At 42.9% G+C, this 117,153-nt stretch overlaps 1 protein-coding gene across 1 annotated transcript; it reads right to left on the minus strand.

The window, feature by feature from the left end:
* Nucleotides 1-7,624: 7,624 nt before the first annotated feature.
* CRTAM (cytotoxic and regulatory T cell molecule) lies at nucleotides 7,625-116,342 on the minus strand. The gene is made up of 11 exons (XM_085646767.1): nucleotides 116,225-116,342; nucleotides 90,847-90,993; nucleotides 85,563-85,715; nucleotides 82,759-82,893; nucleotides 70,627-70,788; nucleotides 67,449-67,517; nucleotides 50,583-50,693; nucleotides 46,542-46,598; nucleotides 39,286-39,423; nucleotides 14,272-14,358; nucleotides 7,625-9,321 (listed from the first exon to the last, which is right to left on the minus strand). Exons 1-11 carry the CDS (start codon nucleotides 116,280-116,282, stop codon nucleotides 9,197-9,199), a joined length of 1,242 nt encoding a protein of 413 aa, XP_085502893.1. The 5' UTR covers nucleotides 116,283-116,342; the 3' UTR covers nucleotides 7,625-9,196.
* Nucleotides 116,343-117,153: the final 811 nt, after the last annotated feature.

The raw sequence follows: 117,153 nt of genomic DNA on the forward strand, positions 1-117,153 counted from the left end.
GCATCGGCATCAAGTGGGTCAAGTGTGTCTAACTAACTAGAACTTACCTCTGTTATACCAATTCAAATGTATGATCCACCCCCAAATGTTTCAAATCCATGTACACCCCTCAATTTGATTGGGCCATGCAATGGGGTGAGGACATCACACCATACTAAGTGCAATAATCTTCATTGGTTCTATTGTCTAATTCCCCTCCTCTTAATTTTAATACCCACAAGCTTTATTCCCACAAGCATTTCATATGTGGATCGATAAATCTGAAATACAATGTTTTGGGTTCTTCCTCTTGTAGTGTCAGGAGTTGATATTCCCATGTCCTTGCTGAGCACATGGATTGGCAGCCATTCAATGATTTTTGTTAGTTTGAGAACAAGGAGGTTGCGCGCATGCGTTGTTGTCGCAAAGGATAGGGACATCGGTCACCCTCCAAGGCCCAAATGCGAGCTATTAATAAAGTCCGAAAAGAACATGTTAGAATACAAAATTAAATGGATTCACTGTATACCACTTACTTCTACTCTAACCCCATTTACTTATTATTTATTTTGCATTAATGGCTTAGTAAAACTTGCATAGGTTAGTTTCAGCGAGGCATGTGCGTTAATGCAAGGTTTTCGAGCAGCCATGTTAAAGCTATTGCGCAGCTGCAAAGATTTCCCACCAAGCTAGAGAAGGCGTCATACTACGTAGATGTTGTAGACGCATGCGCAGAAAAGTTCCCGCATTTTGGCGGACATTTTAAGGACACTCTGGTTATTTATTAGTGAAGCACATAGAAAAGCTTCCCCTAGATACAATATGTAAAATGTGATGCAAAGTTAGTACTCACAAACAGGTTGGTTATAATGTTACAGGTTATTCGAGAGGAATGCATACAAGCAAGTTTCTTTTCATACAAAACCTTGCTCCATCAGTGGTATCCTCTAATCCCACTGTCCCTTCTGGTGGGGCAGGTTATTCCCCATTCTATAATGAGTGACTTTAAGATGCGGCCCATGCTAGTCCCCACACTACAAAGTTTATTTTTGGCCTTGAGTCAACTTTAGCAGCACTACGATCTACGCTCCTAAAAGTCCCCAACCAGATGGCCTTGCACCGTCTTCCCTGACTCGATGGCAGCCAGCAAGTGTGAGAGAACCAGTGTGCATCTTTTAAGGCTCCAGTCTCCTGATGGTGAGGGTCCCCAACCTCTTGGTGTCTTTACTGGATGACACGGACGACTACACCATATTGAACAGGCCAAAATAAGCCAAAATCAGTCTGGGGTGTCTTTAGGGCGCACCTTGCTGGTAGATCATACTGGACTGTTCCCACTGGAGCAGGAACTAACTGATTGGCATATCTTGGTTGCTGTCTGAGGTAGCATGGTGGACAAATGAACGTTAGACGGGGATGCGGCCCCTAGTAATTACCAATAAATTACTTCAAGCATTTCACACTTCACTTTTTTGCTTTCTTCAGTTTGATGCACCGTCCAATAGTGGCCCGTCTCGTACATTTCCACAACAGGGACTTCCTCCTTCAGCAGGCCTGCAACCATCGCTTCTTTGCGGTGGAAAATGCTATGGTCTCTATCTTGACTATATCCTAATTTTACCCTTCAGATTCAAACCCAGCAAGCTTTGTTCATTGTAGTTGAGAGGAGGGTTTGTGAGGTGAGGTTGCTTTATTACTTGCTTTCCCTGCCTCGCCTGAGAGTGCAGACAGAGGACAAGTCTAACTTTTTCACGGATCCTACTGTGGCATGGGACTTGCTGGAAAGTTATGACTAGGGGACGGTGCATCTGGAGTGTTCAGTCCATCATCGGCAGGTAAACTAGAAGAGCAGGCCTTCTTGATGGCTGGGAGCGAGGCGGTCTACTAAGCAATAGGCGGCCGAGGACGGTAGCTTCGGCAGCCTCTCTGAGACCTGGCAGAAGCTCACCTCAACTCGGGGCGAGTTTCAGCAGGGGGTCCTTCATGAGTTTGGCAGGCTCAATGGTGACTGGAGAACATTCTCTGGGAGAGTCACCCAGAGCACGGCAGATGACATTATTTGAACCCTGTCTGGTTGGTAGCTACGTTTGGTGAGGTGTTTGCCACATTCGTGGTGCTGCAATGTAGTCACTGTATTATATCCTTTTGTGTTTCATTGTCCTAAGTATCCTTTTCTTTAGGCGGGGGGGAAGCTGGGCAAGTGTAGGGACTTGTGCTATATTTTCACTGTTTAGCACATTCTTTGACTATTGGACTTGCTGGACTCTTTCCCTACAGAGCATTCCGCACTTGGTTGGCCGTTGTTGATGGGCCTTAGTCTGTAGGCTAGTTGCCTTACTTTGCTTGGACAGGATGCACATATATATATCATAGTGTGAGGTGGAAGATTTCTTGTTTTGTCTTGTTTGCTTTTTTTTGTTTGGATTGTTACTGGTTGGGGTTCGGCAGGCATTACTGTTTTCCATGGCTGGCGGTTGACGTTCTGGTTGTGTGGCTGGCGCGGAGAGCTATGGAGCACTGAGATGAGTGAGTGCTCGTCTGCATGGCTCACTGAATCTGATTGATCACCTGGAATGTGACGGCCTGTCCAGATCCTATAAGCGCTATAATGTCCTGTTTTACTTAAAGCGGAGGGGGGTGCAAGTTGCGTTTCTGCAAGAGACACATCTGTCGGATTCTGAGGGCAGAGCGCTGTGCAAGAGATGGAGTGGCAACTGTACTGCGCTGCTTACTTGGCGTTTATGAGGAGGACCCTTATCTTGATCAGGTCTGGGGTGCCCTTTCAATTGCATAAGGCGGTCATCGACCCTGAAGGCTGATATGTGCTGATATGAAGGATGGATAGCAAAGATGTTGCCTTGCTTAATGTTCATGCCCCAAACACTGACCAACCTTCAATTCTGAACATCTTGGCGCCCCTCTTGCAGGTAATGCTGCCCTAATTGAGTATATTGGGGGGAGATTTCAATTATGTGGGGGACTTAACATCGGACAGGTCCCACCCTCAAGCGCTTGGCGCCTTCACATAAATTGGTGAGAACCTTTTGCACTTAGGCACAGCAGTGGGGCCTCGTAAATTGCTGGATGGTGCAGAATCCCATCGTCCAGGCTTACTCTTTATTTATTTGGCTTGCATGACTTAGAGATACGGTTGGACAGGTTGCTATGTTGTGATGCTTCATACAAGCAGGTGGTGGATTCCAGGCAACTGGCCAGGATGTATTCAGACCGCTGTCCCTTAAAATGTACTTTAAGTGGTCCCCTTGCAAATCTCACATCCCAGCTTGGTGGTTGGACTCGGCCCTGCTTGAGGAACATGCTTTCCGAGCCTCGCTTAGTAAGCGGATCACTGATTTTTGGCTTGACAATGCGGATCGTTGTCGTAGGAGTTGAATGGGAGGTCTTCAAGGTTGTCGTGCGCGGTTACTGTATCTCCAACAAAAACATAGGAGAGTGCACCCAACTGCACTCAGACATTAGACAGCAGGAGACGCTCCTTAACGGCCGCCTCCAGAGTTGGGGGAGACACATGAGAGCAGACAGCAGATGCTTTCTGGAAGGGAGAAACTGTTTGCGATGGTCGAGCGCTTGTGACAATAAGACCATGGGCTTATATAGCAAGGGCTCATGCGGAGAGGGCAAGTCGGGAAACATGTTAGCCTGGCTCTCCGGGAAGAGGCAAGGCAGCACATCATGCTCCAGATTAGAGACTGTCTTGGATGATCGTGCCCCGTGTGGTTATGGTGCACACTAGTGACAGTATTATTTCTGTTTGTCTCTAACGTTAAGGTGCTCAAGGTAATCATCCAATCCCCCAAAGATAAGATCCCTAGAGATCTATCCGGAAATTATCTGCATGCCCGAGCACACATAATATGGTTATCAGTTTTCATAGTTATGAATTACGAACATCGCACAGAACTGGTTACACAGAAATTCTTTTGATTTATTTTCTTTCCAAGGTTGATCCAGTCAACATGTGTTTCGTCTTCTGGGATTGAGACCCATGACTTCCTCAGGGCTGTGTTGATCTGAGAAAATACAATCTGCCTTCCTGCTGGTTATAAGTCTGTCCTGGCCATTATTAGGCGCTGATGTTACTGTGCAGAAGGTGCAGGGCGCTATACAGGGGATGGCTTGGGGCAAGGTTCCAGGGTCGGACGGGCTGCCCATAGAATTCTTCTGAACTTATTCTACTGCCCTTGCCCCTAAATTAGTGGAAGTTTTTTATGGAGTTCAACAGCAAGGACTGCTTCTGCCTTTTTTCTGCACAAGGCCATGATTGTGTGTTTACCCAATAAAGAAAAGGATTTGAGGTTAGCAGATTCCTACCACCCCCTCTCTATGCTTAACGCTGATTATAAAATTCTGAGCAAGATTCTGGCCAACAGGATTTTGTCACACGTGGGTAATTTGATTGATTCTCGATCAGACAGGGTGTATACCTGCCGGTAGTACCTTGCCTAATATTCATTAGCTGATACATGTCCTGGGCATGCAAGGAATCCTTCTATTAGACTGGCTAGCATTATCTGTTGACATTTGGAAAGAGTTTGATTCCCTGTGCTGGGAGTTCTTGTATGCTACTTTACTCGGGATATACTTTGTTAAATGGAATTGGCTATTCTATACTCAGCCTATGGCAAGGGTTCAGACTGGGTCAGTAATATCTGAGAAGTGTGCGGTTGAGAAGGTCACACAACAGGGTTGCCCCTTGTCCCCTCTGTTATTTGAGCTGCCTGTAGAGTTCTTCGCACTGTCGGTACAACAGGGCGGACAATATCAGGGGCTGCAGTTATCGTGTGATTTTTTAAATATTTCATTATATGTAGATGACATGCTGCTGTATATGTGCAGGGAGCCTTCTTACTTGGGGTGGTGGTTGCAGCTCTGTCGGCCATCTAGTGATTGTCCGGCCTGGAGGTTAACTGGCATAAGCCCTGCACTTACCCGCTGCGACCTGGGGGAGGTCCATTTCTCCACTGCTGTGCTGGCAACATGTTACCATTCATTACCTGAGAGTAGATGTTTATAGATCGACGGGGCTGCACTTTGAGGGCATCTTTTCCCAGGCTATGTCTGCCCTGCGGCGGTCTGTCTCCTTTTGGTGCACTCTGCCTATATCGGTTAGCAGTCACAAAAGCCATTTGTAAGTTGGTGACTCTGCCATGGCTTCTTTATCTGTTTGCAGCTCTGCCGGTAGAACTCCTTAGGGCATACTCTAATGAATGGGATAGCATCCTTCTCACGTTATATTGTGGGTGTTTGAGAGGCAGGGTTGCCCTACGGAAATTGTGAGAGTGGATCCATGCTTGGTGGAGAACGGGTTCTGTGAAGCCTCTGGAACATGAGTGCCTTAGCTATCTGTTCCTCATCACAGGGACAATGAAGGCAGTCATACTGCTCTGCAGGGCTCTGTTAAAAGGGGCGGAGGTGGACCTGTCTCAGCTCCACCAACACTGGGCGGTGGACCTGGGAACCTTGCTCAGTACTCCGCCTGGAACTAAACCCTGGTGTTCACCCTCTCCAAGGCGTCCCAAAAACTATATTTAATCTTATTCAGTTTTACTTCTTACACAGGGCATACCTCACCCCTCGGCGTCTACACGCCATGTTTCTTGGTGCTTTGTTGGCATGTCCCCGCAGCCACACGGCTGCTGTGAGGTTCTCTCATATGGTATGGATTTGCCCAGTGCTGGCCCCATACTGGGCTGCCGTACTGCAAGTTATCTGTCGTAACACAGATAACCATTTTGACTGCCCACGTAGCTGTGCTTGCTGGGCCTCCATGCACAAAGTGCAACCCAGAAGGCGACGGACAGGTTTACTGATTTGGCGCTTGTTCTAGCCCATCGGCAATTGACGATGAGCTAGAAATCTGCCAATGGTCCCGACTTGTGCAGATGGGGAAAGAAGTTGTCCAGATGGCGGATTGTGAGAGGAAGGTGCTTCGGAAAGAGTTGGCTAGGAGAGTGTGTAGGGTCCCAATCTTACTGCCTGGGTTGCGATATTGGTGGCTTGCCCAGAATAGATACCCGAGGGCAGATTTTGGCTGATGAGGTGGTTTCTGCGGTACCCTCACCGGAAGCTGGTGCTCCCCTTTGTCCGCTACCCGTCCTGCTGGTGCCCAAATTGGTGAGCACCTGATAACAGAGTGGTAATTGTGCGTTTTCTAGATGACTATGAGTTTGGCGTGGTGTGTATACACTGTGGGACTGCTTTGGGTCATGCTTCTGGCTCTATGCTTCCCTGCCGGGGCAACACAGTGAGCTGCTGCGTCTGCCTTAACTCGATGCTCTGACTTTGCCCTTTTTGTATCCTATTTCATTTTGTCTATGATTGGCATATAAGTCAGTAATCATTTCCCTGACCGTGCACACCTGCCTTTCTCTGTTTGGTAAGGTAGAACTGATTACTTGAAAACTGTAATAAAAATATTTTCTCAAAAAAAGTATCACTTTGAGAATTTTATGGGCCGTAGCCAACACACATTTCAGTTGTTTTTGTATGATACAGTTTCTGAAAGTTTAAGGTATAGTTCAATATTGTTTGGCGTTACACAGTCTTGACGTAGCAGAAAAAGGCGAATAAAATTCAACATTGTTCCAAACAGGGGGCCTCGTAATTTGTTTTACTCAGGGCCCCAGCAATCCTTAAGATGACACTGACAATAGACTGTAAACTCTATAGTATATATCAACAGACGCATCACATAATTCACACCTGGCGTTAAGACAAAAACAGTGTAACTCAATATGCAGGTTTTCAGCTTTTTCTTTAAAGTGGGAACACCATGGATGATTTTATATGTCGAGTTTGACAATGCTCCATGTAATGGAAGTGAGGCTTGAACTTGACTGGCACCCTGACCACAAGCATTAAATTGAGAGCCCAAACCCTTTGGCAAATCATAGTAGTAAAGGTTTAGGATTGAGCTGAAAGGTTTAGAAGAATTAAGGGCCAGATGTACGACCCTTTTTGCGGTCGCAAACGGGAGATCAGCCCGTTTGTGATCGCAAAAAGGGTCCTGGCATGTACAAACGCTATTTTGCGAGTCCTAATAGTGAGTCTCAATGCCATGTACTATTGTTTTGCGACGCATTTGCGGCCGCAAAACACTCACAGTTCACAATCTGGTCGGGATCCCTTCGCCTTTGTGAGTGTGGGCAAAAATATTTTTTAAGAGCAGGCAGTGGTCCCAGGAACCACTGCCTGCCCTTAAAAATGAAACCGAAAAGTTTCATTTTTCTTTTTTAAATGCATCCCGTTTTCCTTTAAGGAAAACGAGCTGCATTTTTTAAAAAAACAGCTTTATTTAAAAAGCAGTCACAGACATGGTGGTCTGCTGACCCCAGCAGGCCACCATCCCTGGAAGTGCTAGCCATTCCCATTGGGGTCGCAAAATGCTCTGGGTTCATGAATATTAATGAGGCAGGCAATTTGCGACCCCTTTGGGAATCGCAAACAGTGTCTGAGACACTGTTGTACATTCACTTTAGCGAGTCGCAATTCGACGCAATTTACGACTCGCTAAAGTGAATGGTCGTACATCTGGCTCCAAATGCTTTATAGACTGTAATAAACGGCACATTTGAATGGTGCGTGGACTCCTACCAGTAGGAAGTAATAGAGACACGATTCCACCTTTAGCTACATTACAAATAAATTTATTAGCATAATGTTGTTTTCTTTGTAATAAAGTATTGTACAAATACCACATTTAAGGGCATGGTAAAACAAATGACTCTGCTACAAAAGGTTCTAGAAAAGAATCTGAATATTGTCTGTTTAATCAGTGCCGGAACTTATTTTGTAGACACTGACAAACTGAAATATATGCGCAAAGATCAAACTTGAGTAACAACTGTGACGTCTATAGCCCTTCTTGATGGTTCCTTTGCTATACATGTACCAGCTAACTACATTTTTTGAGATGGTTGTGTTGCAAGGCATACAGGGACATCCACAGTTTAAACCATACCATAAACTTAATTTCAGACCACCCCATAGAGAGTCAACTGCACATTAGTGCGGTGATAGGAAACTGAATCCGCAGATGCCACCATTGTTTGTAAGGAGGACTCAACAAGAAGGGAATAGCAACGACCATCGAGTTTCTTCGATGAGACGAGTATCAATAGAGAAGTGACACTGTCGAGGTGCACTTATATATATGATCAGTCTGAGAAATTTTTTGTGCTCCCCAGAAGTGAGAAATTCCACTTAGAGCTTACAAAAAACACGGTTTTCCAAAAATAATATTATTGCTTAGAATTAATCGTTTAATGTCTAGAGAGTTCCAAATCTATAAACTCTATCATTTTTAGTTTTTCTCTAAGTATTTTTTTCGGTTAAGCTGCTTTCTGTGGGTATTCAACCAGATTTAGAATCCGTCTTCCTTTTCTGCAGTTGTTTCAAACATGTATAAATGTCACAAAAGTAAATAGCTGAATCTCTTTTTCTGACTTGTTTTGAAAATCCAATAAAACTTTGATTTTCGTGTTATTTTATAGATGGGTTGCATTTTATTTACCTAAACACTTCTTTTCTATTGCAGTTTGTTTGTAAGTGCAGTATAATTATCAGGATTTACATTTTTTTAAAACAAGCTGAATCATTGCTTCTTGATCACTCCCGAGTCGAAAGTAGTGCCTGTAAATTTGTTTTCATGGCACCTGAGCGCTGTAACTTTCACTGTCTTCAGCAAACTGCTTGCCTCCAATTGTGAAACAGTGCAAGGGCTATCATTTGCCATTTCAGGGCTTCAAGTGCTTGTCAGACCCATCTCAATCTCTTGCTTCTTTCAGGTCTAATGGATCACGTGATGCCGTAATGTTAAATCAGCTCCAACTTCTTGTCAATTTTCTACTACTTGAATGCCATTTTAAGATGACATAGTATGCAAAATTTCAGGAAAATTCTCATATGCCGTGTTTTCTGGGAAAGACGAAGAAAATCACATGCTGGGTTTCGCACATGCTTGTGTCCTTTCTTCGGTTATTCTTGTAGAACATATTTCAATTTCTGTGACGCTCAATGAATTCCATGATGTACTCTGTGGCACTTGGCTTTGCTGTGAATAATATATGCTGGACAGTATAGTATTTATTTTATACTTATAGTTCACTCGGTACAAAAGTGCCACCCAACCCAGGTCCACCTCTCATCCATCGCAGACTTTTCCATGAAACCTGCTGCTGTTTCTTGGTCGACGGTTTCATAGTCTAGTTTCTGGTACATGATCTAGTGTTCTACATTGAGAATGGCCCATTTCATTTAAATTTTCTAGTACAATCTCTGGACATTCTTTTACATAACATATTTCAGGCTGGCCATTGTTCCCTGGAAAAAACACATATAAACGAAAGGTTAAAGGTCATGTTGAATCATTGTTAAAGTATCATGCAATTGTTTTTCTATACAAATAAATGCTTTCTACGACATAAAACACACTTTACTTGGGGTTGGATCCTTCAAATATTTTTGCCAAAGTTATTAAATCATACATGTACATTAAATTGCTCATCATGTTTGTTTGAAGCAGGATTAGTGGGCATTGATAGCCGCTGCTGGCTATTTTACTCAGTGGATTGATTATCCTGTCATTTTGTGGAGTGCATGTCGGAGTAAACTGTTCCTTTGTTTTTCAAGCTACTCAAACCCCAGCCTCTATGTGGTGCTCAAGTTGAGAGCAAGTCTGCAGAAATATTGACCCCAGCCACGGAATGTTGTAGTCAACAGCATTCAAAGGTTTTACATATTGGCAAGCATTATGACGTGCTGAAATAGGGGAAAGGGGGGTTATGGCTTTGGTTAGTGGCAAGTGGACCAAATAAATGTGGATTTGTGATGGGGCTCGTGGAATAAAGCCACATAGCTGAAGTGATACTTCAAACTCCAAATTTGAAAAACACATTCCAATGTTCTAATCTTCCTCACACTTGTTCTATTTTCTCACACTTGTTCTATTTTCTCATATTGTGAATGCAAGAATAGTTCAATGACAAATTGTATTAGTTTCTCAGGTCAAGGCAGAAACGAATTGAAAAAATGCATGTTCAGTTCATGCTCAAATTTTCACAGCAATGGAATTAAACAATATTGTCAGATTATGCTGGCAGAACACACTGTATGGCACAACTTCATTGTTAATTGTTTGAGTGGTCTATGGCTGTAGTATTCCCTTTCGCCACGTCAGTATGTGCAAATTGCAAAGTGATTAATTTGAGAATGGGGATGTATTTTGCAATGTGACCTAAGTACCACTATATCACGCCGCAACTGGCCATTTACAGAGGAGTCACAAAATGACCTTCCTAATGAATATTAATTAGGTAGGCTGCAGGTTGCTGCACCCTGTGAAGTGCTGCAATGCATGGATAGTGGCTTGCCATCCTACCATCCTGATTTTGCTTTTCCAACCAAGAAACATTTTCATAAAAGCAACCCTTAAACTTTCAGGTGCTGATTTAAAAAAAAATCCTTTATGGGGTACACATCAGTAGGAGCATACAGCAGTCATGTGCACCCCTGTCGGCGCCCTCTGAGCCCATCAAGCACAATTCCCAAAGAAGAAGCTGTGCCATTGGCACAGTTTCCCCCTTTGCATATCAGTTCCCACCCTAACTTGAGAGGTAATAACATTTTAGTGGTCTGTGACCCCCAAGTCAGGTCTCATACCATTGGTACATTCCAGTACGACGCGCAGAGAGGCGGGGAACTCTTTTTTAATGCCCTCTCTTGTATGTGATTCGAAAGGGTCACAGAGCCCCTTTTTTGAGTCGGAAACACTGTTGTGTAAACTGAGTCTGAATATTGTGAAAAGGTGTATGTGGTCTTAAACCCAGATTTGCTGGCTTAGTGAAATCAAAAAATCTTTAGTGCATGTGGCTCTTAGAAGCTTACTGACCATAATATTATGACAGTGAGTTTACAATTGACAAGGTACTTTGAGTCTATTGACATAAAGAACATATTCTCACTTCAGCCAAGTGGAATCTTAATCAAGACACGCTTTTACAATAGACTAGCCACTCACAAGCTGCCTAATGCTAAATGGGGATCCCAGCGATGAAGGAGACCACACTAGATGGGTGAGGGTTCATCATCCAATGCCATGAGATCGCCCATTGTAAATATATTTGAAATATACAAAGCTCTCCACAACACTGACCCTGCCTGCCTGAGCAGCTGTACTCACTTCCACCAACCTTCCAGGCACCTCCTCTCTGCCAGTCTCTCACTAGTACTCACCCCACACAAACACAAAAGCAGAGCAGTGCATTCCCGCAGCTGGCCCTAAAGCCTGGACTGATCTCCCACAGCACATTAGAGCCTCCTCGACTCTTCTTGACTTTTACAAGAAGCGGAAGACATCACTTTGTGCAAGGTTTTTACTATGATTTCCTGAACAGTCAATTGTAGCAAATACATGTAGAACAGTAATTTAGAAATGTAAACAATATTTCCATGCAGTAAACTTTTTTCCCTAATAAAATCAAGCTCCTGCCATTATCATATTTTGTTCTTACTTATCTAAAATTAGGACAATCTATCGAGTGCTAACATTTTAATGTGGGCTTTTACTAACTGGTAAGGATATCAGTTTTGAACAATACATAAATGACAATGAGCAGTATTGCAAAATATCTTCAGGCATCAACACTGAGCAAGAAGAATTTACTGGACAACATTCGAGGAGAGTTGATGAAATCCTCGGCAAGCTCAACCCCAGCAAGGGGCTTTGTCAATGCTTGTTTTGTGCTCATCATACACAGAATCAAACACTAATTGGTATGAGAACAGCTCTCAAAGATGCATTTCACAGTTTCATGTTGCCACGTACCAAGCCCTCAAGGTCCCATGCCTTCCATATGGACAACAACATCAAATTCAAGACCCAAATTTCTCACAAATCCATGACCATTAGGCCAAAGCTGACCCTGCTGCAGAGGGTGAAGTCTTCTTTCCAGTGCAGTGACAAACTGTGCCCCCCCCCTGCAAGATATGCTGAAGGGGCCCCTCATACTCACATCAGTGTGGCCTGATAGGCCCTCCTCCAGTATGGGTAAACCTGTGTCCACTGCCCGCACCGCGGGGGCTGCGGGAGCTTTGTTACACCCCTGCTTCTTTCTAGAATCAAACTGCAGACAAGCCATCTCTCTCTTTTCTTGATGGAGGTAATGCCCTGCTGGCCAGAGTTCCTGACATGGAACTGGCCCACTGAAGGGTGTTTTACATGCAGCAGGTTGCTTTATGATTGGCCTTCATAAGTTTTACAGGAGTCGTCCAACACTAAATGAGCTGTACTGACTACCTAGCAGGCGACGCCAACACTCCTCCATACCTTGAGAACAAAATCAAGTCCTCAAGTAAAATACCCACAACTCACAGCAATACATGAAGTAAGGAAATCGCAAGAAAAAGAGGCCAAGATGCCAAACCTTCTCCTGTTACGCTTGCATAATATGGAACTCATTCCCATTTCTGATCTGGCAAACACCAGCTTGCCTCCATTTCTGGAAATGAGAAGAAGCATTGCCTCATCAAAAAACAAGCTTACTAAAGTAAAACTGACCCCTTAACCATGCTTCTCCCGACCGCACCCGTTTCTCCTTTAACACTCTCTTCCAGTGCCCTTTTTTGTCCTCCCTGCGCCTCATCCGCCATACCTATCTGTAAGCTGGAAAATGTTTATTGCTTTGCTGCTAGGTTTTCTATATCTAAGTCGCCTATGTACAAGCACAGTACTATTTGCTTCTCTTCCAAGTGCAAATAAACCACTATGTAGAGTTGTGAAGAAGAGAGGGGCAGTGAGTGTGTTTATTTGCCTCTGGGAGGTTAGACAGGCGGCCAGGTGATAACAACAATATTGCCTACAGTACACGCTGAATTGCATTAATGGCCGACATTATTGACTTCTCCTCTCATTTTGCACCGTAAGCTTTGAATTGGTGCTGTAATTGTAGGGTGGGCAAATAATAGCTTTTACAGTCTTGAGAGGTAGGCATTTATTTGTACTTAAGGTACAAGTCTCCCTTATTGAGGCATAACAAAATTGGAAAAATAACTGAATACAGAGTAGTACTCTAACTTCAGTGATGTTTACATGCTGCCTATCTGTATGAATCATATTTGTACTGATACATACATAACTCCACCCTAAGAGTTACCATGAGATCAGAATTATATTAAGAGACGACCCACTTCAACGCATACATGATCCCACTAGCCAGCGTCATCCGCTCTCATGACATCATCGTCCTCTACTATGCCTATGGCAAGGGATTCATACTCTCCATCATGTACAGGATGGCCAGTTCCCGGATCACGTTAAATTTCTGCATGACTGAAATTGCCCACTGGATGAAGACCAGACGTCTTGAGCTGAACACTGACAAGACCAAAATCATGATCTTCGGGAAGTGCGCACCACCATGGGACTCCAATTGGTGACCAACAGTTCTAGGATCGACACCCGCCCACCCCACCATGGGACTCCATGGGACTCCAATTGGTGACCAACAGTTCTAGGATCAACACCCACCCACACCACCAACTCCAACGACCTCGGGATCATCATCAACAGCAACCTCGACATGAACACACAAGTCATTGCCATCAACGCTTTATGCTTCCATACCATGAAGATGGTGAGGAAGATTGTCAAATTGCTCCCAATAAGCACCTAAAAAACCATTACGCACGCCCTGGTCACAAGTAAGCTGGACTACGGGAACACCCTCTGTGCTGGGATCAACAAAAGACTCATCAGAAGGCAGCAGACCAGTAATAACTTGGCCGCTAGAATCACTTTCAACTTCCCACCCCACACACACATCACACCATGCCTGAAGGTCCTCCACTGGCTCCCCATTCACAAACAAGCCCAAATCAAACTTCTCACCTACACTTTCAAGGCACTACATAACACTTGTGCAGCATACCTTAACAATTGCATCTGCTTTCACAAACCTTCCAGACACCTCCGGTCATCCGGATTCCTACTTGCACAACTCCCACACATACAGAAAACCAGATCAGGCGGTTGAGCCTTTTCCTACATTACTCCTAAAGTGTGGTACAACCTTCCACTACACATAAGAGCCTCCTCCTAACTTCTTGAATTTCACAAGGAACTGAAGACCTGGCTTTTTGAGAAGTCACACAAGGCCCTAGGTGTGGCTAGACTCGCACCTGCTCAGTGGCAGGAATGCCCTCCCCGGTGATAGTGTGTTCTTGAAATCTGCATAACATAAACAAATTGAATTGGTGTGTACACTGACAACCTACCTTGTAGATTGCGATCCTGCCCTGGAGGTTCTTCATTATTAGATCTTGATTTATTACTCTCCACCGTCTGATCTGAGGCTTCATTTTCTGTATTAAAATCAAAATATTTTAATGAAAATACCCACTCATAATGAACATACATAATATAATGTTAACATTTTAAGTCTAAAATAAGAAAAGCATATTCTTCCATCATCCACGAAAAGTATGTTCCTCCCCCTCCCCCACTTCTTCTGCGAAGGACTGGTGCACACCTCATGTAAAAGAACAAGTGTCTATCAACAAATCAAGGTAGCACTATCCCCTGTAAATCAAAGTTGTAGGGTCTTGCGAGTTAAAAATGATGGAACTCTTTTGGCTCCTGATAGACTCTGTAGGAACTATAACGTAAGTGTTAGAGCGGAATGCAATGACGGCTGGTTTAGAATGTTGAGCTCGCTGTTGCACGTAGACGAATAAAGACATGTAATACTAAGTTCTGTGTGTGACATAGTCATTGGTGGGTGCCCAGGCTAGGGAGGGCGCGACAACTGCTGACGAGTTAGGTGATAAGTTACCCAGACCAACAGTGCTCTCCCAGAGAATTTGCTGTGGTCCAAGCAAACAGCTTGTACATGCCATGTGTGTTGCAGTTCAAGTACGAAAACCGACACTTAACGCATGAGTAGTCAAATCGCAACTCCAACCGCTGTAAAGAAGATTAAAATAACAAAAGCATTGCATAGAAAGCTACATATCGGTGGCCAAAAACCTACTGGTCAGACTGTACATAGAGGTGCCGCTCTGCTATGCAATATACAGTCAGACATAAAATGGAGCGTTGATGCTGATGGCAGATACAAACAGATTTTCATAGTGTAACAGCAAACATATAACTCATGGAAAACAGCAACAGGTGCCTCACTTCAGGGTTCTATGTCATCTAGTTCAACCATGTACGGCACAACAGACAGGGTAATGTCATGTCCTCTACGGCATTGTTGATCCAAAACAAACTTTTTTTTTTCTGAAGTAACGACCCTGTTGCTGTTTTTTGTGAGTTCTGTTTGTTGTGGAACACGTTCTGAATGGAAACCACTGAGAATTGATCATGGTGTGGACCACAAGATCATGGTGTGTTGCATCCATTTGAATTCATGCCGCAATTGCTGTAATAGGAAGGCTTACAAATTGGCCCCTGCATTTCCAGGCCCATTCGCCGCTCTGAGGCCAAACCCGAGAGAAAATGCTTTGAGTTGGAGTCAAGCTATACTGGTTGATGAGGGTCAAACCCTGACACCGGACCTAGGATGCTTGTTTCCAGTCCAGGGAGGCCCTGGCCTCGCAGTTCGGGCTGGACTGTTCCCATTGGCTGCAGGGTCAAGACTGATTTGCATATGGCTGGGTTCAAACTGGAATGGCATGAGGAGCAAACAAACGATGGATTTAGGCCTAGATCTCTGTACTGGATCGCAGTCTCTCTTGATCTATAAATAGCGGGGTTCTCTAAATCCCCATAACTCGTCCTCCTCCGAGGCTAAATTGCAATCTTCCATGTCTAATGGCTCAAAGGTGGAATTGAAGTCCCCTGCAACTATTAAGAAGGGATGATCATGTTGGGTAAAATTCTGCTGTTGGAGATTTCAGATTGTCTCTCATCCCTCTAGCATAAACTTTGTAGATATTTATGGAAATCGAGTGGCTGAATACCAAACAAATTGCCATGATACCAGGGCAATTAAGATTTAGATGGTGGATTTTATAGCCTATGCCTTGCCAGATTTATTTGCTGTGGAACAGACATTCATTGAGACATGGCTTAAAATGGTGGAAAGAGGAAGTGCCAGTCCTTTTAAATCCCCTACCTTCCATTAAGTTCCCTAACATATTGACATAGTTGTGCTTTCGAGCCATCTGCAGAATTACTTGAATGAACAGGCTCCGTGTGCAACTCTGTGTGTTCGACAACTTGGGGAAATTCGGCAAGGAGGGAAACTTTTTAATGCAGGGCATTAAGGCAGAAAAAAGCAAAGGACTATGGTTGCCATTCGTAGCTTCTTCATCATTGAGTGGGGGAGAGTCAGGGATGGATTTCCTAGCTTTTTGACCTTAGTGGGAATTTGCAATTGTATTCGGCTTGTCTCCTTTCCTTGGTACCATCCCTATCTTATCCCACAGTTGCTTACTGCAATTCTTCTTTGGAATCGCACCCATAGAGGAAGTTGGCTTGGATTTATATTGTTGAGCAATGGCGCCCTTAGATTTACTAGGGCTGGAACAATCTGAGCCAATTAAATGTTCCACCTCTTCTATCAAGTCGATTTCATCTAAGGTGTTCCCATCTGGCTTGGCTGAGTTATTTGGATGTTTTGCGATGCCCTGAGCCTGGTCAGGTGCCTTGCGTTTCCCTATTTTGTCCTAGCCAAATCCCCAACAAATATAGTAGATTACACAATGCTTCGGGAACAATTCCCAGAACAATCAAAAAAGAGCTACTAAATAAATGACACCGGAACTTGTCCTAAAAGATGACAAAGAATAATCACAAGGTTATGTGAGACACTCTATATACATCGTATTGCAGTGTAAGCACTGGCACATAAACATAGTGCCATTATCGGCAACTTCCCCCACCCACAGTCTGCGCATGCAAGAATAAATAAATACACAAGACAACTTTTGTTCTGGGAAACTATTGCTGCAGGTTTATTCCATAAAAGAGTTTACAATATGTTGGGTTATCTTACGGGCGATCCAAGGGCGGGCAGCTGTACCAACCTATGCTGACCCCGCCCGCCTGAGGAGCCAGCACTGTTGGACACCCAGACAGTGCTATACCTTTGGTGATCCTCTTCCGGATCACGCAACACGTTAGTCTCTTATTACTTACGCCCTTTTTGGGCGGAGCGTAGCAGGCCAAACCCCTGGTTGGTCAGGCCCCCAACCGCCTGAAGGACTAACGGGGCACCGTCACGGTTTTCCAGGAACCTGCCCTGAGGCTCCTGGTCTTTGGCTGTTACTGTACCCGTCTGCCGCAGAGGTACCCTTACTGTACCCGTCTGCTTCCAGATCGCCCTGTAACTCCACCACAGCTCTGGAGCCGACCCCCGTCGCCGCCAGAGCCCCCCACCAAAACAGCTAATTTCTGACCTGCAACCTGCTTCCTAGGGTCTTGTGCATGTCCAGTGGAAAGTGTCCATGCTCACCTGTGACAGATGCTCCCCATGTTTGTCAACCTAACCTAGGCGTACGCTTGGATGGCAATGGCGACAATGGACCTCATATTTAGCAACGTAGCCTTTAAAATTAGCCTGAATCAGCTCGTGTCTGATGAAACTCAGGCCCCTCTGGTCTGCGAACTTAGGACATGAACAGTTCTTTCTTACAGGGATGTACAACGGCCTTCTCTGACTTAGCTCCGACCTCTGCGGGGGATCATCTCAGACCACCAGAGCCCACATGGACCCATGTAGTTGCTGATCTCACAAAAACAGCGCATTTCTCACCTGCAACCGCTCATTTCCAGGCCTCCTGCAAATCTAAGGGAATAGATCCCTCCCTACTGGTGATGGATGAACCCCATTTATATCACAATAGCCATTGACGTTAGCCTGGATCAGCCAGTGTCTGATGAAACCAAAGACCCTTCTGGCCTGTGAACCTGTGCCAAGAACTATTCACCCTTCTGCGGGAAAGTTGCACTACCTCACATGACCTAGCCCCGTGCCGGCTCTGGGCCGGACGATTTCAGACACCAAGGCACACATTGCCCCATCTATTTGCTGATCTCACCTAGTTGCCGTCCTTCTAGCACCGTATGTGCCTGAACACCTGTGTCCCCCATCTATGGGACAGCAGCCCACTTGTTAGGTAACCGCTCCCAACCCCGCCTGCCTACTTTGGCTATTCGGGTGAGGAGAATTATGCTTAACATTTGCACATTCCCTTTGCTTTCTAAATCATGACGCACTGGAATGTTCATAACTAGGAGTATGTGTCAATGAGCAAGGGTACCCTCCTGCCCTTGCCATGCATCCCTTATTCCTTATCGGAATTTCGCCAGCTCAACCCCCTCTGGTGAAACACCCTAGGCATACCAACTAAGAGAATCTGTCCGATTTAATACAGTGCGCACTGTTTGCGATATGGTGCCTAACGTTAAGGAATGCTAAGTCCTACTTTACCCTCATCCTCGAATATTGCCGAATAGGGGGGCAGGGGCATTCACACTGCCCACCCCTGGGCAACCCCAGCTGTGGAAAATTACCTGCTCCGTTAAATTTTACTTTTTGTTGATCACTGGAAATGCCAATTTCTTTTACATAGTAGCCTTTTGTGCTTGACATCTTGTTTCCCCATTTCTTGGGACGGCAGCACACTATGTTGGCTGACAGCGTCACCACCCAGCGAGGCAACTATTACTAACCGGGCGGGCATTTGCGCCTAACTGCAGGATCATGTCACCTACCCTTGGTTCTGGTGTGCACTATCTCGCCCCATTGACCAGACGGATGCACAAACTCCTTTGTTTGCTAAACCCTGGTGAACACCTTAATGGAGTCAAATCTGGTTTGAAACATTATATGTCTTGTGCCCACTATTGGAGACACCTTACCCTTTCGTGCAATTACAACTTACGCAGCGCACACCGCTTGCTTAACTGCCTTGGGATCACAGACGCCCAGTACCTACTGTCCATCTCTGACCCTGGATGCTTTAAACCTGCCAAAGTGTCGTGAACCAAGATTCCCAGTTCTCTGTTTAGCTGCAGTACACCTTCAGTGGATCCGCTAGGAGATACAACAAACCGCATCCGTCATGCGAACCTTAAGTATACAATTTTCACCTGGGCGTACCTCAAATGAGGCTCGCGCCACACAGCTGTAAGGCCAGAGACACAAATATATTAAACCTATTTACTGGGCTTTTTCACTTGTCACCCTTCTGGTTGGTGATGCGGAACCTCCTACCCAGCATAAGCTGACCATCTAGCGTTGACGCCACACCACCCGTGTCCCTGGAATCACCCTCCATCCCCCTGTGCAATAGTACTAATGCTAAGTGGGCAATCAATTCAACATTCCTCCTTTCCTGCCGGACTGTGGCCTGTTCAGGTTGATCTGTGGTGGCTGCACCCAGACTTCACAGGCAGCTTTATTGCTGATAATGTGACTAGTTGACCTTGGGGGAATCTTGTGCTTGTAACTACAACGACTGTTTAATTGAAATGATACTGCGTGTCTGAATGAACTATGCACAGGTAATTGGACTCCCATATGCGCAGTTGTTGTGGACAGCAAAGTGGATGGCCAGGATGAGTTGGGGGACCTCCCCCTACCAGTCTCTGCTGTAGTTTTCCTTTAAACGGAACGGCCCGCTGTGCTCAGCGGACCGGTGAAATTGTATCCCAAGCCTTCTTATGTGTAGTTCACATGATGAAAATTGGGGATACTTTTAATACCACTGGTAGGGAGGAAGAGGGGAAGTGCTGGGCCTACTGCCAGCAACTCCCCTGCTCTGTCATGGTTTCCTAAGCACCAGTCCAGTACCCTCCTTGTCCACCCTAAGATTTAACAGGGTTGACCCCACAATCCGGGATGCAATGGCCTGGTTGCCACTGGACCAGTATGTGAGTGCTATCGGGGACCTGAGCTATCATCAATTTCAAGCAAGGAATGGCCACCTGCAGCACTCAATTGCTCCCCGATAAAATGATCTTCACCGGCAGTTAACATAGCTCAATTATTACTTGCTGTCCTGTCTTGGTCCACCTAACACTCAAAGAAGTGCTCGCTTCCTAGGTGGGGTGATGCAGCCTGACCTATTATGCTTAGAGCAGAGTGCACCTGCTCCGTAACCCCCAGGCTACTTGTCTGGCCTTCCTATATGCCCAGGGATACCTAAGGAAATGCTTCAATTCCAAACTGGTGTGACTGTGCAAGAAGTGTAGTGAGCCTTCACCTGCATGAGTCGCCCAACAGACAAGTTGGCCCTGACTATCCTTCTGTTCTGGTGCCGGATTTGAGAAGCCGTATCCCATGTTCTATCAACTATTGGGCTGTTGGAATACTGTATGCAAGATGGGGATGCTAACCTGCTCCAACTCGCGGCATCACAGCTTGCGCAAGCTTGCGAGATACTAGAACATTTTTGGACGTTTAGTAAATGTGACACATAGGACTTGTCCCTCAAACTTAAGTCAGGATTTGTCCATCGAATTGAGCCAGTAACCACCCTAGGTGAAGTCTGGCCCTCCCAAATTTCTGCTATTATACCCGGGAGCAGACAAGACAGTGGGAACAGGAGGGGAACAATATGTGTCAATGCCTGCCCATTCTTGAATACTGGGAATGCCAAATGGTCTATAATACATTGTAGCCTATTTGTGCTTTCTTTGACTCACTGCTCCCACCCAGTTTGACCCCAAAACTTTGGGGCACTTTAGTAGTAACATGCCCTTAATAGTAAAGCCTGTCCGTAACTATTGTCTATATGGGGACAAAAGATGAACCATGATATCATCAAGTCTGTGATGTCATTTTCACTACCTCTGGCATATTCTCATAAACCGCCATATATGACTGGCCCTGCACTCTCAACCTATGCTTTGTGTGATCTTGGCCCACACTAGTTTGAGCAGAGCCCTGCGATGCATACTGGGCTACACAGTCGATAATGCACAAGTAAACCACCCCCCTCCCATCAAGTTGCACAGTACATGGTAAGGGTGCGATGGGCTAGTTACTCTCCTGAGGCCCCCATGCCACTGCACTTGCAGCACTAATGAAAACTTTGTCGTTTTGGCTGTGTCAACTTTGTTGCCTGCGCCACCCTACAGCCCCATGGCACGTCCAACACCAGAATGTCACGCAGCCCCTCGGTAGCTTGGATACTAACCAGGTATAGATGTGTCGGAAGACCCATGTCTTGGCGCCTGCCTGCCACAAATTTCGCTGCGTTTCCTAGTCTGTTAAAACCCGGGCACAGGGTAGACTGCCCAACTAAGCCTGCGGGGAAATCGCACGACGCCTCCAGCCCACATCTGGCCAAGCAAACACTACCAGTCCAGATAGGCATGTGTGTGATCAATAATCAATGTTTGTTGTATATGCATCTCTAAATTGGCCAGACAGTCACCCTGTGACTGTCTCATACACTGGTGTTGGCAAATAAGTACCCGTGCCATGGCCCAAAACCCACCGGCTTAATCAAACCCGGAGAGGGAGCCCTTATGCAACTAAGGGACCAAGTCATCGGGTGGCAGAGCATTCCATCTTATTCAATACTTGATGTTGCGATGCCAGTATCTTACCTGCACTGTGCCATGGCCCCAGCCAGCCCATGCTCCGGGTCGCCCTCGGGCCATACAAGCGCTGCAGCGGAATACCGGTTCAGATGGGCTCACTCATCTACCCCGCGCCCACGGTGTGTGTGTCACTGTCCCCCGCAGCTATTGCCAGCGACTCCCAGTTCTATATATGCGCTCTCCTCTCACCACTGGCACAGGGTGCATCAAAACCAGCAGAAAGTGTGTGTGGGTTACTCTGCAATGCTCTGCCCCCAATCTTACCAGGCTGCTTAAATGCCACAGACTGAGTGGCTTATGACATAGACGGTGCAATATTGTATATGGAGCGTCTGGTTGGCCAGAGTATGCACCCAAGCCAGGCAGAACCCCGCACTCCTATCCGCGGAGCCAGCGAGGATAATCTGCCACGCCTGAACGCTGCAACGAACCAAAACATTCCTCAACAGGGCCTAAGGCCAGCCTAACCCTGAGCGAAAGGAACCTGCATTTGTATGCCCAGGGTAAAAGGAACCAGTGTAGCACCAGTGTGCGCATGACGCACTTGGGCCACTGCCGACATCCTAGGATAGGCCGCTCCCAATACAGCACACCAGGCCCGGAACCACAAGTGTGCTAGCTTGCCACACTTCCAGAAAGGCATGTGTGTAATCAATAGTTAATAATCAATAGTTAACATTTGTTGTATGCATCTCTAAATTGGCCAGACAGTCACCCCGTGACAGACTGTCTCACATACTGGTGTCAACCTGAACGTGGAATTAGTCAGAGCACCCTGCCCATACTGAAGAAGGCTGGGTCAACAAGGCAGGACTCTGCATATCAGAGCAGGCTTAATCAGGTCGCACCTTGAGAGGCTGGGGACTGTGTCCTATGCCCGCATATATAGAAGCCCTCGTCATGGCTGGCAGAGCTGAAGCTCTACACGTCACCATCGCCAGAATACAGCACACCCAACAGGGCCTGAGCCCATCTTGGCTGAGGACCCTCAACCCCTGCCACCGCCATCCCCCACCTGGACGGAGCCTAGCAGGCGGCACCAAGAGGGCAAAACAATTTATTGAAACTTCCCTACTCTGCCCCAACGGGCTGGGATGATGGATTCTCCCTCCCTCTCGCTTGTCCAGGACCCCAGAATTAATAAACAGCTTCCAGTAGTTTAATGATGCTTAAAGATGCCGTGGCAATGTGTCAAAGCCACCCGCAGGTCCGAAAAAGGCTGTGCATTGCCCGACAGCAAGAAGGATTAGCCAGTACGTGCGTCTTAGGCCTAGCCGGGAGTGCCGCACCACGCGCTCAGAACGCATTACCTAATCTTGGCACCTTTGCCACACCTCAGAGGGGTTGTCCGCCAGAGGCTGACGGGGGCATCAAACCCCCGCCACGGCCCCGTGAAGCCCCTATACACTGGCCACAATAACAATTAGCCCAAGCGAGCCAATCAGGCGCTGGTCCCCCGACAGCGGAGCCCCCGGGAACCTACTACCTTTTTGGATGACATAATCTCTAAAGAGAATATGGTCTTGGTATTTCACAAGTAGAAGTTGAACCAGACTATATCCTCACTGATCCGGATGATATGTCCATATAAAAGACAAATTTAAGAGTCTAGAACTGTGTTTTCTCTTGTGTATGTGTTTGTTCTTCATGTCTGTATAATGATATAATATATGTTGAAGAGATTTTATGGAATATATGGAATGTTTTAATGTAAAAATCCTTTTTTCTATTGGATTGATTGTATGGTCTTTTTATCTGATTTTATTAAAGAAATATTTTGTACTACTAAAGTAGATGTGTTAGATGTTTTAAAAATTTTGTTTGTGATATTTCATTTTATGAATGCTATACTAGCTTTGAATGGGTTTATAGCGTGTATATATATATATTTTAGGTGCATTCTAAAGGGAATTTGCTCATAACTTGTCAAGTGGAGTATCCTACAGTCGTGAGGTGATACAAGGCCGCTCTTTGGAAAAAAGATGAGACAAAACACAAAAAATGGAGCAGAACTCAAAGGAAAACCTTTGTTTGAACTGTAGGAAAATATGTTTATCTCGATTCATGATGATCGTCTTTTAACCCTGATTCACCTGAATTCTTTTTCTTAATTTCTGAAACTTCATAGTTTTGTTTTTTAAGAACTTTGCATGGTAATATGTGTAAAGTTGTGGGCCCCAGGCCCACATGCTAATTAAATGAGTGACACGGACACATGTGTGCTGTATTCGAAGCTGGCCACGAGCTTGAGCCGTTTTATTGACAGGATCACCTGACTGGTGACACCTGTGTTGGATGGGTGTGAGGGAGGGAGTAAAGACCAGCCCTCGGGGAGTGGCTTGTAAACTAGTACAGTAGCAAACACTAGAATGTGTCCAGCAGGACACTACATTACTCCCAAACTTTGTTGAAAGCAAGAATGAGTCCAACATGTGAGAATAAAACAAAATACACTAGACACCACTTAGTGTCTCAGCCTTGAGAGGCGGCCCACAGGACAGCAGTGGACAGGTGCAGCTGGGAGCACCCAGGCATCTCTGCAGGCGTCCATGTTTTAACCAGATACCACTGGGCACGAACACTGTGTAGGTGGAATCGGGATTCTTTGACTGCATGTAATTTGGGTCAATGTCCACTCACACACTGTTGGACTATCTTGCACGCTTTTGCGGTGGGGTGATTGGTGTCAACAGCTCAAACTTGGTGCATCAGAAGCTTCGGTGGAGTCCACTGCAGAGCATAATCTTGGGGCATCCTGACTCCGTGAAGGACAACCTTGTCAGGGCTGGAATGGCATCAACGATGTTTGGGACTTCTTCCTCTGAGGCCCTGGTGCCTCCCCGTACCTTGTCAGTGGAGCACCTACCAGACCCTCTCTCGTGAAGGGATTCCCTTGAGGTATGTTCCAATGGTTCACCGCGAGACTGCATGGACTGTGCAGGGCTGCATGTGTGCGGCCCCGGGGCCACCGCAGGATCGCCAAATAAAACCACGTCATTTGTGCAACAGCCAGGTTGGATGACACATGGTCAGTGTGCTTGCCAACAGGATCCTGTGCAGGTGAGCTATCAGATAGTCTCTAGACAATTAGTCTCTCACGTTGCCAGGAGTGCCCCGGTGGTCTCTTGATGTTTCATGGATGTAAGACTCCATCCTGGTGATGAGATGCTCCCTCATTGGTTCGGGTGATGCACATGGTAATGATGGTGTGATTGCCATTTGACGACCTGGGGCGTATTGCAGTTAGTGCACAGGGGGCACAACGGGCGCTTGAGCGCCCCTGGGGCACTATGGTATTACAGAAAGGGGTGCAGATGCTTGTGCGTCCCCTTCAGTAATACCGATAGTGCTGGCACCCTTCAAGCGGCAGCACTACCTTCAGGGGGTGTTCCCTGATTTGCATAGGGGTGTGCCCTATGCAAATGAGGGAATTCCTTTGCCTGTGCACCTGTGCCATATTACAGATGCGAGCGCAGAGGCACCTTCTAGGTGGCGCCTGTGAGTGTGCCCCCTGAGAGCAGCCTTCTGGAGGGGTTCTTACGGACTGCACCCGCCTGCAAGGGAAACTTTAATCCCCTTCAAAATTGCAGGCGGGTTGCCACCTGCCTTGTGAAAACACAGAACGGCTGCGAGCAGCCGCTCCTTGTTTCCACATGAATGCACTGCCCCCAAGGCAGTGCGAGTTCATGGCTGGCCTGGGGCAATGCATTCATCGCAAAAGGGTGCATTTTCACTGTTTGCACCCGGCGCACCTTTTAAAAGGTGCACCCGGCGCAAACAATGAAAATGCATGACATGGCCCCTGGACGATAGGTGACATAGACTTGCAGTGCGTGAGAGTGACTGTTGGGACTGTTGGGACTTCACATCCACGTAGCTTGGTGTATTTGCTGGTGCTGTTCTTCTTCCAGCAGGGATGGCATCTCACCAAGCAGCTGGTGCCTTTGAACAGATGGTCGCACTGAGAAGCATGGAACAGAGGTTTGCGCTTACTGGTGGCTTACATTTGGTTCTGCAGCTGAGCTGTCACCATTGACAGCTCTCCACTTCAGTTGCTGGCTTGTGTTTGTAGGTGCTCGCTCAGGTAGTGGCACAAGTCCTCGTTTCTTCACCCTGTGATCTTTTGCACCTGCACATCTGTGGTCATCAGGACTTTCAGTGCGACAGGTCTGGTCACACACTCTTCTCGCTTTTAGAACCTTTGCTTGTAGTGTGGCGTCCTGCTACATGTCGCACGTGTTCTCCTCTTCATCTTGTGCGAGGTGGCATCAGGCCATATTTTATCGGTCTCAACACCTGGACCTCCACCTGCCTCACCCTGTCTGTATGACTCTGCATCTTCTCCTGTCTTGTGCCACTTGCAGGTCCTGTCCTGTCTGTAGGACTGGGTGTCTTCTCACAGGGGTTAGTCACTTTTTAGATCGCAGTGGAGGTAGATTTGCTTTCATGGATCCGGTCAGCAGCCTCTTCCATACCTTTCTGCTCTTGTCGGGACGGATGGCAGCTGGCTCATGTAGCTGATTGGTGCCTCTCAGGTGGGGGTTGATATGGTGTGAGCATCATATGGTGTTCTGACGGCCGCGCTGCCCTTACTTTATTATGCTTCCCAACGATTCATACAGTCTCTTCAGGCAGGTGGCAGCAAGTGTGGGAGATGAATGGTCTCTTCTCTCTCCTCTTGCATGGCTTGAAGAGGGTTCACCCTCTTCTTGGGGCGATGTTACTGCTTAACTGGGCGGGTTGCAGCGGCAGTGCCGAGCCTGATGTATCTTCCTCGCGCACGGTGATCAGCTGTGAGGCGGCACAGCATGTGAGGTCAGACCGCTCGTCGCAATTGTAAAGTTGTGGGCCCTAGGCCCACATGCTAATTAAATGAGTGGCATGGGCACATGTGTGCTGTGTTCAGAACTGGCCACGAGCTTGAGTGCTCGGAGTCTTTTATTGACAGGGTCACCTGACCGGTGTTGCCTGTGTGAATGGGTGTAGGGTGTGAGTAAAGGCCAGGCCTTGGAGAGTGGTGAGTAAACTAGTATGTTAGCAAACACTACAATGTGTACAGCAGGACACTACAGTATGCATCACCTTTTGTTCCCTGGCCTGACTAGTGTCGAATTTGAGTCGGTGGTTGCAGTTGGAGCCCACCTGCACTAATTTTTGGGGGGCATTTATTTTTCCTCAACAGACATTTGATACAGAGCCGTAGAGAGGAAAACACAAAAGGTAAAAAGAAAGAGGAGGAGAAAGATGAGCAATGTGTGACAAAGGAGGAAGCCAGAATAAAAAGTACTTGAAAGAATGAGATTAAGGAATAGGGAGTTTCTTGTGGAGGAATAAAGACACAAAGGGGTGAAATCAGGAAAGTGATGCCTTGGTATTCAGCACCCTCACCTCCGATAGCATTTCGCCTGGGTTTCTGAGCAAAACTTTGGGTCCCAGCACTTATTCTATTACAAATTAAGCACTGACTGAACTGTAGCCTAAGGCAAAAAGTTTGTAAATTTTTATGGGGAAAGTCGAGTCTATCCAGTTTGGGCAGACTCTAGCCAAATATTCTTCATAAATAGAGAACAGTCAAAGGAGAGTTTGAACATTTCACTTTTTGGGAGTTTCCGGGTTCAAGCATTCCAAACGCCCAGGCCCTTGACTACCGGTCATCTGGTTTTCAAGCAATCGTCGCCATTCTATCTATGCTGGTTTCGTCTTACAAAATGCAGCCATCTCAGTACCATTTCAGATGTCTAGCCCTCGGCGCCACATCCACAGTATGTGTCTCTCAACGCCACCTTTGCAGGCTCCCTCTCACTGTCAACTCGGCAATCTGGCTCTCAGTGCCAACAAGGGTCTCTGGCTCTCCCCTTGGGTGTTTGGCAGTGATGCTCTGGCAGTCTAGCTCAATCCGCTTCTGTGTGCCACCTGGGCAGTCAGCCCGTAGGTGCCACCTTGACAGTCTGGCTCAGAGTGCCATGTAGCAGTGTGGCAGTGTCACCTCAGCAGCCTGGCTCCCAATATCACCTTGGAAGTCTGGGTTCAATTGCCACTATGACAGTCTGTTTCTCGGTGCCACCTAGCAGTCAGGCTCAAGGAAACAATTCGGCAGTGTGATTCTCACGTCCGCTCTGGCGTTTAGTGCCACTTCGCCAATCTTGCTCTGAGTACACCTCAGAAGTTTATCTGCCGGCATTTCTCCTTTGCTGTCTGGCTATAGTTGCCATCTCGACCATTTAGCTCTCAGTGCAAGCTTACAGGCTGGCTTTAAGTGCCATCTGTGCATTCCGGGTCCGGTGCCACCGTTTCAATTGGGCTCACATTAGGATTTGGGTTAGCACATAGTACTGAAAATTTACACAAATGAGACAGTAGGCTTCTACTCAAGTGGCACAGGTTAAAAGGTGTGATCACGGCTATGGATTCACAAAATCTAGTATGCTGCCACTACCGCTCTACATGCTAAACCCATGACAGGGATGGTAGTCCACGGTCAGATAAATGAGGCCTCGCTTGGTGTGCCCCTCTGGGTCAAAGGACAGGTAGAGGACCTCTGTCATGTGAAAGGACGGGCCACAGCCTCCGCACACAAACTAAATTAGAGTGAGGCTTGGGCCAAAATCTGAACTCAGGGTACTAGATTCTCGCAGTGGCACACTCAGGACGCGGGAACACACCTATACAACATGGATATGACATTTCCATGCTTCACATAATATCAGACAAACTGACTTTCCTGTGTGTTTGACTGCATAGTCACTCGGACCTGGGCTTCGATGAGGCAAGGCTGCAGTCTTGGAGTACCACTTTTCTGCAGTATCTAAGGCAAAAAGCTGGAAAGATTCCTATTTGTGTAGTGGGAGCGCTACAGCTGGCAAATTTCAATTGTGTCTGCTGCTCAGAAAGCCTCACACCATTCCTTCTGGCAACTAAAACTGACATTATTGAAGATCCATCTCTGAATCTTGGTGGAACACAATAAAGAGATCAACATGTGAAGAGTGGGAGTTCGAGGAAAGGGTACAAGATCCAACACCTTTAAAAAAGGAGGTGTCCCTTTGGTACTGAGAGTTGACAAAGTCGATCGTTGAAAACATCAAGGCCCTGCCGCAAGTGTGGGAAGGATACCTGCCGGGGTCTGAGCAACCAGACTTACGGCACGTGTCCTTGAAACGTCTTTATTCCACCGTAACGTCTACTACCACAAAGAAGAACCACTTTTATACAATCCGTAGAACCTAAATACATGACACCTGACAAAATGAGCACGTTCGCGGCGAGGAAGTGTAGCAGGAGGTGTGGCGAGCCAAATGCTGACGATATTCACGTTTATGCAGTGCCCCATGCTTGTAAATGTTTGGGTGGAAGTAATTGGTACTCCGTTAGAGATATTGGGTCAAGATGTAAAGGTGAGCCAATATTTGGTTTTCTTTGGAATGGTTTTAAATGGATAGCGTCTGTATCTGAGACAGAGTTAAAATTCCTGTTTTTCATGATTCTTTTGACGACAAGGGAAATAGCTTGGAGGTGGATAGCCGCTCCCCCGAGCTGTAATGACTGGCTTAAAGCTGCAGACAAGATAAGCAGACTGGAACTGCTACTTAATCCCACTGCAGAAGGGCAGGATATCTTGTTGAGATTTCAACAATGGCTAGCTCATTACGACTGTGTCCAATAATTAAACCATGATTGGCGGGTGACTTAGACCCTAAGGTACTGGGGTCTGGTCATCTCAGCGAGTCTTAAGAGAGCTGTTGGACTTGTTTGCCGGTAGTACCATGTAAGACCACCATTTATTGGTAAATGAGGACAAAAGTAAGGAAAAAATCCATCTCTGTGAAAATCTGGAGTTTTCTCGTATGCTCACGTTGTCTTCAGTTGGGCAACTAGAGCCAAATTTCGGGGGGGGAGGGGGGGGGGGGCTGAAAAAGATTTTCTAAGTCTTCCAGCCATAGGCAGAGTGGCTGTATGAAGGGGTGAAAACACAACAAAAGCCTCATTAACGAGTAAATGGTCTTTTAAAGACCTGTGAAGTACTCTGGTCCGGCTGCAAATAGACGGAAGCCAGCCAGCGAAGCTCTCAGCCGGGCTGACACACGTGACGGAGGGGGGGGGGGGGGGGCTTAAGCCCGGTGAGCCCAATGGGTGTTGCGCGCCTGGTTGTCTTAGATGTTAATGAGAAAAAGTACCAGCGATTTAAGGAAGTAATGCGAGTGCCTGCATATAACCAAATGTTCAATCCATCCATGGTGTCACGTGTTATTTTCAGTGAGTTGCTCTTTCTGTCTGTAGTCAAGCTGTGCTTCACCAGTGAGGGCTAACATGGCTGAACCACGTCATCGTTGCTTCTGTGTTGTGTTCCTTACAGAGGGGCCGTGGCTCAGCATCTCGGGTTACACTGTATTGCAGCAGGACCAAGAGTGATGTGCATACAGTTATTTCTCTACGTAATGACTCAAAGAACAAAAGCATTCCGGGATGCAGTGTACCCAAAGTAAATACAAGTTTTAAAGAGTAATTTAAGCTTTCTACCTACCACGTTTATATTGTCTTTTTCAGATGTTTAATGTGTAATTCGATCACGAATTGCGAATGTTGTTCTGCTGCTGGCAGACAAACCTTGAGAAGCTTATAAAACCAGTGTAATGTCAAAGGGTTTGTGAAATGTAAAGCGATCCTGAGACTTAAATGTTTCTCTCACTGCATTTGATGAAAGGTAAACTGGGTGGACTGTGAGGATTACCTATATCAAATGTGCAGTATGTGTTGCTGAGAGAACTAGACAATTAAATCATGTTGGCTTGACTCCTGCATGTTTTTCTGCGTACACCACTATCACCACAAGTGAGAAATCACATCCAAGGCTATTCAGTTACAGTAGACCGATAAACAGTGTCTGATCCTCCGCTAAGGCGGAGGAGCGTCACCCCACTGCCCTGCAGCAGTAAAAGAAAATAAAAAATAAAATGATAATAACCTGATGTTATTAATATTTAATTTTGCCCTCCTGCTGCAGCAGGTTTGCGTGATGAGGTGGGGCGGGGCTGCATAGCAGGGAGGAGTGGTAGAACGCTCCTAAGTGTGCAATGACGGTTCGGCCGGCCCTCTCGGGCCGCCCAAAACAGCCATGCGCACTTTCCCTGTTCTACATGCAGGCTGCATTACAGCCTGCATGGAGAACATGCCCACCCCTCCAACCCCTGGCTGAGCACCGTGTCACGGCGCTCAGACCAATCACAATGCTGCATTGCAGCGTTATGATTGGCCAGGGGAGCCTGGCCTGTGTTTCCTGTTCCTGGAATCGGACACAGGAGAGCAGAAGCACGGACGCAGGACCTGGCGGCAAGGTTAGTGTTTATTTTATTCCTTTTTTTTTACATTGAGACCAACGCCCCCTGCCCTTCCCGTCTCACCCCCGCGCCTGCCTCACCACTTGCGAACTGTGCCGGCCGCCGCTACCAATGTATGAGCAATCTGTTTATTTATTACCCTACATTACGTGGTATCAGCACTCCTCATACATCGACCCCTTGAAGAGACATTATGACAGGTTGAACTCTAAGTTTCCAGGCTGAATTTGGAAGTTCTTCCTTAGAGGTTGGAGAGCCAATAAATTAACAAGGAGAGCCGAGCCAGAGCTGAGCCAAGAGTCTGTCTTGGCTCTAAGAGCTCATGTACAAGCCGATGCCCTAAAACGTTTTCTCATGTAAATCATACAACAAACGTCATATAAAAATATGATAAAGTCACTTCAAAATTCAAACTACTACACTTCATTAACACGCGGAAGCATTCACCTTAGTACATCAGATTATATCACTACGTTGACAGGCATTTATTAAAAGTGATCGTTTTTAAATATGAACATAGATGCATTCAAGTCTCCTATCCTGACGACAATGCCACTAGTGCACTAAGAGGCAAGTCTCTTGTCATTTGTACCCTATATATGACCTAGATTCTCATTATCATGCGGCAACACTATAGTGTATCAAACACAAGAGTTTTGTAGGCTGCACATCCGGGAATCAAGTATTTGGAAATATTCTCATAAGTGACAATGAAGAAAAAGAAACCTCGTTGAAATAAAATATTTTTCATGGGACACACAATTTAGTGAAGCAAGGAAGCCAAGTCTGATCCCAGGAGTTTTGGTTTCACATTGTGGAGGGCTAGTCTCTAAGCGGGTATTTGTGTCTATTGCCCGCTTTACATCAAAGGTCGGTGCCTTGTGTTTCATTCTTGGCGCATGAGGTTAGAGTGTGGTTGCAGGCAGAAGTCACACGAGGGCTCAGCACATTTTGGGCTTGAGGATCAAAGGTAACCTTGAGCCGAGGAAGGGACAGGCAATGACTCGAGCCTGGTTTGAGCTTTAGTGGCTCGCCCCCCTCTACTGTGCATGCACAAAATCCATGATGTGTTTTTCAAAGTCAGATTCTACTACCTTTGCAGTGCAAACTATTAATTCATCTAAAAGAAAATATGGAGAAACCTTTCCCCTAACGTGGGCTTGGATTTATCCAGAGGAAACCTGCAAAATAAATACCACTGTTGAGCAGCGCTTAATTTGGGCTGGTGGTTGCAAGGTGGGGCGCACCAGCACTCATTTTTGGGGACCAGCAGACTTTGAGACAGTGAAACAGAGTTAAAGACACACTAAAGGTAAATGATGATGAAGAGAAAGGTTGAAAAACAGTGACAAAAGGAGAAAGCATGGATGAAAAAGAACCTGCAAGAGGGAGATAACGGTGCAGGGAGTATCTAGAGGCGGGAGAAAGAGGCTTGAGATGGAATTTAAACTACCCAGCCTTAGAATTTTATTCGACACCCGTGATATTTGTAGCACTGGCTGCGGGCTGCTAACCAAGGCTTTGGGCCCAATACTTATAGTTTACAAGTTAACAATTGCTGTTGTGCATAAAGTTTGTCCCTAAGGTATGACGAGTGCTGATACCACGTGACACATGGTGGCAATAAATACCACTTAATACATCTATGAAGGATACTGAAATGTCGGATTTTGTTTTGTAAAAAGCTTATTGACAAGAAGGCTTTCTAATATCACTATGTTTAAGTCCTTACATCTCAGAACTATAATCAAGGGGAGTAAAACACAGGTGCTGAGCCAAGAGATAAACAGGTTCTGCAGACTTTGTGGCCTTGATGATTGAAACTGTTGAGCATATATGTCCCTAAACGCAGCTCGGCTAGGTTAGCCATTAGGCAGTTGCACTGGCTCCGAGTTCTAGAGAGAATTAGGTTCAAGGCCATGTGTATTGTCCACAAGTCACTTGGAGGTGCCGGTCCCCCTTTGATTGAGCCTATGGTACAGCTATATTGGACTGATAGAACTCTTAGATCCAGTAACAAACAACGTCTTGTGGTCCCTCTGATTAAACAGGCAAGGATGGGGGGGCGCCGGTTTCCTTTCCATGCTGCAATGTTGTGGAACCAGCTCCCACACCATATTCGTCTGGAGCAGGACTATCTTGGTTTTAGGAGGCAGCTGAAGACTTTTCTCTTCCCGTAAGTAGTAGTTAGTGAGAAGAGGTCACAGGAAGCGCTGGGATGCCCTCGGGTAGCCATGCGCTATATAAGTATGTATTCATTCATTCATTCATATATTATGTATCTACTGGCTCTCAATTCTTTAAGAACTAAGGGGCTGATGTAATAACAGAATGGCCTCAAATTGCATACCAGCTTTTTTAGACCAGTCTTTTATGTTACAATGCAACCTGTGTACTATTAGGTGACACTGCAAAATCACACGGCACTGGGGTTGCAGAATGACCTGCCTAAGGAATCTTAATTAGGGAGGTCACTGTTAACCGCCTTTGATTGGCTGCAAACTCAGAGATGGTGGCCTGCAAGAAACAGCAGACCACCATCCCAGTGTTTGCATTCCTTTGATTTTTAAAGCTTGCCATGTTACTTAAATGAACCAGTGCTGCTTTAAAAAACATATCCCGCTGGGAAACTCTGAAGTCACCGGAAAGAATTGTCAATGGGGTCCGAAGGGGACAGCTTCAATGCTTGACACCGCACACAATTACAATTAGGAGCCCCCCCCCCCGCTTCACACCCCTTCATAATTGTGATTTGGTGTGATTCCTGATGTATTTTGTGAGTTGGAAATGTTTTACCACTTCACAAATTGGGTTAATACATACTAAAAAGCTGTTTTGTAGTCGCAAACTGAGTAAACTTTGTGAATCACAAGTTTTGGGACTCAAAGTGGCTTGGTATATCTGGCACCTAAGTTTTTTTAAAATTCTGATTTGTTAACATAAGGGATAAGAAACTGTAAGAAAACAGTTGTGTTCCATAGTCTGCTGGAATAATAAAACCTGTGTTTCTATAATATGTGTTTAGAGCTATTGATGATTACATTATAACAGGATCCTGACTATCAAGTATAATCGTGTTTTAATTTAGTGATTAATACTGGGGCCTGATTGGCTAACTGTCTTTTGCCACTGTAACCAGGCCGGATCTCCCCTTATTAGGTACTACCTACAGACAGTTGTAGCTGTCTGTCCGGAACCAAATGTTGTCCCATACCACAACATAGCATACACGTACACCTACTGATAGATACAGAATGTAGCTTTTGGACAAACTGTCAGCCATTGGCTACAGTGGTTCAGCTGGCTGGAGGTATGGTTTATAGGGACTCTCCATCAGCATTAGTTTCAGGCCCTGGCATTTCAAGGATTTGAAATACTAAAAAGAAAATGAGTTCACATACATTGCCGTTAATTCACTGTCTATTTCAGCTATTTATATAGTTTTGTATGCCCTCCCCATCACCCCCCCCCTCGTGCACCTGTTATGCAACGCTGTTTCCACGTCCCCTGTTCATTCCCAGCTGCTCTTCCTTTTTATTTATTTTCTTATTTTTTCATTTTCAGGGTTTGGCAGTTGCTGAGTGCTACCAGGCATCTTGTTTTCTGTGTTTTTGCACACCCACGCATTCATTTAGTATTCTTATTTTAGCAAACTCGAAAAGAAAAATGGTCGCTGGTGTGTCAAGCTGCCTGCATCATTCACTCCCTTGGTGATGCATGCTTTTGAATTTGAGCACACAGCAGCTATCTTGGAATTAAACCATTCCATTCCATATGACTACTCTGTGCTTGCATGCATTAGCATGCATCATGATGCAGTGGTGGCTATTTTGGCTTTTTAAATGTAATTAACCAGCCCAATATGGCTGATGGCCATTTAAGAATGCTAAAATATAAACTGTTGGTGTAAGAAATTAGGTTAGTGATTGGGGAGTGCAACCCTATTCAAGGAACAACCACAATCCTTGTCAGATTAAAATAAAAACAAAGTCACTAAATTGACCTGTGATTAACCCTCTGGTAGCTTGGCACAAAAACATTAAAGTTTAACTACTGTGTAAAGTATTTATGTAAAGTATTTATGCAGCACACAAATATCACACAGATAATATTAAAGTGAAAACACATTACAGGAAAAATCCCAAACCAATTTAGAAAAACAGAGAAAATATTGAAAAATAAAAAACAAATTAAATCCAATCAGTAGAACCACAGTTTACAGTTTTAACTGACAAATATCACCTAAAAGATCAAAGCTCAAACCACGGGTATGTAGTTGCATGAAACAGGTGAGAAGTCAGAGGTTAAGGCCGACCAAGATGGAGTGTGGTTCGGATACACAAGGTGCAATAAGTCCGTCTCGGCTCATTTCGGACTTGGAAGGAATTTGGAACAAAAGTTCTTGAGAAGGTAAAGTTCAGTGTGGCAATTATGTCCAAGGAGGAGGCAGTGTTGTAGGTGATCCACTGGACAGAGTCGCATGAAGATTTCTACCTTCAGACTTTGTCACTTTTTTGGAAGTTGAAAATCTCCCGAGAGACGAAGCTGCAGGCCGTAGCTGGTGAGGGCTCCAAAAGGCTGGATATCTTTGCTGAGAGGTCCCTCTGAGCAGGAGAAGAACGTTTCAGGAGCTACCGTGGAGTCAGGCCGACTGAGGCCGCACATTAAACAGAACGGCAAGCAGGTAGATCCCAGTCTTCTGTCGGCTCTCAGGCCATATTTGGTGAAAACGTTTCAAAGTCCCAACATTTTGGGTTAGGCAGACGCAGCACCTGTAACACCACAACCAAGGGTCCAGGACTTGGGGGGGGCACCACTTGAGGGTTAAGGACTCACTCTAGCAGAGACCAGGTGCTGGATTTAAGGTTTCTGGTGTTTGTTATGTCCTTGTAGTTCACACAGGAGGCCAGCCAACTAGCCCTGGGAGTCACTGGGTTCAAGCAGCATGGCAGGCTCAAGCCACAGGGTAGTTTTATGGGGGGGCAAGGCAAGTCTCAAGCAGCAGAGCAGTCCTCCAGGGGTCCAAGACAGTCCTTCTGAAGCCATCCACAGGTCCAGGAGTGTTGTGAAGAAGTGTTCTGAGGGTACAGTGTTTATACCTGGTGCCAGCCTTTGAAGTAGGGAATATTCTAGGCTACACACGCATCTGATTCTGGAAATTTCTTCCCTTGCCCAAGGCTACAAGAAGGCTTGGGTTTACAAAAGGCTAGTGTCAGCAGGGTCTTTTGGGTGTGTGCTGGAGGCAGCCCTTTGAAGTGTAAGTAGGGCAGGGTACTGCTGCACCCCCAGAAATTCTGATAGGATGGCCCATCCTGCCAAGCACTAGTCCCTTTTTGTCTCACTGCCTGGGGGGAATATACAAAGCCCAACAGCTAAGCTAGACACAGCCATAAAAGCAAGGCAACTGGCCGTAGGCACCAAATGTTTAGGACAAGAAAATGTCAATTTTCTAAAAGTGGTACTTTCAGAATTGTGACTTAAAATGTGACTTTACCATCAAATAAGATTATAATTACAATTCATTTGAGTCCAAACATGACTTCCCTATTTGTTCCCAATTAAAAGCTAGCACTTTTTAAAATGTAATAAGGTACCCAATGTTATCCAATTGGAGAGATACGTCTTACAGTAGTGAAAAACAACTTTATGAGTTTTTCACTAATAGAGCATGTAAAACTTTAAACACGCCCTTCGTTTTAAATACAATGCACCATGCCCTATGGGCTGGTTAGGGCCTACTTTATGGATGACTCATATGTTTTAAAAGAGAAGGTTTAGGTCCGGCAAAAGGTTTATTTAGCCAGGTTGAATTGGCTGTTTAAAACTGTACTATAGGATTCAATGGCAGGCCTGCGACATGTTTTAAAATTCTACTTTGTGGGTGGCACAATGAGGGCTGTAGGTCCACTAGCATCATTTAACTTACACGCACTGGGTACATGTAGTGTCATATACTAGGGAGTGTTAGGTAAATTAAATGTGGCAATTAGGCGACGGACAATTTTAACATGTTTTAGGGAGAGAGCACACACACATTAGCACTGTTTAACAGTGCTAAAGTGCACAGACTTCTAGTGCCAACAAAAATGAATTCAGAAAACAGGTGGGGAGCATAAAGGCAAAATGTTTGTGGGTGACCCTGAAGAGAGGGCCACGTCCAACAGTTGGCAAAACTAATACGGAGCTACTCACCTGTTAAATGAAAGACATATTGGCTTACCAATGCGTGTTTATGATGTTTTCAACTTCATATGAGTAGATGTGGTCAGTTAGTTGAGTGTTGTTTTAAAGGGTTAATAATTTTGACTTAATACAAATTTAGTTTATGTTATTCAATAAATATTGCTTTGAAGTTTATAGATTGCTGTGTCATAACCAATTAAAGTCTAAAGATGTAACTACATAATATGAGTGGTGATGTGAAGGATGTTTGTTACCTTATACAGTGTGTGAGCATGATTCTCTCTGCCAGCTGACTACCTATGCAGGGTTGGTGCTCCAAACGCCCCCCACCCCTCCTTCTCCAGGACCCCTCCAAAGCCTTTCTTCTTCTCTATGGTACCACACAGTGGAAATAATTTAAATTTGACAGGTAAACATTACATCTTTATAGAACTGCATTCCTAATGAAGAGCATCAGTGCGGCTGGAACTAAGAAAATAAAGCTACATAGTCGTCTAGAGGGATAGGCGTCAAAATGTTTTTTTTTTTTTAATGCTGACATTGATATTGGGCTTCAAAAACAATTTAGGCATATTCAACTGGTAGGTTTTCGGATATTTTTTAAGGTGGTCCATCTCAGCTGGAATGCAGACAAGGTATGCGCAATTGCCAGCATACATTTACTTGATTATGCAGGACCGAGGTCTGATAAAGCAGCAGCCTTAGGTGGCACAAGATTAGAACAAAATGCCCGACATTGCTTTTTTGTGTATGTGGAGCACTCTAGAAGGCAAAGTGCTGAAAATCCTTGTAACCTTCCTTTGATAATGGCACACCAAACCAACACATGCCAATGTGGAGCCACAAAGAAATGTGCATATCAAATAATTACCTACTCAGGATTTTCCCCCAGGGAACCTGTGCAAATCAAACCGTGCACTATTCAGACCCTAGCAACATCTTGGGAGACCAGGGTTTTAGTAGGTTACACAGAAGGAAACGATGAACCCTTATCACCACAAAGGAAAGAGAGCATGCAAAATAAAGCACTTTTAAGGGCACATGTTGCAAAAGTGAACAAACCATGCATCAGAAAGAGATAAATTAATCCACCACATTTGCAGACTGGGGTCTAATTTTGATCCTGGCAGACGGCCCACTTCTCTGTCATCGTGTGGAGTAAATTATTCCGATGCCCTGACAAAGATGCCACCCGCCTAATTTATAAATAACCATAGCTGGTGGTCATTTATAAAGCATTGGCAGGAACTGCTGTCACACCGTCATTGTGTTTTATGTTTTGCAGTTTGGTACAAAATTATAGAGCCCTGCACCAACTATTTGAAAATAAAAAAGAAAATGCTCCCCTTGCCAAGGAAGTCCTGTGCCAAGATGAGGGGATCCTTTAGTAGTTTTCACTGCCCTTTATGTCAGGGTTTTCCTGGCAGTGATGCACAGTGAAAATTGACCTCTAATTCTGCCCATCTTAATCAGGTGGGCAGAATTAGAGGTCTGCCTCCGGCGGCCCTTACTCCACAGGGCCTTTGGAGGGGTTTAATTACTCCGAGACGAAATAGTCTCCACCGTGATTATATCTATGGTCTACCAACATTCAAATCGGGTGTGCAAACCACTAGGTTGGTGAGGAGCGAACACCGTCGCCATTGTGACGGAGTTCCTTCTCCGCCAACATATAAATCAGGTCCTTAGTTTCCTGAGTGGATTCTGCATTGCATAGATGAACTATTAGCAAGAATATCCTAGGTTTAAACTTTCTACCTTCAGAAGTAGCTCTTTTTCTACATTAGAACCAAACCTTTGAAACTCTCCTCCCCTTGATACAAGAACATTTCCTCACTCCTCTCATTCAAGCAAAAACTGGAAGGCTAGTTCTTTATTTGGGTAGTAGTGAGATCAGCTCCAAGAGACCCAGCTGAATGGTGGATACTATATAAGTGTTCCTAATAATTCGATTTATAAACCATATAAAACATCTTCAAACCTAACCAGAACTCTCCAACTCCACCAAAGAACAATCTTTATCTCCCCAGAGATTAGCCAAACATGATGTTCACATGCTAACATAACTCTGGGGTAACACACAGTGCTGCAAAGCCAAACCAAAATCCACAACTGTTCTATCCATATATCATCAAACACAATACATACATTCAAACAGAATTTTTAAAATAGGTTTTGGACAAAGGCACAAATTTCACAGGTTTTACTAACCTTTTTTCCACGTTTGGTGTGCCTTTCTCAGCTTCATTATGAAAAGATAGACAATGAAGAGTAGGGTGAAAATCAGAAAAATCACGAGGATGACCAACAAAATCCCATTTTTATTTCCTCCATCTTTTTGGTACATCTCTGTAAACAACGTCATGAGAATTGCAGTTTTAGAAATGTGCAATGCTGATGACTATACACTTATGCAAATTACATTCCGCTGGTAGGAAAGGCTACCTAGCTCCAACTTTGCATTCAATGAATATTATACAGTGCAGGCCAGCACTGATGGCGCTTCAACATCTCGAGTCTCCATCATGTTGTATTGCAATAATGATTTTTATATTTTAGTATAATAGGAAATTGTGATTCTGTCAGGAGTGGCGTTGTGCTCAAGATCTGGTTTCTTGAGAATGTTTTGTCTTAAAAATGATTAATTATGTATTGTTGCAAGTTTTTAATAATCATTGTGAATTTTTCAGATATTGTTTGATATATGTATTTTAATTGGATATTGTAATGTATTCTTGTAAATGTTGTCATGACTTTTTTAAGTCGAATAAATATTAAGAAGGGACTATATATTTAGCTGCAGCATTGTGAATCGATTCGATTCGATTAGAAAACTCTTTATTTCGGTAAAAGACCACAAAAGAGACAAACATTTCAAAGCATTCAACATTTCAATTCAAAAAGGGAGCAGGCCTATGTATCTTTAAAAACAGATACGATTAAAGATAAAATGGCCAGTTACCTAATAAAATTCCAGCATCTTGATGTACACTTATTATAAAAATTGTTAAAACAGGCAACAGGTTACATGGGGTCAACAGTTATCATATATTTCTTCCTTGCGTACCACATACACAATACAAATCTGGAGATAGCAAACACTGTTGAGTGCGTCAAATCGGTCTCAATAATTCTGCAAGCCTCCAGATGTCTAGTGATTCCTATGCACCTGCTTTTTGGGATTATCCATTTCACCCTAGCCCTGCTATATGTCTGACAGAAAAACAAAATTTGTGCTACAGTTTCCTTATCATTGCCACAATTGGGGCAACTCGAAGCAGCTGGGTCTATTGTTGGGTCCATCTTGAGGTGAATGTGCAAAGTAGCAAAGTCCTGTATCTAAAATGCATATACAGTTTTGGCTCAAGGTCATCTAAAAAAGGTTTTATTCTGTATGTGCCCTTAGTCATTAAAAAGATATATGTTAATTTACCCAAAGTTGATGAGGTCAATGATAATTTTCATGTATGAGATCTAAATCGGGTCTTTATTTCTCTGACTAGTCCCCGGATCATCCCACAATTTAGTTAAACACAATTCATTGAGAGAAGCCCTAATAAAGTTTAGTCATTGTATTTCATCTGCAGTAGGATATCTAAGAATGTTCTGAAGACCCTTGTGATAGTATATTAATTTGCGGGTAGCCCATACTTTTCTCCAGAATGTCAGGGGTCTAACGGCTGCTTTTTCCAAGATTGATCTAAGGCTGGTATCCAGTCTTAGGGGGACCAAAGGGGTACTGGGCGGTAGGTTTAAGACCACACTCAAGAATCTATTTTCCACAAGCTCTAAGGTTTTGAAATTTTGTGTCACCAGAGCTCCGCTCCATATCGGGCCAACACAAGAGCCTAGCTAGTGTAGAGCTGCTCAACTGGAGAGAATGGTTTATAGTGAAGTCCCCATAGCATCTTTTGCAGCCCTCCTGTTTGTTGCTCTAATTTGATCCTTCATTTGCTGATGTAGTGCGCCCATTCCATCGTTCCACTGAGGGTGGCACCCAAATATTCAAACAATTGGACCTGTTCTATAAGGACCCCATTTAATGTTGGATTAAATCGAGTCGAGTGGCATTGGTTAAAGACCAAATACTTAGTCATTGACACGTTAACTTCTAGCATCATATCTAGACAGAACCTTCTGAACTGGTCCAGTATCTTCTGGATACCCATTCGGCGACTTGGCCAAAAGAAGAGTGTCGTCTGCAAATGGGAGGGCCGGAACCCTCATCTCTGCAAGTTTGGGTGTATCGTTATCACATTTATTTAAATAACCAACCAGACCATTGATATACAACTTAAATGGGGGGGCAAGCACACACCCTTGTCTCACGCTTTTATTTACAGAAAGGGGTTCTGTAAGTTTTCCTAGTCTGCCACTCCAGGCCTGGGCAAATTTAGACTCATGGAGTCTCTCAATGAAACTACATATGTAGTTTGGTACTCCCATCTCGGCTAAGACCCTCCATAGAGTGGCCCTCAGCACCAGATCAAGAGCCGCTCTGAGATCCACAAATACAACGTAGAGTCTTCCTTTATTAATTGTTACCTTCTTCCAAAAAATTAACCGGAGCCTAAAAATGTAGTCTATGATTGATGTGCTTGTTCAGAAGCCAGTCTGAAAGGGGCATAAGACTTCTTGGTCATATAGCTAATGTTGGAGCTGAAGTAGAATAACCCTACTGAAGATTTTTCAAGTGGTGCCTATTAGGCTAATTGGCCTATAATTCGCAGGCTCTAAAGGACTTCCCTTTTTATAAATAGGGAAAATTTCTGCTCCAACTCAGGAGTGTGATACCTGTCAACCTTTTAAAATGCCATTAAATACCAAAGTAAGGTAGGGTCTCCATATTTGTATCTCTGACAAGAATAAATCTGATGGGATTTTGTCTAGACCTGGGGCTTTATAGGGAACTACCTTACTGATAGCATTTTCTACTTCTTCGTATGTGATGATTGGAAGATTATCGGGACTGTTCAAAATGGGTAAAATAATTCCTGTAGAGTCCTCCGATTTTTCATCAATTAATCCAACACATTGCGAGGTTGAGTATATACTTGAAAAGTGGGTGATCCAAACCTCTGCCGCTATATTGGTGTATATTTTAGTGATTCCAGAATGTTGTATGTTTTTTTTCTCCTGTTGTGGTCAGACAAAGATTCAATTTTTTTCGATCCCAATCTTTTTCATCTTTTAGTATTTTATTATAAGCTACCCAACATTTTTGTGAATCTGAACGGCAGGGATTGTATTGCTGTATTTTGGGCTTGTGGTATTTAGGCTTGGATTTCAGCATTTGGCCACATTATATGCCAATTAGACTGAAAAATTAAAGTCTTGGTAAAAATGCAAGAGAAAGTTATATAACAAATGCAAACATAAAGAAGAATATTCAAAACAGGCCAATTTCGGGGTCACATGACATAGGAAGAGGGAAAATATGGTGTTGAGACATCAGGCTCCGCCATGGTCTACCTGATTCAAGACAGATGTGGCAATTTCTACCTGTGGAGGATGCCTAGGGGCCGTAGGAAATATTAGCGCAATACTTACTGCCAGGAGACAACGGTGAGGGGTCCGATTGAAATGGAGATAGTCAGGAGAACAAAAGCACATTATACACAGGGAGATGCACACATTACTCCCATGAGGACTTCCGAGAGGAATACGGTGGGAAACGTGTTTGTGGTCTTGTCATAGGTCAAGAGGAGAAACCCCATGCAGTGGGAACAACAATATTGGTAACATAGTATAGCGCCAGCAGAATAATGTTTGCCACTTCTATGGCTGCAATGCAGGTGCACCAGTAATTCCACCAACCCTTCAAGACAAGAAAAGAACATGCTTCAAAATACATGTTATAGTGTGGAATGGAGATTGGATCCCATGGCCCTAAGGGGTAAACCTGGGAAAGGCCTAGTGGCCACACAATAGTTCACTGATGCCCACCCTGTACAGATGAGCATCCCACAGAGAATGAGAAGGAGTTTTCAAGCCTTAGCAAAGGTGAACGTGTGTTAGTGACCTCAATACAGAAAGTCTATTAAAATTCTTCAAGTTATGGAGCACAGAATGACAGCTTTTGAAGCTCTGTGCGAGGGAAGATGAAGAAAGCGGAATCAGAGATTCAGCAATTAATGAGCCATCGAGGACTGCCACTTTCCAGTGTTGCATGCTGATTTGATTTGACTTTGATTATCCACCTAAAGGAGCAAGGAGAGTGCCTTGAAAAGCTGCACCTAGAGCAAGTAATCTGAATTTTCTCCCAAAGAGTCAGGTGAAGCAGGACCATTGTGTAAGAGCAAAGATTCTCAGAGTGATGGTGGTGTAAAAGATGTTTTCCCAGTAGGGAATCGGATCGCCCTGTTCCCTTGCCTGAGGCCAATGATTAACTTCAAGGAACGGAAAAATCAAGAATTATGATGGAAGGCAATGGGATTTTTAGCTCAGGCTTCCCTTTTGCACCCTCCCAGACTGAGAGTAGTTAAGAAGGGGGAAATGTCAATATTTGCCTAGGTAGAGGTCGATTGCTAGTTTCACTAAATAGTGAAACTAGCAATCAGAGACTAGCTTTCATTGCTGTGCTGAAGGTGCTTCATAAATGATGATTGAGGGGTTATAGTGAAGCTGCTAGCCATTAATGCCTTTGTTATAAACTGAATCTAATGCCTCTATCAGGGATCCTTAAAGCCCTACCTGTGTTCACCCACACATACAGTCACTGGACATTGTCCATTGAGCTCCTCAGTGGTTCTTTCAGGTGCACTACTTCATACCAAGTGTCCGTGCGTACAGTATGGGTAGCATAATGTTTCCTTTTTACTTCCATCTCTTTTCACCTACTCACTGTCCATGCAATTGGGATCAGGCATAGCAATAGGGACTTTCCCCTACTTTTAGATTTCCTTGCTTCTCCTCATATACTTGCTCTGTAGTTTCAGACCTTCCTTTTTTCCTGCCAAAATCTCCCCTTCTCTTTTACTTTACTCTTTAGACAGCCTGAGACCCTAGTGGAACACCTAGGGGCATATTTACATTAAAGTGGCGAAGCGTGTCATTAAGCCAAGAAGGCTAACGACATGCTTCGTGTTGAAATGTAAACGTTACACATTCATTTTGCTTGCCTATTACTTAATGTAAAGTTAGCATTTGTGGAATCATTTTAAAATGAGCCACAATTTTAAACTGCGATTGAAACTAACCATAGCTTGCTGAGAAATGTCTGCTTTCGTTTTTTCCTTTCTCTCAAAGTTTAACGTTGACTTTCACTGAGGACATTGTCCTCATTAGCACATACCTTTCCCACTAGATAGAGGCCTTCTCCCACCAGCCCAGCTCCGTGCACGGGCAGGACAACTTTCAATTACAGATAGCGTGGTGTACCCAGCCTTAGAGTTGAAAATTATCCTACTGTACCCCCTTTGTTTTAGCTGTATGAGCCTGGAATTGTTCATTCTGGGCGGTGGCTTCATTGGTTTGAAATGTACTTAATATATCTTTACGCTTGCTGAAGTCAGTCCCTCTGAAGCAATCCAAGGAGGCTGGTCAGACCGGACTCCACTCGAGTGTACTTTAATAAAATATCTTTGGTTTGTATTCTCTACTGTCTGACCGACTCTTCATTTGTGAGGAAGGCAGAGAGGTGGTCGCGGGTGACCCTAATCAGGTCACTTGTTTCATTTGTCACTTTAGAAACACAGGGCTGCACCATATTTACTAGAATATGGTGAAGCCCTACGTTTTCCCCTGCACTGGCGCTAAATTATGCTGCCTGGCAACAACGCAGGCACCCTTGCACCATAGTGCAAGAGTGCCTGTATTGAGGGGAAGATTGTTTATGTGCAGAAAGGCCCCCTTCCTGCACATAAACAATCTTTAAATGCTGGTTTGTAACTTCTATGTGTACTGCTTAATGCAGCACATATTGAAGTTGCAAAACAGCATTTTTGTAAGTTGTTTATGTGCAGGAAGGGGGACCTTCCTGCACATAAACTATCATAGGCAATTTGCTGTTTCTATGTGTGTAGCACAGGAGAGAGGATGTAGCCTAACGGCTAGGGCAGTCGATCTCAAATCTGGGGAACCGGGTTCGAGTCTCAGCAATGACGCTCAATATCCTGTGATTCTGGGCAAATCACTTAATCTACCCGTGCCTAACAAAAATGAATGTGTCCATGTGTAATGCAACTGGTGCTCTGATACCTGATACCTTCGGGTCAAGTTCGCGCTCTATAACCAACCCAACCCCCGGAGCTGTGTTTTTGATAAAGTGGAGAGGGCGCGAGTTATAGTTGTTCCCTTAGGGAAAGAGTTATAGTTACTTAGATAACTATACCTGGCCAATTTCAGTGGTTTTGTACGCTTAAAATTATATGTTTTACCTGACATGTTCATTTAACTATAACGTCCCTTTAACCTTTGTTTTGTTCAGTGCATTTCTAAGGTATTTATCATGTAAAGTAAGATATAATCATCATACCTAACTATAACATCACTTTAAACTTTTTTTTTGAGTGAATGTATATATACATATATCATTAAATAAAGATTACTTTGATTGTCTCATTTATTAGGGACCATTGTATTTATAAACACCTGATGTCCCCAGATGTCTGGCAATACTCAGGTTTCCCTTGACGACAACCCTTTGCACAACATGTTGCTAGAATTCATGCTCCCCAATAATTCGTTCTGCCAATACTCGTGCCTTTCCAAAATTTTAATTCGATTTAACTAAGTCAATAATGGAATCTTGTACCAAGCACTATTTTCATGTTATCCCATTAAAATGTTTTCTGTCAGTCACTAAATTCATCTGCTGCAAACTAGGATATTTATGGTTATGCACAAAAAGAATGAAAAGAAAACCACACACCAACCCTGCTGATAGTGTGTACCGTGGTCATTCTTTACTGTAAAGAAGACTGACAAAGTTCTGAGTTTTCCCATGGTTCTACTTCAATCCTTTTTTGAAACATTGGGGCCCTCGTCACAAGTTAAGTGTCCGATACCTGTGCAAATAAGAGTGATAGGATTTGCGGATTGTGTGAAAATTATCACACCCTTGCATTTTTCCTTGGATAAATTCTGAAAAGTACAACCTGCTGAAATTTACCAGAGTTCAAGGCCCGGAAAACAAGCAAAATATGTGGGATTCAGCGTGTTAAAAACAGTTTCTGCAAACAATGCCTCATTTTCATGTTAAAAACTCAGAATGGAAGCTATTTACCTCACGTGGAAAATAAAATTAACTCAGGGTAATGGCATTTACCACATGTGTTAAATACCCCACCTCTTTTCCAACCAACTCATAATGAAGGTCCAAATGTCATATTCTTTCTAAACAAAGATTTATTTTTTCGTGCCTCTGTTTTGTAGTGCCATAGGAAAGTGTTTACTGGGCAACCCAGCACTGCATTTGAAATAAAGATAAAGTTCGAACAAAATGGGATAGAAAAAGTAAACATTACCTGTTACATTGTCCTGCCCTAGTGTTGCCATTTTTTGGCCTGGCTCTGTTCCATTCACTGCAATTCAAGAAAGTTGAAAAGTTCATTAAACGTATAGGAAAATGAAACACTGCATTGACAATCCATAAACAGCTAATCTAAAATGAGCATATTGTGTCTGCAAACAATACAATGTTATGCACAATTTTCTGAATAAAAATCTGTTCCTCTGCACATATTTATTTCATGTAATTCTTTCGCATACATTTGTTGGTTCATGTTTCCTGTGATTCACAAAGTACAAAGAACATTCAATCTGTTGTAAAGTAAAAATAAAAGTAGTTTTAATGCTGCACTTGAAAAGCTCACAACGCTCTAAGACTGGCTTTTATGAAGCACTTATGGCCCTAACTATGTAGAAATGTGCATACATGCAAAAAATGAATGAAATGCTTTTTTTATGTTGATTGAGTGGTATGTAATAATGGAAATGGTCTTTAAATAAGTTATTTTTAAAGAGAGTGTTCTGTTAAAAAACGAAGCGAGCATTTTGTGCTTCTCAATAATTTTAATATGCAATACCTTTTTTTTTAGAAAAGAAGAAACAGATTCATGATTATACTTTCTGTAAAAAGTAGAGAAAATGTATTTATTCTATTCTTTATTATGTTAGCTTTGCAACCCCTATCCATAAAGACCAGTTCGTTAACACAGGTCATCCACTTCCTTAGCATTAGTACTATATTTGAAATGTAATTCCAGTTTTAAGTGAATTACAAAATTCCATACTCCTAGAAATCTACAGCAGTCGAACATGTCCAGGAGTATTCTTTTGATAAAAACATCTCACCTAGAATTTCAACCAGGTGAAAGAATGAGCCTGAGCAAATCGAATAGAAGTGTGCATTGACTATTTTGTTTATTGTTTATTTGGAGTGTTTTATGTGGCAGTACTATGGCCAGATGAGTTAGAGATTGGTTTACACAGATGCATGTCTGTTATTCGTTAAGCAAGGTACACTGAAGAATAAAACTAACTATGAAACTAAGCTGTGCATTGTAGCACTGATCAGAAGACTCAAGTGGAAAGAAGAGTAGTTTAACACCTGAGGGAGGAAGGTGTACATATTGGTCAGTGAGAGGGTGATAGACACTTCAAGCATTGTTGACCAACGAATGCATTGGTGACCTCAGCAGATACATTGTTCGACATTAAGCATTCCAGGCTGTGGTTTCTTTGTAATGAGAGATCTTTCAACATACTTTGAGTGCTTCGTAAGAGGAGATGGTTCTGGCTGCATAGGCTTAAAGCAAGTCCAAATCTTGGGGGCACTCGTTAAGCATGCTTAGGAGTTCTTTTTTTTTGGACAGGAGTCTATATGAGTTTGCTGTCTGAGCTCAGAAGGGAGTAGATTCCTCTAGATATGGTCACTTTGCGTGCCTGATATTGGGGCGGTCTACTCAAATTTAACTATGCCCTTGGCTGCAATGTGGAACCGTATGAGAGCAATCAAAGTTAGAGTGATGTGGTTGAATATGCTACATCCTGATGTAAACCATAAAGCAGCATATAGGACAATCTTCACATTGACCTAAATGCCCTGAAGTAACTTTTATTTATCTGAACTGGGAGCATGTTTTTTCACTGTGAAGACACCTCTCCATCTGAACTCATTCAGATATGAAAGAGTTCATTCACCTTCCCCCACCCCCCACCCCGTAAATTCATGCTCTTCTACCCTTAGCAAGATTAGTGTTCCATATGTTTCCCCTGTATAAACTACCAGCAAATGAATTATGACTTCCCTGAGGGATAAAGACTTTGTAGAAGTTCACTACTGTGTACAAGCCCCTCACCAGAATATGTACTTTGCAGCTCCAGCATGTGCAAATACAGAAAATCCATTAAGAACACATGTGAGGCCTTGGGTAGGGGCAACTTGTGGAATAAATCAGAGGAAACCTGCCAAATGACCCCCATAAAGACCCTGATGCAAAGCTATAGAGATCACAAACTCGCTCAGCTCGAGAGGAGGTGTACATCGGACCGACTGACCGCTGAGTTTCCGGAGGTAAAAGATAGATACAGCCTAGAATTGGTTCCGGATGATATCCAGCCACTCCTTGCCAAGAAGCTTTATTTACAATTTAATTGGAGTTGCCCAGCTTGTAACAACACAGACGAGACGGAACTTCATGTGCTATTCTTTTGTCAAGGATATGGGAGGGCAAGGATTCGATGGCTACTTCAGCTTTGCAGGAACCTGGGGTCTAGTCACTGTAGCGAGGTGTATAGGTTATTCAAATATGACACTCACATGCCCATTGTGTTTTCCAGTTCACGTTTTTTATTTGCCATGTGGTGTACCCGTGGAGCCATCCCAAAGAAGATCGTTTAGGTTTACTCGGCTCATTTCCACAGGCTCATTTAGTAAATTGAGCCTTACCCCTTTTACCTCCTGTTAATATGAACAAGCAATAACTGATGATCATCTCCTGTTTACATTTTTTAATCAGTAAATGTTGTATATACTCTTCTTCTTATTCCTCTCGCTAACATGAACGAGCAATAATTGATGATCATTTCCTATTTACATTAAATGTCGTATATTCCGTTGTTTGTAAAAAAAATTATTCTTAGTTAATTTGTGTACTGCTAAGTGGGGCCATCATGATGGTCGAGAAAATGTTGTTTCCTTAAATGCAACAACTTTCTTTCCACTAGAGCTCTGCATATGTATCTTAGAAGGCGGAATCCAATTTCAAAACAAAAATTATTCTGTTGCTGTAAGCTATGCTCGAGCTTTTCTCTATAGCACTTTAAAATTAGACCAGCAGTCCAGATGAGTTAAACAGGAGGATCACTATGATCAATGTTTTGCTTAGGTTTTGCTCGTGTTCAATCAATATTGTTTTGTGTGCACCTGTACTTTTAATGTAATATGCAATTGAGCAAAGATGACCCTCTGAAAATGCCATCTCACTAGTCATATAGACGCATCCTATGAAACCCCATTGCTTGAGGTTTTTACGTTCTCCGTATATTATATAAGCTTTTCATGTCTCTTTTACTAGCGTTAAGGCTGACAAGAGGAAGAGTTGTCTTGGAATAGTAATTTTGACTTGATCTATTTTTATATATAAAATAATGTGCCACTTGTTAGTTCGAGGAGACCTTTGGCTATCTTTTATGAATTGTATGTAATGTATTGTATTTTATTTGTGCTTTTATGGTCATGTGTGCTGAAATAACGTTTTTATGAGATGAGATGAAAATCCATGACAATGGAAATCTTTCCATATTTGTACATGCAATTTTCAGAAGGAAAATTCAAAGTCTTGATTCTGTGAATATGGAAGTATAAATGACCCTTTTCAATGATGAAACAGTAGAGCAAAACAATATGGAAATCAAAATGTATTTTCTCCACATTTAGTCCTGGAGCAAAAAGTATTATGTGGCAAGTATTGATGCAAACCCTGTTTACTCCAATCGTTCATTGCCTAATATGCGAGCTAAAAACATGATGAAAACATGTGCTCCATATTTTGCACCAGTAGACACTTAACAGAATTTGACCCAATTGCCTTCCAATGATTTAGCGCACTCTCCTCTGAGGAAAAGAGGACATTTAGTTACATTGAATTAGAAAGACATTAGTGTGAGCGCAGAAATCTCATGGGAATCTCTCTTTGGAAAAATTAAATATATGAGACGCAATTACCATCAATTACCCACACCCTGTTTCCACACAATATCTGTTCTCGAGGTGACGAATCTTGGCCACCGTATTTTGACCAAAAAAACTCCTTAATAAACACAAACAATTAATCAAATACATTACAATGCAATATAGTTTACAATATAACTAAAGCAGTTAAAAAGTAAAGTGATTCACTGCTACATATGAGAACAAACCAAACAAAAGTGAGAGAAGAATTCTAAAGCAATCTAGAAAGATTTTCGTGAACATGAAACAGTACAAGTACACAAAAAGAATGCAAGGAACAGATTTATTAAGTAAAATTACTAAGTTAAACAGTTTTCGTTATGTAACTTACCAGGTGCGGTCATGGTAGTAGATGTTCCTGGCTCGGTACTAAGAGACAGTTCTCGTTCAGTGAAAGCATCCGTTGTTAGCGTAAAATATTTGGGTGCTGGTTCTGTGCGCTCTACAAGGAAGTTAAATTGTATTGGTTGTAAATTTAGTCTGCATCTCAGAAGGAAATAAAACTCTAAAAACTGGCAGAATATGTTTATAAAACAGTGATGCAAAAAAAGTTCCAATTAATAATTTTCACATGTATGCTTCTTTCTGTGCTATGTTTATGAAGTTTAATCCAATGTTGCAGGGTGCAAGTATGTCAGTGCAGTACCGATGGCCATACTGTACACCGTGATATGCATCTGTTCCACAAAATGTACAAAGAGTTAATGAAAACTTAAATTTTATATGATTTCACTCTACTGCCACTATGTTTTTCAAATAATTTTTTTAATTTAAAGTCAGGCATGGCTAGCTCTCCATCGATTCATTTAGTAATAGAACGTTCTATTTTCAGTTTAGGGACATTTGGTCAACTTTGCCAATAAATGGGGGTCATCTGGCAACATTAGAGAGTTAAGCATGTTATGGCAATGGACTACAATTACAACAAAACAAAAATAGGGTCTAAGGCTGTTTATGAATAGTTAAAGTGAAAAATACCAATTTCTTTTTCTGTCCAGTGTCGAAAGGGCTGCTGCCATGTGCCTTAATATTGAATCCCCCACAGACAAAAACATCACAACATCACAGAAGATCAGTGAAATCAAAGTGGTGCTTCAATTTATCCAAATCCACAAGTGGTGTGCAGGACAGTGTTTCAGTGTTGTGCATTGTAAGTGTGTTCCTTTCCAGAATGTAAAATATATTTCCAACAAAGAAACGGTAATGACCCTATAGGTTTTTGAGATTCATTTTGGATTTACTGCTTTTAAGAAACAACTAATCTTGCAACTAGATGAAACAGGTCCTCCTAGGTTGAAAGAACTGGGATTCTCATTTCATCTGAATAAAGAGAAGAGTTCTCTGATTGATTCACACTTATCCAAAAACTCATAAATCCAGATGGAAACAAGACTCACTGATTTCATTCCATACATGGTGGGCTAGGGTAATTTACTGAGGAACATTAACTTCAAGCTATGGTCACCAATGACCATCTAAAAACATATCCCTCCCGTTCCTAACAGACCTCTATCTCAAGCATTGAACCAGTACACCTGCAGACTAAGAGGTCTGATTTAGGAAGGAATTGCCTTGGTTAGTACAGTCCTAAAGTGGATTTAAAGACTAAACTACTGTTTCTCCTCTTTTAATTGCCACCGTGAGCTAGAAGTACCATACATAACTGACCAGGTTCGCCTAGCACCAATCCTGCTGTGGCACTCAATATGGAGAAGTGAATCACTACACTTAATCCAAAATATCATTAAGGGTTGTCTTTCGCTTGATAATGCTTATAAGATGCCATGGATCCCATATGTTCAACATACTTTTACTACTTTAGGTTTACAACATCTTTTTGAGACCCCCATCTACATGTTGGTTAACATTAAAAAATTAATTAACATTTTTTTAAATGTAAAATGGAAAGAGTAAGATATATATATAATAATAAAAAAAAGAACGGTTCTAACTTATTTGAACATACCTGCTATCCCTGTCATTTGTAACAAATCCACAGCATCTATTTGTACCGTTAAAGTTCAGACTAAATCTTATCCCCTGTATGTTGGGCTATCCTTCTGGTATCTACTCACAGCAAACTTTGCCTTTTTGCCAATGTGATGGTGTTTTGACTCAAACCGATCTACATTTTTTGTTTTTTTTATAAATACTATGCACTTTACCGGAAAATGTTTATAGTCCCAATCATGCGCAAATATAATTTTAGGCAATGCCGATTAGAGTTATATATCTTGAAAACGTTACAGCAGCCGCGGTCGGTAGTAGGAGTAACTGCAGGGCGGTGACGTGGGGAGGGGAGGGGCAGGGTGGGGGGTAGTAAACTATGGATTACGGAGGTTTACAGGTAAGTTAACATATAAATTAATAAAACGAATTTCGTAGCGTGCACTGCATCGCATTTGGGGATGCAGTGCACGCAACGAAATTCGTTTTATTAATTTATATGTTACCTTACCTGTAAACCTCCGTAATCCATAGTTTACTACCCCCCACCCTGCCTCTCCCCCTCCCCACGTCACCACCCTGCAGTTACTCCTACTACCGACCGCGGCTGCGTTACAGGATCATAATATCTGTTATTCAGTAGCATCTTTCTGTCTAGCGATAAAAGCAAGAAGTCTTATGAAGTAATTATGAAACAGCTATTTTTAAACGTGTATTTATCTGACCTATTTTGCTGCTTCTTGTTTATGATATTTTATTGAAAAATTGTGCTTTGTGATTTTATGATCTATGTGTTTTTTAGATTGAAAAGTGGTATTTTGAATTGAATTGAATTGACTAAACTACTGTTTTAAAACAGTCCTATAAACTGTGGAAAAACGTTAGCACGTGAGGCCCAATGTCCTGGCTTCACTGTCTCACTATGCCCAGGCAATGCTATACACATCACAAAACTAAACTATTGATGGCATAAATGTGGAAGGAAACCACTAAAATGTAAGTCCTCTTTCTTTGGATTAATCTTGGCCCTCACCTCAGGAATCTAAAAAGACTACCTGTATTCAAATAAGCAGTATAATCAGCCTTCAAGAAGTAAGATTTAAATCAGTGGCGCTGCTGAAGGGGGTTGAATGGTACCTGTGATCCACCTATATTTGTCTTGGCTCCCCTTGGACCCCATCATAGCAGCTGTTGAATGTGCAAAGAGTCAACACATAAAAAACAGAATGCACTTTGCCACACACTTTTATTTGTTTCCTTACATTTCACACAAGCCTGCATGTTTACTTAAAATGTTTAAACATATTAAGCAAACACACGCACATGCACACACACACACATATATACATATGTATACCCATATAGACGTCTTAGAGATGCCCGTTGCTGGTGGCCCCATCAGTTTTCTCCATGGCCCAGTGTGTGCCCCCTGAAAATCACTTCTAGAGCAGTGCTTAATTTGTCAAAGACCAAGGCCAAGATATATAGCTATGGAGGAGAACACCCCATACCACTCCAAGGGGTCATCAAGGTGGATGTGCGAAATAGGCCCACGAAAGTATGAACCAAGTTCTATGTCACGAAGGAGAGCGCAGATACGCTGTTAGGGTGTCACACAGCAGAGGATTTGGGGTTAGTGTATTTTACTAACCAGGTACATCAGTCACACACCGAAGAGATCATGAGGGACTTTCCACATCTGTTCGAGGGCCTCGGATGCTTAAAAGAAGTTAAGGTCAAGTTACATATTGACAAAACAGTGCGTCCCGTGGCACTGAGACACCGACGAGTGCCATTTCACCTGCGGCCTCATGTCAAGGCAGAACTAGACCGACAAGGGAAAAAAGGTGTTATTGAGAAAGTTTCTGGACCAACACCGTGGGTTTCGCCCCTTGTTATAGTCCCCAAACCCAAGCAACCCAGGGCTTGTTCTGTGGGTGTATACAGTGCACTATATACCGCGGCCCTGATACTGCTCCATCTAAGCGCCGCTTTTGATACAGTCTCTCACCGGATCCTCCTACGTCGCCTAGAGGAGGCTGGGGTGGTAGGTCTTGCCTTGGATTGGTTTTGATCTTTTCTGTCTGACAGAACATTCCAGGTCACTGCCCCCCCTTTCTCTCTCACACCCATTCCATCAGGCAGGGGGTCACCCAGGGCTCAGCCTTGAGCCCCGTACTGTTCAACCTGTACGTTCAACCCCTGGCTGCGGTGGCGAGGGATCATGGCTTGACCATGGTCTCGTATGCTGATGATACGCAGCTGGTGGTGGCCCTCTCCGATGATCCTACGCGGGGCGCCTCCAAATTTTGGAGCGGCGGTCGCACAATGGATGACCACCAACTGCCTTCAGCTCAACGCTAATAAGTCAGAAGTGTTGTTGGTGGGGAGAGATAAGAGGCTCTGGAGTACGCAATGGTGGCCAGCGACCCTGGGCAGCGCCCCCACCCCTAAGTCGGCTGTGAAAAATCTTGGGGTCTGGCTCGATTCTACTCTTGGGTTTCAGGAGCACACTAAGAAGGTTTCAGGCATCTGCTTTGGCCTACTCCGGGGGCTGAGGCCCATGTTGGGTTTCTTCAATCCACTCACCCGCCAGTAGATAGTCCAGGCGACTATTTTGTCCAGACTGGACTACTCTCACTCATGTTAGGCGGTAACAAAGCAGAAGTGACTCGTCTACAGCGAGTCCAGAATGCAGCCGCTCGAGTCCTGTTGAGGCTCCCTAGAACTTGTTCTGTGTCGGGTGCAATGCGCCATCTACATTGGTTACCCATGTCCAAAAGGATTGAATTCAAAACGCTATGCCTGACTTTCAAAATACTAAAGCTTTCATCCCCTGAGATTCTTTCTAATCTGCTGGTTCCTTATGTATCCACCCGCCAGCTACGATCTGCTGAGCAATATTTGGCTACGGTCCCTCTGGTGAAGCGCCTCAGAGCTGGGGGCCGGTCCTTCCGGTATCTAGCCGCTAAACTGTGGAATTCCCTCCCTATTCAGATACGTCGCCTGGATTGCTTGCTATCCTTCCGTAAGGCCACTAAAACCTACCTGTTCCCCTTGGTTTAGTCCCTAGCTTTCTACTGACACTGCTACCAGCGCCGGGACGCCTCTTCGCTGAGGCAGCTGCACGCTATATAAGAATACCTAACATAACATAACATAAGAATGCAGATGCCAAACACATTCTTACCTGCGTCATTATCGTGCATCATTTTAAAATAAGCTCACCAAATCAAAAACCGTTGATATTAGAGCTCATGTCCATTATGGCCCACAATAAAAACATAAAACACCTACAAAGAATCGTGCCTTGTGGAACGCTAACAATTACTTCTTTCCATTTTGGTGTGCTGGATTGCTCGTTGCCAATTACGGAAGCCTCCCCGGCACTGCAAAACAAATCTCCCAGCTCCGCACTTGTAATCCATGGAGACTAAGGTGAAGTGCGAGTGCCTGACTTTCGGGGCTTAAAAACTGAAGTTCACGCAATCTGTGGCGGTTGGAGCAGAGTAGCATCGAGGTGGTGTCCAAGAGCTGCAGGTAAGTTCTTTTTTTTCATTATCCCCCTCCCACAACGTCCCACACAGCCCACCAAGTTTTAGTAGCAGCAGCCATCACTGGTTACAATTTCCATGCCCAGGCCCCTCGGCTTTGGACCACGTTTCCCAGGACCCACACTAGCATAGCAGAGAGCAGAGCACTGCCACTAGAGCAGGCGAGGCAACTGTGTCTGAGGTGCAGCACATACGTTTATATCATGACTAGTGCTTAGTACACTGCTGCTCAGACAAGTCTTCTGTCCTTTGATATTCCCCTGGTAAAATTGATGGCACAAGTGAAATGCATGAGAGTGTTTGTTTACGCCTTTCTGACCCCGCCACTGGCAGAGCCAATTAGCCAAAGAACCACCAAGCACAGATCCAAATGCACTACTCATTCACGCAGGGGAGATCAAAGTGGCAACTTAAACAAGCATTGGCATAGCCAATAGGTCTCGCCTTATAAGTGTTTAGTCATGCAACAGTTGCATAACTAAATACTTATAAGGTCCCAAAATCGAGACCTATTGGCTATGCAAGGTGGCCGCGAAAGTTAAAGTGATCGGGATCACGATCAAACATCAAAGCGGCCGCAAAAGTGAAAGTAATTGCGGTAAAGCGCTGTGCGCGCCCGCGCTCATGCACTGTAGCTCTAGGCTGGCCTAGTAGCACTTTTTGAAGCCCTCTCAATAAGTCTCGCCAGACCAGCGCATGCGCTGGGTCAGGCGAGACCTAAAAACAGGTGTCCGGACATGCATTTTGGTCTTTTGGAATGTAGAAGTTGCGCAGCGATGAACATTAAGGGAATACTGCGTCGAATGCCCTTGGCAACTTTGTTTGTTTTTCGACTCTTCCCCAGACCATCTGTAAACCGCCCAGTTTCCCTGTAGGGCAGCAGTCTGCGCACTCTGCACCAGTATGGGTTTGCAGTGCTGCTATCTTCCTGAGTAATACATGCTGGGAATGATAGTTTAATGAGGTAAAAATAAGTCCCTACTGCAGGCCATTGGAGAAGAGTGAATCATTGTAAGGCCTAGCTGTAGCTCTTGGAACATCTGTTTTATTTATGTTGTGTAATTAGATAAAGGGAAATCCCTTTTGAAGTTGTGGGGTTGAGTGTGTTACAATGTGCCCTCGTGTACATGTATTCCATCTTTCTTTGTGTGTGTGTGACTCTATGATTATGCAAATCAGTGTTTATGTGTGTTTCTGAGACACCTGTGTGTATGTCGAAATTATATCTGAGTGCACTGTATGCCTTTAAATCGGTGTGCACTGCCAGTTCATTTGTTCAGAGGCTTACAAAACTCATCCTGAGTTGATGGTGTTTTGAAAAGTTGAGAACGTTGCTCTCCTTTTTAGATTTGACAGAACACTGTAATCTGTAGTGCTTGAATGCTGGTTTGGAGGCTTCCGTACTATACATGCTTACAGTTACGGCTGATGGTAAATTATATTCTAATTGCCTGGCTGTGTTAAATACTGTACCAGTGCATCAGAGTAGGCCTCTGTGTATGACTGTACACTTGTATGTGAGTGTATACGCCTGGGTGAGATTGCTGGTGTGAGTTCTTGCATAAGCCACATAAGCCATTTATTTTCATTACAGTTTAATGTGTGTACACACGTAATTATCCTGTTTAGTGTATGCGATTGTGAGTAGAGAACTTTCCTAGATTACCTTCTTTACATTTTTTTTTAAAACATATTTGATTTCCTTTTATATGCATCTACGGTGTCTTCGAAACCATCTTTTCACTTTTACACTTTTCAACACTTCTTGTTTCTTTACTGCGTATCTCATCAACATGTTATACAGTTCTGTACATCTGGTGACTCTTTGGTGTTGGTTCCGATTCATACATACATTCAGATATCCCCCACTACCTTCTTTACATTTTTTTTAAAAACATATTTGATTTCCTTTTATATGCATCTACGGTGTCTTCGAAACCATCTTTTCACTTTTACACTTTTCAACACTTCTTGTTTCTTTACTGCGTATCTCATCAACATGTTATACAGTTCTGTACATCTGGTGTCTCTTTGGTGTTGGTTCCGATTCATACATACATTCAGATACCCCCTACCTTCTTTACATTTCTTAATGCAAAGATAATGAGGATGGGGGAAATGATTTGCCACAGCTGTGCCATTCATTGTCTCTTTAAATTATGTGTGTGTGATATAATGCTTTGATGACCTACATTGCTTTGAGTAGCGCTAAAAGTGTGAGCGGGTCTAGGAAGTGGTAAGGGACACCGTTGGAGAGTGGCAGCGAGGGGATCCTTGGAGAAGAAGGTCATATGGGGCGCCGACAAAGATTGTCGCACCGGGCGCCCCCAATGCTAAAGCCGGCCCTGCGGGCCTATTACAGCAAAGCTACTTTGACCAACAATTAGCCTTCATGCAGTACACAGGCCCTGCAGACACAAGCATACCTCTGCAGATCTAGTCCACACGTTATGCATATCTCACAGACTCTCGCAATTTACAGAAACATGAGTCCCCACGTAACACAGATCTTACAAGGTCAAGCCAATCACAAGGTCAAGTCATCCTTCCACTTTTTAACGTGAAAATGTTCTCCCGAGGAGAAAGATGTTCTCAGAAATCATTGTGACGCTTGGGCTGTAAAACACAATTCAGGATGCCAAGCTATAAAAAAAAGTCATTTTGCTAGTAATTTACTTCCAAAAGACGATGGAAGAAAACGAATCTATGACGAAATATAAGAACTACCTTGTACTGCACGAGGAGAGAACCTTTGGCATTGAAACTTGCTTTTTTCTTTGTCTGTGTGCATTGAAATGTAGAGTGGGAATTGCGGGATGATTGCTTCTCACAGCCTGTCCGACCAGTTGCCTCTCCCTGCTCCCCTCAGGCATTGATGAGTGATAATCAATTGAGAAGGAAGATGCAGGCAGTTCAGCTGGACTGAGATACTCAGCGTGGGTGCTAAGTGGGCTGCCGAATGCAGGTGCATAACCCTCGAAGGTATGAATAGGAGGATATTTTAGGGGCCCGCTGGGCAAGGGGTCATGGAGTCCTGAGAACAGGCTATCCACTGACTATCACATTCCATTCATACCAGGCTGCTCACTGATTGAGTTCTTGTAAATTCCCGGAGTCACTTGTAGGATATGCTAAATTTATACAGTCCTTCAATAGATGCGTTGGAGTCCCAATCAAAAACCCAATGATCGGGCATGCCCATAAAAAATGCCCGAAGTTAGAATTTTTGCCTCCGCATCGCTGAAAGCAAATATATTCTGCCTTCATGCTTCGGTGTTAAATGCCTTATGCAGGATATTGAATTGGAGTACTTTAAATCTAGTATTTCTGGACTCCTTGGGAGTATAGTTTAATGTTAATATACAGTCCCCGTCCTTGAGGTCCCTGCCTATATTCCTACACATTTCTCCCCTGAAGCACCAACTTTCTTTTGGTCAAGCCTATTAAAATTGCATATAACTGTGAAACCACTCTCCTTCTGGTCCTTGGCGCGAGTTGTAAATTCAGTGCTCCACGTGTGGAGGCTCGAGGACTTTTGAGCCCCAAAGCTCATGTATTCCCAGCTGATAATAGTGTGAGATAAGAACTGATCCGCCGATTTCCCATCCTTGCACATTAAGTTGTGGAATTGCTTGAGAACCCTGTCATTGTATTTGTCTCCCACTGTGGTCACCTGTTTACTGATGTCAAAGACGCTAATCTGAGGGACCCATTCTGTCCACCTACTGCTGTCAGGCTCTGCACGAGGACCATCCATATCAAACTTTTGGCCCAAATGTACAGAGTGGTCCTCAGGAGATCAGGATTTAAGTTTACCATGTATGTCTCACCATAATCCTACTTACGTCATCCAGAGCTATACATGTAATTTTCAGTTCTTGAGGGGTGCCATGAACCACCTACCACCTCATCGTAGGTGGGATGCTGTACAACAAAGCTTAGAATCTGGGGCTCCTAACTTGCACTCTAACATGGGGAGCTGGACCTTATGCAATGCAACCCTATGTCTATTTAAACCCTATGCCAGGTCTAGTAAGATGGCGTCGAGCTCCTTGAACATCCATACTGGCAGCTGGACAGGTAAGCTAGCAAAGCGATATAGAAGACTAGGAATAGTTAGTATCCTGCCCATAACTTACAGCGTCAAAGACTTTAGAAGGCAATGCAGCTTCTGATAGAGGCTGTTGTCCGCCCTATGATCCCCTCAATGATATCCTAAACTGTTTTGTGTATCTGCACCCATAAGTATCACCATGGTACAAGCAGCAATGTTAGACGGATAAGTGTTGGGGCATTTCCTGTATCTTGCATTGATGTATATGAATTAATCAAAAATCAAAAACTGAGAAACTGCATTGGAGGAAACCAAATCATAGAAAACCAATTTTAAGGAAAGACCATTTTAAGCAAATACTACAAATTGCACATGAAAAGAAAACTTTGTAAAGGAAAGATGATTTTAAATAAAAATCCAGAATTACATTCAAATTGAGTGGAGTTTAGGGGTAGTGAGGGGTTTTTGGTTTCAGGGATGGAAGATGTTTAGGGGTAAAGAGGGCTTTTTAGGGAACAGGGATGTGCTAGTTATGGCATAGAAAGAGGTTTTTAGGCTTCAGGGATAGGTGGAGTTAGAGGGTGGTAAGGGGATTTTACAGTTCATGAATGAGTAGCATTTTAGGGTGGTAAAGTGTTTTTAGGGCTCAGGGACTGGTGGAGTGTAGGAGCGCTGAGAGGTTTTTAGGGTTCACAGATGGGCAGAGTTTAGGGCTGTGCGGGATTTTTAAGGTTCATTAATGGGTAGAGTTTACGGGTCATAAAGGGTTTTTAGGGTTCAGGAGTGGATGGAATTTAAGGGTGGTGAGGGATGTTAGGGAGCAGTGATGAATTGGGTTTAAGGACAGAAACAGTTTTGGGTTCAGAAATGGGTGGACTTTTGGATGGTGAGGAGTTTTGAGGGTTTAAAGATGGGTGGAATTTAGATGCAAAAAGTTTTTTTTTATGGATCAACGATGGGTGGAGTTTAGGGGTGATAGAGGGTTTTTAGGGGTCTTGTATGGATGGTGTTTATGGGTGGCGAGGGTTTTTAGGGATCTGGGATGGGTGTTGTTTAGGGATGATGAGGGGTTTGTTATGGATCAGGGATGGGTGATGTTTAGAGAAAGAGGAGGGGCTTTTTTAGGCGTCAGGGATCGGTGGAGATTAGGGGTGGTGAGGGGTTTTAAGAGTTCATGAATGGACGGAGTTAAGATATAAAAAGGAGTTTTTAGGTTTCAGGAAGGGGTGGAGGTTACAACGAAGAAGGGTTTTAGAGTTTAGGGACGGTTGGAGTTTATGGTTAAGGGATGAGTGTACTTTAGACATGGTAAGGGATTGTTAGGATTCAGGGATGGGTTGAATTTAGGGAAAGAAGGGGCTTTTAAACTCAGTAATTGGTGGAGTGTAGGGGTCAGGGATGGATGGAGTTTCAGCATGGTGATGGGGTTTGTAGGGGGCATGTGTGGATATTGTTCCGGGATTGTGAGGGAAGTCAGGGGTGGATGGTGGTAAGAGGTCTCAACAGTAGGCAAATGTATGGAATACATCTATTTATAAATGATTCCTCATGGTATGCACTGGTTCAAGTGAGGACTTGGAAATCTCTGAATGATAATAGCTACAATGTGCAGGTCACTATGTGTTATAGCAACAGCAGAATGAGTTTCCTTGATGTAGAATTGTATGTAAGAGGAGATTCTATTCAGAGCACTTTGCACAGGAAAACCACTACTATTAACAATATTTAACGAGCCAATTGTTTCCATCCTAGTTCAGTCATCAGGGTGATCCCTTATGGATAGATGGCAAGGCTATGAAGAAACTGTAGTGAGGACCAGAGTTTTGATAATTACTTAAGGAAGAGATTAAATACTCAGGAGTACAATAATACACTGTTAGATCAGGCTGAGAAAAAAATTCGGACCATGGACAGGACGACATCTCTAAAAAAAAAATAGTGGTAATAGATTAGCATTAATAATTACATATAGTCAGGAACATAAGCTATCTAAAAGATACTATGAAAACATTGGGCTCTCTTACTTAGATCACTGGGTCTAAATGGAGTTATTGCTGAGAAAACTCTTGGACGTATAGGAGATGTTGTACTGTGAGGGAGAAGGTTACTAGAAATTATTTATCACCGATCATGCTCAAATGTGACTATTGTTTACCAAGTCCTCCTAAAGCTTTATTTGTGTGGGTGGACTGTGCCAATTTGGTCTCAACAAACTTAAGAGTTTTTAATGAAATAATGAGAAGACACACTGTATCAAACAATGTATTAACTGCAACAGTGTCTACATAGTTTATGTCATGATCTGTGATTATTCCTAAATTTACGTAGGACGCATAAAGAGAATGCTCAAGTTAAGAATACAAGAGCATATTAGAGCGGTAAGGAATCAGGACATACGACCCCCATTAGCACAGCATATTAGGGAGTGTCATCCAGATAAAACTAACATCAAGTTCCATGGGTTACAAAGAAATGGAAAAAAAATTACTCAAAGACCATGATGTTGAATTGGGGCTTTGTCAAACAGAGCCAAAATGAATTGGCAGACTGAGGGCTCTGCTGAGCAACCTCAAAGTAGAGAAAGACCTGCATTACTTTTTATGATCGCTGTTATGGAAGTTAATGCCAATACACCGGTGACATTTTGGAATTATATGTGTACTTGCTTTTCAACCAGTTAGGAGGTAGAAGGAAGGAGTTTGAGTGAAGCGGCAAACATGCTAGCACTTGTGTGTTGGAGGAATAACAGAGGACACATGCCAAACTGAGTAGGGGTGACTTGGTCTATATGTCAGCGAATGATAATGGTGTACAAGAGAGTGGACTGATTGGTGTTTATTGAACCAGTATTGATTTGACTCAGTTTAGTACAAGTAAAAGAAGATAAGATAGGAGGATTGTTGTACTGCGGCTTTGGCTGTAGAGGTGACCCCGTTATATTTGAAGCATACATGAAGGAAATAGTGTGTGATGCATAAAGGAGATTTTTTTATGTTGCTTGACTTGATTAGTTCATTTACGATTTTGAGTGATTTCATTGGACAGATTATTGTTCAACAAATGACAACGTGCTGAATAGTGTCTGTAAAGAGTAATTGTATTGATGGATTGTTGGTTAAGAGTGTTCTCTTTGGCAATGACTATAACCAATGGGGAAATGCAGGTTTATATTGATGCTTATTAAACGTTCATTTTTTTAAAGGATATAGGATGGAAGTAGTGCGCAAGGCAGAAAGCTGATTTCTTGCGATGTTTCAGCCAATGGGTATGTCTTAGGGGCGCTGTTGCATAGTCACCTGGGTAATAAAGCAGACCAAAGTGGGAACTGATTTCTGAGTGATAAGGAGTTGTCGGAAACAGCATGAGACATGCGAAAGTCATGACGATTGGTCTAGATTTTAGAGTTGGAAAGTGGGTTATTGGTAGGGGCAAATGTAGGTCTGCCACTGGCAATAAGGCCACTAACACATGGTAGGACTCAGCATAGGTCTTAGAAAATTATTCCTATGCTCAACCCTTGATAACGTGGCTGCGAGCAGAAAGGCTTAACTTCAAAGACAGGTATGTAAAGCATTTAAAAACACAATTTAAGTGAATAATTAAGACACAACACATAATAAAAATCCAACACCAATCCATAAATATAGGACATATTCTTATCTTTAAAATGACACCAAAATGACAACAATCCAATGTAGGAGACCGGAGATATGAATTTTCAAAGATTTAATAAAATATAGCACTTTGAATATTATAGCACCATATTGTGTTACCTGCTTGCGATAGACGGGGACAAAGGCAAAGTTTCAGGCCGGGTGCGATGGACCCCTGAGCGGCTACAGCTTTCGGCAGGTCCCGGTCTCAGTTTCTACCTTCACACTTAGAAACTTTTCTAGAGCTTTTCTTCCAGAGGGTCCTCAAAGCTCCCAGGCAGTCCGGATCCGGTGAGGGTTTGCCGGCTTGACTTGTGACAAGGTCCCGTTCAACTTCCCTGGAGCGGACTTTGAAAATATTTCAAGATTGCTTCAGCGGGACAACTCAGGAATCTAGACCGACACGCGGTGGAAGGCAGGCAGCTTGGCTCTCGCGGTTGCTCCCAGTGACCTTTTCTACGAGCGGACTTAGATACTTTTCTAGAGCTTTTTCTCGCGGGGTCTCTCGATGCTCCTCATGTAGCCGGATCCGGTGAGGGTTCGCCAGCTTCAGTTTTCTTCTAGTCCCGGTCAAACTCTGGAAGTTGGACCCATGGAGCTTTTAGCGGGACGAACCTGGATGGCTTGGCCGGCTCGCGGTTGAAGGCAGGCAGCTTGGCTGACCAGGTTGAGTCGGACCCTCTGTGGAGGTTTTTTTCAAAGTTGCTCCAAAGTTCTCCAAACTTCTTAAACTTCTTCCTGACGTTCCTCAAGAGGTCCGAAAGTGTCTCAAACTTACTCCAAGGGTCTGGAAGCTCCAAGATGGTCCTTGAAAGTTGAGGACGTCAGTTCCCACAATCCACTGGTACAAAGCCCTTACAAATCCACTAATGGTGTACATTTAGTTGGTGATGATCCAGTTTAGCTCTTTTAACCTGTAGCTTTCAGGGAGTCCACTCTTTAGTTCTTTTTCAGCAAAATAATCCATAGGGCTGTAGTTTCAGATGGTGCAATTTTCAGAGGTCAGGCCTTAGAAATCTTTGCACAGCAAAACTTCTCAGCAGGGCACTTCATGCTTCAGTAAGTTTCAAGCAGCAGATCTGGAGGGCTCTACCCCTTATTCCAAGTTCTCTGGGTGATGCAAGAAGTCACTTCTGACCAATGGGAGCAGGGTAACTCCTCAAAGTTATGACCACATCCTGTAGAGTGTGGCATTATTTTGTCCCAGAGTGCATCAAATCTTCCAAATCCATAATGGCTGATTTTCCATCAAGGAGGTAAGAGCTGGCTAAACACACTCCTAGGATGGCTAATTTACTTAGACTCTCCCCCTATATCTGCTCATACCTTCCTTAATCCTACCATCTGCCTGAGGTGGTAAGTTCAGAGCTGTAAATGACACTGGCCTCTGCTCTCCTCTTTGAAGACCATGCTTTACGACTCCTCCCCCTGGCCTCGCATTCCTATGGAACAGCACACTGCCCTCCCAGCAGAGCTGGTCAGCCCTAGGGGCTCTTTATCAACTCTACAAGGCAGCCTGGCTAATCCACTTAACTCTGACCAATCAGGGCAGACCACTGGAAGACTGAATTTGGACTTACAAACAAGAAAGCCTTATAACTTCTTGTATGTACACTTTAGGAGAAATTCAACAATATGATATTGTTGGATTTATTAATACCATTCTGGGAAGTCTTTGAATGGCATTTCTATCCTTCTCCTATCCATAGTTATTAATCACTAACTGCTTACCATGTTAACCTATGTAACAGGGGATTTGCAATGGGAAAAAATGACTTGGGCCATTTTTCCAGCACCAGGACTTACAAAAACATATTTTATAAGTACTTGCCTTATATCTACAGGAACTCCACCCCATGTGCAACTAGGGGAGACTTTAGGGGTTCTGAATCTGTAGAAAGATTGCAGATTCTCCCTCTACAGTGCTCCTAGCATCAAAGTAGAATATGAGTAGCAGTGTACCACAATGTGGGGAGTAAAATTTCACTTTACCCAGGCATATAAAAGCTCATTTTATAAGGGTATACCTTATAAATACCTGACCCCCCACACCTGGGATACCCAGGGGAGACCCTGGGGGTCCATAATATGCCAAAACAAAGTCGAGTTTGGGCACAATTGACTTTTTAAAAGCAGTACTGACACCCAGTGCTGCTTTTAAACTGACCTCAGGCTTCAGCAGTGCACACATGCAAGTGCAAAAAGAGCTGCTGGACTCTAAACTGCATGCCCCAGGGTACTAGGAACTTCTAGGTAGTTTCAATCCTCCTGCCCTATTATATACTAGGGGTTTATAGGGTAGGTCATGCCAATAACAGGGGTACCCCACCATACCATTGTGTACCCTAGTGTATGTAGGTGTTTTAACTGTATTCTAATGTGTTTCTTTCAGCATAGCACTGATGAAGATCCGAAAGCTATTGGGCATCCACTTCTAAAACAAACTAGACCATGCTTCAGGATGTCAACTAGATTATTTCAGATTTAGGAAAGAGCTGATGGCCTTTCTTTTTAAGATGATTTTAGTATACCAGGATCTGAACTGGACCTCTAATTTTCCTGGAGCGTGCTCCACACTCACTAGCATACAATAAATATCTCCCTTATATGGGCATACATGAATCTCTCCTTGAGGCCAGTGCTAACCTGTACCAGCAAAACTACCTGATGCTGAGCTGTTCTGAGACTAAGCTTTTCCTTACGAGCTCCTAAATCACTGAAGTTCTTAAGTGGCTGCAGGATGATAAGTCATTACAGTCCAAAAGTCCTTAAGTACATTTATAAACTATTTAGGTGTTGTTGCCTCAGACAAAGTCCAATGTACATCATGAGTGTGCAATGTAAGACTGATACATGAAGGATCATGGATTGGTCTTGGGACTGGAAGTTTGAAGGGGGAGCCTTTAATAATTTCCTTAAAATTCCAGTCTATGTGCCCTTGATTGGATGTGTTAGGGTTTGTCTCAAAGTAGCTCTATAGAATTAACAACCATGAGTTTTTTTGCATCTGGTGATTGTGAGTAGCATGTCTCTTGCTTTCCCTATGGCTCATTGTTTGCTAAATAGATTCAGTTTGATGTCCAGGTAAGAACATAATTCATGTTTCATATCTTCTAGTTTAAGACATCAGTATTGAACATAATATTTTATTAGATTTGAAGTCAGGACACTTGATTTAGTGTTGGGGTAATGTGACATCAACATCTGAGGTAATTCATGAGTTCTGTTACCAAGTTCAAATGGAGATCAACTCTTTATTACTGCCCAGGCAGAAAGAGCTACAGTTGTTGGGGAGGAAAAGCACAAAGACTTGCACAACTGTTGAAAAGTGCTTAGCACTGCTATGGATTTTGTTTTAAGTGATCTTTGGAAGTGAAAACACATTTAGATTGCTTGATGAGTAATTTATTGTGGCTTTGAAACAGGTTCTAAAGATCTACAGCTAAGTGTTGATTGGTCATACTGAAATGTGTCTAGAAATGCAGGTTTTCACTGGACTTCACACCATTTTGTTTTGAGGAAAAGATTCACCAGCTTTTATGGCTATTTGGGAATCACGCTAGTTCATTTAAATCAAATTCTTCTGCTCTTGCCTTTATATCAGTGAGGATATCCTTATAAATAAATGTGAAATTCTTTGTTTAGCTGCACAGATTAAAGAAAAATTCTAATAATGCTTATGTGATCTGCAATAATTATGAAAAACAGAATAAAACCAATTAAAGGGGCATCAGTGGTCCTTTCATATGACCTAATAAACGTTTAGAATGATAACATTTCTAAAGTTGGAAACTAAAGTTAAATAAAATAATTTGAAGCATACAAGCAAATCTTAGGTTTTGTCATTTCATCGCTTAAAAATGATTCTTTAATGTTAGTTGTTGGATGTACATTTATAAATGTTGGCCAAATCAATTGTACACATAGTTAAGATATTTTTGTATGTATCTAAACATGCATTTTTTTCTGAACATTTCTGTTTCTCTTACCAGACTCTTCGAGATAAGAACCGGATCCATCTGTACTCAAGTCTATGCCATCTTCTCCACTGGATGTCACTGTAGAAGGAGAAAAACAAAATTAAAGCTTTGAGGCAAGACATGCAAATCTAATTGTGCTTTATTAAAACACTGGAATGTGGAGCACTTATTAACTACAATGGAGTGCTCCGTGCTTCTACGGGCCGGTAAAAGCCCGCAGAGCAACATTCCAATTTTGCTTTTGTTCACAGCTGTTGCTGTGAACAAAGGCCTCTCGGAGCCCGAGGGGATTTAATCCCCCTCCGGCTCCGAGAGGCCTTTGTTTTATTTGTTAGAACAGTCTGCCCTCTAGTGGCAGAATGTTCTAATAGCCTTATAGCCCTTCATAGCTGGGCTATACCGTCCATTAAAGTCCCGCTCCCTTGTTAACGCTGGAGCGGGCCTTTAATGGCCGGTATAGCCCGCTACAGCAGGCTATAAGGCTATATTTGAACACTGAAATGTTGAGAGCTCCATCAGAGCTGGGACGACTTAGGGTAGCTATGCACTTTACAAATGTATTTTTCATTCATTTCTTTCATTCCATTGAAGACAATGGAGCTGCAGTGGCCTACATGAACTGGCATATACCCGCTGCTCTCAACATTTCAATGTACTAATGCACAGCCTTTGCCTTTCTCTTTCCCCTGCCTCGCTCTTTCCCCTGCCTCTCGAAATCTATTTATTTGGCAGAGGAAAGTCAAAGGCAGAGGCCATGCAGGAGGACACAAGCAGCCTTCACTTTTCCCTTCTCCTGTTGCTCATTGTCATTAGGGCCTCAGAAGGAGGGAGGGGTGAACGCTGCTCAGCTCCTGGGTCTCCCTGGCGTGGGTGAACTACAAAAAACAGTTCGGTGAAGCTGGTCTAAATTAGGGGCTGACTTCAGCTGCCTTTCACAACTCTCGCTGTGAATGTTCAACAGCTAACAGACGTGTGCCTGCATATGGCTTTTAACCATAGAACATTCACAGCAAGAGCTTTGTGAACCATGGCTTTGGAGCTAAGTGGGATTTCAACCCCTCAGACTCTGACGCTTTCGTATTTCTAATTAGAACATTTTGCTCTCATGGGGCAGAATGTTTGAATAGCTTTATAGCCCGTCGTAGCTCGGCTATGCAGCCATTACTGGCCAACTCACTTGTTAAAGGCTCTCGGCTTCGGCTTGGGTCTTTAAAGCTGGAGCGGATGTTTAATGGCCAGTAAAGCCTGCTACGGTGGGCTACAACACTATATTGTAACCAGAGAACACGTAGAGTAGCCCATCCTCTCTTGCCTGAGGGAGAAATGAATCTTCCAAGTTTTCATTCAATAGCCCACTTCCACCTCCATTCATGAAGAGGTTAACCCAAGAATCAAAACAGAAACAGAAAAATGAAATTATGCAGATTTTCAGTGAGATACGCCATTATTGCGGTGAATAGTTCATACGGAAATCTCAGCTCAAACTCACTGAGGAATTGATCCATTAACATTTTTGCATGTAATCTATTTTGAGATTGTTGAAACAAAATCTTTATACACAGAGTCAGAGTTCAATATGCTGAGATTTATGTGATAAAGTGCACCTATTACAGTGGAAATATTATCTGTTTGGTATGTTTTTACCCAACCTAAGTTTAGGTTCAGGTCTCATCACTGGTGAACATCTAAAAACATATAATTTTATACATATCTGGATACCTCTTGCAGGTAATTTCGAAGCATGGAAACTTGGAAAATATATTTCTGTCAGAGACAGTATTGGGGAAGAAGTTTCCCCACAGGAAAAGTATTGTACTAATCGGAAATATATCAACAAGTTAATGTTTCACCTTGTGGAAAATCTGCATGAGAATGTTTTGCAAGTTGGAGTATCCTAGGTGCCAACCACTACTGTAGATTTCCTGGCGTTCTCCTTGGATTCTTGGCAGTTTCCATCAGCTAAAAACAAGGTTGGCATGGAAAGTACAAATGTGCTACGCTGAACATAGACGAAGGCCACAGTTATCACCAAGGGCCACTTAAGAGACCAGTCTTCAAAGAATTCCTAGCAGATAGTACCTAAGATCATGAATCAGAAACAACGGAACAAATGAATGTCAGACTGTCGTTCCAGGGATAGCTGCAACCTCTTAATTATCTATCATCAATTTTCTATATGAAAGAGATTTTCAGTTTCTGCAATTGATTCACAGCTGTCATCAGAATATAGACCCTCTATAAAATCTATCAAATATAATTCATTAATCACTTTGACTGGGAGAAATGGAGAATGTTTTGCATAATTATAAAAACCGCATCAAAGTGTTTTTTGCCAAGACAATGATTAGTAGTCACGAGAAAATGTTCAACGTTCCCCACCTGACTCTTATCTCACACTGAAAACTGATCTACCCTGAATCTCTGTTATCCTTTATTCTATTTTTAACCACAATAAATATTTGTAACATGGATTTTGAGATAGAGCATTTAAGGTGAAAGCATTTGTCAATTGAAATATAAAAGACATGGAAGAGGTTGGAGGACTTAAATTATTTTGAAATACAACATTGTCAAAAGGATCTTAAGTCTAATCCCATGCAAATAAGTAAATATGTTTACTTAGCATTTAAAAACTTTTCTTCTAGTTCCTGATTACATTGTGGTCATTTTTGCAAAACAAAATGAAGGGACTCATACAATACTGTGCCGTACATCTGTAAATTCAATATCACAACAGCAAGAGGGTGTGTTGAGATAAACAGGGGTGGATTATTATTATTAATAATATTAATTATTATTATTGACATTATTATAATACCCTTAATACTGTACTTTTCTGTTTCTAAATACCAGATCTTCCCATTATGCAATTCAAGGCATTCAACTTTCTGACCTCAGAAGGCAGGAAGCCTGAGTCTGCTTTGCCAGGTTTCAAATTTGTATCCTTCACAACCTTGGATTTGCCAAAGTCAAGCATACAACTCTCTGGACCATGCTAATGTCTCTGATCGGAAAAGGGTCCTTGAGGAATTCTGCAAATAACCCAAACTGCCAGCCATCATCAAACACCTGGAAACACATGCACATTCACAAAAACTAAACACACTCACAATGGACAAAGGCGCACAAAGAAATTACTATGACATAAGTATACCCAGATGTGTCGCTAAATCTATTCAGTACTTACAGACATCAGTGAATTTGAAAGGGGCACTTAGTACTCTAGAGCCCAGGCTTTCATGGTGAATAACACATTCAGCTACAGACTTTTCGCTGTAAGATCTCACAGTGAGAGTACTGGTTGTGTTGCATTTCTTTCCATTACGTTCAAAGTTGTACGTAGTGTCACCTATATTGATAATTGGAGGGAAAATTGTTCAGTGAATAGTCTGAATAAAGAAGGAAATTGCATTTTTTTTGTTTCATATTCATTACTAGGATGTTCACCACTATGTAAAGCATAATGTTTTTCAGATGTTATATGATATAAATGTATATAAAACATTGGAATACTGACACTGAGGTAAACATAGCATGAAGTAAATTTGAACCTTCCTACCACTTTAATTTTCGAAATAGGAACAGCTGATGCGTGCAAGATAAGAACGAAACACAGGAAGAGAGAGCAATAGCACTGGGATAGGATGCAGGTGACAGAGGAAAGGAGGCTCAGAGGTAGCAATAAGTGCACAGAGGCCGACAGATTAGCTAGAGATTAAAAAGGAAAACACAAACATGAAGACATATTGACAAACTCCTTTTTAAGATCCCTTGCATACAAACAACAAATATGGTGAGATAAAATACAATTAAAAAAAGTAAATTCGACATTTAAAAGATGCAGTACATTTCAACACACATATGGATCTATTTTTCTTCCTACTGTCAAACATTGGAAGCCAAAAGCAAACTCTGTGTCAAAAGATCATTTCATATCTGGCAAATAGTCGCCCAAATTGTTTTTTTGGGAGAAATATCAAACAGAGTACCATTGTGTACATTTATTTTTCAACAAAATAAGTGAAACCTATGTAGGAGTTTAATATTCTAATTGCAGCAACGGCGGGCCCTTCTTGCCACACCTCACATCAGTTCCAGGCAAACTAATAGTTGTACAATCAACCCCGCACGCCAGCCGTTGAGCAGCGTTACTGTGTTCCAGATCAATAAAGCATCAAGAAAAAAAGGGGGGTGCACGGATCAGATAGTCCAAGAAGCCAAAGCGTTATAACCAAATGTCCTCTTTATTTCAATTATAAGTGAGTTTCAGTTGATAAAAAGTGGTCAGCCAACGCGTTTCATTCCCTCAAGGGGAACTTCATCAGGGCTTTACTTAATGTTTCCTGTCTCCATAGTATTTCAAAGACATCCTGAAAAATTTACGAGGTGCAGTCTATTTCACATGCGCCTCAGATTCCAGCAGTTGCCTGAACAGTGTCCCAAGTGTTACGGCGTGTTCCTCGATGCACCTCGTGAATTTTTCAGGATGTCTTTGAAATACTATGGAGACAGGAAACATTAAGTAAAGCCCTGATGAAGTTCCCCTGGACTATCTGATCCGTGCACCCCCCTTTTTTTCTTTATATGTAGGAGTTTCTTCACTTCTTTTGACAATAATACTTCACCAGTTCTATAATGAGAAACACATTAAAAACTTAACAATGTCGTAAAGTGCAGAAAATCATTAACTTTGACCACTTCCAAAGGAGAAATCAAAACTTCACAAGCCACTCGTAAGTAATGTTATCCCCTTTTAAAGCATGAATGAATTAGGCCCAGGTGTCCACCTTTATTGACTCACAGACTTTCTCCCCATCATGGACTGTATATTCCATAAAATCAGTCACAAGCTGGAAACTTCAGCCACACTCCCTTAACGCTTTGTAAAGTGGTCCAATGTCCACTAAATATCACATTCCATTTTGGCTTGTCTCCATGACCCGATAGAACATGTATTACATTCGCTTGATGTTTAGCATAGGTATCTGAGTAGCTGACAGTAAGGGCCTAGTCCTCTAAAGTTTGTGAAACAATGAAGCGCTATGTTAAGTTTTTCTCTTGCGAGCTTCCTGTAACTCTCGCAGATACTCATTACCAACCCTTCATAAAATGTATGCATGTGTGTTTTCGTACCCTTTTACATTGTTGCAAAAAAAGGTAAGCCAAAATTAAATTTCAAAGTCTTTACGAAAACAGTATTAAAGTTAACTTGGAGAAAGCCACACAAATAATTTCAGCATCAGCTCGTTCTTGCAAGGAATTATTGCCACTTCCGAAGAAAAACTATACGAGCGCATAGATGTGAGAAAAGTGTAAGTCACAGTGGTATATGAGCAGGGCCTGGGGAATTGTGCGAATTGGTGGATGTTGATTTGCAGCAATTGACACAGAATCGACAATCTGCTGCATAATCTGCGGATTTTAACAATAAAATATTTTTTTCCAGCTTAAACAGATCAAAAGTAGCTAAAAACGCTGCAAAACATGTTGCAGGATGCCACACACCTCCCTTCCCACAAACCATACAAGGATAACGTAAAGGCAACAATACAAATACTCTATAAACAGTCAAAATGAAATGAAATAAAAGTAATTTATCAACTTCATGAAGAAAAATTTAAATAACACAGCGTGGAAATACACATGTTGGCTCTACAATAAAAGACATGCCGAACGGTAAAACATGGAAAATCGCTGATAGCTCAAATAAGCCTCAGTACATTTCATAGTCAGAATCTTACTTGCTTGGCCTTCCTCAGAAGCACATTGGTCTTTTTTACACACCAGCCGAGAAACACAGGAGACACGGTTGTCCAAAAGGCGGTCTAGCAGTCTATGTGTCCACAGCTATTAACATCTTATCAGAGCAGATAGCCCCCTCTGGACCAAACATGCAATTAATTTTCGCTACTTGCAAAAGGGAAACTAAGAACTTGACTATTAATTAACACCTATACACATCCAACGGTGCAAAAGAAAAAAGCCCACAATGCGTTGCTAACAGCCATAATCTCCAACATAAGAGCGCAAATCTCTCCTGGGACATAGTTGTAACAGGAGACTTTAATTCAAACGTAATCTTTACCCCATACGAGGATGAGAAACTAGCTGCAGATAATAAATGCTGGATCATACAACCCCAATTTCAAAGTAAGACGCCTCGCCCCGATCTCGTAGGACAACGCTTGGTGAAAACGCTCGACTACCTGGGCTTGGGAGTCATAAATGGCAGAACACCGGAAGACACCTCGCCAAAACATACCTTTTTTTGAGGGAAGTCGCAATCAAGGCTTGACTACACGGCATTTTCATTATCACTAATGCCTTTTCTTTCTCTATTTTTTATTGAATTAACCACCAGGAGCGACCATGCGTATCAACATACTTACTTTAATCTAAACTTACCAAAACACCAGACCAATCAGGCAACTGAGGAATGCATCCACTCAACTGACCTGAAACGGCTGAAATAGACAAAAGAGAAAATTGAGGAGCTCCAAATCAAATTACAAAGGCTGAACATAGAAAAGGAAAACGTTGGTCTAACTAAGATACAAGACTCGGAAATTTCACTGAGAAACTAACAACTCTAATGCCTGATAAACCGAAACAGGCACCAAGAAACAAAAACAACACACCACCAGCAATAGAGGCCCTAACACTGAAACGAGAACTACAAAAAGCCGTCAGGAGACTTAAAAGAACAGAACAGGACCACACAGGCTGGTAAGCTGTACGCTACCTAAGGAAACTATACAAAAAACAGCCATGGGATCATAAAAGAAGAAGTGAGGACAACTTTTGGGTAAAACTACTATACAACACAAAAAAAACGAATTCAAGTACATTCTGGGAAACAACAAACAATCTGAGTCATCCTGTGACAACTCTATCATCAAATCTACAAGAATACATTTGGGCAACGTTTCTAACAAAAAGATTTACAGAAACTGCAATCCTGTAACTCCCAGTTGGTAAGGAAGAAGAGTGCGTAAAACATCCGGACCAAGAAGAACAATAATATTGCCTCCAGATATGAAAAAGACAGCATTATACATAAACACGCAACTACAGAACTACCAGCAGACGAAACGCAATGGTATGGCGCCGAGACCAGTGCTCAATTTTTAATGGCAAGATCAGACAGGCCTGCCTATGCAGGGGACGACGTAAACAGAATAATACTGAAAGGCCAAGGAAATGGAGCACCAGGTCCAAACGGCATCCCTCAAGCAGTCTTCAAACACTCCCCATCCTTCTGGAGTAGGAGACTAGCGAATCTGTTCAAAGAAGCCGAGACTTTGAACCAAATTCCATCAAGCTGCCAAGGTTCAATAATCTCACCAATCTATAAAGAAGGGGACAGAACTTGTCCGGCAAATTACAGATTCATCGCTTTACTGGACATAGAAGCAAAGTACTATGCCTCCCTGTTCCTGGAAGACCTGACTATCTGGTCAAACACGCTCAATCTGATCCCCATCAACCAGACGGGCTTCAGAAGAGGAATTGGGACAATCACAAACATTTTAACACTTTCCTTAATTGCAGACAAGTATAAACGGAGAAAACAACAACTGCACCTTTGCTTCATAGACCTCAAGGCTGCATTTGGCAGTGTGGATCGTCATCTCCTATGGGAAAATCAGAAAGCATGGAAAATTCCTGAGAGGATTTTTAGATGAATACTGCTTCTTTATTCCAACACATGGATGAGAGCAAAGCTGGGAGATGGCTCAAGACTAACAAGAAAGGTGATCAACACTAAAGGTCTAAAATAAGGATGCGTGCTGGCTCTGCACCTTTTAAATCTTTTCATGGGGGACCTGGCACACCAGCTTGACAAGATCAACTCCCATCCACCCCAGCTGGGAACGCTACCTCTATCACATCTCTCATATGCAGATGATGTTGTCCTGATGAGCCTAACCAAGATCGGCCTCCGCAGGTCACTCACAGGCATGTTGGATTCTAATAACAACGAACAGGCTAGAAATTAATACATCGAAAAGCAAGACAATGCTAATCAGTAATTATCCAAAGGCCAAGCAGAACATACAACTTGAGGGTAACCTGCTAGAGGAAGTATCTAACTACAAATACCTGGGTTGTTATATGGACAATAGGCAGAACCATGGAGAGCAGAAAGCTTATATGCTACAGAGAACAAACGCACTGACGTTTGCCTTCTGGACCCTAGCAAAAAAACTGAAGGGGCCATCGTATAAACCTTTGTTTGCAGTGATAACAGCTAAAATGCTTCCAACACTAACGTACACCAGTATTGTGCTACACGGTGAAGATTCTGAACTATTGAACAAATTATTAGTCTCAACATATAAAAACGTTTTTCAGATACATCAGTCCGCGACCCCAGCACAGACTCGAATTTAGCTTTATAAATGAAACACTGGGGAGGATATATGCAACTATAAAGTTATGGTACCGATTGAAACAAAACAAAGCAGACTCCTTGTTGAACAAAGCCCTGTGGGCTGAATTAGAAGCCAAAAAAAAATCACCTTACAATCAATATCTCCAAAAAGCATTTCTAACAACTAGCATAGGTGAGCTTTGGAACACCAATCTGCCCTATCCATTCTTCAAACACGCTATAAACAAATCAGCAAAATTTCACTCCTCGTTAATTGACAAAAACATCTTTAGCAAGAGAACACATGCATGGATGGTGATCAATAACTAGAATATCCTTGTGCTGGCACCATACCTAAGCATTACATTCTCGATCCATCAAAAACAACGCCTGATGGCCTTCGCTTCGGCAAATTTCCTTCCATTGCAGTTCAGCCAACCTGGGTCCATAAAGGGCCGACAGAATGCCGGCTATGCGGCAGCAACAAAGAGGACTTCATCCACCTAATCTGGATATGTCCCAAACTTCGCACAGCACGTGTCACTTTACTAAGGAATGGTCTGAACACCAGAAGAATAAGGACATGCAGATCATCAATAATAGCAGGTCTGGATCCGACTGACATTCTAATGAACTGTCAATTGATAAAGTTTCTAACAGGCTTTGAAAACAGAACAGTTAGCTATCGATCTGACGGGTTAAAAAACTTTGTGTTCCACTAAATTCAAATGAGACTATCTGACATTTTAGAATTATGTTTGGAAGGTAACTCTTTGATTGTACAGAGGATCATTAATCAATTAACACGCAGAACACACTTATTGTAGGCTAAGTACTCTTGTATACTTTTGTATATTTATAACTGAGAATGTAAAGTATTTTAAGGTTTTAAGGAAAATTACAAAATGTTATCATTGTTTATATATAAGAGACAAAATTGTGATTAACTAAGACAATACACATTTATTTACCATTACCATTACGTTGGTCTGTACATCAATTCTTGCCCAAGGTGCATTGGTAATGCAATCAGCCAGCTTAAAAACATTTGTCACATGCGTTTCCATCACTCAGGAGAACGGTATGTGCCTTCACCTTTTTTACTTGTAACAGGTTAGAGAATGTAGACATTCCTTTCTTCCCTTTTCATCCACAAAGCACACACACCCAATCTCCTACTGCCAACCTTATGAAATGTGTGGCACCACCGCCATCTAGTCCACCGAGACTCATCCGCTTATTTTGCCTCTGGACTCCAACAGACAACAACATCCTTGCCTTTATGCACCTCATCAATTCAAAAGGTGATTTCTTAGTGGCCCTATTGGGTGTGGTATGATACTCTCTTATCAACTTCCACACAGCCTCCCTCCATGAACCACCCTTACCCAAAGCAAGTTGCAATCCTTCCTTCAAAGTTCTGTTCCACCGCTCCACCAATCCATTACCTTGAGGATAACAGACCAATGAATGGACTTGCTCCACACCCAATTTGTCAAAAAAATCTCTCATCTCACATGACACAAACTGCACACCATTATCGATCACAATCACCTTTCTCTCTTCCACAGCTCTTCCAGAAACACAATCACCTCTCACATATTGACCTAATTTGTAAACTTCACTTCTGGCCACCTAGAATGGTCATCCACAGCCACCAAAGCATACACATATCTGGCATCTAGAACTCTATAAGGTCCAGAAATGTCCAATCCAATTTTCTTCCACAGAGCAACCATCTTATCTATTACAACCGGTGGGTATTTCACAGTCTTCTGCACTTACCAAACAGTTCCGAAAACTATGTTCCACTTCGCGGTTTATGCCAGGCCATCAGTATTCAGATCTCAACCTAGACTTGGTTGCATTCATTCCTGAATTTCCATCATGTGCAAGATACAAGACATGACCTCTTAGCTCCCCCAGCACCACCAACACCTCATTTCTCCACAGCATTCCATCAATCAACAATAGTTAATCATCTACTTGCTGATATTCATCAGACTAGATAGAACCTTCTCCTCTCTTTGGCCACCCATCTCTCACATATTTCAACACTTCTTGCAACACAACATCCTTTGTATCGAAATGCAACCTCCTTCCACAGCACATACACTAGCCACCATCCAATCCTTTTCATGTAAATCTCATTCACCCTAACAATTGACTGGCAACCTCGACAAACAGTTGGCTACCACATTTTTCTTTCCAGGCAGATATTCCAGCACATACATATACTCCATCATCCTTATCATCCAAGGAGCAATGCTGGCAGAAGCTATCCTTTTCCCCTGCTTCCCCCTTTGTGGTAAAGACATCCACAATTGGGCGATGATCAGTATGCAGTACAAACTCAGTTTCCCTCCAAATATTTAAAATGGCAAGTGCCCCACCAACACGCCAGGGCCTCATGTTCAATAGTTGAACATGTTAATTCCGCCTACCACAATGGTCTGGATGCATAGGCTATTGTCACCTCTCTCTCTCCTTGACACTGCATCAACACTGCCCCCAAGCCCACACTACTGGCATCAGTGCAAATTATGCTTGTGTCACACGTGTCAAAAGGTTTCAGCGAAGGGCCAACGCTATGCTCACTTTTAACTGCACAAATTCTCATTCACAAGCCTCACACCACTCAAACTTGGCATTCTTTGTCATAAGTCTTCTCATATTCACTGTCCTGCCTACAAAATTTGGTATGAACCTCAATATTCGGCTAACCCCAAAAATGACCGTAAGCGGTCCTTGTCTTTTGGAGCTGGGGCATCTTGTATGGCTTTGTTAGATTTGGGGGTCTCTTGCTGGCAGAGGTAGGTACCTTTGACAAATAGGGATCCTTGCGTCTAGTCAGGGTAAGGGGGTACACTCCTAAAATAACCCCTGCTCACCCCCTTGGTAGCTTGGCACGAGCAGACAGGCTTATCTCAGAGGCAGTGTGGAAAGCATTTTTGACCACATACAGTAACCAAGTAACAACACTATGGATGGACACCACACAAGTTTTATATAAAAAAATAAGTATTCTTTATATAGATTTAACACAAGACCATAAATGACAAAAATCCACAATACTGTACTTAAAATGGTAGAATTAGCTTAGTTCTCTTAAGATGGTAAATGCGACACTCAGAGTTCAATGTACCTCAAGATGCGTAACGCAAGACCTGGTGCAAAGAAACAAAGATGGCGCTTTCTTCTTGATGCAACACGCTTCCTGGTGATGCGGTGGCGTCTGCTGTGACGTCGATCCTCTTCTCCGGCAATGCGAGATGCTTCCACACGATGCGAGCCGCGACAGACCCTGAGACACGCTTCCTAGTGATGCGGCGGCGTCTGCTGCCATGCCGATCCTCTCCCCTGGCGATGCGAGTTGCTTCCACAATGATGCGAGCTGCGACAGGCCCTGCGACACTCTTCCCGGGGATGCAGCGGCGTCTGCTGCTACGTCGATCCTCTTCTCCGGTGATGAGCTACGACAGGCCCTGTGACACGATTCCCGGAGATGCGGCGGCATTTGATGCGACGTCGATCCTCCTCTCCGACGATGAGCCGCGACAGGCCCTGTGACACGCTTCCCAGTGATGCGGCGGTGTCTGCTGCGACGTCCACCCTCTCCCCTGGCGATGCAAGGCGCTTCAGTTGACCTGCGATGACTCAACGATTCTTCTGCGACACGCTTCCCGGTGATGCGGTGGCATCTGCTGCGACGTCGATCCTCTTCTCTGGCGATGCGAGGTGCTTCATGTTGTGAAGCGGCAGTTCGGCGACACGCTTCTTGTTCGTGAGTTGCGCTTCCAGCTCCTTGCGACACGCAGTCCCTCAGAAAGCCTCGCAAAACAGCAGGCACTTCCAAAGAACTCTTGGGGAGCTGGTGGGTGAAGTCTGTTGTCCCTGAAACTTCAGCAGGAGGCAAGCTCTTTTCCAAGCCATTGGAGATCCTTCACAAGTTGAATAAAGGGCACACAAAGTGATTTCTCCTTTCTTTGGCAGTCAGGAAACCACTGCAGGCCAATCCCTCAAGCTTAGGGATAGTCTCTTCTCAGTCTCTTCTTGTTCCGCTCCTCAGCAAAGGTTTCTTCTTGTTTCCCAAAGTGATCTAAAGTTCTTGGGTTTGGGTCCCAATATTTAAACCCAGTTTCTCTTTGTTCTCTGAAGGCAGAGAGGCCTTTGCCTAGTCCAAACCAGTTCTGGTCAGTCTTGGAGCACTTTGTTGACATGACTCCTTCTTTCCTTTCACAGTGCAGGGCAGCGACATCAGACGAACCACAGGAGGTGGAGCCAGCATTGGGGAGGGAAAGCACAGCCCTATTCAGGTCCCAGGTGCAACTCCTCCCACCCATCTACATGGAGATCTCTCTATTGAGCCCTGTGCTGACTCACCCTGTCTCTGGGAATTCCCCAGCCCCCTGGAATTCCCCAGCCCCTGTCACTCAAATACCAGACAAGGAATACACAGCCTAGAAGAGGCAGGTTTGGATGGTTAGACAAGAAAATACCTACTTTCTAAAAGTGGTATTTTCAAACACAGAATGTTAAAACCAACTTCACTAAAAGATGTATTTCATCATTCTGAGTTCAGGCATACTAAACTTGAATTTCTACCATATTCCCTGAGTCAGTTAGGATTATAAGATGTAATAATCAAACTGCCCATTCTGGCCTATGGGGAACAGGTAGCCTTGCAATAGTGAAAAACGAAAATGGATGTAATTCACTATTAGGACATGCCACACACACCAGGGCATGTCCAACCTTATACTTACAATGAACCCTGCCCTTGGGCCTACCATAGGGGTGACTAATATGCAGCAAAGGGAAGGTTTAGGGACTGGCAAGTGGGTGTGCTTGCCCAGTCAACATGGCAGTACCAGACTGCACACAATGGCAAGCCTTAGACACACTTTAACAGGCTGCTTCAATGGGTGGCACAACCAGTGCTGCAAGCCCACTAGCAGCATTTGGATTACCAGCCCTGGGTACTCCTGGTGCGCTGTACTAGGGTCTGACAGGTAAACCAAACCACCCAATTATGGAATCACTAATCCATACATGAATTTACAAAAGGGAGAGCATCTGCACTTTAGCACTAAGCAGTGGTAAAGTGCCCAGAGTCATAAAACTGCCAACAACAGGTCGGAAAAAATACAGGAGGAAGACAAAAGGTTCAAGGATGACCCTGCAAAAAGGGCCAAGTCCAACAGGCTTTTACTAACTTCAGCCTATGTGACACAGCATGCTCATCCAACCAATGTCCAGATACTCTACTCCATCCTTCTCAATTTTGCAGTTGTCCAACTTGATTGTTAATCCACAGTCACACGATTTTGATAACGCACCGTGCAACTCTTGTCATGCACTACCTTGTTTTCAACCAACATATTAGTATGTCATCCTGGAAATACGCTATATTTGGCATGGCAAGGACGTGCCTTGTGTACTTTAGATGTAGCATTGTCCTTCGATCCTATCTTATGCATGAACCTCTTTAACAAACCCAACCTGTCGATGAAAACTTTGTGAAATTCCTTCTTCTATCTGTTCTGGGATACTCCATTTGGAATAGGGTCTTATCTAGATTCGGCACCAATCACTTAATCTGGATGATTGGTATACAATATTATCTGCAACTCCCTCTGTTGCAGTTAACCCAATAAACAAGATTCATTCTTCGCAATGTACACCTTCGAGTTGGACAAGATACCCTGAAACTCCAATGCACCAGTGAAATATCCCACCAGATCAATTGGCTTATTTCTGTAAGCCAACAACCTAACATCTGGTGGCTTCAAATCCTTTCCAGGAAACGTGTAGCGCGCTCTTGAATCCACCATCATTCACACCTCTACTCCGTCTACAGTAAAGGTGCAAAATGAGTTTTCTGGCTGGTCAAGTGCTCCTACCTCACTTACTAACAAGAGGAATTCCTCCTGTATTGCATTCTCATCATCTCCACTCACAGATGCAATCATGTTTTTCAGTTTGCGTCACTCGTGTCAAAAGGTTTCAGTGAAGTGGCAAATGCTATCTATGCTTTATTTTAACCGCACAAATTCTCGTTCAGAAGCCTCACAACTCACAAACTTGGCGTTCTTTGTTATAAGTCTCCTCATATTCCCCGTTGGGTCTGCAAAATTTGGTATGAACCTCGAATAATATTCGGCTAACCCCGAAATTGACTGTAATTGGTCCTTGTCTTTAGGAGCCGGGGCACCCCCATACATAAACCTATTTTTTCTGAGGAATTTGCTCCCAGCTGTACCCTGTAAATAATCTTACTTATTTGTTTGCAGGAGTAAATCTGCATCCATTTTTAGGGTGGGTTGACACTTACAAACTACTAGTAAATATCCACAAACCAAGGAGTCTAGGGAAGTGTACCAGCATTCACAGGTGGACCTATCTAAAAACGCCCCAAAACCTTCTTGCTATCCCTGTATTTTTGAATGAGGAAATTCCACATACTGAGAGAATTTCTGTACAGCAAACCTCTTTTGCGAGGGTAAAAGGCTGCCAATCCTGTGTTGTCAATCAGGAATTTTCGTACTTGACCCCTGCAAATGTTTACCAATCAACCTCCTTATGTACTGCATTAGTCAAATGATAAATGCGTCCTAACGTCCTGTGTGTAATATTTTCAGATATGGATTTGTGACATACAATTTTGCATGCAAAATGTTTTTTCCTACATGGTAATTTTTCCCCATGGAGAAATTCCTCCACTCACATCCATCAATGTTGGTGGTTCTGCCTTTCCCATTCGTACCCCAAATTGCTTTACGTCTTTCCTTGCCAGGAGGATATCTTTGTTGAAATTATGACATACCTTGTTATGGTACTTTACTTACTAAATGTCACATACAGTTCTGATGATTTCTCCTTCAAACGGACAAATAAACTAAATTAGCAGAGTATTTTCATTTCATATATTTAAAATAATCTTACCATAGACTTCAAAGCTGTTATCTATCAGCCATGTAATTGTAGGCTGTGGTTTACTTCCCCACGTACTACAGCTCAGCACCATTCTTTTTTGTTGGTTATGTATGATGATTTCTAATGCTGGTGAGGAAGGAGGAGCTAGGACAGATAATATAAAGGTTATTTTTAGGATATCGGATCCGAACTAATCCCAACAGTTCCGCCACTTACATATCTTTCTTGAGCATGCATTCACAATGATCCTCACCTCCATCAGCCCATTTCTCCCTTAAAGTACCTGCCACCCTTTCCACCACTCTTAGAAGAAGCCTCACAGTAAGAGCTAAAAGAAACTACTGGAGTCCTGCCACTCAACCCCTAAAACAAACTAAAAGACCTGGCATTCTGCCACCCCCACGACTGCCCTTATTTGGCATCCTGACAACCTTCCAATTCTCCCTTAGCCATGGCCGGACTGGCCTTTTGGGGCATCGGGTAATCCCCAGTCAGATGGCGGGATGGAGGCAATTTTGCAAGCTCTGGGGTGTGTGATCATATTTTCCTGCTGGGTGTTGCTGCGGGGCCTGGGTGCTGGTGCGTCCAGCCAAACCAGCTGCAGCTACTACTGGGGGCTGCCTGAGTGCATTGGTCTTCATTGGCAGGAGCCAGGCTTAATACCTTCTATCTGTGTCATTAGATTACCATCAACAAAGAGCATAGTCACTTTAAAATTATATATAAATACATCATCTTAGACAAATGTCACTTTCAGGCTGGATAACAGTCTGTGCCAGCTCTTCTTCAGTGCCAGGATACTTAAGCCTGTGTCATATCATTGACAGGTGCGCATGCGCTGGATTCATTAAGCATGTAATATGCTTGGCTAGTGCGTCCATCTCTTTCCCATCGCCCACACACAGGACATCCTAACCACTTCAATAAGACCAGAGACAGAGGGCAGGGCTTCTGTACCACTATGGAGATGTCACTTGGCCAACCAGTATGTTATAGTATGTTATGTTAGGGATTCTTGTAGACCACAAACTGCTCATCTTAAACACCATTCTGGTAACGAGAGCTAAGAAGGTCTCTGCACAACACTAACTCTAATTCCCCGTGAGGCAAAAATCAGCATTTTAAAAGACTTTCTGAAAGGAGGTGTTAAGAGATCACTTTTTAGGGTATGGGGTAATGGGCTCCAGTGTTTTCTGCTGTGTAGCTCAAAGCTCTACCTCCAGAAAATTACTTCTTAAACCTCGGGGACACCAGTTTATGATCATTGGAAGGGCAATTGGGTGCATCTCAAAACGTTTTCCTACAGATACTGTGGTCCCCTCTCGTGGATTCACTTATGGCTCATACACAGGAACTTAAAGAGGATCTATTTCTTTACAGGCAACCAGTGTGGTCGATATCTGAAGGCAGTTCCATGTCCTTTCACTTAATCTGAATATCAAATGAATCACTGCACCTGCATCTGCAGCACTTGAAGTTTTGACTGTCCTGCTTTGGAAATACCTAATGAGAGGCTGAGAAGTGTGGCTCAATGGTTAGAGCGGCAGACCCTGATGCAGAGGTCTGGCCCGGACCAGGGCTCAATTCCCGCCTCGGCGGGTCCTGGGCTCAATTTCCCCGGACCCGATAATTCTCACCTCGGTGCCTATTCTAATCATGGGTCCCACTCTGCAACTCTGGGCAATAGCTTGCTTAATCTCCACAATGGCCCCAAAAGCGCTAGGATGCCTGGCTTCACCTTGGGGGTGACCAGGAGTGGGCACTTCACAGGGAAAGGCCAGGAAGGGTTCCACAGCGGTATGTGCACAGCGCCTGAGAGACCCTTTCGGGGGGGGGGGGGTGCGGAGCGCTATATAAATGCACTACATTACATTTACTATAATCCAGTCTTGAAAGGATTAGAGTTTGTGTGGTAATTTTGCCCTGAGCACAATTTGCCCTGAGCACAATTGAAGTTTGTTCCAGTCAGGTCAAACAGGATAGATGACATGTATTTCCTTTATAGCTAAGAAATATTGCCATCCTATTTCACAGGATTCCAAAAGGTAGGATGCCCAGGAAACCCAGTTCCATTCATGCTCTGGCTTGTGCCCTGCCTGGTCCTGGTGAGGTCTGTGCAACTCTGCTGTGAGAGCAGCAGCCAGGCAGTTCTGAGCTTAAGGACCGAGCTGCCGATCACAGTCAGGTATACACAAGAGTTTAACTCTGCCAATGTCTGTGTGTCCATTCACTCAGATGTATTGAGCTACTGTAGCACCGATAAGGGCACTGACCCGGTCAAGTGTCATGCATCTCAGATCAAACAAATGCATAGTCATAATTTCCCATCATCCCTGCAGGGATTGGGAACTGTTGTGTAAATGTGTGACACCAGGCAGGGCAGCAGCTGAGCAAGTAAAGCTGATCGCGTTGGTCGGCCCCATTTCATGCTCATCCACTGACAGGTGAGAGGCTGGGCTGGGGTGTGGGTTGACTGAGCGAATGATGCTGCAATTAAGGGGTCACTGTTGCCTCTCTTGGCTACACAGTGACCGTGGAGGCTGAGATGGAGGCCCTCTTCTTCCTGATACAATGACTGGTAGGCTGGGGAGACATACAGAGATAGTATCCAGACCACATCACACCATCATACCATCAAATTATGAAATTGAAAACATTCTGTACTGTAATATTATCTGCTTTTTTGCAAGAGATACCTTTGGAAACACTTTACAGACCGTGACCATTTCTTAACCTTCTAAATCATGCAATTATTTTTTTGAAATTAAAAGTATTCTACATTTTACAATAATTTCTTTTTTACCACTACTCACCTAAAACAGTGACATTCACTATTGTGGTACGCAATGGATTACTATAGTGCAAACACCTGTAAATGCCTTCATCCGCAATGCTGACGTTAGATAAGGTGATAGTAAGCTCTCGTGGTGAGTAATGAATGAGTTTGTATCTTCTGTCGTGTAGCACTAAAAAGTAAATCCAGATGGTTAGTTGAGTTTTGAAAAATAACCAACGAATGTGAGATTAAATGCTATTTTATACAAATCAAGATGATGCAGCATCTCCACCAGTATTTTATTAAATGATATGTAATAGTCTAGTGGCCAGATGTACAAACCATTTTTGAGGTCGCAAACGGACCAATTCATAGAATCAGGTCGTTTGAAACCACAAAAAAAGCTTTTTTTAATGTGCAACACCAAACTGCGATTCGATCACTTGTTACTGAATCACAATCTGTGTATGCGACCCAATTCCCATTCGGTATTTGAAAGGGTGCCGACGAGACCTCTTCCCCTCTGAGAATGTAAAAAAAAATCATTTAAAGAGCAGGTTGTAGCCCCATGGACTACTGCTTACTCTTAAAAAATGAAAGTTCATCGTTGAATTGTGTTTTTTAAACACGTCCAGCTTTCCTTTACGGCAAACAGGCTGCATTTCCCCCAAAAAAGATTGCTTTATATAAAAGTATATTCAGACATGGTGGCTTAGCATTCCTAATGGCTTGCAAACTGCAACCTATCTCATTAATATTCATGAGGTGGGTCTATTTGTGACTCACTCGGAATCGCTAACTTTTTATACAAAACAAGTTTCATAAATTAAGAATAGTGATTTTCTAATTGTAATTCAGAGATAATCGTGATAAAAAAATCACTATCCCTAATCTTCCTACATCTGGCCCTGAGGCCCAAATGACAGAGGAGCTAGGCTAGGGATATTTCAGCAACTAAAACTACAAATACTATAGAAGAAGGGAGCAAATTCAAGATGATCTATGAATTCAGAACAAGGGCTTATACATTCAGACTTTGCTGGAAGCTCAGGATTAATTAAAGATATTCTCTTTTAAAAAGAGGATAGAGAGTTCTTGCAACTGTCTACTGATGGTGAGGAAATTCAGAAGCAGAATTCAAAAATTCAAGGTGCAGATGAGGCGGACTAGTTGAAATTTCAGAGCAGCAGCAACCATGAAGACTCAATTTACCCTACTTTGTTCCAGGAGTCGTCAGCAGGTGTATGATTAGATTGGCCTACTGGCGCTTGCCAGAAGTCAGCGTCTAAAATTTCCAGGTTCATTCAGAATATCAGCAACAAAAATACCATGAAGGTAAGTGTAAATAGGTAAATATTGATTTACTATTATCTCAATATCTACAGGAATATATATATTCTATGCTCATCAGAATTCTCAAAGAATGCTTAGGCATTGATGGTGTAGCCATCAAATGGTTTGAATCAACTCTATATAGTACTTTGCAGTAGATCAAAATTGATCTTTGGTGCAGAGGCTCCAGCAACGAACCAAGCTGGTCTCTATTCTTTTCAGTCTTTAGATTGAACCTTTTGAAGTCCTGCTTAAGAACGCTGGGGCCCTTTGTCATTTGAATGCTGAAAATACACACATGCCTTTACAATGGGGTCAGTACAACGACTTGCTGTAGGGGGGGCGCTGGAGTTTGGAATAGTATAATTTACTATTCCATCTCCAGTCTGTGCAACAGTAGGGAAGGTGTTGGATTGCAAATCCAACACCTAAAGCCCCCTACAGCAACTCTTTGTAATGACTTGCTTTGTAATGGTATGCATGGTAACAACGTGGTCGTGGTACTGACCGCGTTGTAATGGCACCACGTTGCACCGACAGCATTGTAAACGATTTTTCCCTTCCTCTCCTAATGATATCCAGAATCTTTTCTAAGCCTTACAAAGTGTTAAAAAATGACTGATTTTACACCACTTAAAACTCTTTTTTTTTTTTAACGTAGCTCGTTATTACAATTCATTTTACTTGTTCAATCCTGTATGGATTCTAGTGGTGTTCTAGATTGCAAGCCCGCTATCATTGACAGTGCAAAATCCTTGTGTTTTATTCTTCACACAAGACTCCACCTTCAAAAACAAATTAATGGGTAGGCCAACAATGCACACTTTTAATTGTGACTTATTTGGTGGATCTGTCAGTTTAGCTCAAATCTCTCAAGACTCTTGTTCAGTGCCTTATTTTTTCGGTAACTCACCCTTGACCAGATTTCTAAGAGTAAGAGTGCCTCCTTGAAGGCAGTGGTACATGCTGTGACAAGCTTCATACTGGAACTAAAAAATGTATGCATATTTCCCAAGTGTTAGAAATGCTTCATTGGCTTCCCATGTAGGCCGGAGAACTCTGTAAGATACCTTGCACTACCCACAAGGTCTGACACATCTCCACCCCACAGCACTCAGCAATGGAGCTGAAAGTGTCTGGTGGGCTCAAATCGCTACATAGTATGAAACGTTTATTTTAGAACCTCTGGGATTCAGAAAGGACGCACAATGGTACGACTCTGTCTGATCAGTGCAAATTGAATGTGGAATTCCTTCCCCCAAGCCTATACACACAACAGCTCACAAGCAACCTTCAACAATTAGATGGAACTTCTTCTCTTCCAAAGAGATTTCCAGTCTGGCTCATGCTATATCCATTTGCCAGATGTTTCCCCCCACTTCTGATTGTTTCTTCAAATTCTACTTTCCCCTGTTATTTGGTTTTAAACCCCATTACCTCCCCCCATCTCTCTCGTCCATTGGCATGTGTACTATTGCTGAATTTTTTATTGCCACCTTCCACATTACTACCCCATATTTCTTCACCCTCCCAATGCTCCTTCCACATCCACATCATTCACTGCGTTTACCTTATCCAGTTTTCTGTCTCGTTGATGCTCCCTCTATTATAGATATATTCCATCATGGACTTTGTTCTGACATTTCATCTGCTTTATGCGGTCTAGGGATTTTGGGTTATTTGTATATATCCCATTTTCCTTCCGTCCTAATTCTGTGGTTTAAGGTTGGGTGTTTTGAAATATAGTGAAATGTATTGAAATATAGTGAAATATTGAATCAAATACATTTCAAGTACAAAACATTATGGTGGAAGTGTCAACGGAGCTTGTGAGTATAGATAAGGACATTACCAATTTGTAAAAATTATGTTGTTTACCATCCATTTTTCACAAAATTAGATTTTAAAATGTTTTGTACTAATACCATGCAGTCGCTGTACAATTTATTTTCAACCTGTGTTTACAGGCATCTGATATATCACAATGGAAGCAGATCACCTTTTCCCCATCACATTAGATTCCACCTATTGCTCCCCTTCACAGGTAAAAACAACCTACTTAACATAAGTTTGCAGCCGCCACAGGCTAGAGGTGGGCGAGTCAACTAGTTAACAGTGAGAGTCAACCAATGTCATGCTAATGTTCTGGCTGGACTCTAAGACCCAATGCACGAGCCGAACCCTGAAAATAGTTGGCATCTAAATCATGCAACAAACAGCTTGTGAAAGTATGATAGTCTCTTTAAAGTAAAAAAAAGTACTTCTTCAACAAGCAGAAACACGTCAACCTAATACATCAGATTCTTTTTGTACAGTGCACACCCTGAACTCACATATTGGAAGGCGCTCTCATATGCAATAACGAAGAAAATGGAGGCTCTATAAAATAAAATATTTGCCTGGATCACTCAATTTAGTTAAGCAGGGTAGTCAGGATTAGTTCCAGGTTTTCTGGTTCCACATTATGCAATTCACCCACTAAATGGCTACCTCTTTCTCTCCTTTTTAACACCAAAGGTTTATGATTTGTTTTAATTCTTGGTGCATGACGGTAGAGAGTGTGGTGGCAGTCAGAAGCTACATTACAGCTCGGCTCGTTTCAGGCTCGACTGTCACAGAGGACCTCGAGCCGAGCCAAAGCCAGGGCCTTACCAGGCTTTCCCACCTCTATCAGGGACTTTACTTTGCTTCTATTTTCACTCATTTCTGATACTGTGATTGTAATCATAGAATTTGTGTTCTTTTTTGAAAAGCCACAAAGCACCCAGAAAGCCAGTTTAGGTCACATAGCTGTAAAGTTCCTTCCAATCTATGCCTCCTGAACTATTTAATCTCAACTCCTTTGCATGTTTTTATCTCACTGAATTCGAATTTCACGGTTTCTGACATATAGTGATAGGATTTAATTATAAAATGTATATGTTTTTGAAAGTTAACTGTTGCTCAGTCTTTAAATTTTGCCCATCCAGTTTCATGTGGTTGCCAACCTTTGAAACGTGGCAAAATTTCCATATGGATAAAAATTCTCATACAAAAACCTTTGTAAACAATGTTTGCAGAAACCACCTTATTTGCGAGAGAATACTTTTATTAATGTTTAGTTTTTTGGAGGAATTGTTTTCCTTAAACCTGTTGCTGTTTCTTACTGTAGTTCCTTTCATATTTTCCCTGTACCAAGAACTTAACAATGCTTGTGAAAGTTTGAAAAGACACAACACAAGATTTGCAGAAAAAGGTGCATTCGCAATTTGCAATGACAATAATAACCATGTCAATGCAAACAACAATCGTGACATTTTATTGAAGGTATGGGAATGAAATGGAGTGTTCGTTGCCATAGGAATACAGGTGTTCAGGCAGCTGTTCTACGGGTTTATGTGCTTGTTTTAATTTTTTAGAATTTTTTTTAATTAAGCCAAATATTTAATGTAAGTTTAAGCGTAGAGTGATGAAGTACATCTAAGAGTAGAATGGATTTCTAAGAGCCTTTTCATCTGTGCATGGCACCACCATAGTAGCAAATGCTATTTTGCCTAGAGCAGTTAAAATCCTTGCATAATCGCTAGGTATTCATCTCCTGACAAGCAGAGAACTAAATCTTCAAATTGGTTCATTCAATGACAAGCAGCCCTGTGGTCTTTTGAGTACCGAGAACCATTTTTTGAGACCGCTAGTGAAAAGAGTCTGTGATGTAAGACTTACTCAGAGGTTTCTGCTAAAAATTTATTATGTGTGTATCACTGTCCGTGAAGACTGTTTGCCCACAACATGGGAGACCATTTTCCGTTCCATCACGTATATTTGCTGGTGGGAGGCGCCAGAGGTGATGTGGACGTCAGAGTTATGGTTCCACTAGTGTAGTGTGCTGGAGCAAAACACAGCCCACCCTTTTCAGATGATAAATGCAACTGAACGCCTTCTGTTTCCACATCGCCAACCAACACCTAAGACAGGAGCAACATAGTCTGAGGGAAACTCATAACACTTACCCTTCTCGTTGTTAAAAAAAATGGAAAAACCTCGGGGGTTCGACCACTGCAAAGAAGCATTTGCATCTTCAGACCCCACACACCTCAGCGACAGGATGTGGCCTTCATTCACGGTTACATGTTCCGTGATATTGTTTTGCAAAGACCCTGTGAGAGAGGAAGACGTAAAAGGTTAGATAAGGCTCACCCACAGCGGCAAATAACACTGAGAGTCATTTTTTTTTAAATGAGTCTCACATTGTGTACAACTAATGTGTTTGTAACTTTCTGTTTCAGACAAGCCCTTGATTGCTTGCCTTGCGCCATACTTTAGCATTAACCTTTTCAGTAAACTCTATACGCTGGATGTGCAATGTTTCAGTATTAAGACTGTGTAGACTAGAGAATATATTCTTAAGACTCTCTCAGGACATTTTTAGATATGCCTTAAGCCAGCATTAAACCCATTATACATAGTGTGAATATATGAAGAATTTGTTAGTGATAAATTCCTTGATGATACATTTTTCATGGCATCTTTTGGGGAGGACCAGGTCTGAGAAAAACATAAAGATTTTTTATAATGCACACTGTCCAAAATGGGCATCTTGAGACTGATCTAACAGTGCTGAAGATAAAACACAGATTGTCTTAGCCGTGTTTTGTAGGTTGGTAAAGATCAGGGGAGCCAGAGCTCTGTAGGAAGGCTGTTATATAAGACCACAACATGGACAGTGAATAGAGACACTTACAAAAAACTGACACACTTTTTAACAAGGACTTCAGGGCACACGTCCTAAAAGGATTGTGGGGGAGTGGAGGGGGCAATTAGCATAGCATTTGCCCAATGTAGACACTTGGAGTCATGTCATAGATGGAGGTGCAAGTGTGCTATCATATGCTCTCTTTAAAGAGAATGGGTTATTTTCTCCTTCCACCCTCACCCCAGCCACCTCTGTGACAGGAGGGAAAGATCCTTTAAAACAAAGCCAAAAGGGAAAGATCCTTTAAAACAAAGCCAAAATCACGCTGTGCCTTAACAACGCCGGCAATAGAGCGAACGCGTCATTACCACGCATTTGTTTATCGCGCAAATAATTAAAATGATTTGCTTATTGGGGTGCATTGGTGGGGTTGTGTTGAATTTTAAGTCCAATAGCTTCCCTACTGTTGCACAGATTAGAGCTGGAATAATAAATTAATCTATTCCAAAGTTCAGCGCCCCCCTATGGCAAGTCGTTGTAACGACTTGGTTGCCTCAGGAACATGTAACTATGTGTTCATTCTAATGCTTGCATTGTGAAGGCATGCGTGCTAAACACATGCGGGATTCCATCAAACAATCGTGACAGGACCTGAGGACACGAGACATACAGCCATGCTTGGAATGGATGTCTACGTGTGTGAAAGGAAGAGTGAGAAAGTGTTAGTGCATATGGAAAACAAGACGAAAAAAAGGGGGCAGATGTTTGCCTTCCCTAACCTAGCATGATCCGGTGCCCCAAGCTGCTGTCCTGGATGAACTACTGTAGGGTGCTGTTCACCACCACCCTGCCCTGTGTCTTACACAGCCCTGGAAGCACTCACACTCCATCACGTCCAATACGTGCCTCATCTAAACTTAATTTGGAAGCGTTTGGGAATGCTTTGTCCAATCAGAAATATCCTCTGCCTAACTTGTCTACTGGTAACAATGGATTTTCCTTTAATCAAATAATTACTCCAGCACTCGCTGATACAGTACTCCCTCTTCTATCAAGTCTTACGCCTTCGCCCATCAGCTCCATTGTACGGTGCAGTACTGTAGGATGTCAAGAGAACCGCAAAAGACTTGAATGCAGTTGGAGATCGTCCGATTCTATGACGAAGGGCGGTGATCTGCATTCTGCACAGTGTTTTTATAAAACAAATATTGGTGCTTACTGCGGAAGCTCAGCTCTATGCGGATAAAATCCTCAAGGCATGTCACAGCAGCAGGGACATGTTAATCACAGTGCATTCGCTTTCTTTCCTCCCCTGCATGGCTTCCAGGCGTGAAGTCTTATCAAGTAATCCCGTAGTTCCCACCCTGTGGTCGCCTCTGCTGAGCAGAGTCGTTTAAACAGGCGGCGAGCGTCAGGAAGACATCTTTGCCTCCCTACATGGCGAGCGCTGAGCAGCATCGCATCAACTATTGCAAAACACCTGATTATGTATGAAAACGCTCACGCCGAAACACGCAGACAGCAACAGGATTTCATCCTAACCCACAACGGCAACATTCATTAAAAGTAGCAGAACCTAGTGCTGCATGAAAATCTAACGCCGAATGGAAACAGGTGCATACCATGGCCATGAGTCGGATGTTTGAAACCGGACCCAGGATGCTTGTTTCCGGTCCAGGGAGGACCTGGCCTGGCAGTTCGGGCTGGACTGTTCCCATGAGGCACAGGGTCAAGACTGATTTGCATATGGCTGGGTTCAAACTGGAATGGCATGGGGAGCAACAAACAATGGATTTAGGCCCATATCTCTGTACTGGCGTGAATGTACGACATTGTTCAGCATTCTGTCCATCAGTTGTTCTTTTTGCATGAGTGGAATGGGTGGCATTGTGTTATTTTTCAAAACATAGTAAATGTAGCTTTTATTTATCCTAGGGCAGTCATAGGAGTGCCAATTGTTCTCAAGAAGTTCCTTTGACTACATACATTACAAACGTTGGTGCTGTATTATAACGTGTGCTACTTGGTAGAATGCAAAACTCCACTTAGAGATTCGTGACAGCTGGTTGCACTACTGAATATGGACACCAAAACTATTGTGGTACAAGAATATCGAAGAAAGAATGAGGGACAAAATATCGAAAGGTAAGTGCATATAGGGAAGTATAGATGTAGGATTCCTAACTCTACATCTATATACTGTGATGATATATGTACCTAGTAGGTAAGTGGAGTTAGGTATAGAAAAACAAGACTTACTTATATTTTGATTTTTTTTTTACTGATATTTTGTCTTCAATATTGTGGGTTTGGTATTCAGTGTACACACCTGACTCCCATGTTATTTGCGTCACTGTTAATATCATTTAAAAAATGACACTGATCTATTCTTTCCTGTTGGTACAATGCAATCCTGCATAGTTTCATGCATAGATCTTAGTAAATCGGCCCCATGATATCAATCCCTCATATTAGCTCAGTTGTTCCCAAACTGTGTGCCGCAGCAGCCCGGTGTGCCTACAAAACCAGCCTGGGGCATCGCGGTCACCGTTACTGAGCAGAGTTCATTAGGACAGTAGTCCCCAAACGGTGCCCCTGAATGGTTTTGGCTGGGTGTCCAGCTCCAGGCTGAGCGTGCATGAACAGCAAACCGATACAGTCACTTTCATCAATCTGGTCATACATATCATTTTTGCAGCACACTTTTTGTCACTACCTTTCTTCTTGAAAACTCTGATCTGCTTCCCAGTTTCAAAATCAGACAGGGGACTACAGGCCTTTTCTGCAACAGTGGAAAAGCACTGAAATTCACTCCCATGCTCATTGTGTGCTTTTGGCCAATTGCTGAAGTTTTGAAAATCCTTTAGGGTTACCTCTACACTACCCCCTCCCCCCATTAGTCCAGGGTCTTAACATCTCTAGTACTCCGTAATATGAGTGCCTGGATATCTTTCAGGCATTTGCATGCTTTATAAATGAATCACAACATTCACAAAGAGGTGTGACAGAGTAGGCATGGTGTGCTGGTGGGTACAGTATTCAGAGAGAGTGGAAGAAGATGTAAGGAGAATCTGAAAGAAGGCGAGGTGTGTCCGAGTAAGGGAAGAGTTTTAGCGAGATGTAGGTGCGAGAAGGTAGGTGCTAGAATGTGTGTGAGACAGTCTCTTAGTATGAGGAGTGTGTAAGAGAGGCAGGAGGGTCTTAAAATAAGAAATAGGTAAAAGGTCAACAAAATTAGAACATTTGGAAATAAAAGTTTGGAGAAAGGTGCAGGGAACATGATAAGAGTGATCAAGAGAGTAGGAGATGTGTGTGTGTTAAGTGAGCTAGTCCGAGGCGTACAGAAGGGAGAAACAGAAGGGTGTTAAATAGTGTTAGGTTGCAACAGAAAATAGGCCCGGGCACCAAAATAAAAGTGAACCCATAATACCTGGCCCCTGTTTGCAATTTTGGGCAGTTTTGGCCTTGTAAGACACACAGTATAAGTGTTTTGCAATGTATAGAAGACATTTTAGATTTCAGCTTGTTGTAGTCAATGTTTGTTATAATATCGGAAAGATCAAACATAAAAACTCAGCAAATCATAAAACAGGCTCACAATCAGCCCAAGAAACGGCCCACACACTGACCTGCCAGACCATCCCATTGTTCACTGCTTGATTGCACTATAGGCCCGTCTGACCCTGTTGTCAAAATATAGATAGGGCAGGTGAAAAAAAACTGAAAGAAAGCGGATGAGGGAGATGAGAAACTCAAAGATATTGGGTGTAGGAAGGGTAAGGAAGGTGAGCAACGGTGAGAATGTGAGGATGGTGACAGGGGAGGACAGGGGAGAAAGAAGGGGCACTTTTTGGGGAAGGGACTAATAGGTGGATGCTTATGGATCTTCCAGCAGTGGATGTCATATTGCTAATAGGGCAGCAAATGTTGAACTGTTGCTAAAAGACAATGTATCTTCACCTGTGGTGGAATAGGGAACAAACATACTTGCACTTGTCGTGGAAGGCTTGGAGGGAGCTAAAGTAAGAGGTAGGAGAATATAAGACAGAGGAAGATTAGAAAGGCGAGGCAAAAGAGAAGAGTGAGAGTAGGTGTAAGGGGGAAGGGTGGGATAGAGGTGGGTGAGAGAAGGAGGTGCTAGAAAGAAAGGTGTGTGATGAGTGGAGGGATAGTGTAGTAAGCGAAGTGAGAGGAAGGTGTAACAAAGGGAATAGAGGAGCAATTGACATTCTAGAAATGTAGAAATTAGAGTTGAGGAGGATGAGAGAAATAGAGGGAAACTGGAGAACAAGAGATAGAAATATACGGTGTAATTGGGAGCAGAGGGGAAGTTAAAGGGGAATATAATAAAGGCGTTATAGAGGTGTATTATTCGATTTCACACTGGGAGTCATTTGGTCTGAAATTGCCCTTCTAGGCTTTGATCTCCCCCTCAGCACCTTTCACAGTCTGAGTAGAGAAGGTCTTTCTAGATATGTAGCAATAGCTAAAGTCACTTCTAAGGTTCCCGTGTCAAACCTAATTTATCACACAGAGTTGTCAAGTCTAAGTAAGAACGAAAAAGTATTATCACAGAGTGCGTTAATTGAAAGTTCTCAATGCAGTTTAATGAAAGGGAGGCACGAGCAGTCAAACGCTCAATGGAAGCTCAAACCCTGTTCACAAAGGAGTCTCAAGTGAGCAACTGGGCCATACAAGAACAGCCAGGGAATAAGAACACTGTTATTCATGATTTCAAACAATTAAGTTTTACATTGGAAACATTAAAGCTCAAAGAAATAAGTAAAATTTGGGAAATCATCACCCTGGACAAATATTTGGAAGTGGACAGGATACCTCGTGGTTGAAAATTTTCAGGATGCCTATCCATTTGGATACTACTAATTTAGAGTTACTCCAAGAATGGGGAGAGAACAATATGCAATGTTCCAAGAACACGTTAAAAATACTGATCAAATATGCGAAAAAAGACAATGAGACAGTACTGAGAGAAATTAAACAAATTAAACACAAAATTAAAGAGAGGAGATTGGAAAGTACTGAGAAATGTTACGAAAGCAGATTTATGAAAGATTGGCCATAAATATGAGGATGAGATGAAACAGCATAAATATAGAAAGGTCACTCTGGATGAGAAATATTATTCTCAAGGAACGATCCACACATTTGCTTGGAGATCTGACAACTTGAAAAAGCAACAGGTCCTTGAAAGACCAGCAAAAACGACATTCACCTTGGAAGAAATTAGTAAATCAGATGTGGAAGTGAGTGAAAGGGAGGGTAACTCAAACGGTAGGGTGACATCAGCGATAAAATCTACTTTTTTTTTTTTTTAGAGGAAATGAGGTTGATGTGTGTAGACCAACAAGTAAGAGGAAGGGGGAGAAGTTGAGGCCAACAAAAAGGCCTACAATGAGGAAAAGGAAAACAAGAAGAAGCATAGGAAGAGACAAAGAGCTTTCTTGATTCTCCTCAGTTTTTCTTCCCACTACCCTAGCTTTCCCTTAGCACTGTGCCCATATCACTCTTCCATGTACCTACCTTCAGCTCCTGTCACTTTTGCCCCTTGTGTTTTCCTCTTTGCAGACCTATCTTTGTTCCTGTTAACACTTCCCCATCAGTAACAGAGCACATTTAGGAATGTCAATATGATAGCTCTCTTTGACCCTAGTTTGGAGGACACACATCTACTAAAATGCAACCTACTTGTGCAGGGTACTTGCTTAGTGCAGACTTGATGCTTATTATGCTTTAAACAGTGGTGCTTTAGCACCACTCGGAGAAAACGTTTGAAGCGGTGTGGCATTGGACTACAGGCAGGAAGAAGCTCGAACCATGATATATCTTTGCTTTATCTATAGAATGCATTGCCCACTCCAGAGAATCATAATATATTCAAATGCAACCGTCACAGGAAGCAGAATGGGCGGCCATGTTGGTGAACCAGCAGAAACAGTCTAACATCTACATGTATGTATACTGTTACGGTGCGCGTCTCTTGCGTGAGGCAATGTTGCAGAATTAGATTGAGACAAATGGGGATAAGCTAGAGGGCACCTAGTGATACTCATGTACAAGGAAAACCACAAGCTTGTCCGCAGAGCTGTAGGCGGTGCACAACTTCCGAACCCGCCCTCTGCACATCACTTTCTCAACCTGTTGATCAGACACCAGATTGTTCTTGTGCAGGAAGACAGAAGGAACCACCAACAGACTAGGTGAAAATACAGGATGTGTCACTTCTGGAAGCGCCCAGAACAGAGTATTGGCACCAGGGTCATATGCTAATGAATGTCACATGCTTTAAGCGAAGCTTCTGCAGGCAGGACCTCCCTATTTATGCTTTACTGAAGCACTGTTCTCTTGGACTCCATGAGGCATACTGTTACTGACACACCTTGGTGTTTGCCCTCCCTAACCAAGCGTAATGGGGTGACAGAAAAGCTAACAACAGACGAAACAGCTGAGAAGAAACGTATTGTGTGTAGCAGGCACAGTCAGCAGCAGGACTGGCTGGAGTAAAATGTTGCCAAACAGACAGTTTAAGATTTGCATTCAGTTAAGGAGCAAAACCAATAGGAAGTGCTTAATTTGAGCCACTGTATGCCGGTGGGGGCCACTGACACTCAATGTTGAGGACTGGCACTTATTTTTCCTCATCAGACATTTAAAAAGAGCATGAGAGGGAAAGGCACACATAGAAGAAAGAAAGAGAAAGACTGAAAAACCATCACAATCAGAGAAAGCCGGAACCTGCCAGAGTGAGATAGGGGTGTACGGAGTGTCTAATTAGGTATTAGAGAGGCATGAATTGGATTCAAGACTACGCAGCCTTGTTATTCAGTGCCCAGACATTTATTAGCACTAGCTGCCGGCTTCTGAGCAGAGCTTTGGGCACCAGCACTGTGGAAATATGGATTTTTCTGGTCAGTTATGTCCCCTATCTTGGACCCCAACAGTTCTATGTGCATGTCACAAGTACCTGTGTGTTCCCTCCAGTTCCAGTTATAAAGACGCAAACACATGTGCGTCCACCGTCAACATGTCCTCTGTCAGATCCGCCATGAATAGGCCGGATATTCCATTCCTAAGTATGAAAAGCCACCGGCTTTATATGGTTCACTTATGCCATTTTACAGTCCAGGCAAGTAGGCCCTGATTCTGTCATCAAACTCTTCTTGCCTTCTGCCTCTGAAAGCTCCAGTCTGAGCCTGCATCTGTGACCATGAACTTTGTCTCATTCTCTGCGCGGCTCACGAAGCCTGACATCAGCCTATTCTCTGCCAAGAACTGTATTTCACCTTCGAATTATCTGCTTCCCCCTCAGCCGATGCATTCCTGCCTAGTAGCAGAAGCAAACATTCTTCCAGTTACCAAGCAAAAAGGCCCATCTTCTCTGTCCTCATGCAAGTAATTCATAGCCCTGTTACCATGGAATATTCCTACCCCCTCGCATTTAGTGTAGACACTTAGACGCTTGTACATGCACGCACAGTCAGTATAGAATAGATTCTGTCCGAGAGTCCTTCTTTTATGGATAACATAGTTCTTTAAACATAGGATGTTAGATATGATTTGGGATTAGGTTGACTTGACCCCCCAGACTTCTTGTCTCCACACGTAGAGCTAAATGTCAAGTCCCCTTCACCCCCTAGTTACACGTCAATTACACGTCAGACTGCTGCGCGCGCATCCATGCCAAGTATTATCTTATAGATCCACCTATACATGACATCACAACCAATTATGTTCCTTTTTTCGCCTTATTACACCCATTTCTGGTTACGCAGAACAACTCGTCATTTTCCTTATCAATTGTTACGCCTACTGCATTTACTTCATTGTCATGTATGTACTATAAAAGTCATTTCTTGTCAATAAAGTGTGTGCTTCACTTCCTGAACCTTCGTGGTGACGGAACATTGGGAGCAACCGATTATAATCGAATTAATGGAATAAAGCCCATTCCGAACCTCTAATACCACGGATTCTGCCTCTCATTTTATTGAGCTATTTTACTATGTTCCTGTATCAAATTCAGTCCCGGTAAAGGAGAAATATTTACCACATGATGGCGCCCGAACAGGGACACTTTCTCATCTCACGCGCCGGCGGTGCGTTGCAGGCCCGGTCTCCTGCCACAGCTGGACGGACAATAACGCGTACCAGCAGGATTTCCTGTATCTCCCTCCGGTCAAGCGGGGGCGACTGAGACTGCGATCAACACCCAGACGAGGCGGTGAGAAGTGCGAAGTATCCCGACCAGAGCCTAGCTGAGAGAGCAAGATCCGAGGTATACAGAGACCCACCAGTCCGAAGTCAAGCCCAGTGTCCGACGAGTCGAGTCGAGTCGAGTCCAGTCCGGTTCAAGTTCAAGTTACTGAGGCCTTCCGTTTCCGAAGCTACCCGGTGAGTACCATTGCTGGGGAGGCATTTCTGACGTGCACATAGGTTGTGCCGGTCAAGACGGGTTTGGGTACACAAATCCGGTCCGCACTGTTTTAGCAGTGTATCTGTACTGTTTAGCAGTATATCAAGTATTCCGAAGTATTCCGAAGTGTCTAGTTATTGTCTAGTTATTGTCGAGAATTAAGCTTGGTGATTAGTTATGCAGACGATCATCATTGTTGTTTCAGTTAAAGGTTTAATGTTTAATGTTTAAAGTGTTTAAGTATATCGTGGTATGAATGACTGTTCATTATCGTGTTTATTGTATTAAGTCTGTTCAAATTCAAGTATCAGGTCAAAATCAAGTATAAGGTCAGTTCTCAATATGCCGCTCTTTTCGAAATTAAGACAGATCACTACCAGAAAAGGGGTTCTCGAAGAAGCCGTCCCTATTCCTCCTAGGGACACCCCAGGGCACTTTATGTATCACAAACATGGCTTAGACGCTATATTATTTCTTGATTTATGGGTAGACTATACCAAGGGATTACCAGAAAGTCAGAGGTGGCCCACAGCGGGGACCTGGGATGCAGAGTGCATCATGAAAGTCGAGGAAGAGTTATGGAAAAGGAAAGTCAGACAGTCACAGAAAGACGCCGTTGAATTATGGCGTAAAGAATCACATAGACGAACAGAAAAAGCACGTAGACAGGAAGAGAAGAGTAAAGAGAATTCCAATAAAGTTCGAGAGAATCTATTAATTGAGGAAGGTATCCGAGTGAAATCAGAACAAGTAGACAGACAAAGAAATGCCCTTATGAATGGTATGTATCCCCTTCTGGCCGAAGGATTACCTAAGGCTACTCCAGAAACACCAAAAGACTTGCCAACCCCATTGTTCCCAATAAAGGTACATCCTAAGGGGCATCCTAGAACCGCAGAAGATGTTTTTCTTTCCTCATATTTAGATGACGCAGCTCCCGAGTATGCTAATTCCGCCCCACATAGACCGCATACCAGGGAGGTTCAACGCCAAGATCCAGTGCCCGTATCCCTACAGCAACAAATCGAGTCACAAGTTCCGGCAAGCACATCTGTTTCTGTATCCGCTCCTACAGCTACTTCTATGGCTGTGTCCACACCTGTAGTTGCTGTGTCACGTTCGACGAATCCTTTTACACCCGACGCCCCAGATGGGGCCGCGGGAGGAGCTACCAATGTCTTTTCTACGCCACCCAGAATAAATAAACTTACTTTTCAAGAGTCAGCGCATTCACGTACACCCAAACTCCTTAGTGCCCGTGCGCTTAAGGAACTTCTTATAGATTGTAGATATGACCCGGTGCCTGGAAAGGAGGACGAAATGACCCTAGCATCATTGCGTATCAGACGAGCCGCAGTGTATTTAGCGAAGTTACCAGGAATGACTGCGCATCTAGATAATATATATCATTTTGTCCAAACAGGGCGAGATCCAGAATGTATTTACAGAGCTATGGAATACCAGAAAGTAGAGATACAGGGGGAACTGTTACGTTTCCTCATAAACTGTGTGATCAGAAATCAAGACCGACCGGGGGTAGACCCGGAAGCAATGAAAATTCTTACAAGATGGAGCCAGAATATATCAGAAGGGAGACATGATAAACAAAATTGTATAATAGCCATGTGCCGAAAGATCCGTAAAGAAATAGAACGCCTACACGAAGAGCGATTAGAGGTAGACGAGTTCGAACAAAACGAGGAAGAAGGGTCAGGACTGCCCACAGGACAGTCGGACACCATAGCCTATGTAGGTAGAGGAAGATCTTGTAATAGGAATCAGACTAGATATCATACTGACTCAATACATCCGATATGTCCAGATAATAACAGGAATTTTCAAATACCTATAATTAATATAAGGTCTAACGAGCATTCGTTCCAAACCGCCGACAAACTACTCCGAGAACGAAGGGGTTATCATTTCCTCGATTCTATGGATGAACAAGATTTAGCCAGGGCAGCTGTCCATTGGGTGGACAGTCCCGGAAAATATAGTGATGATACAGTAGTACGCACATTTTTGAATCTTACCCCAGATGAACAAAGGTTAGCTGGGATTTATATGATTCAACAACTCATTATACTATATCGGAGTCAGCATTCGGACCCTGGTCCCTTGCCTGACATACTGACTGAATTACTTATGAATAAATGGAGAGGTCCAGGTACTGAATTAATTAAAGAAATTCTAGAATCAAGAAAGCAGTATATTCTTTTTGTATGTTCAGAACATGTTCCATTGTCCGTCAAGGAAAGAACTACGTATCACATAGATAGACAGAATCCCTTACGAGAAGTGCACCCAATAAAGGGTGAGGACAATCAGTTTAAACGCGTATTTGTATATACGCCCATATCGAAAATAGAATTGTTACAAATGAAGAAAGTGGTACCCAGTCATGACAAAGACCCAGCGGGTTTTCACCGAGAAATTAAAGACATGTTACTCATGGGAGAGTATACCTACCCCGACATTATGACAATATTAAAGGTATTGATGCCTGCTGGCATTTATGAAAAACTCAAGGAAAAAGAGTGGGAGGTAGGAGACCAAAAGATAGAATGGTCAGTGTTAGAAGCTGAAGAAAAGGCCCGAACTGCAGGAGCAGGGCTTGGGGACAAAACTAAGGCATTACCAGGATTACTAGTACAGGTACTGCCGCGTTTATTAACTACGAAAAAGGAAGATTGGGGTACAATTTCAGCCTGTAAGCAGAAGCAAGATGAAGACACTAGTGATTACTATGCCCGATTTGAAAAATGTTTTGGTATAAATAGTGGCATAAAAGCAAGTAGCGAATCATACCCACATCTGTTTGTAACAAAATTAGTAGAAAATGCTCTGCCCCCAGTAAAGAATAGAGTATTAAAATTCGAGAGTACCTGGCAAGGTAACACTCCATCACAAATGTTACAAATGTTACAGTACCATCACAATAGAATTAGAGAGGAACAAGAACATGAACACAGACGCATGAAAGACACGAAAATGAAAATGTTAGTTTCCCAGACAGTTCCAGCTGAAGGGCATAAAAGGGGTATGACACATTCCGATTCAGCAGGACCTGTAAAAGGGACATGCAATTATTGTAAAAAGCCAGGCCATTACGTACACGATTGTCCAGTTTTAAAACATAATATCGCCATAGGTAAAACACAAGAAAGATCACGGCCACTCAGACAAGATCAGAATGAACAAGGAGCTATGCAGCATGCCCAGGCCATGCCAGCCGCACAACAGCCAATACAGTTTGTGCCAGCTGCACCCCCATTGCCTGTTGCTGCCACACAAACAACAACACGACAAATGTATCAGACCGCACAGTATGAATATCCCGAGTATCAGCGTTACGCATGAACAAGCCTCGAGAGGGAAGTTGACTTACCCCTTATTGAAATCCCAGTAGACCAAGAAGGACCTTATGTACATAGTGAATTATTAGGCCAAGATAGAAAATTTCTACTCGATACAGGGGCAAGTCGAACGACCATAAAACGTAGTGAAGTTCCAGGGGCACCCCTCTCAGGCTCACAGAATATTTCCCTTGGTTTTTCAGGAAAACCTATTGTTAATGAAGTGTCACAACCTCTGCCACTTACGATAGGACCTTTGACCCGAACTACAGATTTATTGCTTACTAAATCATGTCCAGAAAATCTATTAGGAATAAAAACGTTAAAAGCTCTAGGAGCTATAATATGTTGTTCTCCGGAAGGAGTAAGATTGTTTTTACGTGATTTTAAAGGTCACTATGTGTCTAGAGACATGGATCCCCGATTACAGATTTTACCTACACGTCTATGGGCACAAGGCCCTACTGATGTTGGATGCATGAATATTACACCATATCGAGTCACATTAAAGGCAGGAGTGGTGCTACCACGAATGCGACAATACAAGTTACCACCAGATGCTGTAGTGGCTTTACTACAAATCATTGACGAGCTCATTGCCCAAGGAGTAGTTGTGGAAACAGACTCCAATATATGTAATTCACCGATAATACCGATTCTTAAACGAACAGATCCGAAGGCCCCGCCAGTATATCGATTGGTTATTGATCTGCGCGAGTTAAACAAATGCATTGTGCCACAATTCCCTGTGGTCCCAGATATCTCGTCATTACTGACAGCTATTGATTCCGAAGCGACATTCTTCACTGTAATCGATCTCAAGAATGCCTTTTTCAGCGTCCCAATAGATCCGGAAAGCCAATATTTGTTCGGATTTAGTTTAAATGGACGTAGCTTTAAATTCTCACGCGCACCTCAAGGATTTACAGAAAGCCCCAGCATCTATAGCCAAGCACTGAAACGAGAACTTGACAGTATCCACATGCCAGTTAACACTGCTCTGCTTCAATACGTCGATGATCTGCTGATCACCGCCCGAAGCGAACCTGAATGTGAAAAAGCATCACTGACAGTTTTACAATTTCTAGCCGAAAAAGGGCACAAGGTGTCCCCCTCTAAGCTGCAATTCTGTGTCCAGCGAGTTATTTATCTTGGACACTCGCTGTCCAAGGAGGGAAGGCAGCTTACACCAGACCGCATTCAGTTAACAGCTAACATGCCAATACCCAAGACACAAAAGGAGGTGCGGGCTTTCATAGGCCTCACTTCATACTGTAGACAGTGGATCCCGCAATATGCATTTCTAGCAAAACCACTCATTCAGTTGACAACCCAGGAGGCAGTCACATCGACTGTTCTCCCTTGGACTCAAGAACATACACAAGCTTTTGAAAGCCTAAAGAAAACTTTATGTCAAGCACCTGTTTTAGCAACACCATGTTACAGAAAACAGTTTACACTCTTTGTTACAGAGCGCGAAGGTACTGCTTTGTCAGTACTCACACAGGAACAAGCAGGAGCACACAAACCATGTGCTTATTTTTCTAGTACATTAGATCCCGTAGCTCAGGCTTTGCCTGCATGTCTGAAATCAGTGGCAGCAACAGCTTTAGCAATCAGACAAAGCGATGCCATAGTGTTAGGACATCCATTGACAGTTCAAGTACCACACGCAGTAGAGGTTCTTATAAATAGAACACAAACACAACACTTGACCATAGCACGACTTACAGGGTATGAACTTACATTGTTTCAGCCACATATAGAAATAAGACGCTGTAACACATTGAATCCTGCCACACTTTTGCCAGTAACCGGAACAGACCCACTAGCCCATGACTGTATTGAAGTTATTACTGTAACGACAAAACCCAGACAAGACTTGACCGATGTTCCATTGTCAGATCCAGACTTGACATTTTATGTCGATGGTTCATGTATGAGAACAAGTACAGGAGAATTAGTGGCCGCTTATGCAGTCACAACAGATACTGAAGTCATTGAAACTAATCGTATAAATACTTTGTCAGCTCAAGCCGCAGAGCTCATCGCTCTGACACAAGCCTGTATTCAAGCCACGAATAAAAAAGTCAACATATACACTGATTCACGTTATGCATTCGGAGTTGTACATGACTTCGGCGTGCTGTGGCGAGAGAGAGGTTATTTAACTTCCCACGGTGCCCACATTCAGCACGGACCCCTCATTCATGCCTTATTAGATGCAATACATCTACCTACTGCAATATCAATTATGAAATGTAAAGCTCATACGAAAATTACTGATATCATTTCCCAAGGCAATGATCTAGCCGACAGAACGGCTAAACAGACTGCTCAAACTCAAACTCCCGACATGACAAAGACAATAGTCCCGATGCCGACACATTGTATGACAGTTAAAGATCCTACTCTTGACGTAATTGACATACAGACACATGCTACACCAGACGAAATAAAGAAATGGACTGAATTAGGAGGGATCCAAACGGACCAAGGATGGATGATGAAGGAAAAGTCTGTATGGTTCCTTCCTGATTCAATGGTCCAAGTTATAATTAACACTATACATAGTCCGGCACATCTAGGAGAAAAAGCTATGCTAGACAGCATTCAACACATTTGGTTTAATAAACATTTACGAGCAGCAGCCAAACAAAAGGTCCGTACCTGTATGATCTGTTGCCAGTTCAACCCAGGAAAAAGTGGTCCCGTAGAACAGGGTGGATTTCATCCTCCTGATCACCCTTTTGAAGTCCTACAGATGGATTATATCCAGATGGAACGATGTCGAGGATTCAAATATGTTCTTGTAGTTGTCTGCGCTCTGTCCCGTTGGACAGAGGCGTACCCGGTTTCAGATTACACTGCCCCGACTACTGCCAAACAGTTGGTTCGAGAATTCTTCCCACGATACGGTTTACCACGTGTTGTTCACTCAGATAACGGCCAGCCGTTCTCATCCGAATTAATGAAACACGTTTCACTTCTGTTAGGTTATCAGTGGAAATTCCACTGTGTCCGACACCCCGAAGCAGCAGGTCTCGTAGAAAGACATAACCAGATACTGAAAATCAGAATGTCCAAAATATGCAGAGAAAAAGGTATCGACTGGGTAGTAGCGTTACCCGTTGCACTCTTTTACATGAGAATGGTAGCACATTCACGAACAGGGCTATCCCCGTATGAGGTGATCTTCGGTAGACCACCAAATATGTGGGGGACGCCTATACCACGCAAAATAACTGATATTGACTGTAATATGCTGACAGATTACTTGGCTTCCTTGATGTCTGCACTACAATCTTGTCGTTCACAGGTAGCTGCAGCATTTCCTGACAACACTGAGGTGAAACCCCATGACGTAGTTCCGGGGGATCTCGTCTTTGTGAGGAATTTCGACCGAAAGACTCAGCTGGAGCCCAGGTGGAAGACACCCAAGTTGGTTCTGCTGACCACAAGAACAGCCGTGAAGATCGAGGGCCGCAAGGGCTGGATTCATTCAAGCCATATAAAAAAATTTCATGGACAATCCTCGGATATAGACATTGTGCCCTGCACTCCCTCACAGACTGATTCAAAACTTCCTTTGGTGGAAAAAACTGAAAGCGAACTTTACAAAGTTAAGTTAAGGCCTAGGACGTCAGACGGTTTGATTGTTTAAGTCCTCTCCTAGGTGAAGCGGTTGAATCTGTCTCTGACATGTATCCTCTAGACCTGAATCATGAACAGTCGCGAAAAATGATGAAACGACAGGCGTATTGTAAATCACTGCGTAGCCATTGTATAGGGACATTATTAATTTTGTTTTCCTTAAGTCTTTTAATAATTATTACCAGTATGTTGTTGCACATATATTACCCTATTGCCAGAAATGTTCACAATGTTATTGCAGAACATTCTTTTAGTGACTTACCCCCGCATGAATTGTCCTATAGACTTGCGCTGCGCAATAACACTTTCATTAGTATGTTACATCATTCCCATCAGACTAGTAATGCTACTAATTGTTGGGTGTGTGGCCGACTCCCTCCCTATCAGAATTATGAAGGAGTCCTGCCATTCTTTCCACACCCATTTACACACAATGGCTCCTGTGGAGCATGGTTCAGTTTAATCAATTCCATAGACTCAGACACAGCAGTTTACCAAGATCATTGGATATGGGGAAACCTGAACCTAGTTTTACTCAAAGTCTGCTACCCTGACAAGGAGGGTCGCCCCAAAAGAACAGGAACTGATCTAGAAAATGAAGTGTATGGATTAGGTAATTTTACACCTAATCTCATGATTCTAAATGTCGTATCCGAAGTTGAGCTAGTCTTACCCACCATGTCAGTATTCCCAGCAAAAGGTGAATTATGTGTAAGAAAGGTTGGTTCCATACATATGGGCCATAGTCAATGCACTACTACAGTAGAATTCAGTGATCAAGGCAAATCTTCATTCAGAGCTTATCGCCACTCCTACTTTATATGTGGTCGGACTGCATATATGCGTCTACCTCTAGATTGGGATGGTACCTGCTACATAGCATTCCTTTTGCCACCTGTTTTCCTAGCACCTCCTGATTATTATAGAAATATTCATTTAGTACACAATAGAGAGCGGAGAGATCTCCCAATTGTCGATTATACTGAGACGGCATGGGACAAGTATGTAGATTTCAATAAAGGCATCTTTCCCTATATAGGTACAGTTACCAATAGTAAGCTGATACGTAGATTAACTAGAACCCTTGAAGCAGTAGTGAATGAAACTATTTCCGCCTTAGGCAATTTAACAGAAGAGCAGTCTGCTATGCGGATTGTTGTGCTTCAAAATCGTCTTGTCCTTGACGTCATCCTGGCTGATAGAGGCGGAGCTTGTAGGGTCATCGGATCAAGCTGCTGCGTATTCATACCAGAAAATTCGCCATCTGTATATAAAGCTATAACTCGCCTTCACAAGATTGTAAGCCAGATGCACCAGAACCCAGGCACTTGGACTTGGTCCAGTTGGTTTTGGAATGTGATATCAGCCTGGGGATGGAGAGTTCTATCCTTCCTAGGTATTGGCCTTCTCCTACTATTCAGTTGCTGTCTATGTCTACAATGTGGACCAGCGATCTGTGGTCTGTGTGCCACATCGTGTATTCCACCACCAAGATTTCATTCGTCACGGAAGAAGAAAGAAGAACAAATGATGCTATATGAACAGATCAATGGATTAATGAAGATTGATATCTCTTAACGGGCAAGTAGGGGACAAGGAGGGAATGTGGAAATATGGATTTTTCTGGTCAGTTATGTCCCCTATCTTGGACCCCAACAGTTCTATGTGCATGTCACAAGTACCTGTGTGTTCCCTCCAGTTCCAGTTATAAAGACGCAAACACATGTGCGTCCACCGTCAACATGTCCTCTGTCAGATCCGCCATGAATAGGCCGGATATTCCATTCCTAAGTATGAAAAGCCACCGGCTTTATATGGTTCACTTATGCCATTTTACAGTCCAGGCAAGTAGGCCCTGATTCTGTCATCAAACTCTTCTTGCCTTCTGCCTCTGAAAGCTCCAGTCTGAGCCTGCATCTGTGACCATGAACTTTGTCTCATTCTCTGCGCGGCTCACGAAGCCTGACATCAGCCTATTCTCTGCCAAGAACTGTATTTCACCTTCGAATTATCTGCTTCCCCCTCAGCCGATGCATTCCTGCCTAGTAGCAGAAGTAAACATTCTTCCAGTTACCAAGCAAAAAGGCCCATCTTCTCTGTCCTCATGCAAGTAATTCATAGCCCTGTTACCATGGAATATTCCTACCCCCTCGCATTTAGTGTAGACACTTAGACGCTTGTACATGCACGCACAGTCAGTATAGAATAGATTCTGTCCGAGAGTCCTTCTTTTATGGATAACATAGTTCTTTAAACATAGGATGTTAGATATGATTTGGGATTAGGTTGACTTGACCCCCCAGACTTCTTGTCTCCACACGTAGAGCTAAATGTCAAGTCCCCTTCACCCCCTAGTTACACGTCAATTACACGTCAGACTGCTGCGCGCGCATCCATGCCAAGTATTATCTTATAGATCCACCTATACATGACATCACAACCAATTATGTTCCTTTTTTCGCCTTATTACACCCATTTCTGGTTACGCAGAACAACTCGTCATTTTCCTTATCAATTGTTACGCCTACTGCATTTACTTCATTGTCATGTATGTACTATAAAAGTCATTTCTTGTCAATAAAGTGTGTGCTTCACTTCCTGAACCTTCGTGGTGACGGAACATTGGGAGCAACCGATTATAATCGAATTAATGGAATAAAGCCCATTCCGAACCTCTAATACCACGGATTCTGCCTCTCATTTTATTGAGCTATTTTACTATGTTCCTGTATCAAATTCAGTCCCGGTAAAGGAGAAATATTTACCACAGCACTCATTCTTTTACAAATTAAGCACTGCCAATAGGATATGACAGCAGTAGAACTACAGGCTCTGACAAGATGACTCAGTGACAGTAGCAAGACTGCAGGATATGACAACAGCAGAAGTTTCAGCAATTGCAGTAAGATTCAACATGGCCTCAGTGTGGCTTGAAGAATACAACTGAAGGATCCCTGACAGAAGTGCAAGTGAAATCAGAAGTGAAAGACAGTGTCAGCAGGTGTACTGACCTGGTATGACACAGGATGAATGAGTGAATGGGTGAACAGGGCATTAAGCACCTGCTCCCGAGATCTGTGTGTAACCTACATGACACTGATGCTTACATCATTGGTGCTAAGATCTATTTTGCTGCGAAGGGAACCTTGTGCTGCATCTTTTCCTTCTGTGAGAGACAGAAATGTGCTTTGTGCCTGTCATGCTGTACCGATTCTGTGAGGACCCGAAGCTTGTACTGCTGCAGCCCAACTTGCTTCTGTTGTGTGAGGGAGGAAAGTTTGCACTGATGCTACCTAGCAATGTACATTCTAAAAAGAGGGAAGCTTGAATTAGTACTGCTATGTGTGCCTTTTCTGGGAGGAAGTGAATTGTGAACTATTGCTGCTTTGCTTCATCTGACCTATTGACAAGGGCCGCATGCATGTCTCCTGCTTGTGAAGGAGCGAAGCTTGCACCAATGATCCTTTAGTTGTATCTAGTCTGTTGCGGGGAGTGGGGGCTGCAGTGCTGCTATTGCGCTACAAATGCTCAATAAGGAGGGAGGCAGGCACTACTACTGCTATGTTGTGTCTATTGTGTGAGGGAGGGAAGAATAGTAGCGTCTTAATTTTTCTATCGCCATGGGGAGAGAATGTTGTCTGTCGGCTAGATTGCCGACTTTGGTGCTGGAAACCAGGGTTCGAGCCTCGGGGTCGCGTCCACATTCTGTGGTTTTGGGCAAATCATTTAATCTCCCCGTGCCTGAATGTGTAATGTAACCGGTGCTTATGTAAAGCGCTCCAATACCTTCGGTGGAGTTTGCGCTATATAAAATCTGCACACAAATTAAAATGCGAAGCTTGCACGTCTGTTGCAAGGTGTGTACCTGTTTTGTGAGAGAAAGAAGCTTACAATGATCATGCATGAGTTGTATCTGTTATGTGAGGGAGGGAAATCTGCAATGTTGCTACCTGTTCAGTGTATCTGGTGGGATCTTCTGTGCTTCGCTTCCTGCCGACCCTGCTCTGATTCTGTTCATTGTGCTAGGAAAGCTTGCATTCAGTGGCGTAGGAAGGGGGGTGCGGGCCACCCCGGGAGTCATCACTGAGGGGGGTGAAAAAATTGCAAAAATATTTGTGCCATTTCGTCAAACCAGGGTGACAAGAAATTTTCCGCACCGGGTACACCTGACCTTGCTTCGCCACTGCTTGCATTGCTGCGTTAATGAGTGCAGCAAGATACCTAGAAAATGGCTGTCATGATAAAAGCTTGCTCCAATGCACAGTACTGATGATGAGTCTTAAAGTGTGAACTCTCACAAAACATGTGAACAAAGTTTGCTTTTGGATGTGAAAACAAGCAGTCGCGGTTTTCGAAATGGGACAGAATATTTTGTAAACTTAAATAGCCTCAAAGTGGCCCATGTTACGAGTGATGCTTTCCGACACTCCTTGTTTCTAAACCAACATCACTTTGCATGTTGGGATTTTTTAAACTAAAATGGCAAAACTACAAGACCCAGAGAGCAGCATGCTTTTGGATAAAAATTCAGGGGTGGCTGAATGTATCACACATGGCTTAAGGCACTTGAAAAATGATATAAAAAGCAGCTAGTGGTGCAGTTTGTAGGTTATTTAGTTTGCATAGCTCTGCTATAAACTTCTATTATATCTGCCATTTATTTAATCCTTGGGCATGATTAAGATAAAAAATAAACCCTGGAACTGTCCATTACTATTAGCTTGAAGCAGAAGGGGAATCAGTGAATATTGTTATAAATTCAGAAATTCTCACGAGAATATGTGACACAGTACACAAACTGCAAAACCAGAAAAATACACTATTGGAAACAGCCATTTTAGATAGCAGGCATTCCATATTTAACTAAACAATCCATCAGCAACATCCCATTTTGCTTCTTTTAAGGACTGTTTAATAACAACTGTTTTAACAATACATTTGGTAGATACCATCCATGCCAAGCCACAAAATGGTTTAAGCAATAACCATCTCAATCGTCCCCTCTCTAGATATCAGTCAGATCAACTGAGCTGCACCAGCCATGACCCCCAACTGCACGGTGCATGTGTTCATCATTCATTTCTGTCACTTGACACACTAAATGTCCCAATCCACCCATTTTGTGTCTAAAAGCATGCCAAGGTGTCTGAAAGCCAACGTCTTTGGCTCGATTTTAGGAAATAAATAAAATCAATAAAATAAATTCATGTCCTCCGGACCCAGAATTTGGAAACTTTGGAAACAATTGAAAAAAGAGAGTGTAGGACAGAATTCCTATTGAAAGAATCGATGAACTTACATTAGAGAGTTTATACATAAACATTGACGCAAATTGATGTAGCTGTTTGACAGAAAACAATCCGATTCTAAGTAGACAAAATCATTATATATTACTTGATTTTGATTCTCATTTGATATTAGAGGTGTCAACATTTTTTATTAAGAGAGCAAAATTTCACTTGTATCAATATTATCGGACTGTTAGTAGTTTGCTGACTTTCATACTTTCCCTTCACTTGCACACTCATGTAACTTTCTGTTAATAGTAATTTTACGACTGCAGAGGCTCCGCACTCATGGCGGAGACTCCGCCCCAACTGCGGAGTCACCGTGGACGTAAATTACTATCTGTAAAATTAAACTATTTGGGCCTGATTCACAAAGATGAACTTACAATTTGTGTAAGTTTAATATGTTTTTGGTACTCACAAACAACAAGTTTAATTTTAATAGTAGCAGTTTTACAACTGCAGAGACTCTGCACTAGTGGTGGACACTCCCTACATAAAAAGAAAGGCCTGTCCTATCTTTTTTATGTGTGGAGTTCTCTGCCCCGACTGTGGAACCTTCTCCAGGGTCGGCTTCAGCCGCGCTGGTGCCAAATTATTTTTTTATATCCCCCCATTACCTCCTTCTCCAAAAATTCCCTCCAACAGAGCCCTTCATCTTTCCATAACTCCCCTCACATATATTAGATATGTTTTAGAGCGCTACTCAAACTAGTGTAGTGTGTGAGAGCACCTTTCATCACACACACATTATACAGAGATAATAAATCATATGTGTGTAAATCAGTCTATATGAAATGTTACATAAAACGAGGTGTTGAAATCAGGTCATTCATACTAGTAGGCAGTGTATCTTAAAAGTGTTTGGTCTGGAGAAGCACATACTCAGGATTTAAAATATACCACAATACCACGAACCACAGTGGTTAGGGTTGGCCTTACTAATAAGAACATATCTATACACAAACAAACTCTTTTTACCAAGATTAGGTTAATGAAAGACAGATGAAGAAACATACCATTCTAGCCTATTTCATGCAGTATGCATGCAGCTCTTTGATGACAGGCATAGGTGACTGTGTTATATTAGGATTGTAACTTATGAACTGCAAGTAACAAAAGGATATCTGTGACAAAAGCAGTAACCCACTGAGCTATCCACATTAAATACAGTTCTGTGATTTGCATGGTTCTTGTCCATTGCATCAGGCATATTAACCCTCTGTTTTACTTTATGTTGAGTCAAAACTGCCACTAAACAAAACTCGGATCCCTCTACAGAAGGAGCATTAATCACCAGAGTGATGATGACATTTTTACTTTTGCCTGAAAACTGCTGGCCACTCAAGGAACTCTGCAGCCGGTTCTTTTAAACCCATGTTGTTTCTAAACACAGCGCCCTCCAAGCTCAGCGCTTAAAGCCAGTCTTGGTCTCTATAGTCATAGAATTACTGTTAGTAAAAATAAACTTGTAGTTTGTGATTACCAAAAAACTGTAAAGACACACATAAGTCTACGTTTAACATTGTGAAGCAGGCCCTTTTGTATGCAAGTGCATCCTTATATACTTTCTTCTCATGAGTACCATGTTGAAACCTAAATCAAGACAATTTTGTATGCAAGCCCATCTATTGCAGAGATGTTCCTTTCCTGAAAACATTCTGAAAATACTTTGCACATGTAACTTATTATCAATTTGAAGGAGAGTCAATACCTTATTTAGCTTTTTCTCGAAAGCAAGTCAACATAGATGACACTTGCAAACAAAATTCTTGTGGAAGTCCCGATTGTCACGGAAAAGCCCAACTCCTGTGCACATTCACCACCGTTGCATATTTTTCATATTTTTTGAGGGACTGTTCAAAGCTTGCAAAAAAAATGGTTGCAGGTTCGCACATCCCTAGGTTTTATTTCAAAATCTGCTTTACTCGATACAAATAGTTATGTTTTCCCCAAAGAGGTCTCTTTTGAGGCATGCAACAAGTAGCCTGAAGTGTCTCTGGTGGCATCTCAAATAAGAGCACGTGATGGGCACAGTATATTAGTAATCTGGGTACAGGAAATAGCCTACGAGCCTGTTGGCATTCTATTGTGGGATTCCCCTGTATGGTTTATGACACAGCCACACCATCGGTTTACAGTATGGCCTGCACGTGTGGGAAACAGGACTCGAATAGCGCTAAACTGTTAGTGTCGGTTTAAGGCCACAGCCGAAACTACACAGGACAACAAGTCAATATCTCTTTAGCAGAATTCGGGAACTGTTTATTTTAATTTGCAGCACTTTGTTATTCAAGGCATAAAAGCAACGTCCTCTCGGTTCTGATCAACAACTAACTGTGTGTAGCAGATGGATGGATATAAAATACCACATAAGTAATGGCCTATATTTATATATGTACCTCCTCGACATGACCTAGGATTCTCCTATGAGATTGTAAAGCTCATATCAGGGCCGGCTTTAGTTCTGGTGGCGCCCTGTGCGACAGTGTTTGTTGGCGCCCCCCCAATGACCACCTCCACCACGGATTCTCTCACTAGCACCCTTTAACAGTGACGAAGTCTCCATAACCACACTCTCTCAGATGCATTGAATTAGTTATATAGCGCCACTCATACCAGTGTAGGGTGTCAGAGCACTTTGCATCACACACACATTACACAGAGACAATCAATCATACATGTGTAAATCATTGTATAGGAAATGTTACATAAGCCAAAGGACTAAAAGTGTAGGAGTCACATGTCATCCATACTGGTAGGCAGTATAGTTTAAGAGTGTTTGGGGTGGAGAAGAAACAGCATAGTTGGGAGTTTTCTTTAATAAAATGAATCGATTTCTAGCCAAATTACCCCTTTATGCAACATTAATCAATGTTCTAATGTATACTTTGGAGTGTGTATCCAGTTCTATGATGAAAGCTAATAGCTCACTGTTGAATATTAGGACTTTTAAGTTATAAATTGCAAGTAACAAAAGGATGTCTCTTTTGAAAGCAGTAACCTGCTGATCTGTTTACATTATAAGCACTCTGTAATCTACTTGGTAGCGTTCTTTGCAGCAGGCATATTAACCCTCTGCACTAACTTCACCTAAGTCAAAACCTCAACTATACAAAACACTGATCTCTCTCCAGGAAGATAATTAATCACACGAGTTATCTTGACATTTTTATGAGGCCTGGCAATTGTTGGAGGAAAGAAACGCTGCAGCAGGTGCTTGAAAAACATACTAAACTTGCAAACACGGCGCCCCCAGGAAGCCAGCACCCGGTGCGGTGGCACCGTTCGCACCACCCTGGAGCCGGCCCTGGCTCATATGCATTCTCTTTTTATTTGTTAAGGCGATGTTACTCCCTTACAAACATTAAAGTCGAGGCCCATTATAAACAATATAAGTGAAAAGAGCAAAAATGAAGAAAAAAAGACATAACTGAAGCGTTTCTCGTAGCGCCCACAAAAAAGAACAATCCAGTCCACCTTTCAAGCAATCCACAATAAACATGAATATGTATGAGGTGACTGGCGTTCATTTGCTTAGATTTCGGTTATTGAAAAAAACCTCAACGATTTAAATTTTCTCTCAATCATCAACAAACTCATGAGCTAATTGAAAGGCAAAATTTTCCCGATATTTAAAAGGTATAAAAACAAACTTATTTTAGGAGCCTGTATTATAACGTTTTGTTTTTGTTACAAAATTCTAGGAACGTACTTTTTTCATATCCCTTTCTTTTACAGTTTTAAGTTGCGAGCATTGAGGCGCACGTCAAGCGTGTGCTGGCTCCTGTACTCAGCTAACCACATTGTTAACCACGTTGTTTACAGAAAGGGAAGCGCTGATGCCTCTGTCTTAAAGCACAGGCTTATGGTAGGGCCACTGTTAAAGCCCCTATCTTTCAAAACAAGGACATTGTTTGAACTAAAGCAGATTTTATTGAATTAGAAAAATATCAATATACTTACCATGTGAAGGCAAAACAGCAAACAGACACAGCAAGCGTAATCCTTTTACCAAAGCCATTAAGGTTGTCTATATACGTCTTCAACTTCGCGTCGCTAGTGTACTTCCTTTGTGAATAACGATGCAGAGCAACGCTGTCGTCTTTTAAGCTGGAAAGGAAGTCACAATGACTTACTTCATGAGTGTTTGTGCGAAGGCGTCTGTGGGTATTTCCACTGCAGTGCCAACGCAGGTCTCACAGAGAGTGAGGGGATTCATGGACATAATATCGAGCCAGAAAATATTGACGAACAGAATTATCAAGACCTAAATATCATTAACAAAAATACGGGACATTATACTTAATTTAAAAAAGTCACTAATATCATACAAAAAAAATCAACATACAAGATATCTATTCTAAAAGATATCGAAAACAGAAATATCAGAAACAAAAATAGTGTGACTTATAACTAAGCATAGATATGTCAAAAATATTGAAATCGAGAATATCGACTATATAAATTACATTAAAGCAAGTCCTAAGTAGCAGTACAAATACTCAAAACACATTATTTAAACAAATAAACATCAAAAGGTATCACACATTAATAACTACAACTTATAAATAAAATATAATATTTTACTTCACCAAAATAATACATATAAAATATATCAACATAACACTTCTCTATATTATATATTACACATATTTACATCCCACTTACACACAAGAACATATTTATAATTGCAAACAATATTATTCATTTGCTTAAAATAAAAAATGATATTATTAAATGAAATAGGTTATCTCTAATACCAGCATAAAAAACATTAATTGGCGTTTCTAATTAAGGACATAACTGCAAAAATAATTAAAAGGAAGCTAAAACAACTAGCATTATTAAACTATACAAAACTATAACCAATAAACTAGCTTAACCAATTAAAT

The sequence above is a fragment of the Triturus cristatus genome, chromosome 3_2 (assembly GCF_964204655.1).
Source record: "Triturus cristatus chromosome 3_2, aTriCri1.1, whole genome shotgun sequence".
NCBI classification, from domain to species: Eukaryota; Metazoa; Chordata; class Amphibia; order Caudata; family Salamandridae; genus Triturus; species Triturus cristatus.

Excerpts from the sequence above, each read along its gene's own strand:
- CRTAM (XM_085646767.1), bottom strand. The coding sequence starts at position 116,282 with ATGGCTTTGGTAAAAGGATTACGCTTGCTGTGTCTGTTTGCTGTTTTG. Across the intron at positions 46,599-50,582 it reads TACTACCATGACCGCACCTG|TGAATGGAACAGAGCCAGGC; the intron begins GTAAGTTACATA and ends CTTGAATTGCAG. Across the intron at positions 14,359-39,285 it reads ACACCAAACGTGGAAAAAAG|AAAATGAAGCCTCAGATCAG; the intron begins GTTAGTAAAACC and ends ATTTTAATACAG.